The sequence below is a fragment of the Lutra lutra genome, chromosome 7 (assembly GCF_902655055.1).
Source record: "Lutra lutra chromosome 7, mLutLut1.2, whole genome shotgun sequence".
Lineage (NCBI taxonomy): Eukaryota > Metazoa > Chordata > Mammalia > Carnivora > Mustelidae > Lutra > Lutra lutra.
This window is the reverse complement of record NC_062284.1, coordinates 11105607-11248500: the sequence shown is the minus strand read 5'-3', so window position 1 is coordinate 11248500 and position 142894 is coordinate 11105607. Positions and strand designations below refer to the sequence as shown.

The following is a 142894-nucleotide window of genomic DNA, read 5'->3' as shown; positions in this document are numbered from 1 at the left end:
CCGTTCTCGAGGGGCCACAGGGTGACCAATAGACCTTAAATTGGACAGTGCGTACCCTGTACAACCTTCTGCAGCATCCCTGAGTGAACAGATTGAACACTGAAGAGGATCCAGAAGATAAATGATGTTGGTTGATTGAATACGTGGGAAGGAATAGAGGAGTCAGAGATGACTCCCAGGCTTGGGGGCTTGGGGGATGTGGGTGCCATTCAGTGAGACAGAGGACAGGGAAAGGGAGTGGATTTGGGAGATGTGACTGGGAGAAACTGGGAAAGCAGTGGGAAGTAAGGCACTTTCCAGGGCACAAAGCCCTGGAAAGCAGGGATTTTTTTTCCCATTTTGCAGCTTCTGGCTCCTAGCTGAGCACATGGTGGCCTCTCCTGACTCCCCCAAGCCCTGATCCAGACTCCCGAGGACAGTAAGTGTTAGTTTTCGACATGGTGGGTAGCTTTGGGGTCAAGAACCAAAAGCCAGGGGAATAAATGTGATACCAGATCCCTCAAGGGACACCCTGCATTGTCTCCATGGTGACCCCAAACAAACAGAGAACCCATGAGGGTATCAGGTCATTATAAGGTCACTCGCACCACTGCCAGGACAGGTGTTGAAAAGGAAAACCCAAAAAACCTGGTGGTAGAACTGTATCAACCCCTTTCTTTTCTATTTTTTTTTTTTTAAAGATTTTATTTATTTATTTGTCAGAGAGAGAGAGGGAGAGAGAGCAAGCACAGGCAGACAGAATGGCAGGCAGAGGCAGAGGGAGAAGCAGGCTCCCTGATGAGCAAGGAGCCCGATGTGGGACTCGATCCCAGGACGCTGGGATCATGACCTGAGCCGAAGGCAGCTGCCCAACCAACTGAGCCACCCAGGCGTCCCTATTTTTTTTTTTTTTAAACCCAATGCCACCAATCTCGTTTTACGTGTAGCCAGGCATCTTGAGGTGACTCCAGGAGGAGTCCCCTTGGGAGCCTGGGGTTTTGTTCACCAGCCTGGGCAGGGGCCCCTGACTGGGATATGCCATTCCCACCTCTTATTTTTATTCAGGAAGTTGCTCAAACCCCCACTTCCGCCGGGGTCGCCCACTTACTGCTCTGCAGAGAACATGAAAAGCATCCATGACAGAGACATTGCAGATTTTGTGGGTCATGAACCTCAAAGATGAATTTTCCTATCACATATTATGAGTATGGGTTTTAAAGCCTCCATAATGCAGGGCTGTCCCTCTCCAGTGCCTGTGAACTTCCTCCTAAGGTGATGATTTGTGTTAATTCAGCCAGGAGAGGCCTTGGACCATACTGGATCACTTAGCGTTTGGAACCGATAGACCTGATTATCTCCCCCTCCCCCCCATGGTTGGCAAAGGGGAGAGTTTGCTGTCTCCTTTGAACTTCTTAGCTTGCTGATGGGATCCTCTTTGGGGAACGTGGGTGGGGATCCCAGGCAAGTGGGAGATGCTGTGGTCCCCAGCAGTATCCAAAGACCCTGGGGGTTTTGAAGGGACCTCTAAGAGGGGTAGGTGGTAAGATGAACAAAACCATGGATTGTTGGGGCTTACAAAGCCTTTGGGACCATTTGCCCCAGTTTGTTAAATTTGCAGACTGAGCACCAACGCCTGAGGTTTTACTCAAGGTTATCCAGCGGCCTCTAACGCTTAAAAATAATTCTTTAATTTAAAACGGAAGGCTTTTTTTGGTTAAGTGGGGCAGTGAAATGAAACACGAGCCTCCATTTGTGGCCTAATAATAGCCCAAAAGATTTTTTCCTGCCCTAAATTAAGAATCCTCATTAATGAAGAGGGCTTTTGTTTGCAAGAAGCCACAAAGCATGGCCCGTCTCTCCCCTGCTGACAGGGACAGCAGCGATTACAGCCCTGGTTAGCCAGCGATGTTTTTGTGCCTTCTCTGTGCTTGCAGGAGATTAGAGTCACTAATGAGACACGAATGATCCCGCTCCCAGACTTAACTAGAGCTCGCTCTTGCCTTTCTTGGGAGAGGTGAAGAGACCTTTTCCCTTCCTTCCCCCAACCTGTGGTGGTACAAGGAGCAGGTTTACAAAAGCCAGGCAGACTAAAGCCCAACCACGAGAGCGCAATGATGTCTCTGAGCAAGGCCGCACAACACAGACCATGGGTATGCGTTTGACAGGCTTGGCAAACCTGGTTCTCCCTCCGTCGGCTGTGTATTATTTTTCTGTTGGAGGAGGCACTACCTGAAAGAGATCTGGCCCGTCATTCTGTTCACTTGGCGTGGCCTCAGAGTAAGAGCACTCTTCCCCGAGTCCTCATGGACACTTGCTTTGGAACAAAGGCCTGGTCCTCCCTTGATGCATGGACCGTGTGGACTGTTTTCCCTTCTTGGCAGAAACTGCTCCAGATCTGCACAGCATATAAAATCTCTAGCTCGGTGTTTGGCGCGCAGCAGGTGCCCAACTGCTTGAGTGTGGGTTCCCCCAGAAGCAGATCCTGAGATGCGCCATAGGGAGCTAGGGGAAATGAGACGGAGGGGGGAGCAGGCAGCCAGGAAAGGGGTGTTTTGAAGCCAGCTCCCACCACAGGCAGCTGGAGCTCCATCCTGTGGAAAAGGTGGGATGTAGTGGGGGATTATCTCATCCGGGGGGCGAGGGAGCTGGGGTGTTTATACTCCAGCTTGTCAGTGGTTGGCTGAGGGCTGGGGGGTGTTGGTTCCTTGAGCTCCTGCCAGTCTTCTGAAGTGTTGAGAAAGCCGTCAAGTGAAGAGATGGCCCTGGCATTGGCAGTCAGCCAGAGCCCTGACCCAGGGCAGATGGGCAGGGAGTGGACGGGAGCCGTCACATCATTCATTATTCTAATAGCTATTTATCTCTCTATTTCTAGCTATTATTTCCTTCCCACTTCTTTCTTATTTTTTGCCTTGCTGTTAAATTTTGTTCTACAAACTTTGACTCATTTCCAGCCACTGTTGTCAACTGAGATTCTGCTCCAAGCTCTGTATCTGTCTTCCCTTAATTTGCCAGGGATGCCATGACACCCTGGTATGACTTTTGGTTTTCTTTAAGTGTCTTGCAGGAACGAGCTAGAATGTAGAAGTGGGTTACTGTGGGTCTCACACATGCCTTCTGCCACCAGGATGGACGCTGAGAGTGGATCCCAGTGATACTTTAAAAAATGGTCTTCTAGCTGCTCCTCCTGCACCCCGAGGTCTTCTAGCTTGTCCTCCAGCTGCCTCGGTGGCTTGGAAGAGGAAGTCAGAGCACACAGGTGGGGTGTCCTCTGGACTTCCAGTATCCTAAGCCAGTTACAGAACCTTCTGGAAAACACTCTGGGACTTGCTGCCCACCTCAAGCGTGTCTTCAGGAGGTCGGTGGGCTTCAACTTGGAGGGTTGAGTCCTGCCCCACCCAGGGTGGGCGCTCAGGGGAGAGAGGGCTCTCGCAGTGGCTTTCTGTGAGCAGGCATTACCTTAGGCCTTCTGAACACTCATGATCAATGTGTGAGAAGATGCTGTTCTGGAACCTGAGAGCCACAAAATCTGGTCTGCGTGGTGCTGCCTCATCTCCACGTCTCAGTGCTGACTGTTGCTCCCTCCTCATGTGTCTGTCCAGCCTCTGCTCAGTGATAACAGTGGTCTTAGGTTGGGCTCCCTCAGAAGTGGACTCTGAGAAGGAATTTGAGGGCACGTGGTTTATTTTTTGGCAGGGGGGAGTCTTGGGAAGTGTGTGAGATGGAAGGAAAGTGAGTCCCTTCAGGAGGCTGAAGAGCCACTGTTGCCATGGGTGCTTGGGGCACGGTCCTCCCTGACAGTCTCTGGGAGATGGTGCCAAACACACTACAGAGCTCCCAGCACCCCCGCAAGGGCAGAGAAGCTGGGGTCTCTGTCCCCACCTCCTGTCCCGCATTGCTTGAGGGCTGTCCCACTTTCAAGGATGAAGTAGGTTCCTCACTCTAGGCAGAGAGCCCTGGTAGTCACAGGCAAGAATTTTGGAATGCTGGCTGCCAGGCCCTTGTGTCTGCCCCAGGGACCGTGACGGGGGTTTGAGCTCTGCTGTGTGCCAGGCACCCTTCACGGACTCACCTGTCTGACTCTTCTCCCAAAGGAGGCAGGAAGAGAGTCAGCAGCTTGCTCAAGGTCACGCAGCTGGTGTCTCTTGCTGGTGTCCTGTCTGGCCTCTGGCTTGGGGCAGTTGGCCCTCTTTGACATTGGCCTTGGGGCCATCTCTTGCAAGCTGCTTTCCTGGGGGAGCTGCAGGACTTCTCACCTTGCCTCCGATGGGCTTGTGTTAGACACAAGGCCAGGTCACTACTAAGCCCGCTCTTCTGATGAGGTCCTTGCGGTTGAGGGGTTGAGGTTCTGCCCAAAGCCCACGGTTGGCAAGGCAGGGAACGGGCTTTCAGGTCACTTGATTCTGTCGCATGTCTTCACTGTCTTGGGGTGTGGCCAGATAGATGCTCCATCTACTGCCGGGTGAGTGTGAATCGGGGACATCTCGATGGCGGACAGTATGGCTAATGTCTATCAAAATGACACACACACATGGCCATAGACCCAGTAATTCCACTTCTGGGAGCTTATCATGCAGAGACACCCGCCTGCGTGTGAAATGGTTTATATATTTAATGGGTCCCAGCAGCACTGTTTGTGCTTGTAAAAGATTGGAAATCGCCTAAATGACCACCAGTAGGAGCCTGGCCAAAGCAGGTGTGGGACATCCCCGCGATGAAATCGCAGGCAGCCGTGAGAAAATGAGGACGCGGGCTGCGTATTTGTTTGCTAGAGAAAAAACCCGAGGGGCACGACAGTGTGTGCAGTGTGCTGTAACTTGTGTCAAGAAAGTAAGTGTGTGTGTATTTGATTGTTGGTGTGTGTCTCCGTCAGGAGACCCATGATACAGGAGACCCAACATCGATTAATTCTGGCAGGGGAACTGGGAGGCTCGAGTCAGGCGGGAATTCCCTTTAGTACCTTTTGAATGTTAGATGGTGTGGATATTGGGTACCTACTGAGAAATAAATAAAATTAAAAAAAAATCAGTGTGTTCTTTCTCTTGTATCGCATTTCACTGCGAAATTCCAGGTTCCCTATCTGTTCAATGAGGAAAGTGGTATTTATTTTAGAGAACGAGGACTCCTTTGTCTGTTCCTATAGCACTTCCCACCACCCTTAGATATAATTTTGGGAGCGGTTGACTTGATCTGTCTTCTCTGCTCAAGGAGAAGAACCACAAGGGCAGGAACTGGGTATTTCTTGTCCACCATTCTGTCTCTGGGTCCTGCATTTGGTGGGGACTAGACAAATGCACGTTTTTTGGAATAATGAGTGAATGAAAGCACTCTGTTCAAGAGAGCATACTCTTTGTCTTTGTGTTTGTAGTCTCAAAGTGCAAGAGGCAGCTGTGCCCAGAGGCTCCGATGGTCTAGGTTCAAATCCCAGCTCTGCCACTTACTAGCTGTGTGACCATGGGCAAGTCACTTAACCTCTGTGTGCTTCAGGTTCTGCATTAGCTAACGGAGCTGTGGAAATGCCAATTGCTGTGCGATTACAAAGAGTTCATACGTGTAAGCATTTAAAATAGCAGCAGGTAATCTGTAAACGTGAGATATTCTAATTTGCCACAATTTTGACACTTTCCTCTTTATAAATCCTCATCTCTGTGATTCTGGCAAGACTTCTTGTAGAATTTGGGAAGACCTTTAGATGAGTAGGAACACTTCTTTGTTTGTTCCTCCTCTCAAATCTTTCTTTCCTGCTACGTTAGAGTGGCTCATTCTCTGAGTGGTCTCTCTTATTTTTCCAGAGAAGACCATCAGGGAACAAAGCCTCCCTAATTTAGAGGACGGTCGGCCTCCAGACTGTTCAGGGATTGTGTGTGTGGGATGGCTCTTTTGTTATTTTCTTTCTCAACACCTGAGTCAGTACACAGTCGGAGAGAAACCCCTGGGCTCCCTACTGGCCTTTCCCGTGAAGCCACGCCCTTCTCGTTTCCTCCAGGAGCAGCTGGGCTGGGCTTCTGAAAGCCCAGCTCCCGACTGTCTATCCCTCCATGGGCCTGGGCTTGGGGGAGATGAAGTCAGCCCAGGATGCCTGGAGAGCCGCCGGGCGCCCAGGAAACCCTCTGCTTTCTGCTTGAGCCTGTGTGAAAAGGAACACTTTGGCTGCCAGCTTACTGATTGTTACTGGGGAAAATTGTGGCTTGAGTGGCCTTGATGGAGGTGCACAAAGGGACATGGACAATTGGGGCCTGAACTGCTCAGGGCCTCTCTGTGGGGAGCTGGGCCAAGCTGATCAAAGAGCAATGGGAGAGTGGCTCTGAGAACATGTTCATAGCAGTGCCTGCATTCTGATGGGCTCCCTCGGTGCCCAGACCCCTTCTCTTTCTGAGTTCACCTCTTCTCTGACAGCCTGGAGGATGTAGGAATGGCCGGCTGCCCTCGCCCTCCTGAGCCCCTTTCATCCCATGGCTTGCATGGTGGCCACCATGCTCAGAGTGTTGGGAGAAAGTTCTTTTGCCCCTGGGGGGCCTGGTGCTGGGGCAAGATGGCTCATTAGTGCTAGGCATTCTCCATCCAATCATCTGCCTGTTTGAAGCGTCTCCTTGAGACGGTGCTGCTACCTTGGGTTGGCTAACTGGAACTTGAACAGGTGGTCATGACAGCCAAACTTGGAAGATGCCAGGAGCTGTGCACTCTGGTGCCTGGGCTTGGAGGCTGCAATTCATTTTCTTTCTTCTCAGGAGTCTCTAGGCTCCTGTGCATTTCATCTTGTTTCCTGACCCGGGATAGCATCTTATCACAGTAAAATGCACCCTCAGTGTTCACCCAACCCCCGTGGTGCTCAGCCATATGGAAATAGCAGTAAACCAAATCACCGCCTTGTTTCAGAAACTGAGGACAGGGACAATAGGTTGACAGTAGCCTGAAGGGGAGAGAAGAAACCCAACCTCTTCAAGTCTCAGGTTTTAGCTCCTTATCTGCTGATCCTGGGGGCGGGATGAGGAAGAGCCAGAATGTCAGATGGTGTTTGTTTCCCTTTGTTTTGAAGTTCCCTGTACTGTAGGGATCATAAAAAAGAAAGAGAGAAAATTCCCAGAACTGGATCTTCCTTTAAAAATAGGAAACAAAATAAGCAAAAGCCCCTCCCAAACCCTCCTCCCTGCTCCTTACCTCCGAATAGCAAACCAGAAGTGAAGGCCATGCACTGCTAGACTATAGGCTGTACCTGGCTTGCTGATGTGTTATATTTGGCCCACACAATATATATGTTATTATTAGTATTAATTTGAGTCAACATTTAAACACTGGGGGATATCAAATAACTATCTAGAAAATCTGGAGTCCCTGACCACACTCAAGTTGCAAAACCAGATGGAGCCGTGAAGTTGTAAGGGGCTCATCAGCCTCTTACCATCCCATTCCCTCTTGCCTTGGCTGGTCTCTGACCCCTGTGGGTATCTGAGTTTGCCATTTCTGATGTAAAAGTCCTGGCAACCAGACATCGTTACAGAATTTTTCTGGATTAAGATTTCTGGAGCGGGGGAAGCATGGTGCTAACTATTCTTAGATCCTTCTCCTTCAGATTTGTCTTACCCATTCAACTCTTCTTGAATGGCTTTATTAACCCTTTTTCTGTATTCATGTTAAGCCTGGAAGGCGAGCTTCTACTTCAGTCTCCCTGGCCTATAGAGGTTTGCTATTTGATTTTAATTTATGAGTCTTTATGAACTTATGACTGTTTTGATTTGAATGCTTCTGAGTAAGTGGGAAACTCAGAGTTTCAGATTTGTTCTACAACCTTGGGCCATGCTGACTTAGTAATTTTTTCCAGGAACATGTCTGTTGCATCCAAGTTGTATTTATTGACTAATTATTGCCCTAACTTTCCTTATTATCCTCTCACTGTCTGCAGGATCTGTAGTGATGTCCCATCTCTCATTTCTGATACTAGAATTTGTACTTTTTTTCTTTTTCAATGTTCACACTAACTTAGTGATTCTTAATATAGCTATGCTTTGACAATGTCTATGTATTCTATGCCTATCTGTACCATCTTAGGTTCCCTCAGTTGCCTCCTTTTTTCTGAAGGCACGAACCACCTCCTGGACAATACTGCAGACACCACCAGGGCCAACCAGTCACCTGCCCTGAGAGTGATGGGCCCTCCCCATTCCTTGTGCTGCACAGCTGGGCCAACCAGCCATACGCCTGAGTCTTCTGGTTCTTCTTGCCATTTTGAATTTAGAAAAACAGAAGTACCACTATAGTAATGGAATCTAGCACCTGCAAGTTTAGGGTCACCCTGTGGGGTAAACATTGACTAGTGCGAAACAGGAGACAGGTGTGAGCTTGCCAGGGCCAGAACTCGGGGAGGTGAGTGAGGCTTTGAAGGTGCAAGGTAAACAGGCACCTGCTCTCAGGGTCATCCCTGTACATCAGGTGTTTTCCTTGCTTTACCCTTTTCTGTTCCCCAGAAATGGCAGATAAACTTCCATCCTTCTTTTCTCCCACAGAGTGTTCTCTGAGGGTCAGTTTTTCCTTTTAGCACACCTGTGTCTCCATGTGTGGAGTGAATCTACCTGCCTGGTGTCCTGTTGCATCTCTGTGGTTTGTAGTAAATAGAGGCAACACTCTGTAATGCTCCTCCTCTTTCCTTTGGTCCTTTCCCCTTTTCCTTACTCTTAAATTCTAGGGATAATATCCTCCCACCCAACAAAGTATAAATGTTTTAATCCTTGCCTCAGGCTCCATTTCTTAGAGAATACAGGCTAAGATGGTACGAAGGTCTAAAGACAAAACACTAGATGAATTTGATTTTTATTTTAAATTTTCACCTCTAATGAAATATTACAATAGAAAAAGTCACTTAATTCTGTTTTTTTTTTTATTTAGAAAAAAGTATAGGCCATTAATTGATGTCCATAGGCTGAATTTGTTATGTTTTCTTTGATTGACCTATTTTAAAAAAATTGAGTGGCCATTTAAGAATGAGGCAATTTTTACATAAAAGTCCAGGTTTTTTACTTCTTTTGGGCAGGGGAAGATCTGTAGTATAGGCCAACCATCAGCTGGTTTGGGCATTGACTGCCCGCTTCAAATGGATGGGCATTCACACACCAGCTGGATGCGGTCCCAGCACTCCGCAGTGACAAATATGTTCCTGTGCATGGCCCCTCTCTCCTTATTAATGGAATGTGCCCACCTCCTTATAGGCATTTGAGTTTAAAATCTCCAGAGTAAAGGGAAATTCAGCTAGAAGTCTTGTTGGGATAGGAATTGCTTCTCAGAAGGCTTCTATACATTGTGGCTAATGGCTGATAGATTGCTGAATCATCTGGCTCAGTTAGAAGTGCTCTTTGATCGACAGTGGGAGTCAGATCAAATAATATGGAACACATGCCAAGATCCCTTTTGCATATGCTGAGAGGGCTGTCTCTAACAAAATGACAGTGTTGTTGACAGCTCCTGAAGCAGAGAGGGGGAACTGTCAGCACCAGTAACGCTATGAAGAAATTTGGCAACAAAGCCTCTGAGAATCAGAGAATATGTGTGTGTGTGTGCATATATGTATATACACATGTTATATGCTAGCATATATATAATATTGTCCTACATATTATGTAGTGTATACTAGTATTACATATGCACTATAAATCATGTATTGTGTGTGTGTATATAAATAGTATTGTATGAATTTCGTGATGCCTCGTGGAGTAAGGCGCTGAGCCACTGATTCTCAGTTGGCGGGTGTAAATCGCTGGCCAATGAAATGATGCTTGTTTCAGGATGTGCTACGGCCGCCTCATTGTCCATCTCCTTCACTTTCTTCCTCTTTTTGGTTTTGCTCCCTGGGTTCTGGCTATCTTCCACCTCCACCCAATCTCCAAGCAACCCAGCTGGGTTGTAGAGAAACCACCTGTGGAAACTCATAGGTTATTATGTCCCTTCTTCCTTCTCAGAGACTGACACCACCTCCTTGGAGCTGAGTGGTACTTCAGTATTTTCAAAGCACTTACATGTCTTTCATCTCATTAGACCCCTCTAACAGACCCATGAGGATAGAGCTGGCAGAACCTCCATTTAAGATGGACAGTGAGTCACAGCGAGACTAAGTGATCTGTCCTCTCCCATCAGCAAGGAAGGAGAAGGGCAGGGACTCGGCTCAGGCCTCCAGGTGTTCCCCACTTGACTCCCAGCCTGTCAACTGGTGACATTATCTGACTTTCTTCAGCCAGACTGATGGAAGCAGTATTTTTACAAGCTGGGGGATGCAACCCAAGTGTAAAATCAGTTAAATGGGGGAAACCAGTTTTTACAAGTGAAATGGAATAGAATAGTTATCGGAGCACATCACATAGAGAGATAAGGATTGTTTAATGAGACTTTGGGTGTATGCCTGCTGCCATTTTGATTACCTGGGCTCTGGCTGTTGCTTGGTCAAGAATGGATTCATATTTCTTTCCATGTGGATTTTGCAATCAGATGCTTCTGCTTGAGTTTCAAGGAGGTTAGATTTTAGTGACAGGTTGTTGGGACATGCTGCTGTTGCACATCTGATAATCCAGGGCAGGAATGCACCTTATAGATGACAGGACTTCCAATATATGTATAATATTGGATTAAAACAAGACAAAACAAAACACGCCGAACAACCCAAACCCAAAACCAGGAGACTGTATTCCTGCTTGGAAAGGCTAGAACCCAAAAGATCATAAACTACTACCTACTAGTACCATGCTAATGTATGGTTTTAGAGAAAGAGTAACTGTAATATTCTGCTATGAACACTGGAGAAATACATGCATGGACCTCCAAGCAAATGAGTAGAAGACACTGTGTGGGGTAGAAGCTCAGGGCAGGAAGGGGGCAGGAGCAGATGTAATTCAGGGAGTAAATGTGACTTACAGCTGGGGAGGAGGTTAGTCCTGAGAGGGCTGTCTCATGACCAGGGGAATTGGGAAGGGGTGGAGGAGTGGAGCACAGGTCAGGACATAGAGACCACGAAGAAGGGGGGAGGGTATTAAGAAGTCGTTGCTCACAGGTGTTGCCCAGAAGGCTTACAGGCAGTTTCCGTGCAATGTCTGGACCAATGATTACCAGTGTGAATGATTGAAGTAGTCCGTTTACATTGGGTCACTGAGAAAAACCAATAAAACAGAAGCCAATCAATCAAGAATGGTGGTTAATAAATAATAAATACACTTTTAACATGGAGTGCTCTAATTGATTGCCTCTTTGCCTAACTTTTCTTGCAGATGTCCAGGGGGAGAATCACATAGTCCTAAATCATACTCAGTCGAAGGCAAAATATTCTCTTAAGGATATAGTAGCTTCTGTCTGTGGTTTTTACTATGTATGCCCAAGTATTTTACTCTGTGGGATCGTAGTTCTGAAATGGCAGTAGGAAGTCAATGGGAAAATGCAATGATTTACAAACACTTGTTTTACATAAAGAATTTTCAACTGGCAACCTAAGAAACCAGTAACGATGAAGTCAGTCAAAATGGCGGTATGGCGATGGATTGCTTGCGTGTGTGAATGGAAGGTAACAGTAGAGGAAGAGACAGAATGGCTGGGACTCATAGAGAAGGAGGGGCTGGGGGTGTGGAGGCAGGAGCAGAAAGAGACAGCCTCCTACAGACCAGAGAAGGGGCATACTTTCCTAGCAACCTCAACTTTCTTCAATCCTCCTGGTAACTTTCCAGCCTCCAGCATTGAAATCCCCTACTTAAAACTCCAGGGCTCCCCACCAAAAAACTCAATTTCTTTCTCCAGTTTGACTTATTAAACTCAGATTCACATCAATAACACTTAAGTATTTCTATATACATAAAATATATTAAAATATATACCTAAATATGTAAATAATTATAAATATATAAAATATGCATGTACTCTACAGACCCCAAACCAGCCTAGGTTTCTTACTGAGTGGACAGTAGTTGCTGGCCACATATGCACACATGGCTGGTGATACCCTCCTCTTCTGCTCTCAGTTATATTTTCCTTCCCCTGTTGACCCTCTGGCTGGCTTCACTTCCTCTGGCTATACCAAGGCCTCAAGATGATGATGGTAGAGCTGACTGGGAGAAGGCCATGGTCATGTTTGGACGGAGGAGAGGGTTGGAGGATGGTGGGGATGTGAGGGTTGAGTCCAAAGCAGTAGCAATGCCTACTCGTATAGCGGTTATCCCAAGTCATGGATTTTTTAATACGAGATCTTTGATGCTTGGGTTGTGCTTCATCACGGCGTTCAAAGACAAGATAGCTGAGCACAGAGACAGCCAGATTCACGGTCTGTGTCATGCATGCATGCTAGGCATCCCAAATTCCTTCAGCATTCACTGTCTCTAAAGACAATGTCCCAAACAAGATTCCAAGCCTTTTGGGCTAACAGTGAGCCCCTGATGCATAAAAAAAATGTCCAAGTTAATTTTCATAACATCTACCTCCGGCTTTCTCATACTGAAAAGCCATTCTCTGCTGTACAATTCCTTTGGCTAAACTCAAATTTTAGCTTTCATTTTGTTTGCTTCCACCCTTTTCTGGTCAGTTTGGTTAGGTAACTCAATCACTTATGGCTGAAAGCCCTCATTTGCTTGCTCAGAAAGCTTGGAACGAGGGGAGAGAAGAATGAGTCCAGGAACCATTTGTGACAGGTATTAGACCTCTGAGCTCTGCGATTCTGACATTATACCCAACAATACAAATGTGGCTCAGTGGTCCAGACACAGCACAATCTAATCCTGGCCTGTCGGTGGGGGGATTAATGACTCGGAATGTCGTCTGTGTCCAGTGGTAGAAGGGAAAGCTTCTTGCCCATGCTGCTGGATGATTTTGTCCCATCAGTGCTCCTGATAATGGACACAGGGGATCTGCTCAAAATAACACTGGATTCCAGAAATAAGGAGGTGGTGGGGGGACTCATCCAGTTCCCACCCCAATGTGGAGACACGGACAGAAGATACCTTGAGTCCTCCTCCATCTTCCTCTCTTAAACATGAGGAATTGGCTGATATAGGGCTGGTTCTTGCTGCTGAGCTCCAAAGGGCAGCAGGCCCTGTGCATCTGGGGCTCCCAGGCTGCTACCTCAGAGGGTAGTGTCAGAAAAGTGACTGCCATGATAAGCTACCAGAGGAGGATTCTGTGTGGGCAGTGGCATTGGGAACTTGTAGAATTCAGGCCTACCAATAAAGGTGGGAAAAGTAATTCCAAAGATGGATGACTGGTAGTCATACAGTGGCACTATCTCACGTTATTCTGTCTAATGTTCTATATTGAATCTCTCACAAAATTATTACAATTTTGAAAGCAGAGTCTCTTAGAGTGAGTGACTCTTACTGTGTTTTAGTGTGGTGATGGACACATGGAATGTGCTAGTTAGAGATGTGTGCACTGATTGGTGAGGCTTTACTCAGACTGTGAAATGTCCCTCCTTCCGATTACAGCTGACCTTAGTTTTGACCTTTTGGGGCCGCGCTGCAGCCAGGAACACTGCTAATGGATTGCTTTTCACTCCAACAGCTCTGTGAGATGGACCAGGAGCATTTGTCTATTATAAACCAGTGCAGAATTCTGCTGTTTTTCACCTTCTGCTGCTGAGCAGTTGTCAGGCGCCACTGACTCCAAGTCACTTGCTGGGCCTTAAATTTATTGGCTGAGTCATTGGCAACCTCTGGATGATTCCCAATAAGCCAGTCACCCAGAACAGGATTTTGAATTAAAAGTTTATATATTGCTTGGAAGGAACATGGGAGTCGTGGCCATCGAGGCAGAGAGGGAGAAATGGTAGAGGTTGGCTTCTGGTGGTGGGGAATGCGATAGAAATCTTTCCAGCTAGATGCAAGAGCAAAGCTCAGCACATAAATATTTCACTTTGATGCTCATCTAAGATGAAGCTGAGTTCTTGGATTCCTGGGATGAACTAGCAGGTGGTGTGCTTTTTAGTGTTGATATATTCAATTTAGAAGATGGGGGATGGCAACTAACCCAGAATGCCCCTCTGAAGAGTTATGGGTTTAGTTAGGCAGACCTGAGCCCTCCTGAAATCACCCTCACAATGGACACTGTTGGCCCTCTAGTTTTAGGGCTTGGAACTAAGTAAATATAAATTTCTGTGGTGTGCAGGAATTTCACTTAGTGGAGATTAATTTCTTAAGTATTGCCTGATCTGGAAAGCCTCTGCTGAGGATACATGAAGTTGTTACCAGGGCTTAGTAGCTCAAAGAGAATTAACTTACATGATCCCTTTTATTTGTTGGCAGGGCAAGGAGACGATGGGAGGTAGAGGGAACAGAGGGAAATTAATATTTGTTATGGACCTCTGGTGTGCCAAGCACTGTGCCAGCAATAATAACCAAATAGCTCATTGAATCCTTACAAATGTGTGAAAGAACTTTCTTTGACCTCAGACACAGAGGGTTAAGTTAATGACACCTTAATGTTGGTCAGTGCAATGTCACTTTCTGGTTCAGTTATTTTTATACCCTTTTATCTTATCCTCTATGTCCATTCCCCAATTCTTCTAATGGCAGACATTTTAATATTTTTGATATATGTTCTTTTATTTGTTTTATTTTTTGGTGTTTATATTTTATTTTTTGTTTTTTATTTCTAATATTTTATTTATTTATTTCAGAGAGAGAGAGAGAGAGAGAGTGAGAGAGCATGAGTAGAGAGAGGGGCAAAGGGAGAGGGAAAAGCTGACTGCCTGCTGAGTGGGGAGCGCAAAGTGGGGCTCCATCCCAGGACCCCAAGATCATGTCCTGAGCTGAAGACAGATGCTTAACCTATTGAGCCACCTAGGCGCCTAGTGTTTATATTTCATTTTAAAAAATATTTTATTTATTTATTTGACAGACAGAGATCATAAGTAGGCATAGCAGCAGGCAGAGAGAGAGGAGAAAGTAGGCTCCCCGTGGAGCAGAGAGCCTGATGTGGGGCTCGATCCCAGGACCCTGGGATCATGACCTGAGCCCAAGGCAGAGGCTTTAACCCACTGAGTCACCCAGGTGCCCCTGGTGTTTATATTTTAAATTTACATTAATGGTGAGGTAGATAACCCGTTTCATTCTTTTTCTCACCATTATTTAAAAAACCTTTTATTGTGCAAACATTTCAAACAGTGTCAAAAGTAGGAGTGTGATGAACTTCACTGCACCCATCACTCAAAGTGAGGTATACAACTTGTGCACAGGTTCAAGTTGTGGCCAGTTTTCTCTCATCTGTACCACCATTCCTTCCCACTGTTCACAGATAACTTTGAAGGAAGTCCCAGCCTACTACTATTCCATTGTTAAATATTTTGTATGTACCTCTAACATATAATCGTTAAATTATATAATCAATATATCATACCTAAAATTAGAAATAATCACTTAATATCATCAACTATTCAGTCATTGTTCAAATTTTCCCAATTGTCTCATAATTTTTAAAAATCACAACCAATTGTGATTGGTTGATATGTCCCTTGTCTCCTTTAATCTATGGTTCTTTTTATTTTAAAGATTTTATTTATTTATTTGTCAGAGAAAGAGAGAGAGCACAGGCAAGGGGAGCAGCAGGCAGAGAGGGAAGCTCAACTGACTGAGTCACACAGGTGTCCCTTAATCTATGGTTCTGTCCTCTGTCCCTAAATAATTATTTAGAAGATCAGAGTGTTTATCTTCATGAAGTTTTCCAAAGTCTGGTGACTGTATCCCTGTGGTGTTTTGTTCATAGGTTCCTCTGTCCTCTGTATTTCCTGTAAATTGGTAGTGAGATCTAGAAACTTGGATCAGATTAGGGTCTATTTTTTTTTTGACAAGAAATACTTCATAGGTGAAGTTATGGACTTCTATCAAGAGGCACCCAGTGTCTGGCTGTCTCTGTGATATTAGTGGTATCGGTAGGCAGTGCCTAGGTCCATGATTCCTTAGGGGTTTCAATATAATGATAACCTAATTCCATCATTCCTTCTTTATTTATTTGCTGGACTATTTCTATAAAGAGAAACTTAGCTACCTTGAGATACAGTTTGTATAGGAAAAGCAAGACAGTGCTTGATTCTTTCCTTTATCAATTTTCAAAATAAGGAGCTAGTTCCCCTAAAGATAAATCAGTAAAGTTTAAAAAATAAGATTATAAAATCATCTATTGAAACATATTTGCTTATTTCAGTTGTTTGCTGTTATTCACACTGATGTTCAAATTATCCCATCTTTGGCAAATGGGAGCCTCTACAAGGTTTTATTTTGTAGTCATTATTGACACTGTCTCATTAGTCTTGGATAGCTGCCTTGCTGCCTGGTATGATAAGCTATTCCTGGATCAACTTATAAATTTATTGACCCAGAGCTGGAGTCAGCCATTTCTTCAAGGAACCCTGGTTCTGATAAGTGGGAGATTATAATTAGAGTCCACAGCCCGGGTGCGAGGTGCACTGTTTCTACACTTTATCCATATTGCTGTGCATGTCTGGTCTGCTTTTTCCAAGTATTGTACAATATTCCATAGGGTGTAATCTCTGCATGGCACAAACCCATTTCTCCACTGTTGGATGGCTGCCAACTTCCAGCTACCACAAAACAACACTACAGTGAGCATCTTTGAGCTTGTCCCTTCTTTGATCTGTATCAGAATCTTTTTTTTTAAGGCCAATATTATGATCCTTATGTAATTGGGGAGGTCACCAAGGAGTGAGAAAGAAGGTGGGGAAAGAGGGAGGATTCCCCTGTGTGTCTCTTGAGTGGAAGCTTCTCATTCTCCCATGGTCCTGGCATCATGGGATCTGGAGGAAGGACAGGGCAGGGATGGATCAGCCATCTCCTGGCTTCTCACAGCTGTTCTCCCACCTCCCTTCAGGAGTGTAAAACTCTCAGTGCTCTAAGGCTCATGTCGCTGGAATATCTCGCAGCTCTATGGTTGTGTTTGTTGTTTACACTTTGGGGTTTCTTCTGCACATCTACTGAGGCCTTGGGCAGGTGACCTGAGTCTTCTCCATTCCACTTCTTGCCATCATGCTGGTCAACTTCATTATCCATATGGATGGCTCACTCTGCATGATAGCTCTCAGCAACTTGGTCTCCTCTCTCCCAATTCTCTTCACTCTATTCCACTTCAGGGGCCTGTTTTCACTGCCAGCTCAGGGGCAGAGAGAACAGGGAAGGCTTGGTAACTAGAAAAAAGGCTCTTGTGGCTATAGCATGGAATGTAGAGCCCACAGTGCTAGATGAGGCCCCAGAGTTAGGCATGACTCTGTCACTCAGCTTTGGAGGTTATATCGCAGATTCTGGCCTCTGTCCTAAGAGAAATAAGGTACTAAAAGATTTTAAATGCAGCAGACAGGGTGTTAATGAGTTGGTCAGGGTAATGTGATCAAATTTGTAGATTGAAAAGATCCCATGGCTACTGTTGACCTTAAAAGCAAAACAACCAGTATTTTACCAGCAAATGGGTTTATGCAGAAAAAGCAAAGGAATGCAGTTCAGGACAAGCAAGCTATTGCCAAAGCCACAGGCAAGTCTGGAGATCAAAGGAGAGGAATGTTGCTTTTTACAGAAAAGGAAGAAGCTGGAGGGGCTGCTTTGAATAAAAGTCCACTGGAGGAAAGCAAGCATTTGGGGTGGTGCCTCTTTCTCATTGGCTGAATTTGTTGCTGGGCAAGGAGAAATTTTTCCTTCCTCCTGCTGCAGTGGTGAAGTTGGCTTCTTCCTGCTGGGTCTGCCGTTGAGTGGTGGGACATGAGAGCTCCCCTTTCTAGCCTCCTGACTCCATTTTATTTACTTTTTAAAAATATTTATTTATTTATTTATTTATTTAAAAAGATTTATTTATTTATTTGTGGGGGCAGAGGGGCGAGGGAGAGGTAGGGGGCAGGGAGCCTGACTGGGGGCTTCATCTCAGGACCCTGAGTCAAAATCAAGAGTTGGATGCTTAACCCGAGCCATCCAGGTGCCCCATTTTAATTATTTTTAAAATATTTTAATTCTGGTGTAATTAACATGCAGTGTTATATTAATTTCAGGTGATTGGTCATTGACTCCCATGTTCAGCCCCTGTCCCTTCTCAAGAGAATGAAAATTCCAAGCTTCTAATCATAGCTGGGTCTTTCCAGGGACCCCCACCCAGGTACTATCCAGGAGCCCACCCAAAGTTACCTCAGGAGAACAAAAGACACTCCAGTCCCCAGGCAATCACAAGGGTTTTAGGAGCTCTGTGCCAGGAACCAGGGACAGAGAGCAATATGTCTCACAAGTTATTTTCTCACAAGAGCATTAATGATAAAATAATGCTGAATCCCTTTTCTGTGTGGTAGGCATGCAGTAGGTACTTAATATAAGCTTTAATACCTAGCAATCCTTTGTCTACCTCACTGCATCCATGTTTTGTGGAGATGGTGTAGGTGGGAGAGATATAGATGGTTGATATGAAAGGTAATTTCTAGAACTGTAATTCTACAGTTCCATTTGAAATGTACTGTGGTGGTTCATATACAAAAAAATTTTCCAGCTTAGGATCACAGGGGAAAAGTGCTGAGATCGGAGAATCTGAACAGTCAGTGTAGGGGAATCAAACTCCATTTCCACAGCTGTAACCACCCGTCAGCCGCAGTGAGGAATGAGCACTCTGGGAGCGAATTGTATTTATTGCTGTTCTGTTCAGCGTGATGTCACTAAGGGGGATTGCGAAATCACCCAGTTTCAAGCAGAATAGAAAATCTGTCCAAGTTGTGCAAATGTTATTTAAAATCCTTGCCATCAGCAATGAGAAAAGTCTCTGCAGTCACATTAAAGAAAAGAATAGTTTTCAAAGATGGTTTTTATTACTAAGTTGTTACTACAAACATGCTTTCACCCAAATAGAGCAAAAAAATATGCAATTTTCTGAAAATCAGAGCTTTGGAATCACATTCCCAGAATATTTATAATTACTTTTAGCAATCCCTTTATCAGCATTTCGGTACGCATCTTCGGGGGGAAGACCAATGCGCCCGTATAAGGATATATCGTCAATTAGTGGAGCTACTACTCTTTCTTAATTTAATTAAAAAATCTAATTTAATAAAGAAAATTGCCTGATGGATTGTACCATTTTTAAGGATTGACTAAAACTTAGAATTTATTTCTACACTTATAATATCCTATTTTAAGCACTGATCTACTATATAAAATTTAAAACTTTACCTATCATAAATAACAGATAATTGAATTTTCCTCACCAAAGTATTAGTGTTAAATAAAAAAATTAACACTTACACTGCTATTCTTTTTTTTTTTTTTTTAAATCATTGCCTGCCAGTTTAGAACACAAGAAATTCAGTTTATTCCAGGGTCTCGCCCACCATCACTGATCGTGAGAGCTTATTTTAAAATGTGTTGATAATGAGTTTGCTGACACATACATTATGAAATCTGAATGAAAAGTTGGGGTGATCTTCCCTCTGGTGCTGCTGTTGCTAATTTACTCCATTATACTTGGTTAATACGTTCAGTGAACAACTTTGCAGTGGGTAGGGGTTGAAATCCTTTCCATCAATCTTATAAAACTTTCATTTTAGATGCAAATAAAAATGACCACCTCTCTACTTTAGATATCCTATGTATTTTATTTACTTCTTTATTTTAAAAAAAAGATTTTATTTATTTGAGATAGACAGAGTGAGCACAAAAGGGTGGAGGGGTGGAGGGAGAGGGACAAGCAGACTCCCCACTGAGCACAGAGCCCATCGCAGGGCTCTATCCCCAGGCTCGATCCCTGGGCTCCCAGGACCCTGAGATCATGACCTGCCCGAAGTTAGACACTTAACTGACTGAGCCACCCAGGTGCCTCTAGATAGCCTATGTATTTTAAATGGTACAACTCTCTGTAACGATTGGAATGGCATACAAAGGGGTGGATGTCTCCTGTCTTTTAGGGGGTTTAGTAAAGCTACACTCTGTGCTTTAGTTCCTTTTGGGTCCTATGAACTTCCTGTTTATTATCATATTTGTCACAAGTCCATGAGGAAAGTTTATCGGCTGGGGAAACTGAGAAGTCAGGATGGGTGAGAAATTTTGCTTAAGATTTCACCAGTAAAGTAGTCAGAGACATTACTATAAGATACTCTAACTCTGCTGCTGTTTAACACAGAATGGAGGGGCGCCTGGGTGGTTCAGTTGGTGAAGCATCTGCTTTCAGCTCAGGTTATCATCTCAGGGTCCTGGGATCGAGCCCTGCATCAGGCTCCCTGCTCAGCCGGGAGTCTGCTTCTCTCTCCCCATCTTCCCCTCCCTCTGCCCTCACTCTCTCTGTCTCAAAAAAAATAAATAAAATCTTAAAAAAGAACACAGAATGGAGCTACTGGTCAAGGTGATAAGAAAATAAGAGAAGAAAGGATTGGAAAGGAAGAAATAAAACTCTTTATGTATGATCTGAATAGCTTCTTAGGTAATCCAGCAGGATCAACCAGTAGAACTAATAAGTGGACTCAGCAAGATTTTACTGGATAGGAGATCACTTAAAAAAATGGTATTTCTCTACACCAGTCATATCCCATTAGAAGTTTTAGTAAGAATAAGGTATCATTCACAACATTAACAAGTATCTAGGTACTAGCATATCTGAAAAACACACATGATGTTTCTGGAAAAGGAACTTAACTCTGAAGATCATAGAGGTTCATCTAGGGAGACACAGTCTGTGCTCTTGATGCCATAATTTAGTATTATAGAGATGTTGAATTTCTCTTAATTAGCCTGTAAACTCAGTGCAACTCCAATAAAATTCCAGTTGGATGTTTCGATGACTTCAATAATCTATAAATATAAGCTAGTGAAACTAATATAAACTATAAAAATATAAGGAAGAATAAGGGTCCACAAAAAAGTGAACAGTCTGAAAAAGAGCAAAGAATGAGGAGAGGGTATGCCCATTGTATGTGGGGACAACTTCAGAGCCATAGTGATAAAGACAACATGGAAGAACGGATAGTCCACTGGAACAGAGAGGAAAGTTCTAGACAGATTCAGCTGTGTCTGGGAACTGAATCCACAAAATCAAGGGGAAAAGGATGGGCTGTCTGGTAGAAGGTGTTGGGAAAACTTGCTCATTACATAAAAAGAAAACTGGTGGGTCTCACATCACATCACATACAAAGGTAGACTCCAGATGAATGAAATATATCCAGTTAAAAGGTAAAATGACAGTTTTTAAAAAAAGATTTTATTTATTTATTTGAGAGAGAGAGAGCAAGCATGGGTGGGGGACAGAGTCAGAGGGAGAAGGAGAAGCAGACTCTTCGCTGAGCAGGGAGCCTGCTGTAGGGCTTGATCCCAGGATCCTGGGGTCATGACCTGAGCCAAAGGCAGACACTTAACCAACTCAGCCACCCAGGTGTCCCATAAAATGACGAAGTTAATAGAAATTGATGTTGGAGAATATTTTTGTGACTTAGGGATCAAGAAGGACCTTTTAGTTCAAACTTTCCAGCTTAAAACACAGCTGATCATAGCAGAATAAAGGACATCACTGTAAAGTTAATAGGTATCGGGACAGAGGGAGATATTTGCAATGCCTAAGGGTGACAAGGAATTAATATCTAAAATATCCAAGGAATTCCCACAAAACAATAAGAAAAGTATAGGAATTTCTATAGAAAAATGGGCAAAGGATCCAAATGGGCAATTTATAGAAGTGGAAGTTAAAAACGTCTATTAGGAAAAGATGCTCCCAATCATTAGTTATAAGAGAAATGCAAACTAAAATGAGAGAGAGCTGAAAGTGGGAGAAAGGGGAACCCTCTTACATGGCGCATGGGAATGCAAACTTGTTGGGAAAACAACCCAGCAACTGCACTACTAAGTATTTATCCGAAGGATACAAACAAAACGATCCAAAGGGGCACCTGCTCCCCAGTGTGTATAGCGGCCATGTCCACAATAGCCAAACTATGGAAAAAGCCCAGACGTCCATCGACAGATGTGAAACACACACACACACGTGTGCACAGACACATGCACACACACAATGGGATATCAGCCATCTAAAAGAGTGAAATCTTGCCATTTGCAATGATGTGGATGGAACTAGAGGGAATTATGCTGAGTGAAATAAGTCCGTCAGAGAAAGGCAAATATCGTATGATTTCACTCATATGTGGAATTTAAGAAACAAGAGAGACAGACATAGGGGAAGGGAAGGAAAAATAAGATGAAAACAGAGAGGGAGACAAACCATAAGGGATGCTGAACTCTAGGAAACAGAGGGTTGCTGGAGGGGAGGTGGGTGGGGGGATGGGGTCACTGGGGGATGGGCATTAAGGAGGGCCCTTGATGGAATGAACACAGATTGATCACAAGAACAGTGAATGATCCCATGAACATTACTACTCATACTAAAACTTATTTCTTGTTTGTTTGAAACTCGAATTTAACTGGATGTTCTGTATTTTATTTGGCAGTCCTAAGTTTACAAAAAGAAACTTATATAAAAAAGACATTGGAATGGTTAAGAGTGGTGGAGGTGTGTGTGCAAATGTGTGTAAGTAGGGAAAGGGATAAAAAGAAAAAACAAAACAAGAAAGGGTTTTTGCATTAATCCATGATGATAGTGCATCATAACAGAGAGGTGTGATTAATTCAACACAGACACCTGAGGTCCAACTTCTTTAAAAAGTTGCACAAGAAACTAGAGGGCATTGCTCTAGCAATGTATCTTGTATCTTTGAGACCAGAGGGAAAAGTTTCTTAACTCAGAGGAGTAGGGAACTACTCTGGAAAGGAGAAGTGTATGCATATAATTTCTGAGATGAGGAACGTCCCACAAAGCAAATTTCTGAGATGAGGAACGTCCCACAAAGCAATCAATTAATCAATTAAAGAATGCTTAGAATTTAAAAGAGCCAGAGAGACTGGCCAGAGGAAATGAAACCAAAGTTTCTTGATTTTTTTCTGTGTGTTAGACACTGGGAGACATTATTCCATTTGATGCTCCTACTAGCGCCACACAAGGTGCCAATGATTGCCCTGGTTTTAAGGATGAGAAAGTTGAGTTTGGGAGTGTCTTTTTTAGTTAGGGTTGATTTTAGTTACATGTACCCGTAGCTTGGACCCATAGGGCATTTTGTATTTCACTAGCAAGAATTCTAGAAGTAGGTGGTCACAAGATTGTTCAGAGGCCCAAGAGTATCATAGAAGACACTATCTCTGTCTTTCCTCTGCTGTCCTCACTGTAAGGGCTTCTGTCCTACACTGATTTCCTGTTACAGCTTTATGTGTCCATTCTCACCCAAGAGCCTCCAAAGCCGGAAGGCAGAGAAGGGATCAAAACCTTTTTTTCTCACAAGCCTGTCTCTTATCTGGAGGGAGAAAAACCTTTCTCAGAAATCCTGAGGCCTTTCTAAAACCAGCCCATGGGCCCACATTTAAACCCATTGCTGGCCATAATTGTTTTAGGAATGGGCTTATGACCGAAGTTAATCTAATGAGATCCAGTTTGGGAACTTATATAAGAGCTCTTGGGGCGACTGGGTGGCTCAGTGGGTCAAAGCCTCTGCTTTCGGCTCAGGTCATGATCCTAGGGTCCTGGGATAGAGCCCCACATCAGGCTCTATGCTCAGCATGGAGCCTGCTTCCTTCTCTCTCTCTGCCTGCCTCTCTGCCTACTTGTGATCTCTATCTGTCAAATAAATAAGTAAAATCTTAAACAACAACAACTTTATATAAGAGCTCTTGGAGACTAAAGAATTCCCTTTTCCAGTAAGGTTGCTGAGAGTTTGGGGGTAGGGCTTTGGCCCGCCATCTTGCCAGCATGATGGCAGGGAGAACCTGAGGGGGAATGCCTCCAGTGTGGAGAAAAGCAGAGGTAGGAGACAGAGTGGGATCTCAGTGGTGACACATTTTGACCTCCTGGATCCACAAGTGCCTGATGCTTTATTTCCCCCTGGATTTTCCTGTTGTTTGAGCTAAAATCCTTTTGTGCTCAGGCCCGAGTGAGGGAACAGCTATGACTTTCTACTGGAAGGGTGCTGACTGTTGCTCTGAGAACCAAGGATGAAGACCAAGGATATAAAAACAGGACTTGGTGTTCTTATAAAAGGAAGCTTACAGCAAAATTAACCCCATGCTAATGTAATCATAATTATTGTAATACAAGAGTACTAGAATTGGATGTCTATTATTAGGCTTCTTCAGAGAAGTAGAATAAAGAGGATTTACATATATATCTCCTGCTGAATAGGGTGAAAGGCAGATTTGTTGTAAGGAATTGGCTCATGAGATTGTGGTGGCTGTAAAGTCTGAAATTTGCAGAGAGGGTAAGGTGGAAGGCTGGGAATTGAAGCAGGAGGAGATGTTGCAATCTTGAGTGCAAGGCAGAATTTTTGTGTTACAGCCTGGAGGTAGAATTCCTTTTTCTTTGGGGGCACCTCAGTCTGTGCTTAAAGTCTTGAGCTGATTGGATGAGGCCTACGGTGATGAAGGGTAATCTACTTTACTCAAAATCTACTGATTTAAATGTTAATTACATCTAATACCTTCCTGGCATCATCTACACTGATGTATGACAGAACAACTGGGCACCAGAACCTAGCTAAGTTGATGCATAAAATTAACCTTCACGATATAGACTGTTTTAGGCTGAATTGTCTCCCTGCCCCCTGACCTCCCAATTCCTATGTTGAAGTCCTAACTTCCCATACCTCATTGTCTCTAATCATACTTGGAACTAATGTCTTTAAAGAGGTAATTAAATTAAAATGAGGTCTTTAGGGAGGGTCCTCATCCAATATGATGGTGGTCTTATAAGAGCATTTGGACTTGACATGTGCACTCACAGAGAAGGACCACGCAGTGAACGCACAGCCAAGGAGAGAGGCCTCAGGAGAAACCAAACCTGCTGGCACCTTGATCTTGGACCTCCAGCCTCCAGATTGTGAGACAATATATTCTGTTGTTTTAGCCACTGCTCCAATGGTACTGGCTTATGGCAGTACTGGTGAACGAATATAATAGCTTATAGAACGGGACAGAACTGATCTTTTATGTAGGATTTCTGGGAACAGCCGGGTAGAGGTAGGAAGAAAAGGAAATGGGAATTGGGTATTTCAGACCCACTGGGTCCTGTCAGGAGTCCAGGTGGCAGGAACTCTCTGCCAGGGAGGAGGGAGGCCTCACATTGTGGGGGCTCTGTCAACCCTGGCTGAATGGGAAACTCCTTCTTACCCAACCACCAGGTGCTGGGAACCTGGGCTCAGAAAAATCTGGGGTTTCTGGGCTTAGGGCTGAGGCAGCCTCTGGCTCTTCAGAATGTAGGTGTTGCCTCTCTTCCTTGAGAGAGTAGGAGCAAGGTGCTTCTCCCCATCCCAAGGCTGACCTTATTTGAGGAGGGACCCAGTAAATAGTGCTCTCCCTACCCATGTTTCCTGGGAGGGCTTGAAGTCAACGAATCAGTTTCATATGGGTGAACAAGCATGGCAGGTGTGTGTATTTGATCAGTCATTTACACCTTAAAATGCAAATCTGGTTTGCTTAGTTACAAGTAGCTGAAAAGGAGTCACCTGGGTGGCTCAGTCGGTGAAGCGTCTGGCTCTTGATATTGGCTCAGGTCATGATCTCAGGGTGTGAGATGTAGTCCTGGATTGGGCTCCATGCTCCGTGTGGAGTCTGCTTGATATTTTCTCTTTCTCCATCTATCCCTCTCCCCACTCATGCCCTCTCTCAAAAAAATAAATAAGTGAATCTTAAAAAAAAAAAAACAAAACCAAAAACACAAGTGGCTGAAAAGTACATAGGAAAGAAGGGCCTCACTTCCATTGGCCTTGTGATGGAACAAGTCCAAACCTTCCCTATTCTTTTTTTTTTTTTTGAGGTTATATTTTTTTATTTTTTATAAACATATATTTTTATCCCCAGGGGTACAGGTCTGCGAATGGCCAGGTTTACACACTTCACAGCACTCACCATAGCACATACCCTCCCCAATATCCATAACCCCACCCCCTCTCCCAACCCCCTCCCCCCATCAACCCTCAGTTTGTTTTGTGAGATTAAGAGTCACTTATGGTTTGTCTCCCTCCCAATCCCATCTTGTTTCATTTACTCTTCCCCTACCCCCTCAACCCCCCATGTTGCATCTCCTCTCCCTCATATCAGGGAGATCATATGATAGTTGTCTCTCTCCGATTGACTTATTTCGCTAAGCATGATACCCTCTAGTTCCATCCACGTCGTCGCAAATGGCAAGATTTCATTTCTTTTGATGGCTGCATAGTATTCCATTGTGTATATATACCACATCTTCTTTATCCATTCGTCTGTAGATGGACATCTAGGTTCTTTCCATAGTTTGGCTATTGTAGACATTGCTGCTATAAACATTCGGGTGCACGTGCCCCTTCGGATCACTACATTTGTATCTTTAGGGTAAATACCCAGCAGTGCAATTGCTGGGTCATAGGGTAGTTCTATTTTCAACATTTTGAGGAACCTCCATGCTGTTTTCCAGAGTGGTTGCACCAGCTTGCATTCCCACCAACAGTGTAGGAGGGTTCCCCTTTCTCCGCATCCTCGCCAGCATCTGTCATTTCCTGACTTGTTAATTTTAGCCATTCTGACTGGTGTGAGGTGATATCTCATGGTGGTTTTGATTTGTATTTCCCTGATGCCGAGTGATGTGGAGCACTTTTTCATGTGTCTGTTGGCCATCTGGATGTCTTCTTTGCAGAAATGTCTGTTCATGTCCTCTGCCCATTTCTTGATTGGATTATTTGTTCTTTGGGTGTTGAGTTTGCTAAGTTCTTTATAGATTTTGGACACTAGCCCTTTATCTGATATGTCATTTGCAAATATCTTCTCCCATTCTGTCAGTTGTCTTTTGGTTTTGTTCACTGTTTCCTTTGCTGTGCAAAAGCTTTTGATCTTGATAAAATCCCAATAGTTCATTTTTGCCCTTGCTTCCCTTGCTTTTGGCGATGTTCCTAGGAAGATGTTGCTGCGGCTGAGGTCCAAGAGGTTGTTGCCTGTGTTCTCCTCAAGGATTTTGATGGATTCCTTTCTCACATTGAGATCCTTCATCCATTTTGAGTCTATTTTCGTGTGTGGTGTAAGGAAATGATCCAATTTCATTTTTCTGCATGTGGCTGTCCAATTTTCCCAACACCATTTATTGAAGAGGCTGTCTTTTTTCCATTGGACATTCTTTCCTGCTTTGTCGAAGATGAGTTGACCATAGAGTTGAGGGTCCATTTCTGGGCTCTCTATTCTGCTCCATTGATCTATGTGTCTGTTTTTGTGCCAGTACCATGCTGTCTTGATGATGACAGCTTTGTAATAGAGCTTGAAGTCCGGAATTGTGATGCCACCGACTTTGGCTTTCTTTTTCAGTATTCCTTTGGCTATTCGAGGTCTTTTCTGGTTCCATATAAATTTTAGGATTATTTGTTCCATTTCTTTGAAAAAAATGGATGGTACTTTGATAGGAATTGCATTAAATGTGTAGATTGCTTTAGGTAGCATAGACATTTTCACAATATTTATTCTTCCAATCCAGGAGCATGGAACATTTTTCCATTTCTTTGTGTCTTCCTCAATTTCTTTCATGAGTACTTTATAGTTTTCTGTGTATAGATTCTTAGTCTCTTTGGTTAGGTTTATTCCCAGGTATCTTATAGTTTTGGGTGCAATTGTAAATGGGATGGACTCCTTAATTTCTCTTTCTTATGTCTTGTTGGTGTAGAGAAATGCAACTGATTTCTGTGCATTGATTTTATATCCTGACACTTTACTGAATTCCTGTACAAGTTCTAGCAGTTTTGGAGTGGAGTCTTTTGGGTTTTCCACATATAGTATCATATCATCTGCAAAGAGTGATAGTTTGACTTCTTCTTGGCCGATTTGGATGCCTTTAATTTCCTTTTGTTGTCTGATTGCTGAGGCTAGGACTTCTAGTACTATGTTGAATAGCAGTGGTGATAACGGACATCCCTGCCGTGTTCCTGACCTTAGCGGAAAAGCTTTCAGTTTTTCTCCATTGAGAATGATATTTGCGGTGGGTTTTTCATAGATGGCTTTGATAATATTGAGGTATGTGCCGTCTATCCCTACACTTTGAAGAGTTTTGATCAGGAAGGGATGCTGTACTTTGTCAAATGCTTTTTCAGCATCTATGGAGAGTATCATATGATTCTTGTTCTTTTTTTTATTAATGTGTTGTATCACATTGATTGATTTGCGGATGTTGAACTAACCTTGCAGCCCTGGAATAAATCCCACTTGGTCGTGGTGAATAATCCTTTTAATGTACTGTTGAATCCTATTGGCTAGTATTTTGGCGAGAATTTTTGCATCTGTGTTCATCAAGGATATTGGTCTGTAGTTCTCTTTTTTGATGGGATCCTTGTCTGGTTTTGGGATCAAGGTGATGCTGGCCTCATAAAATGAGTTTGGAAGTTTTCCTTCTATTTCTATTTTTTGGAACAGTTTCAGGAGAATAGGAATTAGTTCTTCTTTAAATGTTTGGTAGAATTCCCCCGGGAAGCCATCTGGCCCTGGGCTTTTGTTTGTTTGGAGATTTTTGATGACTGTTTCAATCTCCTGACTGGTTATGGGTCTGTTCAGGCTTTCCATTTCTTCCTGGTTCAGTTGTGGTAGTTTATATGTCTCTAGGAATGCATCCATTTCTTCCAGATTGTCAAATTTGTTGGCGTAGAGTTGCTCATAGTATGTTCTTATAATTGTCTGTATTTCTTTGGTGTTCGTTGTGATCTCTCCTCTTTCATTCATGATTTTATTTATTTGGGTCCTTTCTCTTTTCTTTTTGATAAGTCTGGCCAGGGGTTTATCAATCTTATTCATTCTTTCAAAGAACCAGCTCCTAGTTTTGTTGATTTGTTCTATTGTTTTTTTGGTTTCTATTTCATTGATTTCTGCTCTGATCTTTATGATTTCTCTTCTCCTGCTGGGTTTAGGGTTTCTTTCTTGTTCTTTCTTCAGCTCCTTTAGGTGTAGGGTTAGGTTGTGTACCTGAGACCTTTCTTGTTTCTTGAGAAAGGCTTGTACCGCTATATATTTTCCTCTCCGGACTGCCTTTGTTGTGTCCCACAGATTCTGAACCGTTGTGTTTTCATTATCATTTGTTTCCATAAATTTTTTCAATTCTTCTTTAATTTCCTGGTTGACCTATTCATTCTTTAGAAGGATGCTGTTTAGTCTCCATGTATTTGGGTTCTTTCCAAACTTACTCTTGTTATTGAGTTCTAGCTTTAGAGCATTGTGGTCTGAAAATATGCAGGGAATGATCCCAATCTTTTGATACTGGTTGAGACTTGATTTAGGACCAAGAATGTGATCTATTCTGGAGAATGTTCCATGTGTAGTAGAGAAGAATGTGTATTCTGTTGCTTTGGGATAAAATGTTCTGAATATATCTGTGATGTCCATCTGGTCCAGTGTGTCATTTAAGGCCTTGATTTCCTTGTTGATCTTTTGCTTGGATGATCTGTCCATTTCAGTGAGGGGAGTGTTAAAATCCCCTACTATTATTGTATTCTTGTCGATGTGTTTCTTTGATTTTGTTATTAATTGGTTTATATAGTTGGCTGCTCCCACATTAGGGGCATAGATATTTAAAATCATTAGATCTTCTTGTTGGACAGTTCTTTGAGTATGATATAGTGTCCTTCCTCATCTCTTATTATAGTCTTTGTCTTAAAATCAAATTGATCTGATATAAGGATTGCCACTCCTGCTTTCTTCTGATGTCCATTAGCATGGTAAATTCTTTTCCACCCCCTCACTTTAAACCTGGAGGTGTCTTCGGGTTTAAGATGAGTTTCTTGTAGGCAACATATAGATGGGTTTTGTTTTTTTTATCCATTCTGATACCCTGTGTCTTTTGATTGGGGCATTTAGCCCATTAACATTCAGGGTAAGTATTGAGAGATATGAATTTAGTGCCATTGTATTGCCTGTAAGGTGACTGTTATTGTATATTGTCTCTGTTTCTTTGTGATCTACTACTTTGAGGGTCTCTCTTTGCTTAGAGGACCCCTTTCAATATTTCCTGTAGAACTGGTTTGGTATTTGCAAATTCTTTCAGTTTTTGTTTGTCCTGGAAGCTTTTAATCTCTCCTTCTATTTTCAATGATAGCCTAGCTGGATATAGTATTCTTGGCTGCATGTTTTTCTCATTTAGTACTCTGAATATATCATGCCAGCTCTTTCTGGCCTGCCAGGTCTCCGTGGATAAGTCTGCTGCCAATCTAATATTTTTACCATTGTACGTTACAGACTTCTTTTCCCGGGCTGCTTTCAGGATCTTTTCTTTGTCACTAAGACTTGTAAATTTTACTATTAGGTGACGGGGTGTGGACCTATTCTTATTGATTTTGAGGGGGGTTCTCTGAACCTCCTGGATTTTGATGCTTGTTCCCTTTGCCATATTGGGGAAATTCTCTCCAATAATTCTCTCCAACGTACCTTCTGCTCCCCTCTCTGTTTCCTCTTCTTCTGGAATCCCAATTATTCTAATGTTGTTTCGTCTTATGGTGTCACTTATCTCTCGAATTCTCCCCTCGTGGTCCAGTAGCTGTTTGTCCCTCTTTTGCTCAGCTTCTTTATTCTCTGTCATTTGGTCTTCTATATCGCTAATTCTTTCTTCTGCCTCATTTATCCTAGCAGTGAGAGCCTCCATTTTTGATTGCACCTCATTAATAGCTTTTTTGATTTCAACTTGGTTAGATTTTAGTTCTTTTATTTCTCCAGAAAGGGCTTTTATATCTCCTGAGAGGGTTGCTTTAATATCTTCCATGCCTTTTTCAAGCCCGGCTAGAACCTTGAGAATCGTCATTCTGAACTCTATATCTGACATATTACCAATGTCTGTATTGATTAGGTCCCTAGCCTTTGGTACTGCTTCTTGTTCTTTTTTTTTGTTGTGAATTTTTCCGCCTTGTCATTTTGTCCAGATAAGAGTATATGAAGGAGCAAGTAAAATGCTAAAAGTGTGGCAACAACCCCAGGAAAATATGCTTTAGCCAAATCAGAAGAGATCCCAAATCGTGAGGGGGGAGAAAGGGGATAACAAGGGGTTCAGAAAGAAAAAAGAAACTATTAAAAAAAGAAAGCCGATAAAAAATATAAAAAGGAAAAAAATATATTAGATAAACTATTTAAAAAACGTTAAAAAAGAAAACGGTAAAAGTTAAAAAAATTTAGCAGAAGAAGAGAAAAAAAATTGAAAAAGAAAAAAAAATTAAATTAACTGCAAGGCTAAAGAATCATGGGGAGAAAGCCATGAGTTCCGTGCTTTGCTTTCTTCTCCTCTGGAATTCCGCCGCTCTCCTTGGTATTGAAACTGCACTCCTGGGTAGGTGAACTTGGTCCTGGCTGGGTTTCTCGTTGATCTTCTGGGGGAGGGGCCTGTTGTAGTGATTCTCAAGCGTCTTTGCCCCAGGCGAAGTTGCACCGCCCTTACCCGGGCCGGGCTGAGTAATCCGCTCGGGTTTGCTGGGTTTGCTTTCGGGAGCTTTTGTTCCCTGAGCGCTTTCCGTAGAGTTCTGGAAGATGGGAATGAAGATGCGGCCTCCCGGTCTCCGGCCCAGAGGATCCGAGAGCCCGGGGCCCCACTCCTCAGTGCGCCCTCAGAGAACAGCGCCCAATGACTCCCGTCACCCTGGCCTCCGGCCGCGCTCCGAGCTGACCGAGCCTGCGACCGGTTCAAGGTAACCCCGAGTTTAGAGCTCACTCCTCGGCTCTGTCTCTGTAGCCGGCTTCCCCGTTCTAATACCGGTAAGCTCTGCGACACTCAGACACCCCCGATCCTTCTGTGACCCTGTGGGACCTGAGGCCGCGCTGACCCCGCCTGGGCTTCACCCCAGTTAAGCCTCTGGAGCGATGTCCCTCAGCGGAACAGACTTTTAAAAGTCCTGATTTTGCTCCGTTGCTCCGCCGCTCGCCGGGAGCCGGCCCCTCCCCCCGCGGTCTATCTTCCAGTCGCTTTGGATTCACTTCTCCGCCAGTCCTACCTTGCAGATAGTGGTTGATTTTCTGTTTCTAGAATTGCTGTTCTTCTTCTCTTCAATCTCCCGTTGGATTTGTAGGTGTTTGCAATCTTTAGATAAGCTATTTAGCTGATCTCCCGCTACCTGAAGTAGTCTCAGCCTGCTACTTCTCCGCTATCTTGACTCCTACTCCAAACCTTCCCTATTCTTGAAGGGGGCTTGTGGTCTCCCACTCTGTGGTGCAGCAATTACAGGGCCAGCCCTGGGCTCCATCACTCCCCACCTTCAGTCTGACCACTCTCCTCCCATTCCCCAAGATTCCCCATCTCCCTTTGTGCATCCTGTGCCTAGATAGTCAGAAATCTAGAGAAGTTTCAGGACGACCTCATTTGGATGAAAGGAGGTTATGAACTGAGGTTAAAAACCAAAAAAACCATTCTTCTTCCTGCCAGGCCCATAGCCCCCTGGAGATTGGTGGGAACCCTACTGGGAGCATGGAAAGTTCCCTGAGCACCCCTTTGGAAGGGGGTTCTTTGTGCCTCCCAGATATTACTCATCTCATTCAATCTATGCACCACCTTACGACAATAGCATTCTTCTCTCTGTTTTACATGAAGGAACCTGAACCTCAGAGTGGTTGTGTTCACGTTGGACAATGTCCAGATCAGAATTCTCACCCAGGGCCCTAGAGTTGCTGTCACACGAAGTGAGAGAATCATAGAGCCACTGAAAGGTGGAGTTAGAAGGATCGTAGACCTTAGGGAGATGGGAAAACTGAGGTTTGATGGGGGTGGGCTGGGGTGAGGGTGGGAGGGAAGAGTATGGGTGGTGATGAAATGACTTGGCCATTAAGTGACAGAGTAATTTCCATTAAGTGACAAAGCAGACCGGGTGCTCGGGGAGTGTCCTGCAATGCACACTGCTGTCTCGGACCTCTGCTTGACTGGGCAGGACCTGACCATGCCCCAGATAATTCCGATCTACAGCCAGGACAGGTGTCGAAACCAGGAGACTAAAGATCGTTGAGGACTGACAACAAAGACTAGAATTATTTTTGTCATCTCTTAATTAGGCATAAAATAAAACCAGATATAAACTGTTTCTGTTTACAGCTCTTAGGCACCTATAAAACAAAAAAATATGTAAATTAAAAGCAAAAGAAAATGCTTAGGTACAACATCTAAATCAACAGCATTATTTTGATGGGGTTTATGATAAGGCTCTACTAAAAATAAATCATGGTTGCTGCTTAATAATAGAAAGATGCAGCCTTGGGTCTAGTTCTGTAATCTGTTTCTGTATTTTCGCTTTAATAGTACCAATGCAAAGACTCTCGGTCTCATAAAAGTAAGTCACAGATGGTATCAACCACATTGAGGCTGTATTTGCTGATGCTGGACCATCAGATACTATATAACCACCCATGAGCCTGTGAGCAATTCCCAGTTGCTGATTTTAATGAGGTGTTACTTGGTCAATCTATAGATCCCTCACATTCACTAAAAGATATGGCCAGCCTTATTAAAATCTACTTTAATTTTTTTTTAATTTATTTGACAGACAAAGATCACAAGTAGGCAGAGAGGCAGGCAGAGAGAGAGAGAGAGAGAGAGAGAGAGAAGCAGGCTCCCTGCTGAGCAGAGAGCCCGAGGCGGGGCTCGATCCCAGGACCCTGAGATCATGACCTGAGCTGAAGGCAGAGGCTTAACCCACTGAGCCACCCAGGTGCCCCTTAAAATCTACTTTAAATGGGATTTTTCTGCCTATTGTTTTTGGAATGGAAAAAAAAATATCCCAACTGTATGTTTAGTGCTAATTAGTTGCTATAGACAGTAACAAACACAAACTGCTCGTGTTTCTACAGCTGGTTCCACACTAGAGCTACTTGCTGGTCCCTTCTACTGCCTGGTGCCTCAGTTTCCCACCTTGGTCCCCCTGTTGGGACTACTTCCAAATCGGTCTCTGTGCACTGCCTTTGTGTTCCCAAACACAAACCCAGGCATTCCGTTCTTGCAGGAGGTCTCTTATAAAGGGGCAACCAGAGTATGTACGATAGTTACATTTTATATTATCAGCAGATGGATAAAGCGAACAAAACCCTTCTCATGCAGAACTGGCTGGTCCCTGACAAGACGTCTGTGGAGCCCAGTTTGAGAAACACTGGCTAGAAAATAAAACCATCTGTACCCTCAGGGTAGACACAGATAAAGTGACCTCTTTTTCACTTCTCTAAATTCCTGAGAGATTGAGAGGCAGTGCGGGGCTTTAAGAACTAGGGTACCAGCCTGGACTGGGTAACAGGAGAAGCGATTGTCTGCTCTCTTCAGGTCAGCCGAGAATTCTCCAGGTCTTGCCCTGAGGATAACAGAAGGGGACAAAGGGAATGGGAGAACTTTTGACTGCAGACCACAGCTGTGTTAAGGATAACTATTTGGAAAGACCTAGCACTGCAATTAAGTTTGAAAGAGTGATGAACTCAGTGCCCTAAGGCAGAGGATCTTGACCTGGCCGCCTATTAGATTCTCCAGGGGAGCCCTCCAATGGGGCTGATGTGTGAAGTCATCACTGGAGATTTGAATTGACTGGTCAAGGGTTGGGCATCAGTCTCCATAAAAGTTCCCTAGGGGGTTCTAATGTGCAGCCCAGGTGGCTGACCTCTGTTTTAAGGGCTGCTTTTCCCGTGTTATAATTACATTTAAGGCCACCTGTATTAATTTATTTAATGGGGACTGGGGAAGGGGAAAGGATCAACCTTTATTGAATGCACTGTGTTAACTCTTTACGTGATAATAAATAGAATAATAGAGCAGCTAGGGTTTCCTGAAAGCTGCGTGTGTGCCAGGAGCTATGCTAACTGCTTTATATCCATTTCATCTTTGCAGCTTCTCTATGAAATGGATCTAATCTTCATGGTACAAATGAGCAAATGAGGCTCAGCGAGACCAAGTTGCCCTAAATCATTCAGGGACAAACAAATAAATACATAAGTAGAAGTAATAACTTGCCCAAGGTCATGCAGGAAGGGGGACAGGATTTGAGCTATGGCCGGTGGCTCTTCTGCTGTCCCAGTTGACTGTTATCTCAGTGAACACATTCAGCAAATATTTATTGAATATGAACCATATAACGTGCCTGACACTGGGTTAGATGCTGGGGATATGGAGATAAGCAAGACAAAATTTGTGCTCTGCAATCTTATCAGAAAGACAACTAATTCCCAAACAAGGTGACTGATGCTGGGAGGGTGGCCAAAGGCCCCTGTTGGCCCGGGGCTCTCTGGTTTCAGCACTGGAAGTCCTGCATTCCTGGCAACTCATCGGTCCTGGGCGGACTAGGACAGCTGGTCCCCCTAGCTGTCATAGGGGGATGTAAATGGGCTGTAGTGTGTTTGCACGGGATGGTGGGGGGTGTGGATAAGAGATCAGGAAAAGCTTTACAAGAGTTTGTGTCTTCTTTGTAGAATGATTAGGAGGGGAGCATAGTAGAGAAGAGCATCGTGGTAGGACCAGGGAACGGCTGAAGCAATAGCTTGGAGGGGAAGGGACGGCAAGCAGATGAGTAGAGATCGGGGTGCATGGGGTTGGGGGTAGATGAAGCTGGAGGTGGGGAACCTGAGGCCAGACTAAGGAATTTGGACTTCAGAGGTGAGTTCATCTACCAGGTTACTCTGCAAGGGAGTATTATGCTCAATTTCACATTCGTAACAATCGCTCTGGTTCCGAGAGTAGAATGGGGATTCACCAGAGGGGAGGAGTCTGGAGTGTGAGGGGTCTGTTGGGAGGAAGTTCTGACATAGGTGGGATCCGGAGACAGGAAGGATGAGGACAACAACAGTCATATCTAAATGCCTATTGAGGCCTCGATGTGTACCAGGCACTGCGATGAACTCTTTACATGTGTTCCCTCGTTTAACCCTGAGAGTGAGCTCTTGTCATCTGCTATTTTTATGCCCATATGATAGATCAGGAAGTTCAGACTCGGGTTCAGTTAATTGAGTATAAAAAGTCACACAAAGAATAAAGGCAGAGGCAAGGTTGAAACTCTTGCCTTCTGACTTTAAATAGGTAAGTTTTAAAAAATATATATATATTTTACAGGATTTTATTTATTCATTTGACAGAGAGAGCACAAGGAGGGGGAGTGGCAGGCAGAGGGAGAGGGAGAAGTGGGCTCCCTCCTGAGTAGGGAGCCAGATGTGGGGCTCGATCCCAGGTCCCTGGAATCATGAACCAAGCAGAAGGCAGAGGCTTAACCAGCTTGAGCCACCCAGGCATCCCTAGATAGGTCTGCTTAACGATGATGTTACCCGACAGAAACAAAGTCTGTGCGTATTTGCTCATTCAGTTGAGTGACATTTACTGAGCCCTCACTATGTGCCAGGCATATTTCTGGCTGGCGGGATATAGCTATAAACAAAACAGACACAACTCCTGATTTGATGGATATGCACTCATGTGTGTGTGTGTGTGTGTGTGTGTGTGGATGCGCATGTTAGGGAGGCAGGTAAACAGATGACTGAATGGCTTCGGACGTCATTTTGAAGGAGAAGAGAAAGGGCTTGGCGATGTGGCAGTGACGAGGGGGAAGAGCCTGGGAGACCCCCAGGTTTCTGGCTCCAGGGAATCTGCAGAGACAGGGAGCTCAGGGACAGGTTTAGGGGGAAGGTGAGAGTCCAGTTTTGGACATGTTTGAGGTCTTTGGATTCAGAAGTTCTTAAGAGCAGTCATAGGGCGAATTGAGAGAGTCGTTTAATCGTGGGGCCATGGTTGAGGACTCAAGGAGAGGGTGGAGAGTGGGAGGAGGTCTGAGGTGGACACCTTGCAGACTGAACTATAGTCAGGGGTGCCGGCTCCAGAGAGGGAGAAGAAGGTCACAGGGAAGATGGGAAAACTGGAGAGAAAGAGGTCCAGCCCTCGGGGGGGGGGGGGTAGATTTCTAAGATAGGAAGCCCCGGTATCTTCGTGTGCCACAGGGAAGGAGCAGAAAGAGATATTGAGGAGCAAGGAGGGAGACATCCAGAATTCAGGGATTTATTTTATTTTATTTTTATTTTTGGAAGCAGGAGTCTCTAGCAGGGGACTGACAATCCTGGAGAAAGTGGAGGCAGTTGGGGGACAAAGCTTCTGAGGACATGCGGGAGACAGGATCCAGAGTTAAGGAGGAGGGGTCTTGAATGGGAGGGCACAGCCCTGAGACCTAGGGGGAGCCAGGAAATGTGGGTAGGGATGCAGAGTAACGTTTCCTGGGAAGCAGGTGGCAAGGTGGTTTTGGAGATAGAAGGGTCCAGGGTGGGGCTAGGAGGCATCCACAGAGGGCTGAAGGTTTGTCATTCACGTGTGGGGGATGGGACCATCTCAAAACTTATCATTTCCCTTTCCCAGTCTTTCAAAGAACTCTGCCTGGGAATTAAAACACGAACTTTTGCAAACATGAAACCTAATTCAGGTCTTCACTGTGAGGTCGCTGATGCCAGTTGTGGGAATCACAGCGGGACAGGCATGGAGGGGCGTTTCTGGGGAAATGGGGGGGTGACCCCCCATTTGCAGATCCTGAAACACACAGAGACAATGGCTGGTCTGTTTCATCAAGCACGCCGGAGTCTGCCCCACAGTCACTATTTATTTTACAAACAGCCACGCGGAGGGTGAGCTGCCCTTCTCCTCACCCTCTGCTTTGCTGCAGAAAGAAATCTGTAGCTGGTTTTGTTCTGCCCAGCTGGTCTTCGCCTCTCAGAACCTTCATTTTGAGAAGAAAATGCACGAATGTGACCTTGACGTGTATGAGACAAATACCGTACTTCGAGAGGAGCTGGGGACAGATGGTCCAGCCCCGGCTTGGAGGTTGGGGCCCTCCCCACATCATGTACCTCAAGACTCTGTCCTACTGAGTCCCATATAAAGTTTCTCGGTGGGTGGCACTTCCTGGGTCCGCGTGATGGGCCGGGAGGGCTCCCTCAGCCAATATTCTGTCATCACTGGTGTTGGCGGACTCTCCTAGGGGACACTTGAGAAACTTCGATAGAACTATTTCTCTCTGGCAGCGGACCACTGTTTCCATGGTTTGACAATACTAACCAGATGTCGGCCAGCAAAGGACAGGCCTGCCCCAGGGAGAGAAGGCCCGCACACACTTGTGTCCAACCTGGGCAAGTTGGATGGTCTCGCTAGGCCTCTGTTCTCTAATCTTTGAAATGGAATAACCCTGTGAGCCCACTTACCTTCCGGTGTTGTGAGAATGCATATTTATAGAACTTCGCAAAATTTTGAGTTTTTTTTTAAAAGATGTTATTTATTTATCTGAGAGAGAGAGAGCCCGCAGGGAGGAGAGGGAGAGGCAGGCTCTCTGCTGAGCAGGGAGCCCAATGCGGGGCTTGATCATGAGACTTGAGGAGTCCAGATCATGATCTGAGCTGAAGGCAGATGCCTAACCAACCAGTTCTTAAGGTGAATAATAGTAAAGTCCTTTGGCGTATATATTTTAGGAACTGATGAAATCATAAGCAAAGCAGAGCTTAAAACGTAATGATGTTAATTTTGCCCGAGTCTCATACACTCTCGTTTGCCATTCTTGGAGATCTGCTCGTTTAAGTAAACAGCCCTTGAACCTGATTATTAACAGAACATTTAAAAAAATACTACTAAAACATTTTTTTTTTTATCACATGTCATGATAGCTCAGACTGCTGTGTGGGAAAATTGGACACAAAATAACCATTGGTTCATTAATTTATTTCATATATATATATATGATTTTACTTATTTATTTGACAGACAGAGATCACAAGCAGGCAGAGGGGCAGGCAGAGAGAGAGGAAGGGAAGCAGCCTCCCTGCTGAGCAGAGAGCCTGATGCGGGGCTTGATCCCAGGACCCTGAGATCATGACCTGAACCGAAGGCAGAAGCTTTAACCCACTGAGCCACCCAGGTGCCCCTCCATAATATTTAATATATCCAGGTTCTCTTCTGTTTTCTTAACAAAAGTGGGGTCAAAACATACATGTTTTATAATCTGCTTTTAGCATATTTATTATTTAATGTATCAGGAACATATTTCAGGATAAAAGATTCTTCTATAGCATCACCTCAGCCTCCCGGCTGGCGCAGTCAATCAGGCATGCAACTCTTGATCTCGGGGTTGTGAGTTTGAGCCCCACATTGGGGGTAGAGATTATTGAAAATATAAAAATCTTTAAAATTGTTACATATTAGGGGCGCCTGGCTGGCTCAGTTGCTTAAGTGTCAGACTCTTGATTTTGGCTCAGGTCATGATCTCGGGTCATGAGATCGAGCCCCATGTCGGGTTCCACACTGGGAGCAGAGCCTGCTTAAGATTCTCTCTCTCCCTTGCACTCTGTCCTCCTCCCCTCCCACTCATGCACCAGGCTTTCTCTAGCTCTTAAAAAAAACAAAAACAATTGTTACATAGTATTCTACTGTCTGGGTATTCTATTATTTGTTTTAGCAACCTGCTGCTGTCAGATATTTATGTGGTTTCTGTCTGTTTACAATCACTAACAACATTGCCATGAATGTTTGGGTTGCTAAATGTCTGTGCTCGTTCTTATTTCCTTATCACAAATTCCAAGAGGTGAAATAATGTAACGTGTGAATGTTTCACTTGGGGTTGGATTAGAAATGATGGCTTTGGTAGGTGTCTCCCAGCTCAGCTGCTTTTTGTGGTATTGGGTTTTAGTCCTACCTAGTTGTGTAGATTAAACTTGATCAAAGGGGCATGTACCATGGGCCGGAGCTCAGTGGTTTCCACTCCTGTGGCCAGGTGAGGTATCATCTTGACCTTGCCGTACAAAACAGCATGGTGGATTAGTTCTCGACAGAGAACTTAACTTACCTTTTTTGAACAGGTAATAAACTCACACAGGTCAGTATTCCAAACACGTGGAAGGGTATAGTCACCATTTTCTCCCCTCCCCTGTCCCAGTAATCCAGAGTCCCTCGGTGTAGGTAGGGTGACAAGGTGGTTCTGCTTTGCCTGGGGCTTTCTGGTTTAGGACTGAGAGTCCCTAGCAAGCTGGTTGGTCGTCCTATGTCACAGGCAACCAGCATCATGAGTCTTTGTGTGTTCTTCTGGAGATAATAGGGCAAGAGTGATCTTAGTATTTTATTCTATTTTAAAAAATTTATTCATTTGAGGGAGAGAGAGTGAGAGAGAGGGCGGGGGGAGAGGGAGAAAGAATCCGAAGCAGACTCCGCACTGAGCACAGATCCTGATGTGGGGCTCGATCTCACAACCTCAAGATCATGACCTGAGCTGAAACCAAGAGTCAGACGCTTAACCGACTGAGCCACACAGGCACCCTGCATTTGTATTTTGAAGATCATCACAGGTGACAAAAGAAAGACCTTATAAAAAACGATCGCATGACTTCCAGGGGAAGGGAGGACCCATTATAACCTAGAGGCCAAATCTTACTGTCTAGCAGCTGTTTCTAAGCGGTTTTCCAGCTTTGGAATTGCTATCCCTCTGCAAAAGAAATCTCCCTGTGTGCCTTGGGAAAAAGACTCACGTAAACATAACTGTCTATGTCCCCATTTTCCATAGCTGTGGTTGACCTAGACTCCATTATCCTTTTGTTTATAATTTTGTTTTTTTTGGGAGTTAAAAAAAGCATGTGTGTACTAGGGGTTTGGGTTTTATAAATATGCTATTTGCCAAGTTATCTTTTAGATTTCCCTCTGTGAATGTAACTGATTCGGGAAAGCCCACATTCAGAGAAAGCATAACACTGTCCTTATCAAGTGTGAACTGAAAAAGGCATCGGAAGGCCTTTTCCAGGCTAAAAATAGACCCAGAACTCGGTGTATTTTAGCTTTGGGACTTTTCACAAACTGTCTGGCAAACTAGCACATGATTATTTTATGAATAAGGCACCAACGTTCCTTTTAAATGTTCTAGCTTCAGGCTGTTTTACTTTTCATGCAAAAAAAAAGATGAATTATTTATCAAAATAGGCATGAATATCATGCAATAATACTCTCATTTCTAGCGGGGAGTCAAATGAGCTGCAGCTGGTGCTGTGTCAGCTCCCCAGGAGAGGGGGTGGGGAGCAAGAGAAGGACGGGGCTGCAGCCTTCGGGAGGGACGTCCCACATTCTGTGGGACGATGGTCAGGTCTCCCCTGTCACGCATGTTCTCTCCTTTCCTTCCCTCTATCCCTCTTCTGTCCCTTCTCCCTGCTTCCCTCCCTCTCTTCTTCCCTTCCTTCTGTCCTAACTTCCTTCTTTCCTCTTTGACCTCCTCCCGCCCTCCCTCTGTCACTCTGGCAAACTTCAGAAAGCAGAGTGTGGAGCCCCTTTCTGAACTTGAATGTGGCCAGAAGCTGTTTTATGGAGCTATTTGTATACACCTCATCTACCTAAGTCTCAGTTTCTCCATCAGGGACAGGAGGCGATCCTTGAAGCTCCTCCCTAGGCCCGTGGCCGAGATGAGATGAGACAACTGGTAAGTCTCTGACCCCGAGGAAGCCGTGATGACAATGTTAGCTGTTACCAAAGCCTGCCCACTGGGGACCACGCAGAGTGAGGCAGGCACGTGGCTGGGGAGGACAGGAGCAGCGCGGAAGCTGAGCGTGGAGAGGTTGGGTCAGGTGACCAACTTTCCTTGGTTTGTCTGGGGCTAACCGGACTTAATTTTTTTAAATTTTAATTCCTTCCTTCCTTTCCTCCCTATCTCCCTCCCCTCCTTCCTTCCTTCACTCTTTCTTTCTTTTTCCTTCCTTCTGTGAGAGAAGCAGGGGAAGGGCAGAGGGAGAGGAAGGGAGAGAATCGAGCAGGCTCCATGGCCATCACAGAGCCCAATGAGGGGCTCGATCTCATAGCCCTGAGACCATGACCTGAGCCAAAATCAAGAGTCGGATACTCAATGGACTGAGCCACCCAGGCACCCCTAGATTGACTTTAAAATGCAAAGTCCTGCATGCTGGGAGCCCTCTCAGAGGCAGACGCATGGGAGAGCCGCTCGCCCTCCTGAGTTAGGTTGGGTGCCTGCTTTTATTCTCTTGTCTTCTCTCCTGGGGACTGTGACCAGGCTGGAGCTGCAGCACGCATGCGTTATCTGTTTTTCTGGTGACCTGCCCTCCCAGTTTCGAGGACACTAACTGACTTGCCCTACAGAAGGGAAGGGGAGTGCCACCTTATAGCCACTTGGTGGTGGGGTACTGTGACACGGTGGCTGTGAAGCCAGTCCCCTCCACCCCGGCCCCCAGCGGGGTTACTGCAAGCTTCCAGCCCACCCAGGAGAAGGGGGAGGAACCTAGGCAAGGGTGTCACAGCAAAAGACGTACGATTCCTTTGATTACATGGGTGACAGAAACGTGTATACGGAGCCCATTGTCAAATACAATTTGAACATGACATCTACATGACATCTACATCTACATGACATCTACATGACATCTAGCATTCCAGGAGCATGTTTGATACCAGTGACTGAGGCCTGTGCAGAAGGCATTTTGAACAGGGTTCCAGAAGCTTCTCCCACTAAGCCAGCATTGCTCTCTTCAGGCACTCAGATATTCACGGTGCCAGGGAGGCTCATGGGACGTTTCTAAAGGAGTAGCAGACAACCTGGAGAGAGTGTCAGCTGTGATTAGGAGTGGGAGCCCGAGGGTGGGGGTCGGGCTCTGCCCCTTGGTGCCAGCTGGCGTGGCTTCAGTCATCGGACCTCTCAGGGCTTTGTGACCCAGGGAGACTGCAGACCACAGAGGGGGAGGACTGAAAGAGACTGTGTGAGATGAGTCTGGAACACAGTGGGCACTCAATAAATATTAGTTTCCTGTCCAAGCTTCTCTAGCCACAATTGTCTAGTATGCTTGAAGCCTATTATCCTCTCTCCCTGACCCCTTTCTCTTAGGTCTGGAAACTTTATTCACTAGTGATTAGATTAGCGGCCAATGGGTCTTGTCTGCAAATCAGAAAGCCTTTCATTGAGGCTAAAGGCCACGAGTCACAGGCTTCCTCAATCCCTGTAGTGCCCAGCTCTGTACAGGAGCACGCACAAGGAATCCGCGGCTGTGGAAAGAAACCTTCCAGATGACATGAGCTCTGCCGACAGAAATGGGGAGAAATGGAAGACTGGCCGAGCCGGTGTGGGTGGCTCCCCTGGGTTTCTGGCGAGTTGCCTTGGGCGTCCTGCAGTCCTTTGCTGTGCGCGCCCTTTGGGAAGACGGCTGGCCAGCTGCTTCTCCAAAGGGGAGCAGACCTCTCTCCCCAAGGTCTGCAGGGGACCCCTCCCCAGGCCAGACCTTTCTCCCACTGCCCAGGCACACGGGTTCCTCTCAAGTCCCTAAATTGAGAAACTGAGCTGAACCCCAGCTTCATCATCTGCAAAACAGGACAACAGATGCTTATTTACCCCGGGGGTTGGGAAAGCGAGGGGTGGTTATGCGTGTAAAGCTCAATGAACAGTGGCCATCATCTTGAACTTCTTTCCCCTTGTTAAGTCTTTCCTTAAAAATTATTTTCAGGGGCGTTTGGGTGGCTCAGTAGGTTGAAGCCTCTGCCTTCGGCTCAGGTCATGATCTCAGGGTCCTGGGATTGAGCCCTGCATTGGGCTCTCTGGTCAGCACGGAACCTGCTTCCTCCTCTCTCTCTGCCTGCCTCTCTGCCTACTTGTGATCTCTGTCTATCAAATAAATAAAATCTTAAAAAAAATTATTTTCACTAAAGAGCCTTGGCGGGTGGGTGTGAGGTAGAGCTGGAAGGGGCTCAGCTGCAAGGTTCTGGAGCCCGATTTTCACATTTTCCTTACCCACGCTCTGAGGTTCGATCTCTGGTCGCCTGTGTAAGCAGTTTCCCAAAGGTACATGGAAAAGAAGGATTGTCGTTACCAGTTTTAGGCAACAAATGAGTTAAAATACATACTATATATTTTATATGTGATAAGTAATCTACATTTACATATGTATATATGTACATATATATACACACATATACACATACATATTCATGATGATATCTTATTACATATAAAAGAACAAAATTAATACATATTTTTTTTAGAGACCAGAATATTCTGGTAAGGAGAAGAAGAAAACAGAAATGCCCCATGAGCACACGCGTAGGGGTCGTTACTGTTAATATGTTGGGATATTTTCTTTGCAGTCTTTTTTCTTTCCTGCTCTTAGAAGAAGAAGTTAGCCATTCTCAGCTAGAGAATGGAGACTGTCTGTCTTCTGAAGGGTTAGGTGACTTGCCTGAGACCCACTTGCTCTGGGCTGACAGGTAAATAGGGGAGACATGTTCAAAGGTTGTTTCTGCTCTGAATTCGAAGGTGGTATACATGTTTACTAACTAAGGTAACTAGTTGTTACTTCTTAGCTCCTGCCTCTGGAGGTGTCTCCAGGAGGGAATCAGAAACTCTCCCCCTTGGCCATTGGTGTGCCTCAAAAGTTGGGAAAAAAATTTCCAGTTAAATCTTTTCTACCATGTCAATGTTCCTGCTTTATTGCTGTAATATTAATAATTAACATTTCTCAGATATTATGCTAAACACGAATACTTTAGTCCTTGCAATACGCTCATGAGGTAGGTTTTCTTATTATCCCTGTAGTACAGGTAGCAAACGGAGGCTTGGCAGTTTTAAGCAAGGTCACACAGCTAGTAAATGGTGTACTGGAATTAAATGACTTCTCTTGGGTTGCTATGAATAAATAAATTTAAGTATAGGCATGCATGTATATATAAATTATGTATACATAAAAGTCTCTATCATCTATCTTTGATCTGAAATTTTTTTTTAAGATTTTATTTATTTGAGAGAGAGAGAGAATGTGTGCACATGAGCAGGGAGCCCGATGTGGGACTCGATCCCAGGACCCCGGGATCATGACCTGAGCCAAAGATAGATGATTAACCGGCTGAACCACCCAGGTGCCCCTGATCTGAGTGGTTTCTGAAGAATTTCCACGTCCTAAGGGAGCACTTGTCATTTTTGGCCGCCCTGCATCCAGATGTCCTTATTTTGGAGGGTGCCCCCAGTATTTGTGAGTCATGGTGGGAGAGGACCCCACCTCTCCCATGGAAGCTGAAGGGGGTGGGCTTTGCCCTCTCCAGCTCCAGGAACAGCTAGAACAATGACATGTGGCTTAGGTAAATCAGTCAGATGTTCCAGCCCATGGCTTGGAACGTCCAAGCAAGTGATAACAACTCGAGAGCAGTTTCGAAGTCACTTTTGCAGCAGTGGTAATGGCAGTGGCATCTCTGGTACAGGGACAAAGGAGACAGCAGTTGCGGTGGGGCTGGCAGAGCATCTGGTGCTGAGTAGCTTGCTACCTGGATCCTTCCTGGGGTCTGACTTTGACTTCCGCATTAACAGCCCCGCCGGACTCACTTCTCTCTTTCCTGCCCGGTTGGAATTAGAGTCGCAGCCTCTGCAGCATCCACTTCGTCCCTTGCTCCTTTCTTAAGAACCTTCCCTCTCCTTTAATTTTTCTTGAGGGGCTTGCCCCATCCTCAGCTCCAAGGGAGCTCTCGTCCAGCCAGTGCATGGCATTCCCTGGGTGGGTGCTAAGTCAGGATGGACCAGTCAGACCGAGAGGACAGTTTGTATGGCATGGGTGGAAGAAGGTTTTCTCATTCTTCTTTCTTCTCTGCCGTATGTGGACAAGTGAACATGCCACCTGGATCACCACTGGAGCGATCTTGTGACCAGAAGACCCCCTGCCTGGGGTTGAAGCCGAAGCTGTGGACAGCAGAGCAGGTGGGATGGAAAGGTCCAGGGTCCTTGAGGTCATGTAGCTGCTGAATCCATGAACCCTGGAGCATCCCCTCCTGGGACTTCCTTTATGTGAGAGAAGACTTCCTTTTCATTTAAATCAGTTCAAACGGAGTTTTCTGTTTTGCCTAGCGGAAAGTATCCTAACCAGCTTGGTGCGGCTGCTTTTTTTTCCAGATGTGATTCCCTAGCTTAGCCTTTCTCAAACAACTTCTTAGTGTAATAATGTTTTGGTTTCTTCTTGATTTCCAGTCTTAATAAAATTGAAGGACCTCAAAGAGCTTTTGTTATGTAGGTTATACTTATTGATATTTACTGCATTAGAAATAAAAAAGTTGTTTTAAATTTATTTGATGTTAAGTAATCTCTACCCCCCAAGGTGGGGCTCAAACTCATGGCTCTGAGATCAAGAGTCATCTGCTCTACTGACTGAGCCAGCCGGGTGCTGCATTAGAACTTTAAAATGGAGAGAACTGGGGTGTCTGGGTGGCTTAGTTGGTTAAGCATCTGATCTTGATTTTGGCTCAGGTCATCATCTCAGTGTCATGAGATCGAGCCCTGCACCAGGCTGTGGGCTCGTCCAGGAGTCGGCTTGTTATTTTCTCCCTCTCCCTCTGCCCCTGCCCCCTAAAATAAATGAATCTTACAAAAATTAAATGAAGAAGACTTAAAAATACTTATTAATTCATTTAAAAACAAAATTACAAATACATTAACCTGTTAATGTCATTAACATTGTTATGAAAAATAACTGTTTTTTTAATATGGCATTGTTTAACTTTTTATTTGCAAATCTCTTTAATGTATGGCTTAATAGAAGATAGCTGGATTTTCATATTTGCTTTTGCTTTCAATCTGTTGCAATTTGTTGTTTTGGTGGAAGAATCTGAAGAAAATCCAGCCTCACTCAGATATGTGGACAGAAAAGGGTGGAGAATTTTAACAACCTTTTCATTGAGTAGGGACTTTCTTTGATACTACAGCAAAACTTGCAACTAGTATTTCTTTTTTTGAGAGAGAGAGAGCAAGTGAGCAGGAGTAAGGGGCAGAGGGAGAGGGAGAGACTCGTAAACAGGCTCCATGCTGAGCGTGGAGCCCAACATGGGGCTGATCTCATGACCTTGAGATCAGGACCTGAGCCCAACCTGAGTCAGATGCTTAACTGACTGAGTCACCCAGGCACCCGACAACTAGTAGCTTCTTCAGCTGCAACTGTGAAATCTAAAATCATGACAATGAACTTCACTTTGTTTCATCCAAATTCATTTGTTTACCTTGCACTTTGAATGGATTTGTTACCCCAACACGATTTTGTAACATTGCACATTGGCCATTTATTTATTTATTTATTTAATTTTTTAAAAAAGAGTTTTTAATTTATTTGACACAGAGAGACACACCGAGAGGGGGAACATAAGCAGTGGGAGAGGGAGAGGGAGAAGCAGGCTTCCCGCTGAGCAGGGAGCCTGATGTGGGGCTTGATCCGAGGACCCTGGGATCATGACCTGAGCCGCAGGCAGACGCTTAACACGACTGAGCCACCCAAGCGCCCCTTACACATTGGCCATTTAGAAAAATTGGTGTGTTGATTTATGCAGATCTTCTAAAGGCTGACATATTTCATTATATAATACCTAAATCAGAAAGCTAATCAGAAAAGTCTTGAAGGATTGGGAAGCAGTCTAGCTCACTGCAGAAGGCATCCTAATTGACAAGTTTTCTTGGAATTCAAATTTTCACTGGAAGGTTTGAATTTTATCGTTGGCTATAATACTGTCGGTTGTTATCCTTGAAGTGACAGGTTCATCTTGTTCCTTTTTGAGAAAATGCCTGCCCGAGACCGGGTCTGAAGTTTGTCAAGCCCTCTGTTGATTGAAAATGGTATTCTGTGAGAAAAAAAAAAGTGACTTTTTCAGTTTGCAACTCTCGGAACTGCACATGTGCTTTTTCTTAAGACAATCATCATGATTCGGTGTGAAGTGATTTATTCATACTTCCCATTTCTCCACATGGAATATTAAAATGTTCTGTCCTCAAGGGTCAAGATTTAATACCTTCATGGCTATATCAAGGATATTCTAAAGTGAAACTGACTCTCTCTCTTTTTTTAAGTGCTTGGGCAGGTTGTGAAGAATACAATTACTGTGAGTATAGTTTGTCATGGTACACGATGAGACACCATCAGTTTTCTTTTAAGCATTTATTTTGATTTTAGTTAGATGACACAGTGTTATAGGAATTTCAGGTGTACAATATAGTGTTTCAACACTTCCCTACATCACCTGTGCTCATCACCACAAGTGCCTTCCTTCATCCCCATCATCTGCTCTACCCCTCCCCCCACCCCTCTCCCCTCTGGTCACCATCAGTTTGTTCTCTATAGTTAAGGGTCTGTTTCTTGACTTGTTTCTCTCTCTTTCTCTTCCCTTTGTTTTGTTTCTTCAGTTTCACATGAGTGAAATCACATAGTATTTGTATTTCTTGCCTGGCTTATTTTGGTTAGCACAATACACCCTAGCTCCACCCATGTCCCTGAAAATGGCAAGATTTCACTCTTCTTTATGGCCAAATAATATTCCATTATCTATCTATCTATCTATCTATCTACCATATTTTCTTTATCCATTCATCAGTTGATGGACACTTGGATTGCTTCCGTGTTTTGGCTATTATAGATAATGCTGCTATAAGCATTATCTATATCTATATCTACATAAGCGTTATCTATCAAATCCCTTTGAATTAGTGTTTCTGTACTCTTTGGGTAAATACGCAATAGTGTGACTGTTGGACTGTAAGGTGGTTCTATTGTTAACTTTCTGAGGGACTTCCACACTGTTTTCCACGGGCTGCACCTGTTTGCATTCCCACCAATGGTGCCTGAAGATTCCTTTTTCTCCACATCCTCACCGACACCTGTCATTTCTCGTGTTGTTGATTTTAGGCGTTCTGACAGGTCTGAGGTGATCTTTCTTGTAGTTTTGATCTGCATTTCCCTGATAAGTGATGATGAGCATCTTTTCATGTGTCTGTTGGCCATCTAGATGTCCTCTTTGGAGAAATAAGATGTCATCAGTTTCCATCATCATTGCTTTGCACCATTAGTGCAAATGTTCACTCAGTGAAAAAGTCAAATAACATTTCAGTATTATAATGGCATGAGTTTTCATTTCAAAAATTCCTTGGAAGGGTCTCAGAGACACCAGAAGTCCATAGACCACACTTCTAGAACTTCTGTAGTTTACAGTTGATTCGAGAAGCAACCCAGCATGCTTCCAATAGACTCCCTTTTTCTGAAATCAGCTAGAGTTGGTTTCTGTTGATGTCACAAGTATTCCATGTTAAAAATGTCACTGTTTATGGATAGTTGAATCTAAATGTGTAAGGAACTCTAATTTAGGGCAATTTATAAATAAGTCCTTCATTATGATGACTTGCACAGCAAATTATCAGGAAGAATGAAAGATTCTAAAGTTTCACTTTACTAAAAAAATCTAACATTTGTGCTTTTTGCATTCTTGGTGTTGAGTCAGTGTTGAATAATCAAGTCTACATAGGCCCAGGAATTGTGGCAGATGAAGGATAAGGGTATTAATACTCTCTCCTTTCATATGAGTGCTTCAAATGACCTTATTAAGCTAAGTATTATTCTTATTTTAGACATTAAGAAGAACTGGGATTTAATGGTTAAGTACCTTGCCCAAGGCCACTCAGTGGTCAAACCTCTCATCCTGGCTGAGAGACTCCAAAGCCCAGAACCTCTTTGCTCTACCACACAGGAATTTCTGATAAGGATGCAAATATGAGCCTGTGACGTCTGAGGTTTATGCCTTTGAAGGCAGTGTTGCAAAGTCATGGGCGTCCGAGGTAGTTCTTTAGGGAACTTCTTTTATAAGTTCTATTGTGGTGATATGATAATACTGGCTTTCTACCAAAGCAACATTTCTGACATACCATAAAGTGACATTTTAGAGTTGGAAGAGACTCTGTCCAAATTTATCACCACTGGGGCATGCCGGAATACTCAACACACATTTTAAAATACCATTCCCTGGGTGATAACCTGATTATTGTTTATCCCACTGAATCAAAATGAATCACATACAGTGGCAGGCATCTTCTTGGATGGCCTGAATAGTCTCTGCTTCCTCATATTCATACCCTTATGTATGTAATCCTCCACCCACCCCCCTCCCCTGAGTGTGGACAAGATCTGTAACTTGCCTCTAACCAATAGAATATAGCAGAGGTGTTGGGATGTCACTTCTATGATCAGTTTTATAAGATAGTGACTTCTGTCCCGCTAGCGGACTCTCTGTATGTTTCCATGCTTGTACATTTTAACAAAGAAAGCTGCCATATTGGAAGGGTCTCTGTGGTAGGGAACTGAGGGCAGCCTCTGGCCATCAGTCAGTGTGGAACTGAGGCTGTCAGTCCAACGGCCTGTGAAGAGTTGAATCTGGCCAACAACCATGACTGAACTTGGAAGCAGGTCCTTCCCCAGTTGAACCTTCAGATAAGCCCCCAGCACCTGCTAACACCTGAGTATACACGTGTGAGAGATCCTAAAACAGCAGACTCAGCTAAGCTATGCCCGATTCCTGACCCACACAAACTGGGAGATAATATATGTGTGCGATTTTGAGGTAATTTGTTAGGCAGCAACAGCGAATGGTTACACGGTTAGTATCTTTATCTGTCTCTTTCTCTAGCACGATCAGGAGAGAGCTGTTTAAGGTCAGTGAGTTCTTGTCATGTGTCTTTACCTGTTCAGCCACCACTGGAGAGTTTCCTGCCAGGATAATCTTCAAAGTGAAAGGAGGAGGGTCCTCAGTGTAGTTCCTAATGCTCCAGGAAAGCCCTCTGTGCTCTCCATCAGTTCCCACCTTTGGCCCTCCCACTGGAACCCTCCATAATTGTGTTTCTCCACTTAAGCATCCTTTAGCTTACAAACCAGAGGCAGCAAGTCAATTACTTCTGGAGTCTGAAAGTTCAGCCTGGGAGGGAGTTTATTAATCCCTCCATTGACTCATTCTACCGCAAAGATATGAATGCAGAAACGCACTTCCCAATCCAGTTCATAAGCAGAAGTGCAAAATGTCTGGAAATTGACATCATGAGATAAAGAGCTCCTTTGAGAGAAAGAGGGGAATTGGGGAGATGCTAAAATATAATGCAATGCATAGGCACGAGGCAGCCTCTTTACTCTGGAGGACTTGTTTCCTCATCTGTAAAATGGGGGTTGACCTCCAGGTCTCAGAGACTTTGGTTCTTAGTCTGTCATAATCTGGGTTGCTGTGGGCTGGCTCTCTAGGTCCTAAAAAAAATGATTCAGAGAGAATGAAGACATACCTGTGTCCTAAAGGGGTTTTAGGATTAAACGAAATAAAGAAAACGTCAACCCCAATGCACAGAGCTTGCACAATAGAGAGCCAGACCGTGATTGCTTCCACGCAGGGGTTCCAGGCCCCGGTGGGGGGACGGGGGTTGGGGCAGCCGGGGAGCGGGGCACTGCCCGCACCCGGGCCCGGTGGCCTGCCCCGCCCACGTGGGGCCGCGGCCCGTCGAATGACTCCGTGCAACGTGTTGGTGGCAGCGGCGGCGGCTGCGGCTCTTCCGGGCTCCGCAGCTTCCTGCCGAGCACCGCGCAGTCGCCTCCGCCGCGGAAGCCTCGGGTGCAGGCCTCGGCGCGGGTGCGGGACCCGGGCTCAGCCGCGCGCGCCCTGCGGGGCTCCGGCCGCCCGACCGCACGATGCGCGCCGCGCCGCCGCCCGCGCCGCTCCGGCCGCTGCTGCTGCTGCTCGCGCTCCTGGCCGCGCCCGCCGCCCGCGCCCGCAGAGCCGAGTCCGCCTTGGCGCCGCCGCCCGAGCCCGAGCGCCGACCGCAGCCGTCGCCCGGCCCCGGGCCGGGGAACGCCACCCGGACGGGGTCCGGGGCGCCGGCGGGCGGCGGCGGCGGCGGCTCCAACAGCAGCGGCGACGCCCTGGTGACCCGCATCTCCAGCCTGCTCCGCGACCTGCCCACCCTGAAGGCGGCCGTGATAGTGGCGTGCGCCTTCACCGCGCTGCTCATCGCCTGCCTGCTGCTGCGCGTCTTCAGGTGGGTCCGGCCGCCCCCGTCCTTCCCCTGCGGGCCGACCTGCCCCGCCAGCCTGCTGTCGCCGCGCCCGCCACACCTGCGCGCACGGATGCTCTGGGCCCTGTCCTGCAGGAGCGCGCTCTGTCCGGTTTCTCCCCGGACACGGTTCAGAAATGTTCGCCTCCTTCAGCGGCAGCTGTCGCGGATACTGGCTGCCTTTGAACTCTCTGCGAATGTTTAACGCTAACAGGAGCGCTAAGGATTCTGATAATTTCGCATTTGTTTTTTACACGGAATTTATTTTTGTACCCATTTCACAGATGGGGGAAAAGTCTCCAGAGAGGCAGGGTGGTTTATCCAAGTAGACTCAGTGGTGGCGGTAGAATTGAACCCAGGTCCCGTCTGCCTTTAACCTTACCCACCTTTATCCTTCCCTCCTTTGCTTCCCAGGCTCCTTAATGCCCCACCTGCCTTTTCCCTTTTCCTTCATTGTGCTACCCAAAAAAGCAGTGTCTAGGGCTCAGGGATGTGCCCAGGACATGTGCTGGAGGTGTGCTTTGCACCGGGGATTGGAGCTGGACTCTAGGGTGCATGGCGACCTTGGTGGTCTCAGGGACTTTCTGATGGGGCATGTAAATGTCTCTCCTATGCTCCTGCCAACAGAGCTTGCCCCAGTGAAGATGCACAGGGCCATGAGGGGTCCTGAAGAGGCTTTTGTCGGCTGCTCAAGTTCAGGGAGAAAGTGTCTGGGAAATGAGGAAGGGGGTCATGGGTCCCTGGAGTAGAGATGAAAAAAGCTACCTGGAATGCAAGGAGGTCATTTCCCCCAAATGCCTGGAAAATCCCGTTTTTGCAGGAAATGAACCAAATAAATGTGTCCTGTTGCTCAGGCGGGCCGCTGGGAAATCTGAGTGTGTGTGTCCGTTATTCACTGCCCACCGGCCCGTTCCAAGTGTACACAGTGTGCTTTACTGTTTGATCAGCTGTTGGAGGTTTGGGGCCAGGGTCTGGCTCTCCCTGGGGGAGCATTTTCAGCACAGGAGCGGAAACCAGACCTGGAAAGGCAGGGTCGGGAGTTATCTGTTGAGGTTTGCTGTTGCCGTGTGACTCTGAGTCAAGGTGTTTCCTTGTGGGGTCTGTAGGATTAAATGCCAGAGATCTTGAGAAAATGGAGAAGGGGGGGCATGTTTTCACATCCACCTCCCCCATCCTCTGCCCTGGCACAGTCCACGTTGTTCTTCACCATGCTGATGCCCTTGATGTACTGGGGCATTGACTTCCTGCCCACCCCCCCATTCTTTCCACTGCCCTCACTCCTCTGCTTCCAAATTTCAGTGGTTCCCTGTGTAGCTGTTACTGGGTGTGGCATTCAAGGCTCTTACAAACTGGCCCCAGCCCATTTGGTGGCCATAAGCCAGCCCTCCTGAGCCTCCTCTCTGTCACTTGCTTGTTTTCTTATGCTCCATGGTGTTGGTCTGTGCTTTCCCAGCCCTGGGCCAGTTTCTGCTGCACACCTGCCATGACGGCCCCAAGGCCCAGCTCCCAGGCTCCCTCCTCTGTGTGGTTTTCTGGACATCCGAGCGAGGCCCTCACTTCCTTTTCTGGCCCACCGCAGCCCTAGCCTTGTGCATCTTCTGTACAATCCTTCTCATGCCATGCTGGGTGGCTGGGTTTAGTGTTAAGCTCCTATACTCAGTGCACAGGCCTGACAGCAGGGATGTTCAGTCCCTCCTAGGATCTCAGTGTCCCCCGCTGGCCTGGCATTCAGTGGAGCTACCTTAGTCCTTTACTGACCTCCCGATTGTTCAGCTGGAGTGAGCCTTGATGCCTAGAGCAGCTCTTAGCATGGAGGTTTGAAACATTTTGCTCAAAATAGGCCTCCAAGCTTACAAGGCAGTGTACTTTTTAAGAAGGCATTTGAACTATTTTGCTGGTCTGCTCCTTATTACCCAGGGGTGGGGAAGAAAAGTAAGCAGCATGGGGCCAGATGTGAGCTGCATGTTGGGGCAGGAGGAGAGCGGATACTCAGACCTCGTTGGAGGGTTTGCGCAGTGTCGGAAGAAGGTTCTGGTTTCATAGAAGCTGGTCATGTGTGTGATCTGCTGCTTCTTCCAGGGCCGGTGTTCTCGCTGGGGTGAGTTTGCAGGTGGGCTGCGGTCACCCTGGTCTCTGAGGCAGACGGGAACTTACAGCATTTGACAGCTGGGAAGGGCTTGATGGTACGCAGCCCCCATGGGCTCCTTTGCAGAGGAGAAAGTTACATTCCAGGGAGCAGAATGAGTTATCCACCAGATTCTCGAACATGCTGTAAATCCGTGGCTGAGGCAGGGCAGGTGGCCCATCTTGCTGGTGGTCTGTACCGTGGCCTTTCCCCCCTCCACAGTCCTCAGCAGACTCAGCCCATCAGGCCTCCCAACCACCTGCTGCTCTGGCTGGGTGTCCCGCTTCTGTGTAGTCCTGGCCATTCCACCCTGCCAGTGATGCTGAGGCTGTTCTGCCTGTGCCCACGTCCTTCCCCCATGGGAGCCCCCTCACGTGCCGGAACTTCTGCTTTGCTGACTCCCTACGAAGTCTTAGCAATGCCCTTCACATCCGCTGCTGTTCCTGCTGCCAGTCTCGTCCCTGCCCCTGTCCATCCTCCCTCTCTGGTCTTGTCCTTCCTCTGCCCACCTGTGTCCCCACACACAAGCTCGTCAGTGTGCGGATGATGCTGGCTCTTCGTACAGGGGCCCCGCCTCCCTCTTGAACCCCTGTGTCAGCTTCTGCCTATTGCTCCCTCCTTGCTGGGCTTCCAGGGGTTCTCCAGGTCCTGGGGGCCTGGGACCTGCATGCTCTGCTCCACTCTGACCCTCTGCCTGGAGTCCCCTCTGCCATCCTGACTCCACGGCTGCCTCCTTGCTCTCCGCTCTCCTCTGCTCCCTCTGAGAAGTCTCCCCAGCCGGGGCCCTCCAGGGCTCCCAGAGCATGCTGGGGCTTTCAGGTTCCTGCATGGGCTCGAGACTGGAGACAGTCACTGAACGTGTCCCTCTGCTTTCCAGCCTGGGGGGCTCCCAAGAGCAGAGCTGGATCTTGGTCATGTGTGTCTCTCTAGCACTGGGTAGCCTCCAAGCCCATGCTGGCATCTATTGAAGATATTTTTTTTAGCAAAGGAGTATGGAATGCCTAAGTATTTTATGCTACTGATACTCCTCAAAAAGCCCTCTGTGACTCGATGCACAGCTGTTGCCGGAAGCCTGCGAAGTAGGAATTCATTTGGATGGTGACCCTCTGTGGTGACCCTTAGCAACACAGATCAGGGAGAAAGAGCTTAGTCAGGTTACTGCTTATAAAGCAGCAACTCTAGCCCAATTGTCTATTTCCCCTAGAGCCACCTCGCCAGACAACAGAAAAGGTGTGGATCCAAGGAAACTGTTAAAACTAAAAGCACGGAAACTTTGTGCAGTGGCAGCATCGTAGCCAATGAGGGTTATCCAAGGGGTGATTATTGCTAATTGAAAACTAAAAATACAGAATATATACAGTCGTGAAAAATATGTATACCTTTAATGAAGCAATTCCATCCCCAAGGTACACACATTTTTCACTGTGATACATCTTCCTTTTTCCAGTTTTATTAATTAGAAGAGGAAGCAAAGGTGCTTGGGCAGCAAAGTTCAGAGCAGTTCTGTTTGGTAGTGAAAATATTTAAATAACCTATGTATCTAACAATTGGGTCTTGGTTAATAATTTATGGGAAGTATGGAATACTGTTTAACTGTTAAAATGATGACACTGGGGGTGCCTGGGTGGCTCAGTCCATTGGATGTCTGCCTCTTGATCTCAGCTCAGGTCTTGATCTCAGGGTTGGGATTTCAAGCCCTGCACTGGGCTCCATGCTCAGCATGGAGTCTGCTTAAAAAAAAAAAATTAGATCAATGACTACATTGATCTAATACTGTACATTATTGAGTGGAACGGGTTACACAACAGCATGCATAGTATGATTTCATTTAAATAACAAGTTACACATATAACGAATATGCAAAGAAATCCATGCCTGTGTGCACGTTTGTGGGTGAGGGTGATTATTATTTTTCAGATGATGTTTTTACATGATCTGAATTTCTTGACAGTGGACACTACTGCTCTCCCTGTCTGTACAGTCAACCCCTGGCTGTGTCTTTGGCTCTGTCTTCCTGAGGGCCTGTGTGAGTGTCTGGGGTATACATCTATAAGTGGGAATTTTGGATCCCAGAGCCACTCATACTTGATTTTCTTGAGTTTGTACCAGTTCGCCCTCCTGCTGGTAGTGCCTGAGGGTCCCCCCTCACAGATGGAGGATCCTTAGAACCACCTGACTTTCTCACTGTTTCAGGCAGATGGGTGTAATTTGGTTACTCATTTTTTTTTTTTTTTGGCATTTTCCCAGTTTCTGCTGAGATGGAGCATCCCCCCATCCAATACTTTTACTAATCAAGTAGATCCCTCCGTCTGCAGAATCAATGATACCTTTTTCATGTATCTGAATCATTAAGGAACACTGTTTTGGGACTGGAGACAAATTTGGGAGGAGGGAAAGGTGGCTTGCGCACCTGCGCCCCCCACATGTGCATGCACATGTGTGCGCGTGCACGTGTTTGTGCGTGTGCATGTGCGCGGGCGCGCATGCGATTCTGGGCGCGTTTCTACACAGCTAACAGTGGGGCTGTTCCCCCCAGGTCTGTTACCTGGTATGTTTCTGAAAGCTGGAAGGGAATTGACAAGGACGCTGTGTCTAGGAAGCAGAAAACTGCAATTCCTCCAATTTTTTGATGTTTAGAACTATCTGGTGGGTTGCATGGCATCAGAGACTCTGCGGTCTCACCTTGCTCTTCGAGATCTGGGAAGAGTCTGACCTCACTCTCCAGGGTCCTCTGAACAGGGTGGAGACCAGGCAGGGAACCCATCCCCTCCACCATGACACTCCTTCCCCCGTGGATTCTCCACTGCGGAGGCCACATTTCTCAGGTCTCTGCTGGCTGCTTTCCCAGCCACTTCTTATTTCAAAAGCTTTGTACAGTCCTCTTATGTGGAAGGAGGGTTGTGGTGCTTCCTGGGGCATGCGGAGAAAGATGAGCTCTAGGTGGTCTGACACTGCCCAGCGGTCACACTTGCATCCATGGCAGAGGTGCGCACCCCTGTGACTTTGAGGACGTCGGGACCCCAACAGCTCAGTCACCTTCCTAAGCCAGCTCTTGGCAGAGGAACGAAGACTTTCCTGCTTACCCTGGATTCCCCAAATTTCCCATCGCCTGTGTGTTTACATTTATAATAAGAACAAATGTTATTTAAGAGAAAACATAGAAGCTTGATACTTTCGGGATTTGGAGAGACTTACCGTTTGACGTGGTTTTAGTTATTGCTCGTTAGTAGGAGAATATTATTGTAATAAACCAGAGCCTTAGGCAGAGCGAGGTTAGCAAGGGAAGTCCCTTTTTATGAGTTTGAGAGAGACTGGGGAGCTTGTTAGTGTCAGGTCATTTTTTCATGGTCTGACCAAGGTTTCGAATTGGGGGAAAAGGTATAGAAGTGAAACATATTTATCCTAATTTTTAATTTTTTAGTGGATTTTTTTTTCTTTTTCGGTTTCATTGAGTTAAAGCAGGCATACAGCACTGTGCTTGTGGAGGGCAGACAGCTTCATGGTTCGACTTACATTTATTGTGAAATGCACGATAAGTTTAGCGAACTTGTCATCTCACCGACAAACCCAACAGAAAAAGGGAAAAAAAATTTTTTTTTCTTTATGATGAGAACTTTTGGGATCTACTGGTTTAAGCAGCTCCTGGGTACACGGTCCAGCAGTGTTCGCTGTGGTGGTCATGTTTACAACGCACTCCCCATATGTATTTGTCTTACAAGGGCAAGTTTGTACCTTTTGGCCGCTTTCATATGGTCAGCCCCCCGCCAGCCTTTAATTTTATATATGACATTGAAGAAAGAGTGTTAAATAAATCTAAGACAGTAAAAATGCAGATTTTTTTTTAAACGAGGGTAGAGTTTATGTTTGATTCTGTTTTCCATGAAGTTAAAAAAACAGTCACAGCACATGGGAAATGTAAGTTCCCTCAAGTTGTTCTCCTCCAGGGAGGAATTTTGCTCCCTTGGGGTCATTTGGCAAGTGTCTGGATATGTAATTTTTTAAAAAAAGATTTTATTCTTATTAGAGAGAGAGGGAGAGTGAGAACAAGTGGGGATGGGGAGGGGCAGAGGGAGAGGGAGAAGCAGGCTCCCCGATGAGCAAGGAGCCCTATGTGGGGCTCGGTCCCAGGACCCTGGGATCATGACCTGAGCTGAAGGCAGATGCCACCCAGGCACCCCCGGAGATATTTTTGATTGTCATGACTTGAGGAAAGGGATGCTGTTGGCATCTCGAATTTAGAACCCAAGGATGCTGCGGCCTACCCTACAGTACACCGGACAGCCCCGTAACAGAGAACAGTGAGCCCGAGACATCAGGAGTGCCGGTGCCTCCTGGGAGCCTGGGCTGCAAGGCTGTTGGTCATCCGAAGTGAGCAGTTTACTGAGCCTTTCTGGGCCTTCAGTGTCCAGCACTAATTGCCATATATGCCACCTGTGGGGGTGTTTAGGATGACATGGAGTCAACCGAGCCCCTGGTTCCCTTTTAAACAGCTAAGTGTCTTATTGTATTTCAAAATATGGTTCTGAAAACAGAACTAATTTGTACCCAACGTTTTGGCCTTGCTTCTCCCTGTAAATGAGCAAACAGCCATATGGCCCAAATAATCAGGCAGGTGCGTCTGCTTCTGGGCTGCTCTCAAAGGTAATTGGTGACTTCTTAACCTGTGTGAGCCTCCCTGGACACGTAGGACACTGAGTGGAGGAGGTGCCTCATGGCTGCACTTATTAACGTGCCTGGGAGGACCCAGCACACCTGCCCCTGATTTCTTCTATCAGATTGGGAAGGGAGAAAAATGCCTCTTTAATTTAACCCTGAGCCCTCTGCCTTAGACGGCTTTATCTGTAAACTCTCATGCCTGTGAATGCCTTGGTTTAGGGGGCTTTGCAAATGCAGATCCTTCTTGGCACACAAGGCGTGGGGGTCCCCAGTGTTAGTGTCTGCACAGCATGCTCCCAGACTTAAGCAGAGAAGGCTTCAGGGGTTGTGCTGGTATTTTAGTCTTATGGCTGATGCTTTGGTTCTAACTCTTTGCAGAGGGAATTTCTGGGACTGTGAATTTAGACGCATGTTGTCATGGTTTCACTTAAAAAAATGTGTGCTTAATCTAAGAGTGATCTTCCAGGAACCCAGACTTGGTATTTATTTTCCCAGGGGGCGCAGGAAGGGGGGAAATCCATGCTCACTGGCAAGTTCGGAGCAGAGGAGAGGCCGTGGCACAGAGAGCTCCCCTGACCTCCCTCCCTCTACCCCATTGTACAGATGAAGAAACTGAGGCCCAGGACGGGGCAGGGGGAGGGTTTGTTGAGGTCATCCAGTGAGTTTGTAGGAAAAGCAGAACTTAAGCACAGTTGTCTTTTTTTTTTTTTTTAAAGATTTTTATTTATTATTTGACAGAGAGACAGCGAGAGAGGAAGCATAAGCAGGGGGAGTGGGAGAGAGAGAAGCATGCTCCCTGCCATCAGGGAGACCCACGTGAGGCTCTATCCCAGGACCCTGGAATCATGACCTGAGTCAAGGGCAGATGCTTAACGACTGAGCCACCCAGGCGCCCCATGCACAGGCATTCTCTTGCTCAGCTCTGTCCTTTCTGGGCCTCCAAGCGGGGGTGGGCTGGGTTTTGGTCTGTTCCAGCTGGGTCTCCCCAGCAGAGGTCAAGGACCCATGAGAAAACACGGTTGACAGGATCAAGCTTTCTTCCCAGTGTATTTTCTGAGACCCACTGTGAGCCTAGGGGGAACTGTGCTATGGGGAACACACCAGAGCCTGTTCAATCTGGGACACGGGATAGTGCCCTTGGGTGACTCTACTGGGTAGAGAAGAAAGACTCCAATTCAGCTGGGGAATGATGGATCAAAAGTAAGACTTGCACACAAAAGCATAAATTGCAAAAGGATGGCCCGGGGGCTTTGGTGGGTGACAGAACAGTCTGGCAAGGAAAATGGGGAGGAGGAGGATTAGGGCTTGGTGTGGGGTGGGATGAAGAGGCCCTTCCAGGACCAAATGGCTGAGCAGGGTTTGCTGTGGGGAGGGTTGGAGCAAGGGATCACTTGGAAATCGTGATGATGATAACAGCAGCCACTGATGTTAATTAACCTCTAATGTGCACCATGCTCTGTACTAAACGTTTTCTATGTGTTTCCTCATTCCTATGAGCGGTGTGCTGCCAGAGTCCCCACTTTACAGATGAGTAAATCAAGGCACGTGCAGCTGGGGAAAGGCCGGAGTCTGGCTTTGGAGCCAGCATTCCCCTCCCTTCTGTTGTCGCAGGTGGATTTTGGAAGACATGGTTCTAGCTGGAGGACATGGGGAATTGTGGTGGGTCAGAGGAGTGGAGGAGGGAATCACAGTGCTGCTTAGGACTGCCGGCCCTGCTAGGGGCTTAATACGTATTTGCTGAGTGAGTGCGTGAGTCATGATGTGGCTATCGTGGGGACTCAGGATGGTTGTGGAGACCTGTGGAAGGTGCTGGAAGGACTGGTAGGGATGCCTGGAGGCCTGAGTGGATGAAGAGGAGGAGGGAGAGGAGAGTGTTGGGGGCACTGAAGGGCCTGGAGAAGGGTGGCAGAGGGATGGGAGCGGTCATCCAGGAGAGAATGGGAGGAAGAAGGTGGTGTCCAGTGAAACTTGCTCACAGAAATTCCAGCCACACATCTGGACATCTGGGCTTGGGGTGGAGAGGTTGGGAGCCTCGGTGGAAAGTGACTGTCCCTGAGTTGGGGATGTTGGCAGTGAGGAGTGACATTCCCAGGCCTCCTCTACCATGTGGCAGGGACAGGTGGATGCTGAAAAGGCTATTCATGACATGTGTCCCAAGGCACGGTGACCTCAGAGGTTCCAAGCTGTAGTTGGGTCCGCTGGGTCCATCAGAAGTGTCCCTCTTGGTCATCTTACCACTGCCCTTGAACCAAGGGAGCTGCCTCTGGAGGCCGCCTTCCTTGCCTTATGCCCCGCTTGCCTCACCCGGCACGTCATAGGAAAATGAGGACCCAGCCCTTGGCAAACACAGCTGGGGAGCTGGAGGAACGGGTCTTGGTGTATTTGCCATTGCCATACTGCGCGCGACTCCTCTGACAGGCTAAAGCAGGGGTGTGCTTATGTTGTCTCGGAAGAGTGAAAGTCAGATCTGACCCTCAGGGATTTACAGAGGGGGAGAGAAACCAGTGTGGGGAGCAGACGCAGGCCAGAAGCTGCAGCATGAACGGGAGCCCTAAGGCTTGTAACTGAGCTCCCCGGGGTTATGCGTATTCAGATGAACTGTGAGCGCCCCCAGGGTACGGTGTACCCCTACCGCCCCCCCCCCCCCCCCGGTTGTGTGCTGGATGCGGGCATTGGGCTCGGTCAGAAATGACGGCACTCTCTTAACCCCACGGGGATAGTGCCCAAGAAGGGGGGGACGCAGCCAGGTTGTCTAAGTAGTGACTGGTACCCTCCATCAAATGAGCTGCTGGCGAGCGGGTGTGAGGAAGTGTACTGGTTGAACGTGTCCATCACTCCATCCGTCTGGGCTCCTGAGTTTTGGTTGGGTCGTTTGCTGTCCCTCAGGCTAAGCATCACATTCATGGCCATGGCCAGGAGATGGTTAGGGGTTTGCAAACTGGTCGTCCCTGGATGCGTGTTTTGTTTTGTGTTGCTCGGATGTGCACAGTGTTTTTAACAACGGAAAGGGTCGAGAACACTTAAAAATCGGAAGTCTCTGCATCAAAAATGTAGGTCTGCTTTTCTGGACGGATGGGACTACCTGGAGACCCAGGGCCCATGTTCGTGTGACAGGCACGGGCGGGCATCTGCCTCCGCTGGGGCGGAGAGCACCAGTCCTCGTGTCTCTGGCTGGGAGACAGAGCATTGGTCACCATCTGCCATCCTGTTTGTTCTTGTGTTTCTGTCATCCCAGACCTGCTTCACTGGTTTCCACTGCCTGGGCCGGGGGCTTGGGGGCATTGGAGTTTCTGACCTGGTGCCTTGAGTCATGGTGCTTGACCGGGAGCTGGGTGCTGGGATGACAGAGGAGCCCCACATGGTGGGGAGGGTGTGGCACGAGGACAGGGGTGAGGTGTGGAGGGGCTTCCGGTGCTTCTGGAAGGCTCTCGCTGTGCTCAGGAGGGCTGGACGGGAGCTGCGTTGGAGCGGGGCCCCTGGAGACCTTGAAGCTCGTGCTGCACGGGAGGAAAAGCTGTGTCTCCAGGAGCCCGTCGGGAGCAGTGCAAGGTCAGGTTCATACGGCTGTTTCCCTCTTTCGGGGGCTTGTTTGAACTGCTGTAAAATTCATGGAGGCTGCAGCGGGGCCGAGGCAGGGCAGGAAGGAAGGCCGTCCTGGTGGGAGGCAGTGGTGGCCTCGCTGCTGGAGCTCGGGCCTAAGTCCAAGTCGTTGCCCATTCTCCAGGGTCCGCCCCGTTGTCCCTGCCTCTCCCGTTCCTGCTCCCTTTCAGGGACACCGGGAGGTGGGTTTTGGGATTGAGTTCCTTCTTTCTCCAAGTTTACTTAGTTTTCTAGGGAAGGCTCACTTAACGTCTTATGCTCTGAGAACGCAGCTGCTGCAGGTTCAAGGTCAGAGTGGGAAGGGCCTCTGACCCCAGCGCAGAAGCCCCAGCAGGCATTAAGGCTGTGGGGCGTCTCGGCCACCTGCTGACAGCTGCTTGATTTGGTCCCTTCTCCTTTTGTTCTCATTTGCTTTATGAATTTTTCTAAATGTCAAAGGTGACACGTCATCTTTGTGACAAGTAGTGTGGTTTGGGGCGCCTGGGTGGCTCAGTCAGTTAAGCCGCTGCCTTTGGCTCAGGTCAGGTCATGATCCCTGGGTCCTGGGGTCGGGTCCCACATCGGGCTCCTTGCTCAGCGGGGAGCCTCTCCCTCTGCCTCGCCTGCACTCTGCCTGCTTGTGTGCGCTGGCTTGCTCTTTCTCTGACAAATAAATAAATAAACAAAACAAAACAAAACAAAACAAAAAACCCCCAAAAAACAAAAAAAGCCAAGTAGTGTGGTTTTGGCAGCGTGCTGGTCCTTGAGCTATGGAACTACTTTATTTTTTTATTATTTTACTTTTTTACAAATAGACACATATTTTTCGTTTTTATTTATTTTTTAAAGACTATTTGACAGAGGCAGAGAGCAGGAGCGCACAAGCAGACTGAGTGGGAGACGCAGACTCCCCGCAGAGCAGGGAGCCGGATGCGGGGCTCAATCCCAGGACCCCAGGATCATGACCTGAGCCGAAGGCAGAGGCTTCACCGATGAGCCGCCCAGGCGCCCCCTAAGGAACTACTTTAAAGGGATTAAAAATGAAGTCAGCTAGGCTGGGGGGAAAGTCCGGCTGCTGGATGTGGCTCCCAGAGTCACCGGATGCCTGTGGGGGCAACAGTGCTGGCTCTGGGCCGGGCAGAGGGGCCCCTGGGCCAGCTCCAGGAAAGAGCCGGCCTGACACGAGCCTGCTGCATTTAAAAACGTTATCTTAATTACTGACTTCGAATCTTACTTCCTTGTTTGTTCATTTTAAAAATAGGTTGTATATTCACATGGTTCGGAATTCCTGAGGAGCCAAAGGGTATGTTGAGAATAATATTGCCTCTTGTCCTCCTGGCCACCGCGCCTCCTTTTCTGGGTGCTGTCGGCTTCCTGTGACTCTGTGCAGAGATTTTAACAGTGTAGAAATGAACGTAACGTATGCACATACACATTTAAATATATACATAGCTTTCCCTATTTTTATTTATTTTTTTATTTTTTTAAAGATTTTATTTATTTATTTGAGAGAGAGACAGTGAGAGAGAGCATGAGCGAGGAGAAGGTCAGAGGGAGAAGCAGACTCCCCATGGAGCTGGGAGCCCGATGTGGGACTCGATCCCGAGACCCCGGGATCATGACCTGAGCCGAAGGCAGTCGTCCAACCAACTGAGCCACCCAGGCGTCCCAGCTTTCCCTATTTTTAATATCAACTTTGTAAGATAGAATTCCCACGTCATACAATTCTCCACGTCATAAAATTCATGGTTTTTAGTGTTTGTGGAGTTGTGCACAATCCTTCATTCCATTTTATTTTATTATTTAGAAATTTTTTTAAAAAAGATTTTTACTTATTTGACAGAGGGAGAGAGCACAAGCAGGGGGAGCAGCAGGCAAAGGGAGAAGCGGGCTCCTCACTGAGCAAGGAACCCAACCCGGAACTCGATCCCTGGACCCCGGGATCCTGACCTGAGCTGAAGGCAGCTGCTTAACTGACTGAGCCACTCGGGCACCCCCTCCCCAGTCAATTTTAGAAGGTTTTCATCACCTTAGAAAGAAACTCTAAGCCCATCAGCAGAACCCCATTTCCCTCCCAACCCCCAGGCTTGGGTATACACTCAGTTGGGATTCATTTCCCTTCATACTCCTCTTTTCCAGAATTTTCCTGGCTCTTCTTTTTACCCTTTAAAAAAATTTTCCTTCTCTGAGCTTTGGGATCAACTTGTCTAGATTCCCCCACAAAAAATCTGCCAGTATTTTATTGGATTTAATTAAACTGGTAGATTCATTTGGGAGCCTTGACATCAGTATGGAGGTTGAAGCTTTCTTGTCAGAAGCACAGCGTGCCTTCTTTTCGTTGACACAGTCTTCCATTGGTTGCTTTTGGCGGGGGCAGGAGACAGCTGACCACCAAGAGCCCTCACAGTTGGACTTCTAGCTGCCTGAGAGTGCCCACTCTGAGGGTGTGGGGACACCGGGTGTCCCAGCTGAGTCTCCTGCTCTCTTGTTGGAGGTTCTGGAATGTGCTGGACCTAGATTTGCGGGACAGGTCACTCAGTGCTTCTGGCTTTCGTTTCTTTGACTCCATGATGCCTCGCTGGCTGGAGGCTCCAGTAAGACCATGGGTATGATGCCTGGCACTGAGCGTGCCCATCGTGGTGGCTGCCATTACTGTCACCCCAGTGGAGCGATGATGCAAGAGGGCCACACGGGTTTGAGATGGTGCCCCATAGTGGGGGCAGTGCCCATGAATGGAGACCACAGGAGAAGAAACGGGGACACCTGACTTGGGTGTCCTGGGAAGGCTCATTGGGGAAATGGGAAAGCTGTGGCCCCATGGGGTGGTTGGGGCGGGGAGGCACCCTGGGGATCCGTCACTGGCACCCCAGCTGCACCAGGCAAGTGGTAGAAATGGATACGCCTAGAGGCACATAATGAAGGAATTGCAGAGCTGAGGTCCGAACCCCATGTCTAGATGTCTGGACGCCACCTCAGTTTGTGGATCTGAGCGCTGCACCCCCCAACCCTTAAGGGTTTGTTTGGTTGTGTTCCTCTTGGTGGGGGAGGGCTAGGGTGGAAGACAACCCCCCCCCCGCCCCCGCAAAGCTGGCAGAGCTTAGCTCCAAAGCTCTGCTCCTGTCCCTTGTGTTTGCACCGGCGGAGCTCATTGGGAAACCTGCTTCTGACCAGCTGCTGAAAGGGCCTTTGAGTAAACAAATCCTCTGGCATTAGGATTACATTTCAGAGTACAAGAATCTTGAACGTCTCCTCTGTCCTGTTAGAAATGTGTGTTTTGGCTCCCGTGGAAGGATCCTTTGTCTTTCAGAACTTCTCTGGTCTTGCCTGTTCCCGTGAAGCACAATGCAAACTTTTACTTAAAACCGCCATTTGCCGTCCCTTCGTTGAGGCCACCTGCTTTAAAGGGACCTTGTTCCGGGAAGGAGAAACCATGTCAGGGGCCATGCTGGGGGCCAGGCTTCTTTCATTCCTGAATCTCCTTCTTTAAAAGACACGGAAGCTCCGGGCCCCACAGTTTTGGGGAGCTGATCTCCTGCCCAGTCCCCTTCCCCACCCTGCCCCGCTTCCAGCCCTGCATATGTCTGGGTTATGAACTCAGGTCTGACTCTATACCTGGGCTCTAGAACCAAAGATTTGCCTTCTCAACTACGGAGAAGCTGCGTGTCCTCTGTGTAAATAGCTTAGTTGGCACCAGCAAGAGCTCAATTATTACGAACTAGTATTAATTTAAAAAGACAGGTTAGAGTGTCCACACGCAGAGAGGACAGAGCAGGACTGGGCGAGGTGATTTAGACTAGAGAGATGTCCATTTTCTGTTCTCTGGGGCAGGGTGGCCCTGTTCCCCAGTCCCAGGACCATTCGAGTGTGCAGGAAAGGCTCATGGGAGGTTCAGAGGTTTCCCCACTGCCGAGGTGTGTGCGGCTGCAGAAGGAGGGGTCGCCTTCTTCTCTGCTGAGGGCAGCGCATTGTCCCATGTCAGGCAGTGATTGCCCACCCACCTGCCCGCCTGGGATGGCGCTCGTCCGGGGAGGCTCTGCCGAGGAGTCTGAGTCTCCTTACCTTCTCTCAGGTCCCCGTTTCCCTCTTAACATGTCTGACAGTGGACAGTGACATGGCTTCTGTTTGTGAAGTTTTTGTGTCTCAGAGAGTCGATCATTTGAAATGTAATTTCTTCAGCTCATTAGGTCAAAACTGGCATTTAAAGCATGTATGAGGCCTTGCTAATGGCCTTTCACACTAGTCAGGGTTCTCTAGTGAAACAGGACAGATAGAAAGGTAGATGGAGACACACACACACACACACACACACACACACACGGAATGTATGTCGATATATAACCCATGAATTATGTTATTACTACATTAATTAAATTAATCATTTGCATTAATACAATCGATAGATTAAAACATATTTTTTGAGTAATTGGCTCACGTGATGATGGAGGCTGACAGATTCCAGGATCTGCCGGGTGAATGTGCAAACTAGAGGCCCAAGAGCTTATGATGGCGTAAGTTCCCATCCCAAGGCTGGCAGGCCTGAGACCCAAGAATAGCTAATGTTTTGGTTTAAGTCTAAAGGTAGGGAAGAAACAAAAAACAACATCCCAACTCAAAGGCAGTCAGGCAGGAGGAAGTCTCTTACTTGTGGGAGGATCCGTCTTTATTTTCTGGGCAGGACTTCAGCTGATTGGACAAGGCCCACCACACTGAGGAGGGCAGTCTGCTTTACTTAGTCTGCCAATTTGAATGTTAGTCTCATCCAGAATTACCCTCACAGACACACCCAGAAATAATGTTGATGAAATGTCTAGACACCCCGTGGCCTAGTCAAGTTGACATATTATTACATACATACAATTAACCGTTATACCTCTGATGTAATCTTGGGGTATAAAATTCTTTTCTGAGATCATGTGGTTGGAATGGTTGGCATCAAAGCAAGTAGGCACGACATTCTAGGGGCTGGCGGTATCTCCCAGCTTCTCCCTTGGGTAACTGTTTAAGGGACCTATTTTAAATTAAACAGGTTAATTTTCTCATGACAATAAATAATCAGGAAGAAGGAAGGTGATTTTATGGGTAATAATGATCCACTCCCATGAAGGAGAGCTAAAACCAGAGCCTCCAGAACCTTCTTCCAGGCCTATGCTCCAGGGCGAATGACTAACCTGGATTTTAAGTTACAAGGGCACCACGAGGTTTTCAAATCAGACTTTGCATTTTCTAGGCTTTGCGATACCTGAGAAACAGTTACCAACAGCCCTGTGACTCCTTAGCCTGAAACCATTTCAGGGTGTCTCTTTGGGCGTCCACATGGGGCTTCCTCAAGCCCTCAGGTCACGGGACGGTCCTTTTCTACCAGAGAACCCCGAGGAGCAGGTATTATGGATTACCGAAGGTGCTTTTTGCCAAAAATACAGATACACATGCAGATAAATGACACTTTTCATGCTTTTGGTAGAGCATAGTAGGTAAGACAACAACAATTTGCTGTAGCAGAGAAATTATGAGAAACCTGAAAGTGAGCCTCTCCTTTAATCATTGTACAAACTGACCAAAGAATTTCTGTGCGCTGGGGACCGAGAGGTGGTGTGTGTGTCTTGGACATGGTCCCCACCTGGGAGCAGCTTACTGTCTGCAGGAGCATGGGATCCTTCAGGGCCCCATTGATGATTTTTTTGGGGGGGATAGGAGGGGCTTGGTTTCTCATAGTATCAGCTATACTCAAAAAGGAGGAGGGACAGCATAGACTACGAGGCATTTGGGAAACGTTCAAGATCACGGAGAAATAAATGCAAAGAGCGTTGGTAGTCATGATAATGGTATTATTCCCAGCAGCGTCATAAACTTTCAGCCAGGCCCAGATGAATATTGTATCCTTCGTGCAGTGTGACTAATGCTGGAGGCTGAAGGCCTTGTCTTAGCACTTTCCCTGTGGCCCACAGTGACCCTTTACCATCCCGGAGGTAGACGCTTAGCGTTATAACTCACTGTCCTCATAAATCCTCATGGTGGAAACAGTATCGGCTTGTTTTTACAAGTCCTTGTTGTCTGAGAGAGGCTGTGGCACTTCTCTTTATTATTATCACTAACAGTAATTTCTGCTGAGAGCCTCCTGTGTGTAGGTTCCTTATACACACCGTCTCATTTAATCCTCTCTTGCCTGGGAGGGACAAATACGGTCCTTATCCTGTTGTATTTAGGAGGACGTGGAGGCTTTGGGATCACTGGCTTGCCCGGGATCACACAGGTTGAGGATGCCCGAGCCCCACCCCGATCCCACCTGGGTGGCCCATGGGTGCTGCTCTCAATGCCACCTGTGCTGGGAGCAGTGATGCGCGGATACAGCGGGGGCAGGTTGGGGGTGAGGGAGCAAGGGGGCGAGAGGACAGGTGTGTCATGCCCATGCAGACGCTGCTCTGGATCCTGTCTTTTGTGAGTGTTTCGATCTTCTGCTCATCACAGGTGTTCTTTGCATTAGTTTTACCCTTTAAAAAAAATACTGCACTGGGGTCTTACTTATCTCGATGACTGGGCTTTGCAGTGCTCAGGGCAGGCACGATCCTCTCCCATTTGTGGCTGAGGACCAGGAGGGCTAGCATTGTCAGGAATCCGTAGAGGTCCCATGGCTGAAAGGGACGGGGCGGGGATGTTCGCTGGGGCTTCTGGGAGCCGGGTGGGAGGTGGCAGCGTGACTTACCTGTGGGGGTCCTAGCGTTCTGCAACGTGCCTGTCTTCTTCCAGGTCGGGAAAGAGGTTGAAGAAGACCCGCAAGTATGACATCATCACTACTCCCGCCGAGCGCGTGGAGATGGCCCCGCTGAACGAGGAGGATGACGAGGACGAGGACTCCACAGTATTTGACATCAAATACAGGTATGGGCTGGGGACAGTAGCTCCCTCCAGGGCTCTCGGGGGTTGGGGTGGCAGGGCGGTTCACCTTGGAAAACAACACTTGGATCCACCTTGGATCCAACTGCTTGGATCCCTTCCAAGAATGCACGGCCCCCAGAAAGCCAGCAGAGAGAGGACTCCGGAGCAGCGGTTACTCCCACATTCCCCTGATGCAGACGCAGGAGAAGTGTGGTCTGCATGAAGGGCTGAACGTCAGACAGAAGGATTGTCCCGCACTGCCAGGGCGGGGGGCCGGGTCCGAGCAGCCGCAGACGCCACACGGAGTGCACATAAAAGGACACTTCTCTTTCAGCCTCACCAACACTCCTGGCTGAGAGCATGGGGTGGGGTGGGGGTTACTCCTTGGGTGGAATTTGCCGATGAGCTCCAGAGGCCAGGGTGTGACCTGAAGGCGGCCCCGTTGGAAAGTCAGAAGGCCTTTGTGACTTCAGGCTTTAGTCTGGTTTTTGGATCCTTTTGGAGGGTCCTTCGGATCACTGTAAGTCTGAGGGGAGCGTAGTTTAGAGATGAGGACTCAAAGCCTCAGAGAAGAGAAAGCTGTTTGCCCAAAGTTCCAGTTACTACCAGCAAAAGGGATCCACAGGTCTGGGCTGGACCCCACCCTGAGCCCTCCCTGCCAGAGTTCTCCAGAGAAACAGAACCAAAAGAAAGATTTATTTTCAAGGTCTAAGTCTGATGGTCTAAGAACCAGGAGAATCAGTGGTGTGCGTCCCAGTCCAGGTGTAGGGGAAGACCAGCGTCCCAGCTTGAAAAGTCCGCGAGGAAAGTGAATTCCCTCCTACCCCAGCCCCATCAGAGAGGGCAATCTGCTTCACTTGGCCTACTGCTAAAATTGTCACTCTCCCCCAGAAACGCCTTCCCAGACACACCCAGGACAGTGTTTGACCAAATATCTGGGCACGCTGTGACTCGGTCAGGGTGACACGTAAGCTTCTCCATCCTTGAGAAGGCAAGTCTCCCCCACCTCTCCTGACTAATTCTTTATCAGCACAGCCCTGGCCAATCTTGGCCCTTCTGTATAAATCAGTTGTCAGAACCAACAAAACCAAGTTTGGGGTTTTGACTCCGTGTATCAGCTTAAGGGGAATCAACCCCTTTATGAGAACACTTCCAATCTATGAATGTGGGTCGACTTTCCATTTATTTAGCTATTTCAAAAAATGTCTTTCAGTACTTTCAAAAATTTCTTCATAGATGTTCTATAAGTTTTTGTTAGTTATATTCCCAGATATACTAGATATATCCCCCAATATGTATATATTTATTATATATCTGCAAGTGTAAATTTATGTGTATATTTTTAACCTAAAAATACTGTTTTAGCGTCATGTCTGAAAAAATGGCTGTGTGATCATGTTTATATACATACTACTATTAGAGTTTGTTAATGAATCACACCTCAATCTCATTAAGACCACGTAAACGTTAAAACGTGGATTGCTTATTGTAGATAGCTGAGCAAACCGTTAGCTATAATTTTTTTTAAGATTTTATTTATTTATTTGTCAGAGAGAGAGAGGGAGAGAGAGTGGGCACAGGCAGACAGAATGGCAGGCAGAGGCAGAGGGAGAAGCAGGTTCCCCGATGAGCACGGAGCCCGATGCGGGACTCGATCCCAGGACTCTGGGATCATGACCTGAGCCGAAGGCAGCTGCTTAACCAACTGAGCCACCCAGGCATCCCCATTAGCTATAATTTGCATGTTAGGTAAGTAGCCCCCTTGGAGTAGAATCAGAACAATTGGTGATATTCATCCGTACGACGGCGTAACACACACATGAGAAAGTTAGTGATTGTGCTGGTTTTATTGCTTAGCCATTTTATGTGTCTCACATCGAATGCACAGAAATAAAACATAATGTGAAGAAAACTATGTCCTCATTTTGAGTCACCATGAAAAGTGTCTGCTGCGTCCTATAGGCTGGGGAGTGTTATACTATACCATGGGGAGCCCTCGAGAATCTTACGTGGGTCAATGTACTGTTTTGATTCCGAGACACTTAATAAAATCCCATCCGTATTTAGTGACTGAACCCCCAGACCTCACGAGACAGGAAAAGACTGTACCAGAGAAAGACAACAGTCAGCCTGTCCAGATGTCCTATCTTTAGACTCGTACTTTGGCGTGAGATGGAGAAAGGGGCCCTTTCGGGGTACGCGGATACGCGTGTTATTGTGGTCCAAAGACCGCTGGGTTGCCATTGTGTCTGGTGTTGTTGGAAAGAAGTTACATATTGAAACCACCGTCAGATTAAGAAAATTCCATAGCTCGTCTTAGTTCTTCAGACACTGGAGCAGGCACCTTTCCTGGGCTGACAGTTTGTGCTGTATGGACGCTGGTACTCTGGTAGAAATTTTCAGATACGCTGTGTAAGGCAGCGGAAGGCGTCACACCATCATTTGGCCTCCAGTACTCATTTATTTCTTAACTGGAAGTTTGTATCTTTGGGCCGTCTCCACCCAAGTCCCCCACCCCCAACTCTCTGCCTCAGGTAGCTACCAATCTGACCCTTTTCTGTGAGGGTTTTTTTTTTTTTTTTGAGATTCCACATATGAGTAAGGTCATGTGGTACTAGTCCTTCACTGTCCGGCTTATTTCACTGAGTGTAATGGCCTCAAGATCCATCCCTAGTGTTGAAAATGGCAGGATTCCTTCTGTTTTATGCCCAATAATATTCCATTGTGTGTGTATACCACATTTTCTTGCTCTGTTCATCTGCCGACGGACACTCTGGTGGTTGCCATGTCTTGGCCATGGTCGAGCCATAATGCCGTGGTGAAGGCAGGGAGGCAGTGATCTCTTCAACCTAGTGATTTTGTTTCTAGAAGCAAATGGTTTCGTTGAACCACCTGTCAGTGTTCCCCAGGTGAATGGGCGCTCCTCCTCCGTCTTGCGCAGCAGTAGCACGGAGCCCCTCAACGCATGGTAATTTTTATTTTTATTTTTGTTTATTTTAAAGATTTTATTTGTCCATTTGCGAGAGGGAGTATGAGCAGGGGCAGAGGCAGAGGGAGAAGCAGATGCCCCACCGAGCAGGGAGCCCAACGTGGGGCTCCATCTCAGGACCCCGGGATCATGACCCGGGCGGAAGACAGATGCTTAACCGACTGAGCCACCCAGGGACCCCACATGGTAGTGTTTCATACAGGCATTACCTTAAGCCCTTCAGGCACGCTGATGTCTCCAGAGGTTTTAGCAGCAGTGCAGACAGCAATGGGCTCAACGGCTGAGAGCTGTTCGCGACCAGGAAGGGCGGGGGGTGGAGGGAGACGAACTTGGCAACATTTCCCTTTCCAGGGCTGAGGGATGGCAGGAGAGCTGCTCCCCGTGCAGAGAAGGCAGAGGGGTCTGGGGCTCTGCCTCCCTTCCTTAGGCTTCCTTTGGGTGTGTTTCCAGTGTCTTCCATCGAGTATTTTAGAAAATCGAGTATTTAGCTCTTATTTTCAGCGTACTTTTCTGGTGTCAGCCTTTCGGCTTCCCGCCACAGGCTTTCCTTACCGCCGGGCGCCCCCGGCCTCCCTGTCTGTTCAACTTCAAGTAGCTCCTGGCGGACTTTTCCGTTGTTTGTGGGTTGAAATGCTATCAGGATGCGAATGAATTTGGAGTTGGGTCACGAGATGCAAGACTGCTCCAGTCCTCAGGCCCAAAGGCGACTGACTATTTAGGAAGACGGAACAACACCTCTCTTGAGTACAAGTGTAACGTATGCTGTGGACAGTACAGCTAAGAGAAAGGAAAAATAAAATTGCCTGTAATCTCACTGCTTAACGGTAACCACTAGAGTGTGTATGAGTACATATCTGTGAATATTATTTTCTTTTCTTTTTGCTTTTTTTTCTCAATAGAAGTAGGACTGTGTAACACATGCTGTTTTGGAATTGTTTTCCACCTGAACGACGCAGTACGAACAACTTTATAGGTCAATAAGTTTGAAAGAAGGAGAGTTTTAAGACCCGTTTTATGTTTGGTTTAGTGTTTTTGGGAACTTCCTTGTCCGCACCTGACAATCCGTTCCCGGGCACTTGTCTTTCCTCTTTAGGTGTCGCTCAGCTAAATATTGGGTTCCCTTTGGGGAACGACGATGTGGCTGAATTGGGACCCTGGGTTGCGTTTTGAGTGAATGCACAGAGGAAAGCTGTATTCTGGGCGTCAGGGCAGTGAGGTGGTAACTCGCTAAGTTCATACTGTGGCGAGGGCATTTCTTTGATAACACTTTGTGACTTAGAGCCTGGACGCATCAGCCAGGCAGGAGATGGGGGGGAAGGTGGGCAGGGCGAGGCATCTGTGCAGAGTCCCCTTTTTAGGGCTCTGATGCAGCTGGGGTGCTCTAATCCATGAGGTAAGACCTCTCTGTGCTTTAGGGCCCGATGTGGTGGGGGCTGGGGGGGGGAGGGCGACAGAGTCTGTAGAAATGAATTTCTAGCTCTGTCCTTAAAAAGGCTAATTAGAGGAAAGCAATGATGGCTTCACAGATTACAGGGAACCGTGGGATTTTGGAACGATTCCGTATTTCACAAAGCTTTTTGAGTCCCGGGTGTTTGTGCTTTGAGCTGGGCTGGCCCAGTGTGCGGCTGTGGTTGGTGTTTGGGTGTCTGTGCACACCCACTTTATTACGGGAGACTTCCGTGATCCCCTCTAGGCATTTCCCCAACATGAGGCCCGTGTCCATTCGTGGGCAGTACCGGGGGCTGTCACACCTGCAGCCTGAAGGTAGGCTGCTGGGAGCCCGGGAGCCACAGTATTCCTCCCCACCGTGTGTCCCGGCTCTGTCCCTCTGCCTCTCAGGTTCAGACGGGGTGTGGCCTGTGGGAATATACAGTTACGCATTCTAGAAATGCCTGCCTCCCACCCTCTCCGGGGTAGAGCTTCCTGTGGGACTGTCATGAGAGAGGCCTGGCCTCTTGTCTTTGGAACAAGGGTGTTGGGTGGCTGTTTGCAGCAGGAGGTGAGAAAACAGATTGACTCGCTTGTCCTAGATGTGGCCCCAGGGCTCATAGTCCCCAGGGACACCCTGTGGCGGCTGCTGAGTGCACTGGGCACAGCGACTTCTGAAAGGCTGGGCTCAGAAGGCCCTTCTGCCTGTCCCGTGCTTCCTCGTCTTCTGGAACGAAGGTTCTAGAGTAAGAAACAAAGCTGTTGGGAGCACCAACCTGTGGACAGACATGGAGGCAATGGGCATTGTGAGCTTCTGAGGTCCGGAAGGAATCGTTGACCCGCAGGGCCCCGCTCCCCGGAGATGCTCGAGTAGCCCATGTGCCCCTGAAACAGCAGCAGGGTCCTCCCCAGAGCCCTGGAGATGAAGCTCTGCCCGCCCTCCTCCTTACAGGGTGCCGAGCTTGTGTGTGTGAAATGGGCATGTCGTGAGACCTTTTTATTTCCCTGAGAAGTATCAGCCATGCGGGGTCCGTTCTTGGTAAGGTATCGTGCACCTTAAAACTCTCTGAGTTTCGTGTCCATGAGGGGAGAACTTACACAGACGGGAATTTGCGTGGGAATGAAAATTTACCACTGACTGAATGCAACTTACTCAGGTTCCTGCCTACACACACACACACACACACACACACACACACAGTTTATAGAGCTGCAGAAGAATCAATCAGGCAAAAAGGAAAGAAAACCCAAAAAACAAAACCCAGCACAAATAATCATAGCAACGCTTTTGTAAAAGCTAGCCATGTCATCCTGTGCGTCCTTTGTGTTCCGTGTCCTGGGATGAAGGCCACAGGAGTGCTGACAGGCGGTGGCGATCTTCATGTCGGTCTGTCTCACACGCATTCCCAGACAGGGCCTCGCTTCCTCCCTCCCTCCCTCGGCTTCTGTGTTCTTTATTCCTGGGGCCTGCGTGCCCTTTTCCCGAGGCATCCTTCACCACTGCGTGGAGAGGTCAGCTGCCAGGGCGCTGGACAGGTGCGGAGACAGGTGCTTCTGTGGCTTTGTGCTGACAGACAAAGCATGGGGCAGCGACAGGTTGGGACACGTCCCTCTCCTTCTCTGCGATGGTTATGACCCAGTGTCGCTGGATAGGACATTTGGAGATTTGAAAGGAATAAGCATGGAGCGTGGCACCTATATGTGTCTTCTCCTCTCAGGGAACTTCCAAGGGGGGAGACGGGGAAGGCTCAGCATGGAAACAATTTCAAGTTTATCTTCATGACAACAGGAGTGTCATTAGCAGTTTGGCTATTCTGTGGGGGTGGGGAGAACGAGGCTCGAGAGTCCTTTCAGAAATCTCTGCCCATGCCCCGCTCCGTGGCCAGCTCTTACGGAGGGTGGAAGGCTGAGCCTGGCCCACCTCCCGGAGCTCATGCAGAGACGGGGAGACAGCCAGGAGCAAGGACACTTACCAGGCAGCCTGAGAACTGCAGGGGAGGAAAGTGGGGTGCTGTGGACAGCCAGGAGGGGTGCCTCTCCTGGGCAGGAAGCTCTTCCCAAAGGAGGTGAAGCCCATGACTGGTTTGAAAGGAAGCGCCCCAAAGCCGGTGAAGGGGCAGGGAGGGGGGAGGGCGTTGTAGGGGGAGTTGATGGCTTGTGCGAGTTTGAGTGATTAGAGGGAGAACCAGGTGGCCTGTGGCTGTGAGCCTCTGCCCACCCCCCAGAGCCCTTCTGAGGAGAACCCCAAAGCTGCATGAGCTTGGGGAGGCAGCAAGAGGAAATGAGGAGACCTAGGGTCCGTGTCCGTGGTCCCCTGAAACTTCCTGAGTCATAGTGTCACCAGAGGGTCTGAAGCCAGCCCGACTGCTCAGATTTGCTGTGGGGCTCCCCTCCTCTATAGAGGCGGAAGGAGCTGGTGCCCCCCGGGGGCGATTGCACGAGCCCACATCGTGCGGAAGCTCTGTTTTCCCTGTTCTGGCAGCTGCCCTGCAGGTTTAGCTCTGCTCTGGAGGAACCGAGGAATTGTGCCGAGCATGGTGATTCATGGGGGTCCGCCATGTCCGCCCTGTTCCACGCCACCCTTCATGTGTGTTTATTCTGTAGAAGCACAGGGGTGTGCACAGCTGCCCCGGGGGGATGGGTGCCGTAGAGGTCGTGGCGGAGGACCCTGGGACATGTTCCTGTAGCATCGCCAAGTGGTGCTGCCACTAGATCAGCAATGTCGACATGTCCATTCTTGGTTTGGTCTTTGAGAGCTTTGAAAGCTCTCTGTCCCCAGGCCTCCTGCCCGCCGTCCTCAACATGGAGCCTGCAGTGGATGCAGCTGGACTGGTGGGGGTGGGGGGTGGGCAGGCCAGGTCTGAACACTTGAGGTCTGGCAGTCTGCATCTGTAGAGTGGGGGGAGTGCCCGGGCTCCGTGGATGTCAGTCGGTGGGGGTGAGCCCCTCACTCCCCAGCCCGGGAGAAGGGGCACATGGGAAAGCCACCCCACACAGGACACGGCTGGGGTGGTTGTCTTTCTCGTCCTCTAGTCTTTTGAGGAGGACACCCTAGCGGCCAATAGGAGGATGCCCCTATGTATTTGGGTTTTTTCCTTGAAAGGAGTTTGTATTTGGATGTCATTTCAAACTTAAAAAATTTTTTTAAGTTGCGAAAACAAAAATAGTATACTCTTCCCCCAGATTTTCCTGGTTTAACATTTTGCCTGATTTGCCTGATGGCCCTGTGTTTGTGCCTATGGATTGTTTTTGTTTTTGTTTTCTGAACTCTTTGAGGGTAAGCTACATGTATCATGTACCTTTCCAGCAAATACTTTGGTGTATTATTTCCTAAAAATAGAATGTTCTTGTCTTTTAGAAAGTAGTTGCCCGATAATGATAATATTTGTATTGGGGGATCATGTAACATTTTGAAAAGAAGTTCATTATTTTATAACTCTGTTAAGTCCCCACTGTTTTTGCATGTGTGATTTTGTGATGCCCATGAGCAAAGATGAAGACAGGACAGCGATGGCTCTGACCTCGCGGATTTTCTCTCCTTTCCTGAGTCTCTTTGGATGATGTCTTGAATGGATTTAGTTTTCAAACTTTCTTGTGCTCACTGCACAAATGTTCCTTGTACCCCCTGCGTTGCCCGGTACCATGTGCTTGGTGCTGGAGATTTAAAGATGAGTGAGCTCAGACAAGGGTTTTGCCTTCAAGGAGCTCCCAGCCTAAGCTAGAGCCAGACGTGAATCAGATAATGACATAAACCAGGGATCTGCAAACTCTGGTCCGTGGGTCAAATCTGGCTGTCAGCCTGCTTTTGTATGGCCAAGAATGATTTTCACATTTTTAGTGGTTGCCCTGGTGTGGGAAGCAGGGATACAAGGCCAAAAGAAGCTGTGTACTAGGGAGTCTGCCTGGGGACCTGGGATCCTGAGATCCTGAGATCCTGAGATCCTGGGACCTGAAAGGAAAGGAAGAGTTACTTTCCAGACAGTATGTTCAAAGGTCCTGTGGTTCAAAGGTCGAATGTGGCCTGCAGGATGGAGGCTGTTAGGATCAGAATCGATGCAGGGTTCTGCCGAGGGGACTGACTGGTTTTCCCTTTTCTTTCAGGTAAAATCTGTTTGCAGCATGTTGGCATCCTGTGGAACAGTCAGCTGTGGCCTGGGGTGTGAAGCATCTGGAAACTGTCTCGTCTGAGGTGTCGAGACCAAAACAAACATTGTTGATGAAACTATGGCACCGCTGCGTGTGTCCAGCATCAGTTCAGATTGTCACCACAGGAGAGTCGCCTCTACCACCCTCTGGACGCCCCTTTAAAATGTCACCCTTTCCTCCTCAAGAGGGCTTTTGCCTTGCTCAGGGGCAGGTGTAGAAACATTTTGACTTAAAATTTTTTTTTAAGGTAACTGTTGACAAAAGTAAAAAGTAAAGATCAGAAGTTAACAGGAACCCGAAAACACAAAAGCCTGAAGGCTATTCAGCTTATAATCTCTGACATTCTGCTCTTCTGGATCTACAACATTCTAGACGTCTGCCCTTTTGGTGGTCTTTTGGGCTTGGTCAGATTCTGGCCTGCTTTTGACGATGGCTGTGCGAAAATTCAGAGTTGAAATGTTGAGAGCTAGGCAGCCCTAGCAGAAGTACAACTGGTGTTTCTGGCTCCTTTTCTTCCTTTTTTTTTTTTTTTTTCTTTAAAGGGGTTCAGCGGAATCAGGCATACCTAATTCGCAAAGAATTTTGAGTATCGGGAAAAACCTGCCCATATGCGCGTATACAGGTGTGTGTGTGTGTGCGTGTGCATGTGTGTGTGTGTGTGTGTGTGCATGTAGAATCATTTCTCCTTTTCTGGTGGTGGTTGTGGGGGGGAGACACAGTACAAGGCAGCCTCTGGTTAGGAACGTCCTCTGTGTGTTTCTCTGCCCTGTTCTACACTGTCGCTCTTGGAAATGGAATTTTAAAAAATCACTGTGGTGATTCAGATGAATGGGGATCGGGTTGGCTCGAAAAGGCACTGCGTCCGGGATGGGTTTGGGGTCCGGGCCAGATGGAGTGGGAAGCCTGTGGGACCCAGCAGGTTGCCTCAGTAGGGGCCCTCCCGAAAGTGTGGGTTGGGGGTTGTGCGGGGCGGGGGGCGGGACGTTGGGGAGGGGGTGGCTTGTTTCTGAGCTTGCGTGCCCAGGTGTCTGCTGGCTTCCAGAAGCGGGGCTGACTTCTCGGGCTGGGGGTCGAGATGATCTGCTACAGCCAGGCAGCTTCTGCTAAACCTCTGTTGTCAGTGACCCTCAAGCCCTGGGGCTCTGTTCTTTCTGGAGACGAGTTTTGCTTTTCTTTCTTTTTTCTTTCTTTTTTTTTTAATCCCCTCTTTTCTGACTTTCTGCACGGTTTCTGCATTTGCCTGCGGATGCCTGCACCGCGGGCTTTGGATGAAAACTCCACAGCCTTTTCTGACTCGCCTGTTCTCAGATTGGTCCGTTTCCTAGAAGGGCAGTCAGTGGTGCAGGGCCTGCGGGGTCCCCGGGGTCCCTGGGTGCCCAAGACCCTGCCTGTTGGGAAGACACGCTGGCCTCTGCAGGAAAGCGGGGTGCTCCCCTGGGAGACGGCTCTGAGAGGGATGCAGGGCCGAGCTGGCCTGTATGAGCCCCTGTCCCTCTGCTCCCTCCCGGCTCACGGGTTGGGTCATTTTTCCTTCTGCCCTCCTCCGCCCTGTTTGTCCGAGGGGCAGGCCTGCTTTACCTCTCCCCTCCACAGGGTGCTCATGGGCCAGAGCGGTGACTCAGCAGGACTGGCCGCCTAGGGGCTGGGTGCCCTCTGAAACTTGGAACAGGAATTCTGTGTGGAAAAGCCAGATGCTTCCTCCTTACACAGCAGCATCCGACGCACCTGCCATGTGCTTTCCTCTGGGCCTGGCAGATGTGGCCGCCACCAAGAGTGACCTTCCAAATCCCGGGGATTCAGCCCGCGGGCTCTTAAACCCTTTGGGCGTGACCCGTGTGTCCCTGGGTTGGGTTGTCCTGAGGAGGCACCAGCAAGGCACTGTTCCGTGGTCAGGGGTGCGGGCGCACGGCTGGGAGGAGTGCCAGCGTGGGGGCCCGGGGACGGGGCTTGGCCCTGGTGGTTCAGAGGACAGTTTAGGAATGTGGTGGGGCTGGCGGAGAGGGGGACAAGGGATGGACGTTTCCCTAGGCTTGCGTGGGTGCACCTGGCCGTTTCCTGGAGGCTGCCGCTCGGGCCAGGAAGTACTGAGCCTTCATCGTGCTTGGAGCATCTTGGGGTGTCTCCAGAGGAGAGAGAACCAGTGGTGTCCTAAAGCTGCCTTCTTGTTGCCTCCTACCTCCCTGGCTTGGCTTCAGCTTGTGAGGAGCAGGAACGGGCGGAATAGGGAGCTGGGTTGGCTCGCCAGCTGGGGAGGGAATTCGAGGAAGGAACGCTCGTTTGCTTCCATCCTAACGTGCTGTCCTTGGAAGTTATGGAGGAGGCATGCTCTGCCTTCCTCTTCCCAGAGCAGCAGCTCCGGCTCACTTCTCTCGCAGCTGGGATTGTCAGGGCTGGGGTGGTGGAGGGAGGAAGCCAGCCCCCGGGGAAGGTCCCATCAGCTAGGGTCTCCTGTGGGGCAGGGTCCTTCGGACACCCAGGGAGGAGCCCGCCTGGTGGGGGAGAGGGAGCATGTTCCGGAGTCAGTGGGGGTCCGCAGGGGTTGGCCCATACTGCACCTTGCTTTTTATTTGGGGGGATGCCTTTGGGGATCAACCCCCACCATGGCCCCCGCAACACAAGAGAAAACCTGTCTTTCCTGGTGTAGGACCAGGTAGGACCTAGGAGAGCTTGAAGGGGAAGGGCGATTCATAGCATCAAAGCCCTTCCCGCTGCTGCGGCCCACACAGCGTGGGGGTGGGGGACAGGCTCGTGTGTTGATGCAAAAGGGCTTTTTATAAGGAATTGGCCACTGTCCCTGAAAGTATTATCTTCCCTCCGTGCCCCCTTCAGTGGGAGTCCTGTGTTTGGATACCATCTAAGTGGAAGCAGAGGGAGAGGACCCAGAGGAACAAGGTCGGAGAAATGGGATAGCAGTGGCCCAGGCCTGCCGGCGAGACGGTGGCAAGCACTCCAGCTGATTAGAGAGGCACCCTTTCCTGGAGAGGGAAGAGAAGGGAGGGGAGGAGAGGGGAGGGGTTGGTAGGGAATAGGAGGGAAGGAGAGAAGAGGGGAAGGGAGGGGTGGGGAGGGTTTAGAGGGAAGAAGGGGAGGGAAGAGAACTCAGCACAGGAGGATGCTAGTACGGGGGGCGGTGTGAGGTCTCTGAGGACTCCGTGCTGCCTCCCTACAGGGTCCCCCGCAGCCCCTGCCCCCTGCCCCCCGCTTCCCAGAGCAGAGTTTGCGGGACCCGGTGTTGCTTTTGCATTTTTCACCATTAACGGTCTCCTGGGTCTTCTGAGGGTACTGGGGTTAGGTCTTGTCTTCGACAATTAAGTGGTTTCATCCTTGGAGGGTGAGGGGCCAATGGGCTCCGGGGTGGGGGAGGGGTCTGCTGCAACTTGCCAGTGTAGAGAAAGGGTCTGCCCCAGCAAGTCTCCCAGATGGCCCCCGTGGAGACAGGTGGGCGCCAGGGCTGGCCTTGGTCCTGGCAGTGCTGGCGTCTTGAAACATTCTCGTGGTTTGTATTTATGAATGGAACCCAGAACATGTGGACTCGAGTGAACACAGCACACAGCTTGTGGAAACGGTTTATTTTGCACTATTTATTTATTTGAGGGGTGGAGGGGCAGAGAGAGAATCTTAAGCCCAGTGCAGAGCCTGATGCAGGTCCTGATCTCATGACCCTGAGATCATGACCTGAGCCGAAATCAAGAGTCGGACATTTAACCAACTGAGCCACACAGGCACACCTATTTGCATTGTTTTTGGGAACCAGACAGAACGTTAATGAGGTGGTCAGGAGCCACACCCTGGATCGCTGCTTGACTCTTTGGTCCACCAAGCACCTGGGCGTGCGTCTGCTTTGAAAGTGCACTCAGAATGTGCTGAGGTCAGAGAGACTGTGTGTAGGGTTGGTTGGCTTATCAGTGAGCTCAGTTCTCCTGCGGATGGGTTTTCCAGGAGCTACGTTGGCATGATGGGAACACAGGGAGCTCTAGCGTGTTGGCAAAGCAGGGGGCCCAGAGCCTAGGCTGGAACATCTGACCGTGAACCTGTGCTGTCCTGGGAGGTGCAGGCAGGTAGGAGTGTGGGGACTTTGCCTCCGCATCTGTGGGAAAACCGGCTGGGGTGCCAAGCCCCGCAGGAAGGAGAATCTGGGGGCAGCCAGACCCACGTGGGATTCCTGGCCTGGCTGCCGACAAGCTGTGTGAGTCTGGCCTCACTCCTCCCATGGCCGGATGGGAGTAAGCAGACATCTTCGATTATTGTGATCCTTAAAAGGGATAATCCAGCAAAGCACACGCTGCATGGGCCTGGCACAGAGGCACTTGGGAAATTGCCACCACTGCACCATGACTGGGGAGGCTTCAGTCCCTCCTGTGGGCTGAGAGTGTGTTCGGCCCCTTGGGAGAGCCCCTTGGGAGAGCCCTTTCTGTGGGCGGCAGTCCTGGAGCCGCCTCGGGGTTCTGCTGTCATTTCCATGGGCCCTGGGCTGTCCCCATCCAGAGCCGTACCTCCTCCCTGACTCCCCGTAGGAAGACTATGGGCCCAGCCCTTTCACGGCTGCGAGTCCCACCAACTACGTGGGGAGGCTGGTGAAGGTCTTCTTGCTCTCCCTGGAGGCATGGGACCGGGATGGTTTTGTCTCTGTGCAGGGTCAGCTGGTTGAAAGGGGCAGGTCTTGGGCCTCGAGTCTCCTGCCCTCTCCAGCACTTCCCCCTGAAGAAAGGAGGCAGGGGACGTCTCTTCGGGGACCATAGCAGCTTACTAGAGGGATGGCATAAGACATCTGAGCTCTGGGTCAAGGACAGTGAAGGTCATGTGTCCCGCCTGGCACCCCACCTGCTAGGGGGCCCCATTCTGACTGTGGCCTCCTCAAGGGACCCGTGCCCTTCCCTCTCCAGATCTCACGCTAGAATTCTCTGCCTCAATGTCCCTGGCTTCCGGGACATCCTGCCAAGGGCCACTTGCATGCCCACACCATGGCCAAAGAGTGGCCAGGGGTGCCTGGGATGGGGGTGTGTGGGCTGGGGTGTCCACAGGCAGGTGTGGGGCCCCTCGCAGTACAGACCAGGTGGGGGCAACAGGAGCAGGGGGACAGGCTGCCGTCAGGGGCCTTGGCTGGAATCCTGACCTGGGCTCAGCTCAAGCCTCAGTCGAGGAATTTTGGCTGTGCTTTGGGGAAAATAGTGCGTTTGGCTCCCATTCTCCATCTGATCTCCTCAGAACCACTCCAGGGAGCTTCTGTTACCATTTCTGCTCTACAAGCTACGAAAACAGGCTATGGTAATGGACTTGCCCAGGTCTGAAGCCCTGGGTGCTGTGCCCAGTGCTGCATCTCTGCCCGGTGCTGGGTCTCAGTCCGAGCTCAGGAAGCCGGGTCCTGCCCGGCGCCCCACCCCTGTCCCCCCTCCCCCACAGCCTGGAGGCCCTGCTGGGAGCTACATGGTGTCAGAGGCACAGAGAGGGTGCTCTCCGGTGGCTGCTCTCCTTCCCAGGGCAAGGCGTCTGGGCAACAGGTGCTTGGGAGAGTGGGGTCCACAGATGTAGCCCCTGGGCAGACGAGGGGGAGGGAGGGCGGGGTGGGGATAGGAGGCTGCAGAAGGGCCTTTCTTTACCTTTCTTTATCCAGCTCCTCCTCTGGGATGGCAAGATTTATTTCCTAAAAGCAGGAGGAGTCTAGCGTTGGGGAAGCCAAGTCAGGTTGGAAAGAAGCTCAGACCTGTGTAGGGTGTGTTTCTCCTTTATGTCTCCTTCCCATCCTCGCTTGGGTCTTCCAGAAGGGCTAAACCTCAGGGTGAACTGGGCCCGCTGTCCCAAGGGATCCCACACCCTCAGCATTTCTGCCTCTTCCTTAGATGGGAGGGTCCTGCCCAGATTGGCTGGGCACCCTGATTGCCGCTACTCAGTTCCATGTCTTTTATGAGCATTTGGGAACTTGTGGGATCCTGTGTTCCAGTACTGCCTCTGGAAGATATGACCACCACTGAGACATCACCTAGTTCAGTCTCTTCTAGATTCACCTAAAACAGGCCTTGGAAGTTATGAGAAAACATTTCAGACTGATCTAAATAGAATTTTGGATAAAAAGCGGATTATAAAAGGGATTTTTTTAAATTGGTGAAATTTTGGAAGACCAATAACTATAAAGAAGATAAAATAAGTTACCCAGAGAATAATAACCCTCAACATTTTGGTATGTTTCCTTCTGAACTCACCCCTCCCTCCCCTTTCCCTTTCCTCCCTTTTTCTTTCCCTTTCCTCTTCCCTTCCCCATTCCCTTCCTCCCTTCCTCCCTCCTTCCTTCCTTCCATCACTTATCCAGTCATTATTTGCAGACATTTACTGAATGCCCACTTAGGCCAGGCCCTGTGTTAGTTGAGAGCTTCGAGAAAGATCGGACAGGGGTGACAGAGGAGAAAGGGCCGTGACAGGCACTGTGGGTTAGGGTGGGGGTTCAGAAGCCCTGACCAGGGAGGGACCAGCCCTGCTTGGATGATGAGTGATTTCTGGCTTTCTGTGGGGGTGACTTTCACAGTCTTCTCTACAAAAGTGGGTCACAGTGCTGATTTTTTTCACTTAATACTATGAGCATTTCCAGTGTTACTATTATGAGCATTTCTGACATCCATAAATATTTAAAGCAATTCTTTGATTGAGGGGCTTAGAATTGTGTTTTGTAGGATTGCCACCGAGTGACCTGGTCTTTAACCTATATTGGCAGAAGCTACAGAAGCCAGGGGCCCCGTGGCCAAGGGCAAGGAGTGAGGTCTCAGGGTGTGACGTGGCCCCCGAGGAGAACTCAGATAACAGTTTCCTTTCCTCCCCTCTGCCCTCCCCTTTGTGCCCCTTTGTTTCAGTGTGGCACCTAGAGGAGGGCGAGGCCTGTGTGAGTGCCGAGCTGGGCCCACCACGGTCCATCACTACCTCCGCGTGACCAGAGCTGGGCCGTGTGCTGTCCTGACCCTCTGCTGTCCTTCCCCTGGCATGGAGCTGCTTAGTGACCCCCTGTGCAACACGGACCTGAGCCCGTAAAGGGCCGCGGCTGCCCAGGGAGGGCTCAGTGGGCAGAATGAGCTCCTGGAGCTCCACACCCCTCTGTCCCATCCCCAGAGGGATGGTCCTGCTGAGAGCCCCGAGTGCCTCTGATGTGCATACGGGGTTCAGAACCGCCAAGCCCTCTGCTTGGCCCGGAAACAGCCATCATGTGGGGTTTGGACTCAGTCTTACTGGTTCTCCTGTTGTCCCCACACCATGGACTTGAGACGCCCCCTCTGTGATATGCTGAGCTCTGCAGCCAAGTTTCCTGTTTAAAGCTCTTGCATCTCGGCTCTGCGTCCGTGGGACTAGGTTCCTAGAGCCTGGAAAGGTGCAACCCGAAGTCTGTACCAGAGGCTTGAGCACTGCCCCGCAGGACGACACGGGGGATTGGTCACGTGGGCATTCAGGGACTCTGGGGGGGGTTACTGTGTCCAGTGTCCTCATGCTACACTTCAGGAAATGGGGGCTCACAGAATTTATGGGAATTCCAACTGTTTCCTCCACAGGAGGGTAAGCTCCCTGTGGGCCCCGATCACCTGCACGCAGAGCCCAAAGCAAGACTCAGCAGGTGGCCGCTGGCCTCCTCTTTCTCCAGGTCTTCCCTGTACACCTGTGTCTCATGGTTTTCCTGCCCCGTCCAGGGGACGGTGCTGGCAGGGGGGCGGCCAGGTGGGCACAGTCCAGACCGGGAAGGGTGGGGTGACGGTGCTCGGGGCAGAGAGTGGATTTGGACCCATCTATAAAAAACCCCAGATTCACAATGTGGAGCTCCAAAAGGAAAGTACCAGAAGGTGTTTCCTAAAGCAGCTCAGCGACCAAGGGACCCGGGAGTCTGAAAGCCTGGAACTTCACCCTGAGGGGGGCCAGGAAGCACTGTGGAGAGCAGTGCCTCCGCCTCACGGGCTGCGGCTGCGCTGCTGGGGTTCGGCGGCCCGTTTCCCTGTCTGGAGGCCCCGCCAGCACAGGAGACGGTGCCAGGCTGGGGTGTTCTGTGTGGGGTGTTGGAGCCCCTGGAGCCGGGAGGTGATAACCGGGCCCTGGACTGACAACAGCCAGCCTCGCAGGCTGCACAGGAGGCCCACTTGGAGACCACAGTGGGGTCCGCTGAGGCCAAGGCCACACGGCATTGAAGATGCAGGAGCCCAGGTCAGCTCTGCAGGTCTGGGGCCCAAGACTCTGCATTTCCAACAAGCTCCCCTGAGAAGCCAGTGATGCTGGTGCAGGGAGACAGGTTCTGAGGAGCCACGGTTTCAGTTGCTTTCTTCCTGTACTCCGCCTCATGGTCACTCCAAGGTCACCCCTTTCTAAGGTCACCAAGGTCACCCCTGACCCGCCCCCGCAACAGTCCCCAGATACCATGAAGCCTGCTGTATTAGAATCACACGAGGTCCTGGCCAGAGGGTCCCACATGCCAACCCCACAGACCATCCCCGAGACCCCAGGCCAGAAGGCCAGGAGCGGGCTGTCCCCAGTGCCCTGGAGGAGTGTAGTGAGCAGGGACTGAGTGGGGTGACAGTTTCCTTCCCGTGCCCAGGAGGGCCACCTTGTCTGGAGGAACAGATTTTCCGGGATGGCCGATGAAAAGAAAAGGCTTAAAAAAAAAAAAAATACTCGTTTCCTTTTTTTCTCAGCAACCCATGAGTGGAAAAAACCTCTCCCATTCAGGAGCCTGCAGCCCCTGGGGGCCACTGGACACTGCAGTCGGGATTGTCAAAGAGGCGATCTCGCCTCGGCGTCTCAGCACGGGCCTAGTACCTTCTGAGCATGACGCGGGTGGGTCTCGGGCAAAGTGGGCCACAGCTGGGACCTGCAGTCATCGCCCTGGCAAGGACAGATCACCTTTTCAAAAAAGGTGTGAGATTTCACTTTGCAGGGAGAGAGGTGGGATGCGGCGTCCCTTCCCACCGTCCAGGGAAGTGGTGAGCACAGAAAGGAAGAATAGAGCAAAGTATCTGGATGCTGGCTGAGCAGTGGCACCGAGTGGCACAAGGAAGACATAGATGCAGAGGAGAGAAAGAGAAGGGGCCCCGGAAACTTCAGCCGCAATCCATAAAAAGCTACGACCTCAAACTTTGCAAGTAGAGGTAAAGGATCATGAAACTGGCACCAGAGGGTGGTAACCTTGTAGTTGGGGAGATTTTCAACATTTTCAGCTTGGCAGGGAATTTCAGACATCTGCACCCTAACCCCCCCTCCCCCCCACCCCCCGCCGCCAGGCAGGGATACATGTAGGGCTTCCCTTGCTCGTGAGCAAAAGAGAAAAGGCAAATGGGCAGCTGGGGAGTGAGTGGGGTTGGGAGGACAGCAGGGTGCTGGGCCCCTAGCCCAATCCCCAGCAGAAGGGAGCAACTGGATGGGCCAGGGGAGGCTGCCTCGCTCACCCGTTAGCGCTGTAGGCTGGGGCGTGTGCGTGGCGCCCAGTGGGCATTTTGGGGTTCCGTGCATCTCCATCCAGTGAGACGTGGATGCCTTTCCTGGGGCAAGGCCAGACGGCACGAAGCCTCTGTGCACTTGAGAAGACAGAGGATGAGAATGAGAGGGGTTCGCATTTGAGAAAAGCAGTGCGAGTCAAGAAGGGGCTCCCTACCTCCCACCCTCCCGGCTGGCTCACCCAGCACATGTCCCTCCTGGCGCTCCCCGAGCCCCACTTGCCTCTCCCCAGGGTCCCCTGAGCTTCCAGACCTCTCCCAGGCGTCAAGGTCAAGGTTGTCCACACCATCTTTGATTCAATGTCTGCTCTCCTCCCCCATCTCCCCTCCCTGCCTCCAACCAGCTGCTCACTGTGGGTTCTTGTCACTTCCTTGCCTCCCCTGCCGTTGTCAGCCTTGTTCCCCAACCCCCTCCCCTCCAGACCCTCCTTCTCCCAGTCTGAGCTCCTGCAGAGTCTCCTAACTTTTCTCTGGGCTGCAGCGCCCCCTGGCTCTGCCTCCAGGCTCTCTCCAACACCGCCCTTGGGGGTGGTCTCAAGCGCTCTCTGACCCAGGTGCATTTGTGGTCAATAAACCTTCACTGGCTCCCCATTGCCAACAGATTAAAAGTCCAAACTCTTTAACTTAGCTTAGGAGGCGATCCGAGGCCTGCTCTGCCTTCTACCATCCACCCCCGCAAGCCTCCAAGTCTTCACACAGCCCTTGTCCTCAACAGTTCCTGGACACCCACGTACCCCCTTCTGGTCAAGGTCCAGTGCCAGCCCCACTTTTATGTGATGCTGTAGCCCACCGACGCGTGGCCCTATCTCCTGAGAGCTTTGTTCTCTGAGGTGGCCGGGCCCTGGTGAGATTTGAGATCTAGGGAGCTCAGACATAGCGCTACCACTGTGGGCTTGCTTTGGTGGCCCCGGGGGGCTTGTGACCGTGGGGGTCATCTTTGCCTCCTGCTTTGTGACTTCTGTACATCTGCGCTCTCTTTACCAGATCATCCTGGGTGTCAGGTGCTGTCAAAACTCAATCGCATAAAAGACTTGGGGACACTGTTTCGATGTTGTGGAGGACCTGAAGATGTTCCCGAGGGGCCGGACTTTGTGTACCGCAAACACATGCACACACTTTTACAAGGGTGCCTTGGACATTCCTGCCCATGAGCATTCTTTCTGCCTCCCTGCCACTGGGAAGCCGTGGGCTCACCCTCTTCCCTGTGCTCTCTAGCTCTGGGGACCTCCCCTACGGCCACAAGCACTGATCAAACCCTCCTCCATCCCCACCCCCTGCAAATAGCCTGCCTTCTCTAGGAGGGGACCTTGTCGAGGCACGGGCAACATCATCAGAACAGCAGCTGGCCCCACCTTCCCTGGCTTCCCTGGCTTCCCCTCGGACCCCGGATGGTCAGTTCTCTTTGTGCGCAGTCCAGGGTCTGGCACGTGGACAGCGAGGCCGTGGCCGTTTTTGATAGTGACAATGACGGTAGTATGAGAACACTGCTGGTAAATGGATTTGGGAGTGTTTTTGACACGGAAATGAGCCGACCAGCACTTTAAGAGTTCTGTAAAAGCCCTGGTGAACCAGGCACCTGAGACGTCTCTTACAAAAGGAGGAGACAAAAGAAGAGGAGAATGAAGGGCGGTAAGGAGAAGGACCCCCAGTGTTCCTGAAGGAGGGAGAGGTCCATCGCTGGAGCAAAGGCAGCGTAGCTCGCTGCCCGGAGTCTCTGGGCTTCATAGGAAATGCTGTGATTTCATTCATTTACTCGGAAAAAAAAAAAAAAAAAGCCGCTGAGCCCTACTTTGTGCCAGGCACTGTTCTAGGAACTGGGAACACCCTCAGGGACAAAACAGAGTTGGCTCAGGTGTCCTTGGGATTTGGACTAAGCGAAAGACAGGCATCAAGCGAATAAGAGTCCCTCGTGGTGGTGAGAGCTCTAAGGGGTGAAGGCAGTGGTCTGCCCGGAATGGGATCAGCAGGGACGGGACCAGGGAGGAGACCCAGGAGGCAGGCTCAGGAGAAATGGCCCAGAGGTGACGTGTCCTGAGCCCATCAGAGGGATAACTTTCTTATCAAAGAGACTGGAGCCCATTTCCGGGAGTCAGACACCCTCCCCAGGCAGGGACCCCAGATTCCTAAGCTATCCTTAGGACTCCTTGCAAAGACAACTATCGGAGAAGACAGTCATGGGGTTTTGTGGTTTTCATTTTTTAGGTTTTTAAATTCCTCTCATCGAGAAGAGGCCTCCAGCGTGCACACAGCTGATTCACAGAGAACCTGCATCTGGGTCCAGCTTCATCCCAGAAAAGGGCACACTGAGGGCTCATTGTAGGGGGAGGGGAGGGGTCAGGTTTGTTTCCGCCCTGTGGGACAGACGCTCCAAGGTCCTGGTGAGGTGACCTCCATGTCCTTTTAGGGAGCTGGCCTGCCGGAGCGACTGGTGACGGGGGGACTTCCGGGATAGCTCTTTCTTTATAGGAACAGTTTGAGGCCCGGGATGATGTTACTTTCTTCCAGAGAAAACTTTCCTCTGCCGCTGCCTAACACCCGCTGGCGGGACCGAGCGGGGCCCACCGTCACGCCGGCTTGTGGGCTGAGGTCGCCCAGTCAGCCAGGGGATGGGGAGCTGTGCTGCTAGGCCATGGAGGTCTGGCTCAGCTCTGGGTTTCCTTTGCTCTGCAGGTGTAACCCTTTGGGATCAGTGTAAAGGAGGTGGTGGTCGGGGGCGGGGGGGGTGCTCATCCAGGCCCCAGGCTGCGCTGCGTGGTGGGTGCCAGACTGCGACTTTTGTCCCTGACCCTATTGGAAGCCCCGCTCCGCTCCGTTTCTAAGCATCACCCTCAAGGCAAAAGCAGCTTCGAGAGCTGGGTTTACTGTTCTGGGTTCTCTTCTCTGTGGCTCTGCTCAATCATTTACTATTTTGTCATCTCTTTGATGCCTTTAAAAAGAGTCTTCTTTTTATAATATCTGCTCTTTTTGTTTTGTTTTTTAATAATTGTTTTCTGGGGATAGTTTCAGGGGCCAAGGGGGCCATTTCCAGAAACTGAGGTCTTAGTTACTTCTCTAGGTTTCTCCTGGCCATGGGCTTCTTCCCTTCAGTTCCAGAGATGGCCCCTCCACCCCCTGCTGGGGAAGATGGGAGCCCCGCAGAGCTTGGGGAGGGATGGGGAAGGGCAGAGGAGGGCTGGCTGGGCCCTGGGGTGGGGGCCCAACCTGGGGCATCTGGGCCTTCAGAGTAGGGAGAGCTCAGAGCAACAGTCTCGAGTCCAAACCCCCCAGGAGGGCTTGGAGGGTCTGGTATCTGAGCCACCCAAGAGAGCCCCCAGAACCGGCCTCCTCGCTCCCCAGCTGGCAAGTCCGTATTTCTCCAAGGGGGTTTGGGGACAGAGACAGCCCACACGGAGAGAGGAGGAGTCAGGAGTGCTGGAGGCGCCTGTGGACCTTAGAGGTTCAGGGAGGAGGGATCAAATATAAAGATATAAAGAGATATAAAGATATAAAGATATGCAGATATCTTATTTCTAGGGGACTGAACGTAGGCATTGGTATAGAAAAAGAGGCCCAAGTGGACATAAAATTACATTTACATTTCTTCAAATTCACCTCTCAATTCTTTTCTCATGTACTTATGTATTTTTCATATACAAAAGAATATATACGTGTGCTGTGCCTTCTGACTGTGGCCTCTGCCGTATTTTGTGGGTGCCTGTACCAGTGACCCCTCCCCCCAAATTTGGCATGAGACGTGTCATATGTAGACTTCTCTTTTCCTAAATATCTAATAAGGAAGAAGAGAGTCCGTCGGCCGGGGATGCTGAGGCCAGAGGGTCTCGCCCACAGCTGGGGGCCTGGGAGGCTGGGAGTGAACCCAGGGAGCCATGGGGACAAAAGCCGAGTATGGAAATTTTTTTTTTTTTTCCTGTTTGGAGGGAAATAAATGCTCTCCAAGCTGCTAGGTAAGTCATCTCTGCAAACCCCTACACCTCCTGCAAACTCAGAAAATCCTTTGCAGGCACGGCCGCGTTACATCCAGAGGTCCCTGCCATCCCATGGGCGTGGGTGGGTTTTCTGAGGACCATACTCTGATTTATCCCTTCTCTCCTGGACCTTCGTGTAGCTTCAAGCTTCTCATCATTATAATTAATGCTGTGGGAAACATCCTTCTGCAGGTGTGTCACTACTGCCTTCGCTCATCACTCCTAACCAAAGTTTCCTAGAAGTGGGACGACAGAGGGCAAAGATTCTTGGTACATATCATCATGGCTTTTGCTTTTTCTAGAGAGTTCCTACCACTTTGCATCCAAGAAGCCACATACGATGATATGATTCCTGCCCAAGTGCTCCCCCATTAGTGTGCCTTGTTGCAATTCCGCACTTAGCAGCCCTAAGATAAATTCTAGACGTGTCCTGGAGACAGCCCAGGAGGGGAGGAGAAGTCCGAGGTGATGGAGGGGCCTGCAGACTCAGAGGATCAGAGAGGAGGGTGCAGATACTAGGGAGGTGTGCTTGCAGGACGTGCTCATGTCCCCTGGGACAGAAGCCTTTCTCTCTTTTTTTCTAATGATTACCCTTGGCCTTGGAGTTTATCAGGTTTGGGTACCCAGGAAGCCAGGCATCTGAGCTTGCAGAGGCTGGGTGGAGGTCCTCTGTCCTCCTCTCACCTTCCCGGGGCCTCTAGGGGGAAGCGTGCCCTTTGGTGGTGAGCTGGCTGGTCTTTTTGGTATCCACCTTGGGCAGCTTAACTGGCATGGACGCTCTTCGACATAATTCCACACGTCTACTTTCAGTTGGTAAGGGACCCATCTTGATCGATTCATTCATTCATTCATTTCACAAATATTTACTGAGCACCTACTATGTGCCAAGTCCAATGTCGGGCACTGGGGGACGCACCGGCCTACCAAAAAAGCCCCGCTTCTGTCGATTTCCTCTTCGCGGGAAGGGTCCTGCGTGAGGATGCATTTAGGAATCCTTCAGTCTCCTAAATCATCAAGAGTAGGATTTCCCTTTCCTTGTGCTGGAACCTCCTTCCTCCCGATAACCCCACACCTACCCCAGGTCCCCAGGTTTACTTGTTCCTGGGTGAGCGCCGTTCCCGCCAGGCCAGAGGCTTGAATTCCTTTAGCTTCTATCACGAGACTTTCCCGGCCAGGCAGCGCCCTCTGTGGGGGTAGGGCAGAGCTCCGTGTTGGCACCAGCAGGCTTTGGTCAGGGGAGGATTTCCGGGCTGGGGAGTGGGCTGTGAGCACTGGTCAGACGCCTTGCCTCGTGGGCCGCGTTGCCTGAGGCTCAGACGTCAGCTGAGAGAGCTACTGCAGCGTTTAGCTGGACTGCCAGGACCCGAGGTCGCGGCAGGGCTGGGGTTAAGAGGGCTATGGTCAGAGGACTGGCCATCGGAAGAAGACTGGAGCCAGTGGCTGCATCTTCTGGATACTTTCATTTGCATTTCCTTTCCATTACGTGGATTAAGAAATGGGATGTAGGACATATTTGCATGATTGCAATTTAGCACTTCTCCAAACGGGTAAGTGACTGAGCGCCCTGAAGACATGCCTGTCACTGGGCCCAAGGCTGCCTTGCAGGATGGGGGAGGGCTGGGGTGCGGGAGGGGCCGTCTGGGCCCAGCCTGGGAGGGACCTGGCCTGCAGCTTGTGGACCACATTACCAGCCCTGCTCCAGGCCACAGTTCTACAGAAGGCTGAAGCACAGCCTCGTAGTGTTCCTGACAGTTTCTGGAAAGGGCCTTCTCCCTGTCCCCTGGCCTCAGACTTCTGCTCGAATTCCTGCTGTCCGTGTCAACAAGTGTGAGACACAGCCCTGTCCCCATTCTCCCCAGAGAAGCCAACCCCCCGCCCCACCCCCTCGTATTTCCTGGTCTCCTCTGTAGATATGGCTGCTTCAATGAGGGGGGTCACCCTGAGCCACATAACAGTCTCCAGGAATGTCACCAGAGCCCCCTCTCCAACACCATCATGACTTCCCGTAGCCCACTCCTATAGCGGGGAAGGGGACAGTCCTCCCATCTAGGTATCAGCTGGCATGTCCCAGCCCTTAACGGTGCTCAGGAAAGTAAAAGGCTTCCCATTCACCAAGCCAGCTCCCCTGAGGAGGTCATAAAAGTGATGATATGAACTTTGGGGTGGGAGAGGGAAACAGTGGCCAGAAAGGCTCTGCTAGAATCCCTTTCCCAGAACGCAATACACCTGTTCCTAGTCGCCTGCTAGAGCTGGCCGTGAGCCAAGCCCATCAGCAGCCATTCTCTCTGAAGTGATATGGAGAGATAGGTCTGACGCCGGCAGGGCTGGGGCACTGTCCTCTCCCCAACAGAAGACAGTCCCCAGGGTAGGGAGGAGTCCCCCTCAGGGCTGGGGAAGGTCCTGTGCCCCAGAGTTAGGGGCGGATGGGCGAGGCAAGGGAGGTTTCCTGCCTTCTTTCAGACAAGATGTCCTCTTCTAGGGAAGAGGGCCATCGGCGCATCTCCAGGGACACGCTTCTCCATCTGCCACCGTGAATAAAGCGGTTAGTGAGGTTCTCCCCCAGGGCAAGCCCATTTTGGGACATTTTAACTGGGAACCGGGGAGAAGGCATATATCAGGTTCTACTGTACAACATGCCAACACACACTTCACGTGTGCTTTAAAATGTAAGCTCTCAATGCATCCTGGAGAACCAGGAAGACATCTTAGCAGCTGACTGAGCCCAGTCTCTGTCCCCAGCCCAGGAAAATTCTAGGGGGGAGGAAAAGTCTGTTCCCTCCTTCCAGAATCCCTTGGATTTTTCTCTTTTTTACAGCACACTTGCATGATGTCCGTCTTCTCCAGGGCCTGGAGAAAGAGCCTACGGGAGAACCGGTTGGGTTGCTGTATTTGATTGCCTTTTTTTGGAGCCCAGTAAAGGGTACCATTGTTTCTAGGCAGTCACCTGAAACATACATATGGTACTCTGGCAATCCCAATGTCAAGGACTTGTGGGAGGCTGGTCTCCTGAAGCCCTGCTCGGGCCCCAGCGCCCCAAGCTCAGCAGATTTCTGTAAACGGCTTTAGTCACAATCAAACAAGGTGTGCCCAGAGCCAAGAAGCAGCTGGTTCAAACTGAAAGAAAGGGCGCAGCCCTACAATAAACTGTCGACACTTATCTATTATATGGCGAGGTCACTGGGGTAAGAACCAGTCACTTCTTCCACTTTGTATTCAGCTCCCTTTCTAGGCGTTGCCTTTACCTGGGAGACACTCCAAGGAGGTGTTGAATTGAAAAACAATCCCCAGTTCGACACCTCCTTACACCCAACCTGCAAATCTGCCTTCAAATTCAAGTGCGGATGTACAAAGCTATGGTTGACACCTCCGATATATTTTAGAGCGAGTTTATGAATGTGTAACCCTTCATTTTAAATCACCACCAAAAAAGGATAAACAAAAAAATAAATTACCACCTCATTTTCTCTTTCCTTTGGTTATCAATACCCAGAATTGTAAGTAACTGAGTTTTATTAACTATTCCTGAGTCACTTCTTTGACTTTGATAAAGGAAAGTCTTTGATAAAGGAAAACTCAGGTCTTTGAGATTATGTTAGGGTAGGCCAGACTGCTGTAACAAACAGACCCGAAATGCAATGGCTCAAGGGCAAGAGACGTTTATTTCTTTCTCCCATGAGAGTCCAGGGCACATATCCTGGAGAGTTGGAGATGCAGAAGTTCTGCTCTCTGTACTCCTGTAGGACCCATGCCGAGAGTGGCTCTGGCATATTCTACAAGTGGCTTCCAAGGTTGCTCTTCTGATCATCATTCTAGCTCATGGGATGTGGGAAAGCACAGAGCTTTTTGGGGCTACCTGCAAGTGACGCACCCCTTCTGCTCACATTGGAAAGAGCGTGGCCACACAACTGTGCCTAACTGGGCATGCTGGGAAGCAAGGCGGCAGCTGGTCGACCAGACCCCTAGCAACCTTGGAAACAGGAAGAATTTGGGAGGGAGTAGAGAGACTTCTCAATTTTGGATCTGGAAGAGCTAACTTATCTTCTTGTCTGATGGCCAACCCAGTACAAGCAGTGACTCCCCCCTCACCCCGCTCACAGGGACTCCATGCCCCCGTTATGCATGGAAGCTGACTTTTTGATCTAGGTCCGGGAGGAACGCTATGCATCAGTCTGTAGGACGGAAACAGGAAGGGTCTCTTCTTCCAGACACATTCTTTGTTATTTGACAAAAAGGATGACACAGAGGAGGGAGAAGCTACTTGCATGAAGAGCCCACCCTTTGTGGCCCCAGGGGACTGGGATAGTGCCATCCCCATGCATGCGTCATCCTAGGGCTCACAGATGGGTGCTGCGTCCATGAGGATGTGTCAGGATCCCTGACCACTGCAGTGATTTGACTTGTAGCTGTTGCTTCCCGCTGGCTACAGTCACATTTCTAGGAGAGCTACTTTTTGTGGTTCTGAAGAAAAGCCCACATCAACCCACAGGTGGCTTTAGAAGAGTTCCCTGCATCCCAACAGCCTCCCTCACCAACAGTCTTTCCCTTTGGCCTGGCCACCCTCTCTTCCCCTCACCCCACCCCCTTCTCTCCCCTCACCCCTCTATACCTTCCCATGAACTATTCTCAGGCAAACCCTCAGTTCTGGCCTTGTGGGGTCTCTCATCATTCTTGGACTTGCATATTCCTGCCCTACCATGCTTCTGCTAAGATCCGATCCCCCCACTCCAATCCCCTGTGCAGGGCTCCCCAGTTCCCCTGCCCAGTACCCACCTCCTAGATGCCTCTCTTGGCCTCTTGAAGGCCCTCATACGTGGCTGGATTGCTGTCTTCCCAGGGGCCCTGTAGCTCCCTGAGTGTTTGCAATCTGTCCTGTTTTCTTGTCTCCTTGGGCTTGCATGTGGTATAGCGTGTAATCCTTAGGTGTTTGTAGACGATGGAGTTTGTTAGAATTTGGGGGACCCTACACGGACTCGAGCTGGAGCCACAGATGAAAGTGACTCTTGGATGTCAGGGACTGACGACAGCCTTCCAGTGGGCCGGCCCCTGGTGGCTCAGAGCAGATGAGGAGAGCACGACAGAGGAAAGGCTTCTGACTGGGCTCTGTGGCAGTGAGCCCAGCTCTGCAGGGTCAGAGCCTGGTGTGCTGCGCCCTGGGGCCTGTGGCTGGCAGTCTGAGGGATGTTGCTGGAGACTGGCCACCATGTTACTGGAAACACTCAGCTCCGTGGGTAGGACCACAGCTTCCCAAAGAGACAGGCAGGCAAGGCAAGGCAAGGATGGTGAGAACGGACCGCGGCCCTTGGTGGGAGGGCTTTGGGCCACTTTGCTCACCTTCTCAGCTTTGTTCCCCCGGGGAGCCTTTCAGATGATGCTTCTGTGCCCTTGAGAGTGGAGAGGGATGCAGGGAGAGGGACTCCCTTAGCTCTTGTGTCCCTAGTGCAAGGGCTTCCACTGAGCTCACTCTTGCCCCCCTCCAGCTAAACTCCTCTCATTTAGGCACAGGGGACAAGCGTGGCCCAATTTGAGACTTGGGGCCTGGGAGCCCAGTATTCTCTAAGGGACATCCCGTGGGGTAAATATCTTTCCTCAGCAGGGAGGAGGAGGGGTGCCTGGCATTGGGAATGGGAATGGTCTGGAAAACACAGGTGCCCGTGCCATGCAGATTGACCCCTGACCTGCATATGGGACAGGCCCCAACGTAGTTGCCCTGAGAGAGTCCCTTCTTCTCCCAGAGGCATCTTTCCCCACCCAGGCCCCCCACCCCAGCCCCCTGCCCCCCCAAATGACAGAAAGGTCTGCAGGGGTGAATGCCGGCGAAACATGAGATTTTGGAATGACATCCACAGAATGTGTGCTGCTGAGACAACTCATTTCCTGCCTTTCCTCTGGTCCAGATTCCATCATCAAAATTTCCAGCATCTGAACCCCTTCACCCGACAGCTCTGCTGGGGGTCCCGGGTGTTTACTATGACCTAGCACAGAGGAACAGAGATGTATGGGAGGCCCATCACCAATCCCAGTGCTGACGCTTCCTCCCCAACACCTAAGGGGAGGCTGTCAGGGCGCCCTTGGGTCCATCTCCTAGGGCAGTGCTCCTTCTACTGCTGGCTGCCTCCCAACAGTGAGTCAGGAAATAGTTCTGGGGGTCTTGAACAACACCAAAGTGGTAATGGCAAGTATCAGGGTGTACTGTACAAAGTAGGGTAAGTATTGTTTTGTGAAACTTAGGGTTCGTCTTGGAGTACACCAACAGATGTTATGGGTACCCAAGTAATGGGAGCTTCTTTTTTTTTTTTTAATTTTTTATTTCTTTTCAGCGTAATAGTATTCAATGTTTTTGCACCACACCCAGTGCTCCATGCAATCCGTGCCCTCTCTAATACCCACCACCTGGTTCCCCCAACCTCCCACCCCCCGCCCCTTCAAAACCCTCAGGTTGTTTTTCAGAGTCCATAGTCTCTCATGGTTCACCTCCCCTTCCAATTTCCCTCAACTCCCTTCTCCTCTCCATCTCCCCTTGTCCTCCATGCTATTTGTTATGCTCCACAAATAAGTGAGACCATATGATACTTGACCCTCTCTGCTTGACTTATTTCACTCAGCATAATCTCCTCCAGCCCCATCCATGTTGCTACAAAAGTTGGGTATTCATCCTTTCTGATGGAGGCATCATACTCCGTAGTGTATATGACCACATCTTCCTCATCCATTCGTCCGTTGAAGGGCATCTTGGTTCTCTCCACAGTTTGGCGACCGTGGCCATTGCTGCTATAAACTTGGGGTACAGATGGCCCGTCTTTTCACTACATCTGTATCTTTGGGGTAAATACCCAGTAGTACAATGGCAGGGTCATAGGGAAGCTCTATTTTTAATTTCTTGAGGAATCTCCACACTGTTCTCCAAAGAGGCTGCACCAACTTGCATTCCCACCAACAGTGTAATAGGGTTCCCCTTTCTCCACATGCCCTCCAACACATGTTGTTTCCTGTCTTGCTAATTTTGGCCATTCTAACTGGTGTAAGGTGGTATCTCAATGTGGTTTTAATTTGAATCTCCCTGATGGCTAGTGATGATGAACATTTTTTCATGTGTCTGATAGCTAATGGGAGCTTCTTACGGTGGTCCTGGTTCGCAAAATATCGGAACTGCCTCTTAGAGTGTCCCAGCGGACCCTGACTAGCCCTGGAGTCTTGCAGAGTGAGCACCAAGCCTGGAATGGGGTGTGGGGAAAGTCCCAGAGAAAGGGGTGAGTCTTTCCCCAGCGTCCTGGGCCAGGTGTAGCATGCCCTCTATGTCTCCTCAGCCCTGGAGCATCTGACCCAGGCTTTCTGGACCCAAGGGACTGCCCTGAGCCCTGTGCCCTCTCCCATCCTGGAGCAGGTCCTGTCACACATACCTGGGTATGAGGGGCTGCCTTATGGGAATTTGATTAAAAGGGATTCAGCGGTTAGCTAAAAAAGTGTCAATGACAGGTCCAGGCCTTTTCTTCATCTCTGGAATCCCTGTGGAGTTTTGAGACCCACAGACTGGGAGAAGAAGGGCTTACTGTAGCTCGGAAGGAAGAGGAAGAGGGGGTTGGCCTGCCTGCCTCCTGCCTCCCTCTGCAGGGGCAGGCAGATTGGAACGGGCAGCCTTTGGGGAGCTGGGGGCCTCCTCCTGGTAGATCAGACCCACAGGCGCCCAGGTAGACCCTATGGGGGCCGGAGGAGTCCATGTCTAAGAGCGACAGGGGTGGCTTGCCCTGAGATACGGGAGTAAAAAAGTGAAAGGCAAAGTGGTTCAAGGGGGGCTCTGTGGGATTTTGAACAGGTCAAGAAAGAGTCAGGAGGGACACCTCCCCAGCCAGGAGTGCCTCTGGGCAGAGACATTTTAGCAGGAATCAAGGTTCTGTTGTTATTTTAACAAACTGAAGCATCTTTAAAAGATCAATAGTCCTTAAAAAATATAAATAAGAGTAAATGAAACAAGATGGGATTGGGAGGGAGACAAACCATAAGTGACTCTTAATCTCACAAAACAAACTGAGGGTTGATGGGAGGAGGGGGGTAGAGGGAGAGGGGGGATGGGGTTATGGACATTGGGGAGGGTATGTGCTATGGTGAGTGCTGTGAAGTGTGCAAACCTGGCGATTCACAGACCTGTATCCCTGGGGATAAAAATATATTATATGTTTATAAAAAATAAAATAAAAAAAATAAATGTTCAAGTCTCAGTCCAAAACTATCAAATCAGAATCTTTGGAACTGAAGCTTGATAATCTGCATTCATGAACACATTGCCAGTTTTTGGACACTCCATTTCTACTATACAGTTTTTATTTTGTAGGTGGTTTCTTTTCTATTTTTAGTTAACCTGAATGTAGCATTTCTCCAGAGAAGTTCCAAAGTGTTGTGAGATCAGATAGACTCTTATGCTTTATACTTTGAATAAACCCATGTTTACTAATTAAAAAAAAAAAAAAATATATATATATATAAATAAATAAAAGATCAGTAGTCCTCATGTGCCCAAACTACAACTACTTTTTCTCCTTTTCTTTTTCCTGGTTTGCTCAATTTTGAGCGAGAAGAGGTCTCCACAGGCCCAGTGTTGGTGAGGAGACAGAGAGTGGGGAAGTGTCCTAGGCCTCCTTCCTCTCAGATTTCCTCCCTGGTCTTCAGCAAGGAGGCCTGAGAAGCCCAGGTCCCTGCCTCGTTGGTCCGTGTGAGGGAGAGGGAGGTGTGCTGGAACCGGAGAAAGCTCCGCAAAGGGCCAGCCCCACAGCTGTGTGTCTATATGGACTTTGTATTATGCCTTTGAGATGGCCCTTCTTAGGGCATCTCCATAGCCCGGAGTGTGACGACAGGGCCACGTCCCTAAACGACTACTCAGAGTCCCGTCCTGGGGAATGTGTGACCACCGCAGAAACTATGCTGACAGCAAGAATCTTTCCCAAACATCTCCTTTTAAAAACTGAAATGCAGATGAAGCAAAAGAGAAGAAATAGCTTCTTCAAGGGAAGCCTTCCCCTTCGGTTGGAAGGTGGGGACGGTACGACAGTCCTGTTTCTGTTTCCCCAGACTTGGGGGACAGCCCGTGGCTGCCGAGGCTCCCCGGAGTCAGCCCATGGTGGCTGAGCCCCCAACTACTCCCAGCTGCTTATGGCTCTGGGAGCTTTCTCTAGGTTTAATCTGGGGATTCCGAGGAATAGGAGGGACAAGGCAGCGTTAGTCTGTGGCAAGGCCAAAGAACTTTCCAAAGCTTTCTCTGGACTGCCTTAGCAGCTGAAGAATCTTTGTTCAGACTTTAACTTCTCTGGATTTTCTGTTGCTTTTCTCATAGACCTTCGTTCCCGTTTTTGGTTCAGATCATGCCTTGGGCATGACCGGTTCCTCCCTCTGGTTTATGGCCCCTCCAGTCCTCTGAACATCAGCCTTTCCATCAAGCTGAGCCAGGGGCCCTCTTGCCCTGCCCTGTCCCTCACAGTGGTTTCTGGACATGAGGACGCTGGGCTCCGTGTCTCTTGCCCTCTCCTGTTCTGGCCTATGTTTCAGTCTTGTTTTTTAAAGCAACAATTTCTGACTATGAAGTAATCTCTGCTTTCTGGAGAAAATGCAAAACGCACAGAAAAGATTGAGGAGGGAAAAAAAACATTCAAAATTCCATCCTGGGGTGCCTGGGTGGCTCAGTGGGTTAAGCCTCTGCCTTCAGCCCAGGTCATGATCTCAGGGTCCTGGGATCGAGCCCCACATCAGGCTCTCTGCTCGGTGGGGAGCCTGCTTCTGCCTCTCTCTCTCTCTGCCTGCCTCTCTGCCTACTTGTGATCTCACTCTCTCTGTATCAAGTAAATAAATAAAATCTTTAAAAAAAAATTCCATCCTGGGACACGAGCATCCTGTTACAACTCACAGGCTTTGCTGTCTGTCTTTTTTCTGGGCGTCCTATTATATGTGATAGTTCATTACACTGACGTCATGCTGTCAATGTCGTCTCTTACTTCAGCCAGTTAAGGTGATGACACAAGGATTCTCCCATCAGGGCTCTTCCCAAACCTGACATTTATTGACCATACAATATCCTATTGAAAGAGGGAGCACCTTAGTTCCGTTGTTTATAGTCTCCAAAAAGGTTATGCTAATTTACACACTGGCAGCATAGAAGAATGCCCATGTCACTTTCTGTGTCACTCTGGTGTCTGAGAAGCAGGCACCCGGGTGGATTTGGATGTGGGGAATGCTAGTGTGAATGGGAGAGTGGGGAGAGGGCAGGGCCTGCAGAAGACCTTCTGATGGACATTTGAGAAGGCAAGAGAGAAAAGGACTGGGTAGGAGGGTCTCAGACTCATGGTAGGATTCTAAGAAAGTTTTGAGCAGAGATAGGGAACCCCCAAACCAAAGTTTCTTGCAGGAATGAGCTGGTAGGAGGACCCTCGTCACTCTCAAGCTTTGGTTGGGGCCCTCCATGGTCACGAGGAGGCGGGCAGCTGGAGCTGTCAATCAATTTTCTGCTTCCCAGGCAGGTTCCCCTCTCCCCCACCCCTAGCCACCACCCCCCCTTCACCTGCTCAACTGTGAATGTAATTAAAAACATCATTATTAACAGCAAAAGTGTTCTCATTTTACTAATGTGCCTTTTTCTGATTAACCTTGAAATCAAACCATTCATCATGAACCTAGTTAACACACTTCCATTTCTCCTAAAAACTGTATTTTGCCTATGATGGTTTTCCTTATTGATGTATCAAAGCATTTGCTATAGAAAGCTTTTTAGCTCTTTGTTCATTTCCTTCAAACATTTTTAACCAATTTATTATTTTCCTTCATGTTTTGTGCAGGTTGTTTCTGGTGTGCGTTTAAACAACTCATTCTTCTATTGGTGGTCATTCCTTTCACTTACTTCGTGATCAGAAAGCTTTTGCTCGCCAAAGCTTTAGTTAAATATACACCAATATTTCCTTCTAGATATTTTTGGATTCATTTTTTTTTTAAACATTTGACACACTGGGATTTTTTGGAGTGTATGTTATGAGGTGGGGATCAAATTTGATTCCTTCTCCTTCCCAAAGAGCCATATTTTCCAATTTTCCTTTTAGATAATTCAACAGTTAGCCATTACTTTCTGGCATTTCCTTTCTCAGGTTTAAGTTTTTAAAAAACATATACTAGGTTTCAGGACTGTGTGCTTCTACTTCTTCAACTGGTCTGCAGAGTCTTGAATCAGCAACACACTATTTTAATTACTGTATCAACAATAATATAGTTAGCAATCTCTTAGGGAAATTACCTCCTTGAGATTCTTTAAACAACTGTTATAGCTGTTATCTTTTTTTTTCCTTTCCAAATCAGCTTTAGAATCTTTCATCAAGTTAAAAAAAAAAATCCCACTGGGATTTAGTTAGGCTTGAATTTCACCTAACAATTACTTTGGCGAGGATTAATAGCATTAATATATTGAATGTTGCAATCCAAGGTTATGTTTTCCCATTAACTTTTCTCTTTTATCAATCTCTATTAAAAGGTTTGTTTTTAAAAGGTCTTTGACATTTCTCATTAGTGTTGTTTCTCAATTTTTTTCAATCCTCTCGTGAATGCAATCCCACTCCCGTCCCCCACGCCCTGACTTAGGTCTTCTGCTTATTGTTGAAATATAGGAAAGCTATTGATTCGGGAAATTTCGGTATGTTTTATTTTGTATTTTACCACACTTCCTTGATGTCTTATTGATACCAAGAGTGTTCCCATTGATGCTTTTACAGTATCTTGATGTATAATTATATTATAGTCTGCAGATAACACAGTTTCCTCCTTTCTCACAGGTATGTAGCTGTTGCGGAGTGTGAAAACAAGTTGATGTGTGGCCCTGTTGCTTTGAGGGTTGGATTTCAAAGTTATGGGGTTGAATTTATTTTGAAATGTCAAATAACTTGAAAAGATAGCATGTGATTTTGGGGAGGGGGTTAACAAAATGCTTGAACAGTGTTCTGGAGTGGCCAATGGACAGCGTGGGCCGTATTTCAGGATAGTCCCCCTACCATGCCCAGCTGAGGCTCCTGCTGAACACTACAAGTATGGTTACTACAGGACGCTCATCAGGTGCTTTGACAGGCAGTGGGGATTGAGATCTTCTAGGAAAGCTGAGAATCCCAACAAGGCCACGAGATGCGAAAGCACACACAGGCCAGGAGGACCGGTGTCCCCCGTCGCCACCTGTCCCCCCCCAACAAGCCAACCAGCCAAAAGCAACTCCCAAACAAACCCTTCTGAAATTTTTCAAAATCCTAATCGTTGTGCCTTTCCATTAGCTGTTGTAGAAGATGTTTTCCAACTGTTGGTTCATGAACTCTGGGAGGCACAGGGACAGAATTAAAGGAAACAAATCGCCAATTCAAAAAACCTCTAACTTAAGTATTTTTGAACAATGCCCCTTTAAGGCAAAGTGTGGGTGCTCTGTACGTGTCTTGGGTGCACCTGTGGGGCAGCTCGGGGAGACTGTCTGAGCGTGTTCAGGCCTAACGTTCTTGGGTGGCCTGGCTTTCTCTGCCACCTGCCACCGCCCTTTCTGGCCACCAGTCTGTCTCAGCTCTTCCCTTTCGTCCTTCGCTATTTGCTTTAGACCCACAATGGACTTGTTAGTTAAAAATAGAAGCCAAGTGTATCCCGATGCTGAATCGCAAGTCACTGCAGAGCGCAAACTTGGAGATAATTCTACAGGTGAGCTGCAGGATAACCCTTTCCCCGTCCCCAAGGGGCATTCAGCTCCTCAAAATCCCTCCAATTGAACTGCATTTTTGAGGTACTCTTTCTTGCACCAAGAGGTCTCTGATACCTCAAAAACCATTGCTCAAAAGGAAAATGAGCATGCATTTCAGGGAGGCAGGAAGAAAAGCCTTCCTTTGCCGCAGTGTGCTGAATGTGGAAATGTGGACTATGCATGATTGTTCTTTATCATTTAGAAACAAAACAAAAATTATGAGAGTAAATTCACACAATTAAAAAAAATTACATCCTTCTGCAGCTTTGATCTATTTTTCCAGTCTGCGACATGTAGTTAAATTTCAATTTACGTCTTTACTTTTGATTCCTCCAAACCAAACGCAATACATAGTTAAATATATTTGTTGACGGTGCTTTCTCTTCCAGCCAGAATCATCCTGAGAACAGGTGTAACCAGATGCCCCCTTAGCCTATAAACAAACACATTTCTGAAATTACTCTAAGATGCTCAATTAACTTGGAGCAAAGTGGTTTCCTGTATCTTCAAGAAATAGGTTTTCCAAAACAAAGACAAAACAAAAAGAAATACATGTTTTCGAAAATGTCACCCCAGTAAATAAAAGTGTTGCCGTGAGGAATGGGGGTGTTAGTCAAGGTGTGGGGGGCAGAATCTGTAACAGCTGATGGGAGGGAGGGCCAGGCCCAGTTGCCTCTCAAGGTATTTCTAATGAAGCTATGTTAATCGGTGTAGAGAAGAGCCCCGTGAGCTTTTCTACAATGCGGGGGGACTTGTATCTGGTTCACCTTAAAGTGGGCCCAAGTCACTCACAAATATGGGACATCAGACTATATCCTATGTACCCACACGGGAAATTCTTATCTGATCAAAGACAGTTTCTTTATGCCTTGTTGTGATAGGAAGGACAGATTTCCTGCATGCCTCAATACGGGGGTCTGAATTGGTCTCCTTCAGCACAGTCTCAAAGCATTTCTTATCAATGGAGCCAAAAGTCACCATGGGCTGCAGCCTTATGCTGCTCCCGAGAGATATCTCCTTGGGATGGTAATCAGCCAATTTGTCTGCAGCCCATTGCACTTAAAACCTTGTTTCTTGCAAACGACAGGAGCCATAGAACTATATACTGGGGCTTAATCAAGAAAGAAATGATGTTGAAACTTAAAAAAAAAATCCAAAAAATAAAGCACGAAGGGAACAGCTTACTGTAAAAATGTTAAAATAATCAGACCCTGTATGCTGTGCCTGAGCGCTTGGTCCACTAGTCAGCCTGCTCCCATCCTCCCTCTCCACCACCACAATGCCCCTCCCTGGATCCCAGGCATGGATGCTGGTTCTCCATTAAGGGCTGATATTATCTGAGATTTTTTTTTTTCTTTTTTAGAGCAAGGAGAAGTTTGTAATAATAATTTGATGAGATGTGGTTTCCAACCAGGAAGATTTTTTTTTTCCCTTGGCTGCCAGCTGGTCCGTGACCATCCTGACGAAGCCGGCCCCCAAAGAGTTTCCTTAGAGGGGCAGGGGCCATCGCCAGATGGGCAGCGAGGTCACAGATCTCTCCCTTATGGGTTTATTGGACAGAGCGGCACATCTCTGCCACAAAACAGCTCGCGGCCAGTACCGCTCCCCGTATTTCGGTGTCTAATCGTCCCAGTTAAATATCTCAAAAGTTTAACGAAGCGTGAGTTGAAATGCCAGCCCGAGGTGATGCGACTCTGGTGCCGGCCCCTGAGGAGAAACAAAGTTAGTTTTTGTTTTTCAGATGTATCCTGTGTGCTGCATTGAACACCAGCCTTGCTCTTTATGAATAAGGGCGATTTTCTGCTTAGATTAATAATCTGTTTCCAGAAGAACCGCCCATGGGGAAGTATTCTCTTTGCCAACTCTATAAACGGGGAGGGCCATTGCCTATGCTAAAAAAGAAAAGTCTTAAGATTTGGGTATTGTGCTTAACTCTTTAGTGGAATTCACTGAGTCAATGACCATTAGAGACCGTCCCCACGCCCCAAGCCCCCCCGCCCTCACCCCTCGCCCCCAAGCACACAGAACGGATCGCAAGGAGTGTAAATGTAGCTGGCTTCAGTTTTCTTTTTTAATTGAGAGAAGCTAATCCCTCCCCTTCTAAAAACCCACTTGGAAATCCCTCTTAGTTATGTAGAAGCAGTGAGAGCCAGCACTTGTTTTCTTCATGCATTTATTAGACTGTTCACAGAACCTTCCTTGACTTGCCCTCAATCTCCCGAAGGCAAAGCTAATTAGGTGAGGAGGTGAATCTTCTTGCACAGGAGCTGGGACCTTCTGGGAAAGATCCAACCCCTGATTCCGGATAGTCCAAGCCTGAAGTCCTATGGGATGGACGCTGGTGACCACACGCAGACATAAAATACTACACCTTGAGAAAAGACTGCTGGCCCAGGCTCAGTATAAGTAGGGCTCAAGGAGGGGGTGAGTTGGGGGAAAGGATGGGATTCTAGCTCAGTTCGTGGGGTCGGAAGCAACTCTTGACCCCAACCACTCAGGCCCCCTGGACGTGCTTTGGAAATAGCAACCGAGTGTGCGTGTGGGTGCACGTGTCCATGCTCAAAGGTGGGGATATCCTCGATTGAATCTAACAACAAAGGAGGCGGGGCCACCTTCTCTGGCTGAAGTCTGCAGCCTGCTCAGGGACTGACCAGGGCCATCGTCACTGCTGGGCCAGCTTAAGCCTGGGGACACTCCACAGGGTCATCGTTCAATGGTGACCCCATGTGGCGGTCAGCCCCAACAGTGAGAGAGAATTGGTCCCTTTCCCCTTTTCTGTCCGATGAGGTGCTTTTCCAGGGGACTGAGCAGGGAGGGAAGACTAGGGTGGTGAGCCCGCTAGCGTCCAGGCAGCCTACCAAGATTTCGCTGAGGGTCGTCTGGGGGCAAACGCCCATTTAGATCCGCCCCGGGGGAGCGTTGCCCTCCTGCTGGAAATTCACCTGTGATTAGGTGTGCAGCTGCAGGTAAGTGGGACAGGCTGTAAATTGGGACACCAGGGTGGAACTTAAGTCTTTGGAGGGATTTCTGAGCACCCTCTACTTGGAGACAAAAAAGACCCAGGCGTCTTGGAGGGAAAGACCCAAGCCAGCAGGAATCAGGCTCAAAATCATCCTAGCCTTTTTGGAAACCAATGGTAGAGATGTGGAACAGAGAAGGGTCACAAATAAGCGAGCACAACAGTCAAGCGCTCAGCCTTCAATGTGCAAGGACGTCAGCTGTTCTTTGTCACGTGATTGCCGAGTCTGTCTGTCCAGCCTGGGGCCCATCATTCAAACCCCAAGGGCTGCTTCCAGCTGGAGTCAACACGGGAGAGGTCTTTGGAGGAGAGGAGCCCTTTTGACTCACATTTTGGAAGGAAGTTGGGAGGAAACCATCAGCATGAGACTAGTAAAGTGTTGGGAAGTCCAGTTCAGCTGGGACGAGAGGGAACTAGAAGTTTCTAGAGGCCTGTTCTCCACTTTAACCTTCTCTATGCTCACAGCGTCTGGGCATTTCCTCCCAGCTGTCGGCGTTGTAGGCACAAGCTTGGGTCCTTACTTGATTAAGTTCTATTCTCTAGATTACTGCTTTCCTGCGGGCAGAGATCCTGCCTGTCTGCTGGTCACTTTTTATCTTTATGAAGACACAGGAGGTTGAAGTGTCCACATCAACTTTTGGGAGACGTAACCACCTGTTGGTATCCAAGCACCGGGTGGGGAGGTGATGTTGGGGGCCAACTTTGTTTTGGGTTGAAGGGCTGCTTAGGCTGGGGGACTTGTGCTTCAAAGCTACCTGTGGAAGGGACCTCCCCACTCCAGTTTCAGACTTTCATACTTCTAAACCTTCCTAATCATGTTTGACTGGGGTAGGTAGATAGAAAGAAATGTGGGGCGTCCCAGGCCCCAGGAGAAGCGAGGCCAGCATGGGGAGCAGTTGTCATGCCTTCAAAACATCACCCGAACAGACGTTTGGTGGGCTTGGCGTCTGGTTGAGAGGAAAGCTGACTGAAGATAAGGGCAAAGAAAAGAGGTGAAAAATGGCGCTCCCTTGGGAGGTCCCGGGGTGGTCTGGTGACAGCTCTTCAGTTCTGGCTGCCATCTCTCAGCCATCCCGCAGTTTCCCCAGTGCCAAGAGCCCCATTGCCCATACTCCAAGGCCCCCCGTCTCATCCAGATGTGGGAGCCCATCGGGACATGGGCCTGGGACTAGGTGCCGGGAAGGGAGAATCTGTGTACATCAGCCAAATTTGTGAAAGTTTCTTAATATCAAAGATCCTAATCACCAGCAAACAAAAAAAAAAGCAAAGTGCCAAAGCATCAAATAGAGGATAAAAGAAGGGTGTTGGGGCTGAGCCACCCCCCGCTGCTGGATTCGGAAGGCCATTATTCCACACTGACTGGGGACAAGGTAGGGCCTTGGGCCTGGCTGGGGCCCGCCAGGAACATCGTTCCCATTGTTCCTCCTCCCGAGCCGTGAGTGTCTGGAGGAGGGCTCTGCTCTCTGGTCCTTTGGCGTCCCCATCCCCGAGGCCAGCGCCCTGTACCCACCAAATGCATCTGACCAATGTGTTGGGGATGGAAATGCCTTCAGAGAGGGAGTCCTTCTAGTGCCATCACCTGGTTTCTTCTATTCAGACAAACGTTAAATACAATCATGATATGACCCTTGGGCCACGGTGCTAGGCCACAGAGCATGGAACTCCTGTCTCTGTTCTCGACATGTAGGAGGCAGGAAAATTGAGTTGTTGGGTAAAGAAAAATCTGATGGGTTTCAGAAAACCACGACTGCTGGTGCTCAAGGGCCACTTTCAGTCCTCCAAGTTCAAAGACCTCATTTTACATCAGAAGCAATTGTGGCCTGGGGTAGGGGGTTAAGCGGGGTGGGGGGGTGCGTTTCCTTGGCTCTGTACGGGCCATTCTGAGGCTGGGCTCAGTGTGCATTCACACCGGGTGGAGCCTGCAGGGGCAGATCCCTGTGACTAGTCGGTTACAACCTACAGTGGCTTCCATGGCTTGGGGCCAAAGAAGGTTTCACCTCTGAGGGCCCAGCTGTAAGGGACCTGGAGATTCAGAGTCAGCAGGGGCAGTTCATTTTTGGTAGCATGAGGGCTGTCAATAAGACCAAAGTACAGAGGGGAAGACACAGGAGGGCTTACTCCAGAATACTTTACCCTCCAGAGAGCAAGCCTTGGGCTGGGGAGGGAAAGCCCCCAGAGGTCAGGTTGCCTTCTCGTGGATCATCTCCTGGAGCAACCTGTTCCTGCTTCCACCCTTGCTGACTGCCTCCAAGTCTGCCTCCCCACCCACCCACCCCAGGGTACCAGGGATGCCATTCCAGAGGCAGAGGCTGAGGACCTTGGGAAGACTGAACAGTATCAGAGAGGAGACAGAGAGAAGCAGGGGTCTCCTGTGGCCGTCGGGTGTGAACAGAAATGGCAGTGCTGCAAAAACAGCCGGACGTGGGCTTCGAGACGAGTGGCCCTGCTGTCTGGGCAAAGGCCGACTGGGCTGCGTGCGTGACGGGGAGCAGGAGCAAAGGGATGGTCCAGCTTGAGGAAGAGGGTCGTCCTCATTCCCCGGGTCGCACCCTTCTCCACAGGGTCAAGAACGAAGGCCCGAATCACAAGAGGCCAAAGCGGCCTGGTTCTTAGCCACTCCCCTGAGAGAGAAGAGAGAGAAGTGGCATGATTGTTCCCCAAGGACGAGTCAGTTCAGGGGCCCTGGGTCTCCAGGCAGTGCACCCGCCAGCCTGTGTGCACCGCCAGGCCCTGCCATGTGGGAGGCACAGTACCCCCCGCCCCCCCCCCCCCTGCTCGGGTCAGCTGGTAGGGGAGGCAGCGGCCACAAGTCTCAGTGGAGAGATGCCGGGATTGCTTAGGGCAGGGTGGCCCAGGTCCCAGGAAAACGTTCTTTGCTGCCTGACTAGATGCAGGTGTGGGGGGAGGAAGATTCCAGAGGGAGGAAGTAAGGACTCGATCTGACTTCGGATGTAGCGTTTCCATAGAACCCCACTGCCGATGAACACTTTGGACCGTGCTCCCCCTATAATGGCCGATTCCCCCTCGTGTCACGGGGTCCACTTCTCCCCAACCAGAAACCTCGATGTCATCGTTGGACCCCAGCACAGTCAACAAAATCAGGTCAGCGGCTACTCCCCGTGCCTTCACAGTGTCGTCCACCAACTCAGGCCCGAAGCCTCTGGCGGGTTCCAGTCCCGACCGTCGGGAGCTCATGCGCTGGCTTCCCACAGGCCTCCCGCTCTCCGGGCTCAACCGTTCCAGTCCTTTCCATGCACCACTGACAAGCGACTCGCCCCTGCCGCCACTCAGCGCCCTCCCTGCCAGGCTTGCAAAACCGTCAACAGCTTCCCATTGCCCACAGATTAAAGTCCAAACTCTCTAACTTGGTGTGAGCGACCGTTCGGCGCCCCTGCCTCCCCCCAACCTCCCTCCTCTCTTGCTCTGTCCTCCTCCTCCTGCAGACACCCTCCATCCCGGTGCAGTTGTTGCCTCTGTTGTTCCTGAGTGCTCGGTGGGTCCCCCTCCCCTCCCCTAAGCATCAAATTCCACTCAGATTTCAGCCGAACCCTGCCTCGGCAGTCACCCCGACTTCTTCAGGTGTCTCAGGAATGGATTCGTTTCCTCCTGCTGCCTTTGATGGAGGCCCTCGTTTGTCCATCCCTCTCTCTCTAAAGACACTGTAAATTCCTTGAGGGCATGGATTGGCTGTTAAGGTTGTATGGCCTCAGCCTTGAGGGACAGGTTTGAAGACGGTGCCTGCCGGCAGTCCTGGCTCGTGGGCTCCGATTTCCTGAGCCCCAGGCCTGGGTCTGGGGGAGGGGGTTTCAGAAAGCCTTTAGAGAGGGGTGTCTGGTGGCCCCACACTGATGTCCAGTGCGGACTGGAAGAAGCCCAGGCTGACAGGAAAGGAACAGGGAGAAAGGAAGTGGGGTGGGGAGAAAGTCTGGAGGTGACTCCTTGTGTTCTTGAGGACAAAAGGGGACCTCTCTGTACCCGTCAACAGGGAATGCCAACCCTGCCCCAGCCCCAGAGTGGCCTGAGCAGAAGTCACGGTCGGAGAAGCGGGAGGGGCTGGAAATGGTATCAGGACACAGCAGATACTATCGTTTTCAGGGGACTGGACGCCTCAGCCTGACATGGAACGACCCCCACCGTCCAGGGAGGAATGGGCAAAAAGAGTAGGGGTGTGGTGCAGATGAATGTCAGCAGCGGGGGCTCCCCCTCTGCCCGCCCAGGGGCCTGTGGTGATGGGGGCAGGCCAGAACATGGCAAATCTCTTCTGTCAAAACTAAAAGATGCTGTTGATTCCCCACATCTCAGCTTTTTCAAGCTGGAACGGAACGCCGCTTACAGAGGTCCTCAAACGCCAGCCATTTGGGGTGTGGGTGACAAGTTGCCCTCCTCTGGACTCTCGGGGTCAGGGAGGACTTCGGTTAGGGAAGGGCTTTTTTGGGTGCAGAGAAAGCGTTGGGATCTGAAAGATGGGGTCCTCTGCCTGGTGGGAGGCTGGGGGTCCTGGGGAATGGAGTGGCACCTTCCCTTCCTCCTCCTTGCACCCACCCCTCCCTGCCCACTCCCCTCCCACCAGAACTGTGGGCACGACGCTAAGTCATAAACCGGGAAGAGAGGCCAGTGGAGAGAGGTTCAGGGAAGACAGCCATGGAGAGGGATGCAGGCTGCGGGCTCCCACGCCCAGCCTGGCCTCCTGGAGAATTTGCTGGTTGTCCAGCTCCCTACGCTACGGAGCAGCCAGACGCCTCCCAGCCCTCCCCGGAGCCTGAAGCACGATGCTGGTGGCTCTCAGATCAGAGTCCAGATCTGGAACTTTCCCGGATGCTGGTGGCTCTCAGATCAGTTCAGGTCTGGAACTTTCCTTGATAACCCTCGAGAATAAAAGGTTGTCAGCGTGCGAGCTGAATAAGACGCGTCCCCATCTGACGCTGCAGTGTATTTCATACCGGGTCGCAGACCATTAGTGGGTTGTGAAATCAACTTAGTGGTTTACAGCCAGCACTTTAAAACAAGAGATTAAAAACCAAAGCTTCAGTGTATCGCTTACAGAAGAGGTTCAGTGCGGTTTTCTTTTCTTTTTTTTTCCCCAATGGTAGGTACATCTCTAAATCCTAGATCTATATCTATACTGTATCTCTGTACTGGTGGAGATGAAAAATGAGTTTATTTCCATGGTTTTGGGGTCAAAAAAATGGAAGTACATTGGCCTAGACTAGGATGTCACTGCTGGGCCCAGTAGTAGACCTTGAGGTAGTGCAGAGAGACCGAGCCCAAGGCTCAGGGCCCATTTTGGCCTCATGGACCCGACAGCCTGGGATTAGGTGACCGCCTTGTGGGGACCCCGTCTCTCCTTGGAGGACACGTGGGCGTCCCTGGATGAGCAGGATTGGGACGGGAAGCCTCCCTTAGAGGTCTCGAAGTGTATTCTCAAGTTGTCCAAATGCCACGTCTCTCCGTCACTGAGGCATTCACGGTAGCTTCTGAGATGTCCGGACTGGAAAAAGAGAGCCTGGGAGAGCTGGGAAGAACTGGGAAGAGCCGGGGAGTGGTGAGGCAGAATGGGAAAACAGGAGTTTGTGGGCAAGTGTCCACAGCCCTCCGGGTCCTGCTGCTTTTTTGAGTTACGAGGCTGGGTAGGGACACGCACGTGTCTGAGCTAAAAGCCTGAAACCTGAGATCTGTCGGAAGAGTTGGAGGTGCCAGGGCTGGAGACCTCTGTCCTGGCAGGTCAGTCTCGAAGGCCCCCTCGGGAGACCATTCACCAAAGCACGTGGGTCTGGGGAGGGAACAGCTAGCCCCCTCCCCCCCGACCCTTCACTGAAAGTCGTCACCTCTGCTAGCAGCAAGCTGCGTTGCAGAAAGAAAAAAGTGTGTAAGACTGTGATTACCCACGGTGGGAATGCCTCACAAATTAACTAAGGGTTACAGACTGGCATCCAGGATGTGGAGAGGAGAGGAGAAAGAATTTGAATGTGTGTGTGTGTGTGTGTGCGTGCGTGCTCGCGTGTGCACGTGTATGGTGCTCTTGTGTGGTTGCTGGTGGTGACGGCGTGTGGGCTAGGGACAGGATGCCCGGGCTGGGGTGTCCCTGAATCAGGGTAGTGGTGGGGAAGCTAAGCAAAAAGAGAGCAGGTTTTACCGACAGAAAAATTCTAAACTATGTAGTACGCTGCCCTGAATATATACTACATGCCTGATTTGGTTGGGATAATTTTACCAACGGCTGCAGAATTATTTGAGCTTGTGACTCGCTGTGGAGACGAGAAGGAGGGTAAGTCAAAGGTGTCAGTCCCCAGGATGTGGGTGGCACGCAAGAATGACTAAAATTGGGATTCCAGTGTGAAATGAGAGCTCTGGCTTTTGAAGCTTAGAAACATATGTAAGTGTGTGCTACTCTTCGCTTCCTTCAAAACCCTTCTACTCCCCCACTGAGAGAGAACCTTCCCTCATTTCCCCCCTCCTCCTTTGTTCCCTCATGCGCCCCTCCCTGCCTCCCAGGGCTGCCCAGGTCCCAGGCTTCCCATACACCATGGAGAGGGTAGAGAAATTCTCTGCACCACGAGAAGGTGCGGGCTTGGGTGTCCTGTCTAGTCTAGGCTACTTCCCTGGCTGGGCCTGAACCGATGGCGATTTCTGTTTTCTCCTATTTGGGAGTAACAAGGAAGGATCCCCCCCCCCCCCCCGCCTTGTATCCATTCCTGAGCTCATGAGAGGCAGCAGAAGCTGTCTGTGAGGCATTTAGCACATTAATGTCATTTCCATCGTTCCCAAGGTGGCAGTGTGACTGCTCAGAAGTGGCCGTGTCCCACAACTATTTCCACAAGCACTTCGGAGTGCTCGGGCCGGTGAGCGCTGTGCCCGCGATGGGGGTGTGGGGGATCCGAGGATGACCGAGGCCAGAGCCTCCACCGTCTAGACAGCTCCAAGCTCGCCTGGAGAAGCGTGGAAATAGAGTCATGGAATGGAAAGACAATGCCAACTGGGATGAGATCAAAAGTGCAACCATCTGGAATGGGATTTCACGGCTACTGTTGCCTTAACATGGGGTGTGCTTTGCAGCTTGAACTTCTGTGTGAGTGGGGGACACTTTCTGAGACCCCTTGGGAGCATCCTTCCGCATCTTCAATGTTCACTGCGTGCCCTCAAGTCAATGGAACTTTTCCTTATGGGCAAAGGAGGTGGCTGGAGAAAGGAATTTCACTCAGAAACCACGTGGGTAACACATGGCCTTTTACCAAATATATTGTGTAAGGATCGGAGTCTCTCCCTCTGGTAGTAGGGAGAGAGTACTGAAGGACTCAACCAGGATTCTTCATCAATGCTTTGCGTCCCCGGATCCCAAACTCTGTGCTGAGGAGCCCCAGAGCACCGCAGCAAGCCCACCAGTGCGTTGTAGACTGTGTTAAAACTTGCAAGGTGAACATGGGGACATTGGCCAGATGCCACACAGTGGAGGTGTTTGGACCTAACAACCTACTAAGGGAACCATCGGCATAGGGACACTGCAGGGTATCGCTGAGACACTAAGGGTGCCTCGAACCAAGAACACTGGGCCGCCCCTTATGAGTGCAGTGGGGCTTCAGCTTGGAGACAGTCTGACGGGACACATGACACCATGCCCGCGTACAGACACCTCTTGGGTGTATCCCCTGCTCTGTTTGATCATGGACCAGCTCTTCAAACTTGCTGATTCGTTTCTGTAAAATGGTGGTGTGTTCGGCATGAGCCAGGTCCTCATTCGGAGCCCCCACCAGGAGCTCTGCACCACCGGCAGCCGGGACTGCTGTCGGGCTGAGAAAGAGCCTGTTAGCACAGCAGCTAACAATGTCAAATGGACATGACCGAGGTGGGCAGTGTCTGCCTCTAAGTCAACGGATGGCAGGGCCGGTGCCTGCTTCCCTGTGGCAGGCGCCAGCGGGCTCTCTCTGCTCACTCCTTCCTCCCTCCCATCCACCTTCTCCTGCAGGCCCCGAAGTGGCCTGTCCTGTCCCCCTTTGCACCCCTCCTGGGACTGTGCCTTCTGCCTTCCCGGGCCTTCACTTGACCGTTGCCTTCAACTGCCATCGGAACTCTCGCTCGCTAAAATTCTCAGCCGTTGGTGTCCTGGTTCTGCAGCCAACAGATCGGACTCTCAGGTCGGAAGGAGGCGGTCCACACCTCTGTGTGGGCACCCAGCGGCAAGAAGGCTCGGAAATGCCTGGTGAAGTTGTCATGAGTCAGTTATGAACGTGATTCCCAGCACGGGGTCTGCGCCAGCTGAGCCCGCACACAACGCCGACCTGTCACTGCCTGCTGCTTTCTCCCGGGGCTCTCTCTGCTGCGGCTGAAGAAAAACTTGATGTAGCAGGCCCAGCAGAGGATGCTCATGGCCTGGGGGACTTTGGGCGCCTCGTATAGCCCCTCTCCTGCGCCCCTTCCCCCGTAGTCTCTTGCATCTTTCTAGGCAGGCGACTTGTCAAATACATCCAGGCCCGTGATGGGGCAGGGCTGTAGGGGGGGTTACGTGCTGACTTAATAACCTCTTCCCCTTCTCAAGGTAGCAGAGGAGCCAGTATCTCTGGGGTTGAGGTGTCCCCTTCTCCCCAGCCCCCCAGCCTGGGGGCCCTGCTTCCATTCTCCCTGTAACTCAGCAAGCCTGTGTGGGGAGCTGGGGGTGGGGGCTGGGCGGGGGCAGCTCTTGACTTGGACACTTGGACGCCGCAGAGTTGCTGCCCACCCTGTGTGTCAGTACCAAGAGGGCATTTTGGAGATGGACGCAGGCTTGTTTTTTTTTTCATTTTTTGAGTACTTTGAATATTTGAAAAAAGAAGAAATAAAATGCCAAAAATTGGCACAAACAATTGTAGGGGGTATATTCTATTTAAATACAGAATAAAAACTGCTTCTGAAACGCTCAGAAACCATGATGGTTAGGTAGACCGTCATTTTTGGAGTGAAGGTCCTTTGTGAGTGAGATTCAGAGCACGGGGCACCTTTGGCGCTCGGCTCCCCTTGACCTCTGTGTTAGGCATGGGTGCCTTTGGTGAGGGGTAGGGACCTCCTGCTGGATGGCCCAGGGCCCCACTCTCCTGGGGGACAAAGGCCTTCAGACCAATGCTGTGCCCCTGGGCAGGGGAGTAGAGCCCTCAGGCTGGCCTGACCTGGGCAGGGAGGGTCTCCTTGCTGGGCTGGGATGAACATCAAAGGGACATACCTGAGCCGTGCCTGGGACACTGTGTCCCCTTCTCCTGGGATCCTCCCGTTGGGACACTCATCACTGGAGTTCTGGGTCACCTCTGTTATAACACGGGCAAAGGCACTTTTATGAATGGTTTCTCCTTGGGCCTGTGGTGCTTTCAGAGCTGAGAGAGATCTCCACTATGGGCAGGAGGTTTCCGCTGGTTTCCTTCTGTGATGATAGCAGCCCCGCACAGTTTGCCCCGTGCCAGGCCTACAAGGCCAGGCCTTGTGCTAAGAGCAGCAAACACAATGATTATTCATACTGGCTGTCCCAGACAGGGCTGCCCATTGATTTGGGAGAAAAGCACAAGTGGGAAGGTCACATCCACATAAGCAAAAGGAGTGCTTTGCTCTGATGATGACAGAACCAGAGGAGGGGTGTCTGTCTAGGGCCGGGGCTCCTGAGAAGGTTCTGGAACAGAGGGAGCCTGAGCTGGGTCCTGATGAAGAAAGGCCTCATAGCCAGGCCGGGAGTGGGCTGTGAGCAAATCCAAGGGATGGAGGGACACCCAGCTTGGGCCAAGGCACAGAGGTGTGACAGAGCACGGATGGAGAAAGTGGGGACCCTGAGTATCGAGGAAACAAGTGGGAGGTGGGTGTGGAGAGGGCATGAGGGGGCAAGGGGTCTCATTCCAGAAAATGAGGAGTAGCAGGAAAGCGAGGGGGTCCGGCGGGTGTTTTGGATGAAACTCTGGCTGCTGGGTGCAGGGACAGATCTTAGGGAGGGAAGGAGGCTGGCCTTGGCCGTGGACAGGGTGACAGATGAAGCCTTAAGTGAGGGGCAGGGGGAAGGGGAGGGCTTGGCAGGAGGAGACGGCAAATATATGTGTAGGGGTGGCCCCGGGGAGAAGACTAAGGAAGGAACAGAGTCAGGAGGTGGGGTGACTGTGACAAGGTGCCTTGTGGTCTCGGGGATGGAAGGGAATGTGGGGGGCATCAGGCCTTCAGAGGCAGCTGGGAGGGGGAGAGGAGCATGGGAGAGGGGAGATCCCCTGGGACAGATGTGTAAGGGACGGGCAACAGGGGGGCCAGCTGGGGACAGGGGGCTGGGATCGCAGTGGCGGGGGCAGGTACAATAGCTTCGTGAAGAATCCAGGGGGCATGCTGAGCCGGCTTGTCTCTCCTGGGCCCTCTCCAGTGTTCTGTGCCACCAGCCAGTGCAGGGAGCTCTGGGGGCAGTGACCTGAGCCTTCGAGGGCTGCCATCTCCCTACAGTGCCAGCCTCACACTGTGCCCGGTACTCAATAGCCACTAAATTAACGCTTAATCCGCTGAACACAAACACAGCCCAGAGACCCATGAGAGGAGCACCGTGTGAACATATCCAGTGGATTTGGCTGTGAAGTGGGGAGGGCATTTGCCAGAGGGTCGGTGCGGGGAGAGCTGGGAGCAGAAGTCAGATTTCAGCAGAGCCGGGGAAGGATGGAGGAGACCGTTTTTTTGGTGGAGTTGGGTCAGCTGTGGGGTGAGGAAATAGAAGACAGCAAGTCTCTCTATTCTTTCTAGCAGTTTAGCCGTGACAGGAAGAAGAGAGTGTGAGGCTCGTGGTTGAAGCATTCTTCAAAAATTTTTAAACTAACTTTCAATGCTTCTGCTGTCCCCCCAAACACTGCACGTTCCTTGTAGAAAACCCAGGAAACCCGTATAAGGAAGCAAAAAAAGCAAAATAAAAATAAAAATCACCCGTAGTTCCATCCACTGGCGATGGATACTGTTAAACCTTGGAGTTATTTTCCGACTTTTGTGGTGGTTGTTTTTTTTAGTAGAAATGGTTTCAGGCGCACTTTCTGATTTTACAACCCACTATTTCTCGAATACATTCCTCTGTCCGGGCTACTTCCCTTCCAAAGCATCCTTTAACATTTTATCTACTGGGACGCCTGGGTGGCTCAGTTGCTTTAGCCTTTGTCTTCGCCTCAGATCCCGATTCCAGGGTTCTGGGATCGAGTCCCGCATCGGGGTCCTTGCCCGGCAGGGAGCCTGCTTCTCTCTCTGCCTCTGCCTGCCACTCTGCCTGTGTGTGTGCTTGCACGCGCACATTCTCTCTCTCTCTCACACAAATAAGTAAAATCTTAAAAAAAAAATTTTTTTTTAATCTACCTATCTGCCTAATGGTCCAAAGGGTTCAAAATCTGACGGAGTCAAGAGACAGACATAAGACAGATACAGGGAAAAGCGGCCTTTTACTGCTTGCTCCTGAGCTACTCCGTTCGCTCTGGAGGCAAGGGCTATAACCTTAGCACACCCAGTATGGTGATCACACAGTATCCGAACGCGTGCACGTTCCAAAACTTACTTAAGCCGCTTCTCGTCTTGGATATGTAGACGTTAGTTACTTCGTTTTATTTTGCTTTGTGCATAAGGCTACGATGGACACTCTTCTAGCTAAGTCTTTGCACACATACTTTATTTTCCTAGACTACGTTTCCGAAAGTGGAATTTCTGGGTCAGGAGGTAGAATGACAACTGAAAACGTTTGCAGTACCAGGTTTTACCTCCAAGGAAATCGATGTCTGTTGGCAGTCCCACCGCAGGGCACGAGAGCGTTTCTCTCTCTGCCTGACCCTCCACCTGTGTTATTAACACTCACTTTCTTCACCTGTGCCCACACGGTGTGGGACGTGGGCACACTAGAGCCTCCAACTGTTACTGGGAGCTGCATTTTAGGAGAAACAAATAGTACCATGGGGACAGTCGGGGCCAGGTGTCTTGCGAGGGCCGTCCCGAGCTTGGGAAGGGCTTACCTGGCTGGAGGACAGAGAAGGCGTAGTCGAGGCACAAGGTGGCTGTATTGTCTGTGACCACCAAGCCCGGGGACGAGGCCCTTCTTCATTTTCAGAAACCCCCCCTGAGCACGAGGAGAGGAGGACCTGGAGAGAACTGGAAGCACCTGTAGGGGAGGTCCGGGGACATCTGGTGCATGGGCTGGACTTCTGTTTGGTTGTTCTCTTTCTTTTGAGAGGCAAAACTGTGGGTTCCTTACTGACAGCATCTGGGTACACAGGGAACAGCATACTGGTGCAGGGTAGGCGGGGTGGGGGCTAATGCTCTTGAGTGAGCAAAATCCACCTCTCCCTAGACTTTGCCCCTGACCTAGGCCTTGGGGTGGGACTGTGTGTCCTTGTGCCCTCAGATGCAGTGCTACATGATTCCTGATTGGGGAAAGGAGGTGATATGCACACAACTATAGTGAACACCGAGGAGGCCTGCCACTCCCTCGTTCACCCATTCCCAGACTCGCGAAGACGGCCCTGGAGCCTGGATGTTGGTGGGGCTTGATTTCCTTCTGCATTCACCCTTCCTTAGAGACTCTCTAGAAGGTCCTTGCTTCTACCATGCCGTCCCTGAGGCATCCCTTCAGCTTTTTTTTTTTTTTTTTTTGGCGTGCTGCAGATGCCAAGCCATTCTCCAGACAGTTTATGCCCACCTCCGCGCCCTCCCCCCATGCCAAAAAAAGGAGAAACAAGGAAATAAGATGATTCGGTTTACAGTACGTAGTTACTTGTCTCTGGGATAGGATTGCTGGCGGATGTGCTGCATGGTGTCCAGCTTGGCTCCCAAGTTTCTGAGGCCACATTTAACTCCACCCCCCGCCCCACACCTTCAAGGACTGTGAGCTTCCTTGAACTTCACAGCCCAGAGAGCTGTCAGAGGCTGAAATGGGGAGTCCTCACTCACTCCCTATGAATTTGGAGTCGAATCTGGCTGCTACATCAACTTGCTCGTTCCCTGGTTATTCTCACTGATAATCCTTTTTCAAATGCTACTTTTCTTTTTTTCCACAGCCCTCTTTTTTTTTTTTTTTTTTTTTTTGTCTCAGGCACCATTTCCAGAGCCCTCACTCCAGCTCGACTCTATAATTAGTCTCCGCATCAAGGGCTCCAAGGCTGCTGTCACCAGTTAGCATGAACCAGGCAGCTTAAAACAACAGAAATGTATTGTCTCACCGTTCTGGAAGTCAGAAGTCAGAAATCAGGGTGTCAGCGGCAGCGGGGGCGGGGGGGCAGTCGGTTCCTTCCAGAGGCTCTGAGGGAGAGTCGGCCCCGTGCCGTTCTCCTTGGCTTCTGGTAGCTGCTGGTCACCCTTGGCTTTCCTTGGCCTGTGGATACATCACTCCAGTCTCTGACTCTTATCTTTTTATACGGTGTTTTCCTCTCTGTGTCTTTAAGTGTCCTCTCCTCCTCTGAGAAGGACAAAAGTCACCAGATTCAGGGCCCACCCCTATCCCATATGATCTCATCTTAACTCATTACATTTGCAAAGACCCTATTTCCAAATAAAGTCCCATTCTGAGGTTCTGGGCAGCCATGGATTTTTGAAGGTCACTAGTCAACCCGCCACAGTCTATCAGTCTATCAGACCCTTCCATCTACTGGTCCATTCCAGAGCCATTTTTCTCAACCTGCACTTAGCAGAACACCTAACCCGCCCTCTGGAACTTTCGGTGACTTCCCACTGCCAACAGAGTAAAGTCCTATCTCCTTAGCTCAGCTTTCGAGGTTGCCCCCTAGTCTGGTCCCAGCGATCTTTCTCACATCCCTTTTCCTCCCCTCCCCTGCACACACTCTGTGGTCCCACTTGAGTGGTCTCATACGCTGTGGCACATGCTGGGAGGGCTCTCACCTCCTGCTCAGGCCCCTGTCCCTTTCCCAGGGGCTCTCCTCCTCAAGCATCCTTTTTCCTCTGAGGAGAACATGGCTAGGCAGCCGAGGTCATGGTCTGCAGACTGGCAGACCACCCCTCCTCAGCGTGGAGCCATGATACTCTGACGGAGCGGCATTTCTACCCAAAGATGAGTCTCTGTCGTATGCTTCGTTGAGTCCTTGGATTTGAAAAGGATGTATTGAGCCTTGTGGCTTCTTGTCAGATGATTGTGGCAGCCGCTGGTGTGAGCATGCAAGGGGTTTAGACCCCAAGTGACTGGGATGCTTATGGTCCAATGCATGAACTCCATGCTGGCAGCCCCGTGATGGCTGATGCGGATAAAGAGCTCTGTGCTGAGACGCAGTGGAGGGAAAGAGAGAAAGGCTGCTGTTTTGAGAGCCAAAGGCCGTGATCTTTCAAAGGAAGAGAGTACGGGCAGAAGGACTGCAGGAGAAGTGGATCCTTGGGGCTGGGTGCCAAGGGCCACTGGGCTCAGTGGAAAGAGCGGCAGCGATAGAGAGTCCCTTCCTCCAGCCTACCTGATGGATGGTTGGTGGGTGAGATGGCCTTGGGGGGGGGTGGGTAGAGCTGGAGAGGGAGGTAAAAAGGAGACCTAGAGCGCAATGACTAGGCTAGCTTCTAACTACTTTCGATGTCGGATTTCCCAGATGCTCTGAAAACTTGAAAGTAACAAGGAAGTTTTCACTCCAAAGTTGGATACTAGTGTCTTTTTCCAGCCCCTCCTATGTGGCAGTGAGGAATCCTTGGCCCCTGGCTCTTCAAACTCTCTTCCAAAGCACCAGTCTCCGTGGAGAGACACGAGGAACGTACCTCACCTGGACACAGGTTTCCTCTAAACTCTGTTGCCTCCTGTGCTCCGTCTCTTCCTTCTGTTTATGCCTCAGCCCTGTCACAGTCACATAGGCATTGTCCCTGGGGATCAGGAAGTGGTCGACCCCAAAAAGATTGTAGTGGAGATGTGAAGAATCGGAGAGTTCTGGGCAGGTGCTCCAGGTGTGGGCGGCAGGCTGAGCCCTCTGACCTGTGACAACCTGCGTTTCAGGCACCAAGATGTTTCTCACGTCAAAATCTTTGAAGTCACCCGGGGCCTTTCTTGGTGGGTCTGGGCAATACTCCTTCATGTTGTAGGGTTAGAAAATGAGGCTAAAGAAAGTACGTGAGGAAGAATGCCAGCCCCTGGAAGCGTTTATGGCCCGCTTGGAAGGGCCGCTCTCTGCTCCTTGCTTGGTTGACTCATAACTCTGAATGCACGATTTCACCTGGCCGGGTTGAAAAAATATCTATCTTACTGTAAAAGCAGTGAACCCTTGACTCCATTAAACAATTATAGTTTCCTAGACATCCCGTCTAAAAGGGTTGCCAGTTTTCTTCCTGACAAACTGCCAGTTGGGCCATTTTGGCAGCCAACATTCTGCGGAGAGGATGGATTTAGTCAAATTTCCTTGGTCAGTTAAGCATCCTGCGTGACATATTTGTTTCCAGGTCCCAAAGGCAATTTTTGCTTGGGTTCGAACAAAACAAAAAACCCCAACCAAACAAAAAGGAATGGCCTGAGTTTGAGTTATTCCTGTCCATATACCAAAAGAATATACGCGAGTTTGAAATGATTTGAGAGTCAGGAAGAGGGGGAGAGAGGAGACCAGAGGAAAAGGATGCATTGTTCGTGATTCTGCTGTTAGGCACTGGTTTTATTTTGCTGCTCCCTGATACTGGAATTTGCCATCCACCTCTGACAAAAGTACAAAGAACCTTTGACACAATGTAAAACCCGAAAAGAATTTTCAGTGGCTTAGTGTCCTGGATGCGACTCAGAGTTATTCATTAGATTAAAAAAAATGCACATGCCCAGGCAGGTTGAAGCAGATGTGGTCCATTACTATTGCTCTCTTTTGCCAATAGCTGTTTCCATCGATGGGGGCTGGGCTGATCCAACTCTAGCCTTACTTCTGAAACACCCAAGGAATCGAGGTAGTTGCTTCTGTGTTTCTTTTTCCAACTAGACAGTGAATTCCTTGAGGGAAAGGATGATGTCCATTTGGCTTGGCATCCGCAGGGACCAGCTCAGCAACTGGCACATAAAAACACTCTGATAGAAAAAAAAAAATTTTTTTTTTAAAAATTAAATGGTTTTAAAACAGCAAGGTCCTCTATAAATTATACTCCTTTATTTTTCTTCAGAGCATCTAGATGTTTGATGGGACAGGGGCACCAGGACTGGCATTCTGACCCCCAAGTAGTGTGGGTACCTGGGTTCCAGGACTTAGAGGAGACAGAACTTCGGTGAAAAGTGTAAAGCCCATGGGAAATTATGGCATGGATTTAGGGACGGAGGGTGAATTACCTTCCTATAGCTGCTGTAACAATGACACCAAGAGATTACAACACAGACTTACCATCTTAACTCTTCTGGGAGTCAGAAACTCAAAATGAGTCCCCCTGGGCTGGAGTCTAGGTGTTGGCAAGTCTGTGTTCCTTTGGGAGGCTCTAGAGGAGAATAGTTTTCTTGCTTTTTCCCATTTCTAGAGGCTGCTTACATACTTGGGCTCATGGTCCCTTCCTCCATCTTCAAAGCCAGCATCTTCAAATCTCTGACTCTGACCCTGACCCTCCTGCCTCCTTCTTTGACTTATGACCCTTGAGATCACACGAGGCTCAGCTGGATAATCAAGGATAACTTCCCCATCTCGAGGTTACCTGATTAGCAGCCTAAATTCCATCTCTAACTTTAATTCCCTCTTTCCATGTAACATAACATATTCACAGGTTCTGGGGAGTGAGGCAAGGAGGGCTTCTGGGGGAGGCATTATTCTGTCTACCACTAAGGACACTGGGGGTCATAGAGTCCCATGTCCTTGTGCTACACTTGAGGAAACTCGAGTTCACAGAGTTGCTGTGAATTCCAACTGTTTCTTCCACAGGGGGATAAGCTCCCTCTGCAGCTGGGCCACCTGCACGCAGAGCTGGAAGCAAGACTCAGAAGGGGGCCACTGGCCTCCTCTTCCTCCAGGTCTTCCTTCTACACCTGTGCCTCGTCGCTTTCCTGCCCCGTCCAGGGGAGGGTACTGAGGTGTGTGTGTGGGGGGGGCAGGCATGGCACACCTGACCCCCACCCCCGGCCATGTCCAGACTGAATGGAGAGTGGTCATTTGATGGGGTTAGAGAAGGGACTGGACCCATCCATAAGAGCCCTGTCATTTTGGCAGAAGTGTGAGCTCTTAGAAGTACAGCGGCCAGGTGCCTAACTGGGGACCTCGAACTCGGGGGCTGGGGGCCCCAAGAGTCTGAAATCCTGGAATTTCCTTCCTAGGAAGTCCACAAGAGGGGAGCAAGAGGGTGATCCCAGACTGGCTGGTTTACAACTGACCGTGACATTGCCACTGGGGCAGCTGCGCAGGTTTCTCGGCCCAGAGACCCAGGGCTGGCTTCTGGCAATAGAGGGTTCCTGCTGCTGAGTGTCCTTTGAGGAGATGCTAGCGATTCTGGAATGTGTGCTCAAGTTTAAGGCAGTTGGGGGTCCAGAAGGCCCAAGAGCAGGTCTCCTATCAAGGTCAGGGCCAGAGGAAAAGACACAGGAGGACTTACTGCGTGAGACACATTTACTTGGAGAGAGCAAATCATGATCTCTCTGGGGGAGCAGATAACCCGGGGAGGAATCCAGGTGTCATTCCCAAAGCCCCCTCCTTCATGTCACTCTGTTCTGTGTTGCTGGCCAGCCCCTTGAAACCAACACGAACCTGGCCTCTGGCCCAGGACATGAGGGCCCAGGGACCTTGCTTAGAAAGTGGATTCCTCAGAACTCTGGGATGCAGCCAGCCTTGGGAGGAAGGCGGAGTGCTGAGGGGGGACAGGACCACTGAGGAAGGCAGGCCGGGCCTCTGGAGGAGGCTGATGTGGCTCTGGGAGGTGCACGGGGGGCCACGGTGTGTGGCTGGGGAAGTCACCTCGGTGTGGAACTACAGAGCTCCTCTCTGTCCCCAGCAGTTGGCAGGTGGAGAAAAGAACCCTGACCCCCAGAGGTGGCAGCAAAGAGAGAAGCGAGGTGTCTGCCGCCCAGGAGAGAGCCCAAGTCTGGTGTCCAAGCACCTGGGGATATTTCAATGACCACGAGCGAGGTTTTTGTTTTTGTTTTTGTTTTTTTTTTGTTTTTTTTTTTTTTTTTTTTTTTGCCATTGAGAGAAAGTCTCTAGCTCAGGATTCTGGACCCAAAACTCAGGGTTCTCTGAAAGAGACAGAGCTCAGAGTCCGAAGGGGCAGAGGGAGCTTTTAGGAAAACCGGTGCGGACGGACCCAGGAATGGCACGCGGACGTGGGAGAGGGATTTGGCCAAGGCTGAGCGCGGTTGTCCCGGTGACTATGGTAGTCGAGGACGACGGAGCATGGGGGAGCAGGGTGCACTTCTGAGGAAACACGGTCTCAAGGAAGAGTGAGGAGGGGGGGGGTCGGCATTGGCCTGAGGGACATTTCTCTTGTGGCTGGGCATGCCTTGGTGACCGAGGATGCTCACCGGGCAGTGAGGACAGAGCCCTGACCCCGCAGCGGTGCTGAAAACCCGTCAGCCCGGGGGAGGAGAGAGGCCTGATACACTTCGTCTACACCCGCGGCTGTAGACAAGAAGGCGGGACGCCTGCCTTTCCCAAGGAAGAGTCAGTTGGGGAGCACAACCGCTGTGCCTAGGGCAGCAGCCCCCCGTTCCCAGACCTGCCTGCGCCTTCCACGGGCTGCACAACCAGGGCTCCCGAAGGCGAGCCCCCCCACCCCCCCAGTAGCAGAAAAGAGCCCTAAAGCAGGGGCAGACTGCCACCCTGCCGGCAGGCTGGACTGGATGTCATTTGTAGTCTCCTGCAGCGCCAAGGCCCTCTGAGTCTCTCCCTCTCAGAGAACCGGGCGCTCCTGCCGGCAGCTCCTGGGATGGCGGTGGGGGGGGGGGCGCTGAGAGCTGAGATCCTCCCGTGGGAATCTGTGCTCCTCTGCCTGGAAGTGTGCAAGGACCCTCCATGGCCCTTCCTTTTTCTCTGGGGACTTCTGACAGCTTCTGACACGGACAGACTGGAATAAGAGAACCAGTAAGAATGGCGGGAGAGGCAAGCTCTGGCTGAAACAAGGCCATGGAGGGTGGCCTCTAAGACACTCTTCCTGATGGGTGAGAGCCGCAGCGCCCCGGAAAGTCCACCCGGGGAAGCCCATGGCCTCTAGACCCAGGGCGGTCCCCTGGGGACAGATGAGTTGCTCTGTCTTCAGCCAGGTGTGTGTTTCTCACAGGGACCCCGGAAGGCCACTACGCTGTCACTGCCTCTGAGTAGAGACTGGCTCTTGAGCAGAGAATCCCACAGTCTCTGTCTGGCACAAGGAGAAGCCTCAAAGATAGAGGACCGAGTCAGCCATTTCTGGGGGGCTGGGGCGGGCCTGGCTGAGGGATCCCAGCGGTCAGCACGGCGCTGCCAATCTTCTGGTCTCCTGGGAGCTGAGAACTTACGAGACACTGACTTCATTGCTAGAATTTCTGTCCCCGGACCACGAATTCAATATCCTGTTTTCTCACCCCGTTAGGCCCAGGAGTTTGATAATGGCCATGAGGGAATGTGTTTGAGAATGTGGTCTGCCACGACCAGCATCACCATTTTAAAATTCTCTCAGGGATCCGGCTGGCTATCATTTCAGATGAGCTCGAGTGGGGTTTGTCAGGGTCTATAAATCTGTGGCCGCCAGGATGACCTGTAACCGCCGCACGCTTACCGACTCACTTGGGAAGCGAAGCCTCTGTTGTTGGATCTAGGGTTTTCAATTCAGAGCAGCCTGTCACACAGACGCTGAGCCCTGCTGCTTGGGTTTGGGTCCCTACTTTGCTTCTGTGACCTCCGCCAAGTGCCTTAATCTTCCCATCCCTCAGTTTCCTCATCTGTAAAATGGGACTTAATCATAGGTTTGCTGTGGCGATCGAATGAGTTAATAGATGTAAAATATGTAGAACAGTGCTTGGCAGGGACTAAGGAGTCAAATGTCAACTACTATTATCATCCCTAATTTTATTTCTGTTCTTAGAAACTATTCCCTTTGTGTGGAGTCTGCCATTTTTTTTTTTTTTTTTTTTTTTTTTTTGAGGAAAATTTGCTCCTTCCTTTTTCCTCACCTGACAGCATGCCCGGGAAATAACACAGTTTGTTTTGGGACAGATGATTCTGGAAAGATGTCAGGAACAATACATGGAAAATGGAAATTTTCAGTATCTTTTAATCTATGTTCCACATTAAGCTCTGTGTTCTTTACAACTGGTTGAGCTTGGTAAATGGCTGATAAATAATTTCAGCACATTCACCAAATCATTTTTGGTTGTTTCTAGGTCCAGAGTCTGGGAATATGTTATTGGAAAGGTAGCATGGAAATTTCACAGTTTCCCTGCCTCCACTGTTCTGGTAGTCTCTGGGGCTGGGAAGCTGGAATGAAAAACACGATCGGGATTTTTAAAGCTTCAATAGATTATACTCGGTTTCTTTCAAAATTCTTTTCACATCCTCCCTGGCAGAGAGGACTGCCAGCTTTCCTACCAAGAGTGAAGACTAGAGCCGCATCTGTGGAGAGCCCGAGGCCTGTGCCCATGGCCTGATGGTGGCGAACCTCTTCCCTGATTGTCTCTTCCAATTGATGGGATATAGTGTCTCTAAAAATAGGTCGACAGTATGAAAAGTGGCACGTTGGCCTTCATGATAAACAGAACCAAATGTAACCTATTCTACAGTTTAAAATCCCCACGAACAAAAGCCATCTCTTGTTTTTCTCAGGGCAAATTTCTTGGCATTTACCCACCTTAAATTTTTACTGTGATTCTAGGCGGTTTGTTGTCATAACGAGCAAAGGAGCTCTCATTTATGTAGAGATTTTGATGTATTCGCACCTAACAACTCACCATATCTGATCCCCGAGAGAGGAGGGTGTAGGTGTGGGACAGAGGTCCTTGTGTTGCAGTCATCAGGTAAAACCTGTTAGTCACCCCCAGCCAAGCCCCCGGATCCCCTGCTCCCCAAAACCCTGGGATGCTGGGTGCGCCTTTGAATGGAGAGGGTGTCAGAGGTGCAGAGAGACAAATCCTGAGCCTCTCATGGCTGGAGGTTGGGAGGACCTTGGGGTCCCATGCAAAAATGGGCCAAGACCCCAGTCTAGCCTGGGGTGTCTGTTCCTGAGTTAATGGCGCGGGGAGTCCCCAACACCAGCTGACCCAGTTGATCCACTCCATGGTGGGGAAAAGTAGGCTCTGCTTCTCCAGCGTCCCAGATGGGAGGTTGGGGGGCAGCAGGGACACGGGACAGCAGGTGAAGCAGCGGAGACTAAAAGACTTTATTTTCAAGGAGACTAGAGTGGAATCAGAAGACAGTCCCAGCCAGACGATAGTAAAGACGATATTGTTTTGGGGTGCATATTATCTGCCAGGCGCTGGCTACCTGGTGCTCTCACTGGGCCTGGGTTTCTCAAGTCGCAAACCCAGGGGCACAGGGAAAGCTTCCTATAACTCAGTGTGTACCCGGAGTTCTCATTTCAACTGATGGTAGAAACTGCATTCATGCTAATTCAGCCCCCTGGGTTTTATGAGCACGCCTGGAGTGCAGCAGCTTTATTCCTTCCCAGCCCATCCCCCTTGGCCCTAGGGATTTGCTGCTCAGATCCCATAGCCTTAACAGCCATGAGGGGCTGGGGAATGGCTAGACGGAGAGGGGAGGTGGTCTTGGGGGTCTATTCCCTTGGGTCTCAGCCTTGCCAAGTCTGGGGTGTCTGTGGGCCCTCTCCTTGACACTTCTGCCTGTGACCATCTTGGCTTTCCAATCCTAAGCCCCCAGGAGACGGCAGGTTCTCTGAGTCTGTTTCAGCTCTGGGAGTGTATCACATTGGGCCGGTGGGGGTGGGGAGGGCCCATGTTCTCTGTCCTGGCCACTTGCCTAGGTCCCTGTGAGCCCGCATGGGTTTTGGGGGCGCTCTGCAAAGTCTAGCGATGGTCTTGCTTTGCTCTCAGTGTGGGCTCTGGCTTTGCCCAGGCAGTACTTACCCCTCCACGGTGTAGACGTGGGAGAGGCGGGAATAGGGATGCTTCTAGCAAGGCTTCCTCCAAACCCATTTTTAGCATGGGACTCGAACTGTTCCAATCCTCTCTCCAAAGACTGTGTTTGGTTTCTATTTGCATCTTGTCCCTTCTCTTTAAGTGGTCTCTGCCCTAGGGAGGAGGAGGGGCAGTTGGGGTGCATGGACAGTGCAGTAGAGTCGTGTGTGTCGCGTCTCCTAGTCCCACGTGTTTGCCCCGGGCTGGTTCTATGACCAGCACAGTGGAGGCACACACAGATGGAGGTGGTCTGTCCCCTTGCACAAGCTGGTAAATGACAGAGGTGGGCGCAGAGCTAGGAGATTCCCACTCCAGCTCCTGGGCTGTCCCAATACCCCAAGCCCGGATCTCTAAATGAATGCATTCGTGGGGTTGTTCTCTTTTAGACCCAACGTTGCAGTGTCTTGAGCTGTTCCTTACTCTTCAGTGCTCCTTTAAAAGGAATGATTTTTAACAACTAGAAGTATGCACTTCTTAATCTCTCTTGCCCACTGCCCTCCACCTGTAATCACCAGTCTGTATTAAGAGTCTGGTTTTTTGTTTGGTTTTTTAGATTCCACATATACGTGAAATCATATGGTATTTGTCTTTCTCTGACTTATTTCACTTAGCATAACACCCCCTGGGTCAAACCATGTCATTGCAGATGGCTAAGTATTCCGTTGGACATCTATACCACATCTCATTTATCCATTCATCTGTGGATAAACACTTGGGCTGCTTCTATGTCTTAGCTATTGTAAATAATACTGCAATGAACATAGGGGTGCATATATTGTTTTGAATTAATGTTTTCATTTCCTTTGGATAAATTCTTCATATAGAATTGCTGGATCTTATGGTAGTTCTATCTTAAATTTTTTGAAGAACCTCCATATTGTTTTTCAAAGTGATGCCAGTCTACATTCCCACCAACAGCGCAGGAGGGCTCCTTTTTCTCCACATCCTCACTAACACTTGGTATTTGTTGTCTTTTTAATTCTAGTCTTTCCCACAAGAGTGGGGTGATATCTCACTGTGGTTTTGATTTGCATTTCCTTGCTGATGAGTGATGTTGAATGTCTTTTCAAGTGTCTGTTGGCCATCTGGATGTCGTCTTTGGGAAAAATGTCTACTCGGGTCCTCTGCCCACTCTGTAGTCAAATTGTCTGTTTTTGATGTTGAATTTTGGAAGTTCTTTATATATTGTGGATATTAACTCCTTATCAGATTTATCATTTGTAAATAACTTCTTCATTCACTAGGTTGCCTTTTTATTTTGTTGATGGTTTCCTTTGCCATGTAAAAGCATTTTATTTTGGTGTGTAAAAGTAAGTTTAATGATTGAGTTAAAAAAAAAAAAAACAATTCTCCACAGACTTTCTTAGGAATTTTAAAAACATACCTCAAAGGATCCAGAAGTCCCAGAAATCCTCTGTGTGCACCCTCTGGTTAGACCTGCCTTTCCTGGAGAAACTGCATTCAAATTAATAAATGATTTTCTACTCATTCTGTGGTGTTGTGACTTAGTTACTAATTTTTATAGTATTGTTTCCTACTCTTCAAATGCATTTCTATTAGTTTAATAGGTTTCTATGGGCTGGACTTGGGACCCTAACACAACCAACTGCATTGTTGTTTTGGAAAAATGTATTTTGAGTTCCTCATCCAATGTAGAGTATCTTTTAAGAACTCAATCCAGTTTTTGGTGGGAAGCTTCTTTTGTTCTGGTATTAAATAACTGAAGAATTGTTTCTCTGGCACACAACTTGAGAAAAATGTATTTTTATTAGTCTCTTAAAAAATTATCAGAGAGAGAGAGTGCAAGAGAGTGAGTGAGCACAAGCAAGGGGAGTGGCAGGCAGAGGGAGAAGCAGGCGCCTTGCTGAGCAGGGAGCCGGAAGCGGGACTTGATCCCAGGACCCTGGGACCATGACCTGAGCTGCAGGCAGAAGCTTAACTAACTGAACCACCCAGACATCCCATATTTTTATTAGTCCTAAGTTTAGCTTCTGTAATAGTTGTATCATTGAAAAATGCAGGTATGAAGTCGAAAGGTCAGGATGGATTATAATAACGGGTAAGGAGAAATGGACATCTTTTCTCCTCCTCAGCCCAGCAAAGAGAGGCCAGCATTGGGTTTCTTTATTTCCTTTTTCTAAGTTTTTTCTTTAGTAGTAGTGATTTGTATTGCGTGTTGTTGGAAGGCCGCAGGACTTAGGTGAAACTGAGCCCCTTAGTGGCAGGTAGGGAAAGTCCACTTCGGGTCAGTGATCAGGTCAAGCTGCAGGCGCCTCTAAGACCCTTGAGGGATTACGGCTGGTGGCTGAGGGATCCGGGAAGGAAAGAAGGGCTCAAAAAAGGCTCGATGGAAATGGCACGATGCAATGACAGTGGGTGTTTTCCTCCAAGATGGGGAAACGAGTGGTGTTACAGGGCAAGACAAGCACCCCACTGGTTGGGGACCTGTGTTTGGTCACATATCTGGACAATCCCCCGCTACTGGAGAATTTCACCGATTTCTCCAATATTTCTGGGGCACCGAATGTACGTGATGGGTGCAGGTCACTAAGTTCTTCCTTCCCTGTATCCCAAATTGGATGTAGTAGGCATTCTCAGTGTGTTATCCTGATGCCCTGGGACACCTCTGACTGTCTCTGTGCAACCTTCCCATCCCTCCTGTGGCTTTGGTGTGCTAGGAGTTTATATTCCCCTTCCCAGCCCAGAGTCTGACCTGACTCCCTACATTTTTTTTAAACACCAACCAGAGGTTTAACAGAAATACAACAGGAAAACTCAGAACTACCTAAACCCAAGCCAGAATGCCAAGCAGTCAAGGCAAAGGCAGAATTCCTGACCCTTTGACTTCGCCAGCCCCCACGTAAAAACCAGTGAAGCTGGTCAAGAGGGAAGTACTTAACAGAGATCTTCCTTAGGGAGCAGTGGGAGCTGTTGTGTCTCCAAATCAGGAGGGAAAGTCGCGCTGTTTAAGTTACTATTGCTGCGTTCAAAACTTAGTGGCTTTAGAATAACAAGAGTCATTTATTTTGCTCATAAGTTTGCAATATGGGTAGGGCTCAATGGGAATAGCTTGTCTCTGTTCCATGTGTCAGCTCCGGTGGCTCTACCGGGACCAGGAGTTTTGATTTCAAGATGACTGATTCACATGGCTGGCAAGTCAGCGGTGGCTTTCGGTTCTTCGCCGCATGGATCTCTCCGTGGAGTAGAGGGCGCTTCCTTGTAGCACCGCACCTAGGTTCCGAAGTGAGTGCCCCCAAGAGCCAGGAAGTGGAAACTGACATTTTCTTAAGACCTGAGCTGGGGAACTGGCACAGCATCACTTCTGCTCTCTCTTATTGGTCAAACAGTCACAAGAGTCCAGATCCAGGTGGAGAGGCCAAAGACCCCACCTATCAGTAAGTATTAACAAATTTTGCCGCCATGTTTTCAAACTTGCACAAGCATCTTCCATTAAGCTGCGGTGGCTGACAACCCAAGAGTCGTCTTTGTCGCTCCCATTTCCCTCACCCTTCATGTTTAATGTACTACCAAGACCTGTTTTTTTTTTTTCCTTTTTCCAGTTTTTTTTTAATTGTGGTAAAATTACATAAGATTCAGCATTTCAATAATTTTAAAGTATACAATTCAGTGGCATTTGCCACAAGTACAACTGTTAATTGTAAATCATCACCACTATCCCTCCACTCCCCGCTGCCCCCGCCCCTGGCAAGGACTCATCTACTTTCTACCTCTATGGATTTGCCGATTTTGAATATTTCGTATGAATGAATTATACAATATATGGCCTTTGTGTCTAGCTTTTTCCACTTAGTGTGTGTTTTCGAGGTTTATCCATGTTGTAATACATAGCAATATTCATTTCTTTTTACAGCCGAGTGATAGTTTGTCATGTGGATACACCATATTTTGTTTATCCATTTACCAGGTAACGGACATTTGCATTGTTTCCACCTTTTGGCTATTGTGAGTAGTGCTGCTGTGAATATTTGTAAGTTTTTGTTTAAACATGTGATTTCAGTTCCTTTGGGTAGATATCCAGGAGTGGAGTATCTGGGTCATAGGGTAATTCTATGTTTAACTTATTGAGGAACCCCCACACTTTTTTCTGTATTGACTTCACCATCTCAAATCACCACAGGCCATCCATGAGGGCTCCCGATTTCTCCACATCCTCACCAACACTTGCTAATTTCTCTAGTAAGTGTGGGGTTGTTCCTTGTGATTTTGGTTTGCATTTTCCTAATGACTAATGATGTAGAGCCTCTTTTCATGAGTTTGTTGGTCATTTGTATGTCGTCTTAGGAGAAACGCCTATTCAAGTGTTTTGGCCATTTTTTAATGGGGCTGTCTTTTTGTTGTTGACCTGTAATTGTGACATATTCTAAAACTAGACATTTACCAGATATATGATTAAAAATATTTTTCTCCCAGTCTGTCGGTTGTCTTTTTACTCTCTTGATAGTGTTGTTTGGTACATTAAAGTCTTAAATTTTGATAAAGTCTGATTTATTTTTTCTTTTATTGGTGCTTCTGCTGTCATATCTAAGAACCTGTTGCCAGATTTAAGGTCATGAAGATTTACCAGTGTTTTCTTCTAAGTGTTTTATTTTTAGCTCTTATATTTAGGTCTTTGGTCCTTTTTGAGTTCATTTTTGTATATGATGTGAGGTAAAGGTCTAACTTTATTCTTTCACGTGTGGCTATCCGGTTGTCTAGCTAACACCATTTGTTGGAAGGTTGATTATTTCTTCATTAATTGGTGTTGGTATTCTGGCATCTTCTTCCCCTCTCCTGCTTGGGGTGGATGCTGCATTCCATTTCAGATGATGAGGCCGGGGCCAAACCCCTAGGATGGTTGTGTCGTGTGCTGGAAGGAGCCCACCATGTCCCTGAGGGTTGTGCAGAGCAGAGGGGCTCTCCTAGTCCAGAACTAATGCCTGTACTTACTGGCTGGGGGATAGAGGGTGAATTGCTTCATCTTTTTGAATCTTAGTCTCCTTATCTGTGAAGTGGGTTTTAAAACTAGTTGCTCCACAGACTTCCTATGAAGATAAAATGAAATGATTTATATACAAATGCCTAGCAAATGCATGCAAACAAAAGGGGCTCAATAAACATTGTGAATTTGCCTTTAATGAAAACTCCAAACCTTTACACTCCTGCAGAGAAGATGTACAGCCAGTATTTACTTTCACCAAGGGAATAATAACACCTTAGATTTGCAGTTTACAAAGCACTTTGACATTCATTATCATATTTAATCCATGCAACACCTCCGTGAGGAAGGAGGCAGCTCTGCATGACCGTTCTCTTTTTTATATTAAAGAAGGAAGAGCCCCAGAAAAGGAATGACTTGCAGAACAAAGCTTACCTAACTAGGTAATCAACAAGTGACAGAATCAGGGCTAGAATCCTGTCCCTGTCCCTTCCACCAGAGGGATGTAAAGATATGTCCAGTTGAACATCCTTACTGGGGAACCTTGTTATGTTTTGTATTTAAATTATCAAAAAATATCCTGGGGTAACTATCAGGCCTCAGACAACAGATTATATGAAGGGCAAGTTTGCAAATTGTTCCCCAAGGGAACCTGTTGAACAATGAGTTTTAGGGCAGCTGGAGGGCTTCTTGAGACATGAAAATAATGGATGAAGTCCACAGATAATTAGGAAGAAATCAGGAAAGTGCCCTTGGAGTCTGTTGTGCTTGGTATAAAGATGTTCATGTGGCTGCAATCATTTTTTTTTTTTTTTTCCTGGTTAGGAACTCAAGAGAAGGGAAGTAGAGAAACCAGAGTGTTGTAATTTGCAGCCAGAAAGGAAACTTCAGGTCTCTCACTGCCAGTATGAGCCCGGTAGTGCCTGTTCTTCAGACAGCAGAGAGAACCTGGCACCTGAGCTAAGCCGACTGACAAGCAGACCAAAGGGTCAATGGCCTAGGGTTGGGCCCTGGAGGAGAGATGCTCGCCAATCAGTTCCGGATGGCAGACTGATTAGACTGTGACCAATCTGCGGTTAAGAATTGGAGGGGAGAGGGTATTAGATAGCCCCTTCTTACTAAAATATCCAGACTCTGTAGAAAGAGAAGAGAACGCACTGTTGTGGCAGAGGCTGGGGCTGTGATCAACTGGAAGGCTGTGTTGGGGAGAGCTTCTTGCTCCTTGCAAGGTGAGTGGAGCTGGCTGGAGAACAGACTGCCCGAGGCAGCCACACCACTGGGCAGAGGGAGCCGTTGCTTAGGAACATTGTTCTGGTTGGCCACTGGCTATGTTTCTCTACTCCTCACCCTCTCCCACCTTACTCAGTGACTCAGACATACTGTCTCCACCCTCCTCAGATTTCTGACTCAGTCTCCCCTTCATCCCCCGCCTCCTCGCCTGCAACATTTGTCCCTATTCCCACTGCAAGCATTAACTTACTGCCTAGGTCGCCAAGGAAGAAGAAGTTGCTCAATGGTAAATCCCAGTCCCTCCACTTCGCGTGTCAGACCTGCAAACCCACCTTTCCTCTACTCCTATCTGTTGTAAGGGGATGCCCTGTCTCTCGTCTAATCTGAGAAGTTCTTAATATAGGTAAATTAATCCTTCTTTTACAGAGTCCTGTAGGTTTATAGAATCAATTTTTTGTAAAGATTTTATTTATTTGACACCAAGAGAAAGAGAGAGTGAGAGCACACAAGCAGGCAGAGAGGCAGGGAGATGAGAGAGAGAAGCAAGCTCCCCGCTGAGCAGGGAGACCAATGTGGGGCTCCATCCCAGGACCCTGGGATCACAACCTGACCTGAAGGCAGACGCTTAACGACTGAGCCACCCAGGTGCCCCATAGAATCAAATCTTTTCTAGCAACCCTACAGTCTCTTCTAGACATCCAGGCTGCCCTCTATTTTAGCTTAAGCAAAGACTATTCTACCTCCTTGTAGTGTTACTCCAAGTCCTATGTGAAATGTTAGCTGTTTGACACTTACCTCCTCCCCTGACTGACCAAATGAAAGCAATTCTTTTATTCAGAACCACCTGGACTAAAGAATTTGAACTTGTTTATTATGATCCCAGGGCATGGCTGCATTCATTACGGCATCAGCTAAATTATAGAAAAACTGTGATTGTGCCAAGTTCTCCAAATTCTAGTGAGGACATTGATATCGTTAGAAGTATGCTTTCTACCAGGCATCCTGGCTTTCCTAAATGTTCTTTAGGAATATTTTTTTAAAGATTTTATTTATTTGACAGAGATCACAAGCAGGCAGAGAGGCAGGCAGAGAGGTGGGGGGTGGGGAAGCAGGCCCCCCGCTGAGCAGAGAGCCCTATGCGGGGCTCCATCCCAGGACCCTGAGATCATGACCGGAGCTGAAAGCAGAGGCTTTAACCCACTGAGCCACCCAGGCGCCCCCTTTAGGAATATTTTTAAGGAGACATAATGTGCTGAAGACACTGAGGAGTCCTATACTTGGAATGATCTAACGAATGGCCCCACAGGGTAATTAGCTATATGGTGCTGGGCCGGCTTCTAAGAGCCCGACTTTTGCAGGGGGATAATAACCAAGGAACCGTATAGCGGTGCCCTAGTATGTGGTAAATCTTCGTGAAGTCAAGGTGGCTCGTCTCTGGGTATTGTCATGACTGTCCTATTGCTGTTACAGCCCAAGAAAATTTACCTCTCCCTGTCCAAGCACACACAGGTGCACTTTCTTCATTGATGTCTTGTCTGCAAGGAGCACAATCATTAGTGAGGTTGACATAATTCCTGGCCTATATATTTATTTACATTTTCTTGGAAGAGTTTATTTATTTATTTGAGACAGAGAAAATATGAAAAGGAGTGAGAGAATCTGAAGCAGACTCTGCATGGAGCACAGAGCTTGATCCCACCACCTCGAGATCAGGATCTGAGTTGAAACCAAGAGTCGGACACTAAGTCGGACTGAGCAACCCAGGTGCCCCAATTTTGGGCCTATTTATATAAGAGTAATGACTGTAAATATTTTTGTCTATTAGGGAGTTTGATCTGGAGTATTAATACTAAGAAAAAGCCATGAATAGCTCTGAAAGAGGGGGGTAAGGATGGGGGCTGGGCCAGTTTACATAATCAGGTTGAGTCACGGTCATTACATAAATATGGTTGCAGCAATTCTGTCCTGGACGTTCATTAATAAATATGAGTCTAAAAGCTATTTGTTGGTTAGAATATTCTTTTTTTTTTTTTTTTTAATTTTTTTATTTTTTTCAGCATAACAGTATTCATTATTTTTGCACCACACCCAGTGCTCCATGCAATCCGTGCCCTCTACAATACCCACCACCTGGTGCCCCCAACCTCCCACCCCCCACCCCTTCAAAATTCTCAGATCGTTTTTCAGAGTCCATAGTCTCTCATGGTTCACCTCCCCTTCCAATTGCCCTCAACTCCCTTCTCCTCTCCATCTCCCCTTGTCCTCCATGCTATTTGTTATGATCCACATTTTTTTTTTTTAAGATTTTATCCATTTACCTGACAGAGATCACAAGCAGGCAGAGAGGCAGGCAGAGAGAGAGGGAGGAGGAAGCAGGCTCCCCGCGGAGCAGAGAGCCCGACTCGGGGCTCGATCCCAGGACCCTGGGACCACGACCCGAGCCGAAGGCAGAGGCCCTAACCCACCGAGCCACCCAGGCGCCCCTGGTTAGAATATTCTTGAGCAAAATTATCTTTAGGAGGATTGATTGCATGTATGGCTATTATTTGGGGGTTTCTAGGAGTTGGCCGCACCAGCAGGAGAACTGTATTACAGAGGTAAGGTGATTTTACCTTCAGTAAAGTCTAGACAAAGGAAATGATTATCAGGAATAACCGCGACAGGCCAAGTCAGAAGTATATGGTGTTAAAAGAGCAATGGGGAAAAGTACGATCAAAAGGGTTATAGGGAAGAGTAATAAAGGAAAGTACACCATAGAGAAAACTCTTATTCTAATCACCTTGTGTGGAAACGGACCCCTTCGTGTGGTCATCAGGTTGTTCTGAATCTCTTGAGATAGAAGCCAATTTCTATGGGCTGCTTCCTTCTGGAAGCTTTCTTTTGGGGGAAATCTCAATTTAAGATATTTAGGAGATACAGCTTTCTGATTTTTGTCAGATGGGTGGTGTCATGTTGATTGAGTAACATGTAGCTAAGGAAAATTCCTTGTTGTTTGACAGATGCACCAGTAAGCTAAGAGCACTTCACGAGGTCTTTTCCAATGGGATTCAAGGGTATCTTTCTCTGATGTCTTTTCTAGCACCCTAGAGGACCTTGTTTTAAGTCAAAGAGGGGCTGATTAGGTAATTGGAGGGGGAAGAACAGCCTATGTAATGAATGGATTGAGCATATTGAGTTAGTCCCTTCTGATATCTAGCTTGATGAGCTCATAAAAGATTGAAATCAAGTATGGGTGGAGATATTCCTAGTCACATGGGTTTTCCAGTCACTCTTTTACCTGGAGGTCGTCTATGAGTTCCTGAAGAGCAAGAACTCAGGACTTTAAGACCAGAAGGTGGTTAGCTACTTTCAGTTTTAATATTTCATTTGTTCTTTCTATATTCCCAGAGGATTAGAGGCAGTAAGAACAACAGAGATTTTGAGAAAAGATCAAAGCTTTGCATAATTTACAACGAACTATTCCAGTAAAATGTATTCCTCTATCTCTGAATGGGTAAGTAGAAAGGTCCCAAGTGGGTCTCACAAAACAATAGTATTTTGGCCACAGTGGAAACTAACTATGTATCAGAGGAATAATTCAACCTACCCACAAAAGAAACATACTATTACGATTACATATACATGACATACAGGGAAGGCAATTGTATAAAATCCATTTGGAGACTGTCTAAATATCTTGGGACATAGCTTGGGTCCATAATCCACCTTTACAGCATTCTCCAAATCATGTTGGTTACAGATGAGGAATGAACTGGATATTCTAGAAAAGTTTCTCAAAAAAAGTTTGTTTAATATTGTAGTCCGCTTGTTCCTACCGTGATGGGTTGTTTCATGGTATATTTTAGAAAGTATGACTTGGAGGTTAGCTGGTTCAGCCATCCTGGTCTCACCAGATCTTCTCCTCATGTATCTCACTGTACAGTAATTCTCAGTGCCTATTTTCAGAGTTGGTAGCCAAATTTTGTGTGTCTGTTATGGAACTCCTGAGTGACTATATGGATATTTATTTTTTTTCTGTAGGAGATTCCTGCATGAGCATGATTATCAGAGCATCTTGTTTAGCATGATGATCTACTAAAGCATTTCTTCTAATTTCTATAGTATCTCATTTAATTCTTACAAGGACGATTTCCTTAGGTAGCATTAAGATGTCAGTAATTTATGTATTTGCTGTCCATTGTTTGTGTAGGAGTGTTTGAGAAGGTTAAGAAATCTCCTTGCTTCCATGTCATTTCAAAATCATTAACTATTCCGAAAGCATGTCAGCTATCTGTGAATATATTTACCCTTTTTTTTTTTTTTAGCAAAATAGTGAATTTAGCTATGCCCTTGAAAAAGCTGTAATTTTGATTACCTACACTGATTTGACTTTTAACAGACAAGGTCGCTGTTGAAGGGATTTTTCAAGGAAATGTGTGATAGCTTTCACACAAGCAGCACCTGGCATTGTCTCTTTTTATTTTTTATTGTGGTTAAAAATATGTAACATAAAATATACCGTTCTAATCACTTTAATTGTACAGTTAAATGCATTACCTTCACATTGTACACCCATCACTACCATTCATCTCTAGAACTTCCTTATCTTCTCCAACTGAAACTGTACCCATTAACTCTCCATTCCCTCCTTCCCTCAGTCCTGGAAATCACCGTTCTTCTCCCTGCCTCTATGGATTTGACTACTCTGGGAATGTCATATAAGTGCAATCACACAATATTTGTCCTTTCATGTCTGGCTTATTTCACTTAGCTTAACATCTCAAAGTTCAACCATGCTGTAGCAGGTGTTAGAATTTCTTTCCATGTTAAGGCTGAATAATAGCTCATTGAGTGTGTGATAAACATTTTGTTTATCCATTCATCTACCAATGGACACTTGGATTGCTTCCACTTTTTTTTTTTTTATTGTAAATCATGCTGCTGTGAGTATGGGTATACACCTTTTCCTTTTTAAGCTAAGACCAATCAACAAACAACGTTAAGTTAGAATTTGGTGTGCGGATGCCTATGATATGTATTCTGGGCACGGACAAGTCTTCCAACAGCAGACGCATGATTATAATATTTTCCTTTGTGGGGTAAGGATAATAAAGTTGCCGGGTGGAGTTGTCAGAATAGTGTATGGTACTATGAGAAGGGAGAAAGTAACAATATTTTTTTATTAATAGACTAGAAGAAAAACGTTGGCATTTTCAATCAGCCATAGGGATTGTTCTACATGTAGTCCCATCAGGTTTAAAGACAGTCCAACTGCAGGATCTGAAGTGTTTTGTTTAATTTAGCTGAGGGTACACAATTGCTCCGAGGAAAGTAGGAAAATCTCTAGCTACCAGACCAAGGGACCAGATATAATAGGCAATGGGTCTTTGATGTGCAGAATGTTTTTGAGTTAATACCCCTGGAGCATGGCCTAACCTTTCAAGCACAAACAAAAGATAAAGCTTATGATAATTTGGGAGATTTAGTTTAGATGGCTGTCAAAGGGATATATGAAATCACTGAAGGCCTTGTTATTTTTTTTTTTTTTTGTTCCATGGGAGGGTGTGTGATATTTGATTCTGTCAATCATATAGAGGCTTGATATTCCAAAAAAAACTTTGAGCCCATTCTCCACAATACTCAGTGAATGCCAGACATTTTCTTGTTTTTTTAGTGGTTGGGTATTGGGTAATTTTACATAACTTATAATCTCTCCTCAGATAATGCCTTTCCTACAGTTAATAGGCCATGGTCTAGACAATGAACTGTTTTTTTTTTTTTTTTTTTTAATTTCAGAATTGGAAGTTTTCCCTCGAAGCTTTGTGTCCTGTTTTTTGTAGCTCTCTGAGTAGAAGTACAGAGCTGGGTCTAGAATCTTCAAGATTACTGGAATGTAAGAAGTAGTCATCTACATATTGGGTCCAAATGGACCCACAAGGAAAACAGTGTATCTTTGAGATCTTTTAAGTCTTGAGAAAAGTAGGATGGAGCTTTGGTGAATCCCTAGGGCATAACTATTCAGGAGAATTGTTGCTTTTCTGAAGTGAAGGCAGATACATACCAGAAATCTTCATCAACGGGGATACTAAAGAACATTGAACAAAAAAATCTATTACAGTATAGGATTTGCCTTCAGGTGGGACCAAGGAGGGTGTGGTATTTGGGTAAGGCATTGCTGGGAAGCAAGCTTTTTTAAACTGCTCACAGGCCTTAGACAAATCTGTATAAGCTCAACTGTTAGGCTTTTAAACAGGTGAAACAGGTATTACAGGGACCAGCACAAAGAATAATTAACCCTTTTTTTTCAATTCAGCTGGTGGTAATTGGCCTAAGACCTTCTTTGCATTGAGTGTTAGTAGGATATTGAAAAGTTTCGGTAAGGGTTTAGAAGAATCAATGCGGACTGTTGTGGCTCTGTTCCAAGGAATTTGCTTGTATTTGCTGAGTCTTTGACCTTCAGAGATTCTGAGACCCTGGCTGATTCTTCAGTAGTTTCTTGAATTATACCCAGTGTAGGTCTTTCGATATGAATATCAGTTATAATTTCTGGGCCTTCCAAATTCATCCTTCTTGAGTACATTTTTGTTGGCAGTGCCACTTGCTAACTTGTTCCCTACCTATTACATTTGCAGGATTTGTGTCCCAGAGAAGAAAGGAATGTTCTCCTGCTAATGGTTCCAGTGTAGCAGTTTCAGATAGGGACATGGAAAGGGGCTTACAGTTGTAATTCCAGCTGTTGGAGTGGTTTTGGTGCTCGGAGGGATCTGCCGGTTTGTGATAGTGTTCTATAGAGTGGTACCCATATCAATAAAAAAGATGAATTGTTGTCCGTATTTATAAACCGTTTGCCTTGGGAGTTTAGATGAAGGGCAGGGAATCAACTGGGCTCTAATCTTCCTCCCAGCTGCAGCACCCCCAGGGCTGACTTTGGACCGTTGTTTTCCGTTTCTTAACCAACATATGGCATGAGTTTTCCCAATGGCCCTTCTGGCTACCGTATCCACCGGTGTCCTTACTCATAGACTCTTGGAATTCTCAGAGAATAAAGAAGCTCTTCCTTTTGTTTATATTTCAGGGACCAGTTGTTTAATTGGGACAGCCAGAAGTTTGTTTTCATTCCTATCTTGTTTATTTTTTGGGCTTTTTGAAAATGTTAAGCCACATGTGGAGATCTCCTAAATTGGCAATTTCCCAGTCCAATTTATTTTTCTGTCTAAGTTTCCTATTTCGGATGTGAGCCTATTTACCAAAAGAGAGGGCAAGGCTCCTTTTGCTTCAGCGGCGAGGTGTACCTCAGAATGTTGTTGAAAAGATTCCTGAAGTCTAGTTTTTAGGTCTCCTATTGAGACATATTTATTTTATTTACAACTTTGAAGTTTCATCCAATCTTCTCTCAAGGGAAAGATTCCAATAACGGCCATATGTATTTCATTTCCTATTTTTTTTTGTCCTCTCAAGACCAGTATCTGAAATATCTGAATTGTGCACAATTGGCTCCTTTAAATCCCCTCTTAGCCTTTCCCACCCTGTTGCCTTTAACCATTTCCCCCACCTGAGGGGTTTATAATTAGGTGGACTAGTTGGTACAGATCCAGCAGTCTGAGATAGTAAATAACTGACAAAATCCATAATTCTGCAGATTACTTTTGTCTGTCTTCCTGAGGTCTTGGAAACCTTAATTACAGTCCTTAACTTAAATCTGACTTCTAGATCAGCATGCTACTCTAGCAATTTTGAAGGGATATTGTGAAATGTGGTCCTTTTCTGAGAAAAAAATCTGGGAAGGGATAGTTCATTTAGGAGGTCAGGAGAAGGAGCAGAAGGACTTGTAGAGAGGTAGAGTTGGGTGTCTGTGTGTAAATGTAATTTGGAGTAGAGAGAAAAAAGTACAAGGAGAAGAGGTTTTAGAAGGTTTAAGTGAAAGTGAGTTCTTTTTGCTGGCTTCTGCCAGAGTCTTTCAGAAAGGCTATCTTGAAGTTAGTGTTTCATTTCCAGGTCTCACCCAACCACTGACTATCTGTCTTTTCTAGGGCTCCTGTTCAATGCATTATTTTTAACATACT

The 142894-nt window shown here is 48.4% G+C and overlaps 1 protein-coding gene and 1 pseudogene across 1 annotated transcript; both read left to right on the top strand.

Moving 5' to 3' along the window:
- Positions 1-51234: 51234 nt before the first annotated feature.
- On the top strand, positions 51235-78053 carry FAM174B (family with sequence similarity 174 member B). The gene is made up of 3 exons (XM_047736643.1): positions 51235-51751; positions 68871-69002; positions 77518-78053. The coding sequence occupies exons 1-3, from the start codon at positions 51405-51407 to the stop codon at positions 77519-77521; spliced, it is 483 nt and encodes a 160-aa protein (XP_047592599.1). The 5' UTR covers positions 51235-51404; the 3' UTR covers positions 77522-78053.
- Positions 55161-55281, top strand: LOC125105724 (uncharacterized; annotated as a pseudogene).
- Positions 78054-142894: the final 64841 nt, after the last annotated feature.

What these genes read in the sequence shown, in the direction of transcription:
- FAM174B (XM_047736643.1), top strand. Translation starts at nt 51,405, where the DNA reads ATGCGCGCCGCGCCGCCGCCCGCGCCGCTCCGGCCGCTGCTGCTGCTG. An exon ending in CTGCTGCTGCGCGTCTTCAG is followed by an intron (nt 51,752 to 68,870) that starts GTGGGTCCGGCC and finishes GTCTTCTTCCAG; the next exon opens with GTCGGGAAAGAGGTTGAAGA.